Source organism: Sturnira hondurensis, unplaced genomic scaffold (genome assembly GCF_014824575.4).
Source record: "Sturnira hondurensis isolate 20B ecotype Veracruz unplaced genomic scaffold, ASM1482457v3 Scaffold0014384, whole genome shotgun sequence".
Lineage (NCBI taxonomy): Eukaryota > Metazoa > Chordata > Mammalia > Chiroptera > Phyllostomidae > Sturnira > Sturnira hondurensis.
In genome coordinates, this window is record NW_028087015.1 from 27884927 (window position 1) to 27990083 (window position 105157).

The following is a 105157-nucleotide window of genomic DNA, read 5'->3' on the forward strand; positions in this document are numbered from 1 at the left end:
CATTAGTGGGCTGTGAAGTCAATGAACTGGATTATGGCAAGTATTTTCAAAACATGCGGTAAAATTGCATGAGGTAAAGGTAAATATCATTTAGGAAAATTTAATTATTGCATTAGTTTCATAGGGCTGCCATAAAAAGTACCACAAATGGGTGGCTTAAAAGCAAAAAATGTGTTCTCTCAGACTTTCAGACACTAGAAATCCAAAATCAAGATGTCAGTAAAGCCATGCTCCCTGTGAAACCCTGGGTGGAATTCCTCCTTCTTCTACTAAAACACACTAAGCTAACACCAACTAGAACAGGAACAATCACAGAAATGGAGATCCGTCTGGAGTGTTATCAGCAGGAAGGGTAGAGGAGAAGATGGGGGAAAAGTACAGGAATTAAGAAGCATAATTAGTAAGTTCAGAGTAGACAGGGGGAGGTTAAGAATAGTGTAGGAAGTGGAGAGGCCAAAGAACTTATATGTACAACCCATGAACATGAACTAAGGTGGGGGGGGGATGCTGGTGGGAGAAAGAGAGGTGCAGGGTGGAGGGAAATAAAGGGCAGCGGATGGGGGGGAATGGCCAAACAGTAATAGCATAATCAATAAAATATACTTTAAAAATTAAAAAATTAAAACGTGGTAAACACTACATTAAACCTAACGAATTATCCAGTTTATAACCTTTCTGTAATAGTTTAACAATAGTAGTTGGGTCTACTCTGAGCCCACCTACAAGTGGCTGGCCAACTCAGGAGACACCCCTTGGGTGCACGGACAATTGTGATTATAGGCAGGGCTTTTTTTTTTTAGATTGTATTTATTTATCTTTAGAGGGGAAGGGAAGGAGAGAAGGGGAGAAATATCAATGTATGGTTGCCTCTTGTGAGTCCCTTCCCGGGGAACTGGCCTGCAACCCAGGCATGTGCCCTGACTGGGAATCAAACCTCAGTTGTGTGGTTCGCAGGGCCGCGCTCAATCCACTGAGCTACACCAGCCAGGCTCTGCAGGGCTTTTTGCAGGAAAAGAATCCATTAACTGCATGCATAGCCCATAAGAGACCTAACAGAGCTGCTTAAACCATCAGGTTAGTTGTTTAGTTGCAGCAGTTACAGGTAAAGAGCTCTTCTGGAACAAAGTACAATATGACTTGAAAGTACTCACACCTAGTGACAAAAAGGATGAGAATTTGGAAGACCTATTGCCAAAGCCTGATGAAGGATGCACAATTGTTTTAAATCTGAAAGCCTTTCAAAAGAGATTAAGGTATTTTTTTTAACTGTAGAAGACACAGAAATGAACCAGGTCAAGGTCCCCTGACTGATAGACGAGTTAAATTGGGAAGCCCTGCCTTTCCACACCTGTCAGGCTGTTGTGGCTGTCTGCTCAGCTCTCTGAAACGTGATGCAGTGTACTCAGACGTTGCTGCAAGCGCCAGACTGCACGCCCTGGGGGAAATGCCTCTTCCCGAAAAGGTCACCCAGCCGGATCTTTCCCTAGGTAATTCTTTTTTTAAGATTTTATTTATTTATTTATCTTTAGAGGGGAAGGAGAGAGGGAGAGAAACATCAATGTGTGGTTGCCTTTTGTGTGTCCCCTGCTGGGAGCTGGACTGCAGGGAACCTGCCTGCAACCCAGGCATGTGCCCTGACTGGGAATCGAACTGCGATCCTCTGGTTCGCAGCCTAGGTAATTCTTAAATACACTTTTATGCCTGTTTTTACATTAAAAAGCTTTACTATTTTATTCATAGAAAATAGCTTTTTGAATATGAACAATAGTTTAGGTAACCATCCTTTTTCTGGTCCTCATGACTTTTGGGTTGGAAGTGGTGCAGCCAGCTCATCACCCTGTAGAGGTTCTCAGAAGGGTAGGACTTTGGGGGGCGGGGGGAGGCGCACGTCTCAGAATGAGAGGAAAGAAGGCATGGAGTTGGCAAAGATCTCATTCTGAAGCAACCTACCCTAACAGCCAACTTCATACTTGTTGAGGAACCAGTATCAGCTCAGCTGCCTCTGTGAGGGAGAAGTCAGACCTGGGACCTCCTGGCTGTGCCCTGGGCTTCCCACCACCTGCACTGAGGGCTGTCCAGAGTTCTGATTTGGTGTCGCTGGTGATTTCCCTAGGATTCTGACGAGCTTGTGCATCTGTCTTGTTCCCTCTCACATGGAAAGGCCAAAAGTGTAGAAGGAACTTCGAGCTCCCNAGGTGCACGTCTCAAAATGAGAGGAAAGAAGGCATGGAGTTGGCAAAGATCTCATTCTGAAGCAACCTACCCCTAACAGCCAACTTCACACTTGTTGAGGAACCAGTATCAGCTCAGCTGCCTCTGTGAGGGAGAAGTCAGACCTGGGACCTCCTGGCTGTGCCCTGGGCTTCCCACCACCTGCACTGAGGGCTGTCCAGAGTTCTGATTTGGTGTCGCTGGTGATTTCCCTAGGATTCTGACGAGCTTGTGCATCTGTCTTGTTCCCTCTCACATGGAAAGGCCAAAAGTGTAGAAGGAACTTCGAGCTCCCACTCGCTCTGAAGTACTAGATCAAGGCAAGAACACAGTGGCATGAACTCTGAACCTCGAAGTGCACACTTCAAAAACAGCCCTGTACCTCTTGTTCACCCACCAAACAAGCAGTCTCACCCCTCCAGAGATCTCCTTTACCCCACCCCCATGCCGTTCTCTCTACCCAGGGCAATGAGGTACTCTTGGAACTTATGTGAGGTCTATCTAGAAGGTGTCCAACCATGTAATATGAAAAATAGACATATTTATTGAAGAAAATACAAGATACAAGAAACATTGTACATAGGACAATGACACCTCGGTCCCCTTCAAAGTAGGTAGCTTGGGACCTCACACAGTTCTCCCAGTCGCCATCAGCTGCCCCATCGTATACTCCTGAATCTCATCGACAGTCTGAAATCTCTTCCCTTTCAAAGGTGATTTTAGTTTTGCGAAAATTGAGGAGTCGAAGGACACCAAAACTGGGCTGTAAGAGGGCCGAGTCACCTGGGTGACTTGATGTTTTGCCAAAACACTCTTCCTGATTTGTGATGCACCATTGGGTATGTTGTCGTGATGAAGCTGCCAATCACCAGCTGCTCATTGCTGCGGGCTTCTCAATCATCCAGATAGTTTCCTATTCCGTGGAGGGATGTTCAAGCTTAAGGCAAAATTTGATACAGGTTCGTTACTCTGCTCGCACATTCATTTTGAATGCCATGCCACACAGCACACATGCTCACTCAACCTCATCTACCTCCCCCACTGACTAGTACAGTGAAGTGGCCATTGTTCACATCCATGCATTCCAGTCCACTGTCCCTGGCTGGCAGGTTACAGCAATGTCATGCAAACCATTCTTATTATATTAACAATGGCTGGAGTTTTTCCAGACAGACCTTGTATACATTGCAAAGTATTGACCTGGAATGGGAACAAAAATGGTCCCCACCTTCTGGTACAGTGAATAAAGCTGTTTTGTTTGTGTTCTTTCTGAAATTAAAAAAAAAATCCCTCTTTTGAGTGGCTGTTCATAGGGCGAAAAGCTCAAGAGTTCCATATCAAGTAGGGAAAATGAATTTTGCATTTCATACAAAACCAGTGTCTCAGCCGTCGGTGGAGTTTTGCTGGCCCTGGGCCCATGCTGGCTGCCAGCGCTCCTCCATTCCTCGCCAGGTCTTCTACCCAGTCAGTCCGCACTGCACTAGACAAGCTCCTGGGTGGAGTGTGTGCGACTTCTTGTTCCCCAATCACAACCACTTCCTGTTTTCTTCTGAAGCTCACTGGCAGAGTCTTATTTTTCATGAAAAATATGGTGGGTTCATCCATGCCCTCAGTCTCTGCTAAACTTACTTTATAATGTCTGCCAGCCAAAGTCCCAGGCTCTCACCTTGCTTAAATGTAGCTACACAGCTCTTGTCCAGAAATGGTACCATCCAACTAAAATCATATATTCAGGCAGCTGATTGCATTGTGAGACACTGACCCTGAGCTATGCTGCTGTGCGGTAATCCAAGCCATCTGCACTTGACCTTGACGACAATTAAAACCTTCAGATCTCTCAGGCGTTTCCTTCCTCTGATTATAACTTAGGGGTTGCAGCAAAACTCAAAGGGAAACAGAACAGGTTTTGGTGCCAGCTTGATTTCTGCAGGGCAGTTCTCAACAGAGAAATCCCCGCTTTATGTAACAGCTTTCTTCTCAACTGAAATCCAGGTACTTAACATCTAACAAACCCTGAACTTTTAATTACTCCATTGGCTCTTTTGCCCAGAGGGAAATAGGGACCTTTTGTTTATGGAACCAGAGTCAGGCGAAATTATGAGGTAAAGTTTGGTCTGGAGATCTCCTATCTCCCCCGTTTCCCACACCCCCCCTCAGCCTCTCCTGTTTGCTTTCCCTCCTTCACGTGGGCCTTGCCTTGACTAGAGAGATACAAACAGACAAGCAATAAAGGGACAGAAAGTCAATGTTCCATTCCTCACCTCTTTTCCGTTAAGATTCCCACGTCTTTAGGATCGTGACTTTCCCTATGAATCACGGAGGAAACGCAGACAATAAGTACGTTCAGCCACAGCATCCAAGGACACACTGCTGGCTGGGGAGTGGTAAGGAAAAGCCCTTGCAGGGAGCTGATTTCTAAAGGGAAGCTCAACCCCGTGGTAATCCTTGGGGAAGGAGAGGCGGCTTGGCTGGCTGGGACCTAGGAAGTCACACTAGGTATACCTACCTCAGTATTCTTCTTCCACTACTGCTCCCTGGGCAAGCACTGAAGGGCTCCTTGAACTCGGGCCCTCCTGCAGGATGGAGGCTGCCAGCCTCAATCTATGAACACTGAGGGGGTTTTCTTGGGTGACCATTGCAGCATTCGAGAACATGAAGATATCTTTTTCTGACTGGGCACCAGGCTGGGAGGAGAACTCTGGGGATGCAGTGCTTTTTCTTAACACTAAGATGTGACAGAAGAGCTCATCACAGTTACCAAGTAGTGACAAAGGGAAAACAATGAAATGTTTCTTTCCCTTACATCTAGTCAGCACGCACACTGAGTTTCACTAGATGTGTCTTCAGCACTATCAGCACTAGTCAGGGCAGAGCCCTGGTGCCTACAAAGATTTTACATTCATTTAGATCCTCTTTAAAACCTTATGCAACAGGCCTTTCTGTTCTCTTAAAAAAATTAGAAAGTGAAAACCCCCCATACACTTACTCTCCAGACATAATCTCTAGTATTATTATTATGATCTTCCCTTTGTAGATAAGAAAAAACTAAAGGAAATGAAGATATTACAAAAATTAAGGAAATTAAGAAATTAAGAGATTCAAGGAAAGTAAGATAGTTTACTCAAAGCCAAGGTTCTATCTTCAAATTCGTAGGCTCTTTTTTTTTAAAGATTTTATTTATTTATTTTTAGAGGGGAAAGGAAGGAGAGAGAGAGAAATATCAATGTATAGTTGCCTCTGGTGTGTCCCCTGCCAGGAACTGGCCTGCAACCCAGGCATGTGCCCTGACTGGGAATCGAACCATGATTGTGTGGTTCACAGGCCTGCGCTCAATTCACTGAGCTACACCAGCCAGGGCCTCATAGGCTCTTTTAAGTCTGTTTTCCATATCCCCTCCCCATTTTGTTTTGTGGATGGAAGTAGTTGTCTGTCTGTGTGTGTGTGTGTGTGTTGGTGGTTCTTTCATTTTTAATATTTTTCCAAGGGGGAAAAATGTCCAATAGTTTAAGAACGGCCTAAAATGTCTGTTTTGTCTGCAAGACCACTATTTGGTATTGCCAAATTGTATGTAAAAATACATACATAATTTAATTTAAAAGGCCTGGGTTTTGATAAGTGGGTCACCATCCATAAGTACGTCTGAAGTGTGGTGGTATCACGGTCCCCCCCCTTCACTTGTGGGGTAAAGGACAGATGCTGCTGGATGAGGGGGTGGTATTCTGCTGGTGTTTGTCCGGTGGCTGAGCTTCCACAGTTGTGGCTTCTGTCCTAAGATGCCAAGTGCTGGTTGGTGTTTATCATTCCAACCACTTACAACATGTAACTGTTTGAAGAAAATGGAAACTGTAACGGTTCTATTTTTGTTCCAGTTAAAAATACTTCAACATAGGCAATGTCAACATAGACAACCCAGTATTTTTTCAAGATCATAATATTTGGTTGTTTCATGGCATTAACTAAATGAACACCACCCCTAAATGTAATGATAAATATGTCTTTAGGTTTCTGTATTTACCAAAATCCATTTGCTAAATTAGTCCATCCGAATAAAGCAACTTATTCCAAGTCTTTTTCCGCATGGTTACTGAGAATTAAGAGAGGGAATAGAGGGAGACGGTCACGGGAGGCTCTTCCGTTGCACTGGGGCTTGCACTGTGGGATGCGTGGAAGGTTGGGAAGTGAGTGGTCCAGCTGTCCAGTCAGCTGTGCATTTCTGGTGTCGCAGGGAGCTATGGATAATCACTATGAACAATATCCATTACTGTACATTGAAATCTGGGATAGAAAAGACTTAGACATATTTGTTTTTGCCCTGACTGGTGTGGCTCAGGGAAATTGAGGGCCCGCCTGTGAAGCAAGGGGTCTTCAGGTCGATTCCCAGTGAGGGCGCAGGCCTGCGTTGCGGGCCAGGTTTCCAGTAGGGGGCTCACAAGAGGCAACCACACCCTGATGTTTATCTGTTTCTCTTCTCCTTTTTCTCTCTCTAAAAATAAGTAAATAAATCTTCTTTTAAAAAGAAATAAACAAAGTATTTTTTTCTTATGATAACAATAATAAATACCTATCGTAGAGTGAAGACGCAATCGCCATTAATTTCATGGAAACATTTTTGAGCATTCCCGGACCCCTCAAAATCACCTACTATGTATGTCATACCAAGTAACACATGTAACCTGACGCAGCACTGACATAAAGTAAGCGCAGAGCCCCCATCGCTGCTCAGGGTCCTGCCGCCGCCCCCTAGAGCAGCAAAATGGCACTGAGCACTCTTTCACTTGTGTCTTTCACTTTCTGCATGAAAGCAAAATCCTCTCTGGATTTCTTTGTTAGCAAAAGCAGGTGCTAATGTAGGTCTTTTGTGACAGCAAAGTGGTCTAACCAGCACTTTAGAAAAGCAGGAGAAACCTGTAAATATAGAACACTGTAAAAAATGAAAAAGACCCATCATTCCACCAGGCTAGAAGACCCCATGGTGTATTTCCTTTCAGCCTTTTTTGCATGCATACATTATTTTTAGACAAAATTGGGATCATGCAGGATATTTAACTTTGTATCCTACATTTTTGACTTGGCATCAAATCATGATCATTTCCCCATATTATTAAATAGGACAGTTTTAATGTCTATATAATATAAACATAAAAATGTGTTTTTATGTAAATTTTAATGTGTTGAATATTCTCATGGGGTCAAAATGCATACCTTTTAATTTCTATAATTTGTCACATATCTTCTTTGAATTTTTAAAAAGATTTTATTTATTGCCAGGCTGGCGTAGCTCAGTGGATTGAGTGTGGGCCTGCAAACCAGAGGATCGCAGTTCGATTCCCAGTCAGGGCACATGCCTGGGTTGCAGGCCAGTTCCCAGCAGGGGACACATGAGAGGCAACCATACATTGATATTTCTCTCCCTCTCTCCTTCTCTTCCCCTCTAAAAGATAAATAAATAAAAATCTTTAAAAAATATTTGTTAAAAATATTTTTTATTTATTTTTAGAGAGAGAGGAAGAGAGGGAGAAAGAGAGGGAGAGAAACATTTTTTTACTTTTTAAAAAATTTTTATTTTCATTTAATTCTTGTTCAAGTACAGCTTTTTCTCTTATATTCCCAGCCCTGCCGAGAAACATTGATTGGTTGCTTCTCACTCCCTCAACTAGAGATCTGACCTGCGACCCAGGTGAGTGTCCTGACCAGGGATCAAAAGGCAACCTCTCGATTCACAGGCCAGTGCTCAATCCACCGAGCCACACCAGCCAGGGCACCATACCTTCTTTTTAGTTTCTAAGATGCAAAAAGGTGCTCTGACCCAAATTATAAGAAGACCCAAAGGAAAAATAAGAAATCATTACACTGCTTTTTGAAAAATAATAGAACAAACAATGCAAATAATACCGAAGTGCTAGATCAATCAAGGAACAAGGACAACATGGGAGTTTAGGTTGGAAGTTGCCTCTCTTTTTCCCATTAAAAATGTCAGAATAGTCTAGTAGTTAAAGAGGACACTCCACAGCTAAACACTAAAGGTGGTAGTTCTGTAGTTACAGCCTTTCGTGTGCCAGTATTGTTTCAACAAACATGAGCATAATTTTAAAACATTTAAAGGTGCTGGTTTAGGAAAACACATTGTTTTCCCCAGTAAAGAAAAGGTGTTCAAGACTGAGGCTTGCCCTGTAACAATGCATTCTGTGACCATCTGATGAACTTATTAGCTTAGTTCTTCTCTTTCAGAAGGAATGGTGTCAAGACAGCACAAACATATTTAATAACCGTTGTGTTCTATCAGGATTACCTTACAGACATAAAAGCCCATGATCCAGACTTTGAAATACAGGAAGGGATACCCTTGACTTCATAGTAGTATTGAAAAGGGAGGCAGGTGGATAAACACACACACACACGCGACAAGAGCCCAGATGCATAATAAGACTTTTAACTAGTTCTAGACTATCCACCGCATAATGAAATATAGGATGTTAAAGTAATCTTCCTAATGTTTATACTATTTAACCAGAGGTCTGTAGTGGAGGCTAAGATACTGTGAATTTCATTTCATCTCTTGATGTTAATTTTCTCTGTAGTCTGAACTAATAGTGGTGCGAACTGATAGGAAACCTAAGCCCCAATGTCAGTTCAGTTGCAGCCCTGGACACATTGCTTAATTTCTCGACTCAGTTTCCCATCTGTGAAGTGGCGGTAATTACAAAGCCCTCAGGTGAAACTGAGATAACGACGTGAGAAAGTTTCATGAGTGTTTGAAAAGCATGGCTCGAGATACAGCAAGCTATGATTATTATGATCCTGTTATTAATTTCTTCATGTAGAAGTGCAGCTATTAACTGAAACACCACTCAGGGACACAGTGAAGCTCTATCTTTAAGGTTTTTGAAGAGTTTTGAAAACGAAAGGATGTGCAGGAGTTCAGGTCTGGTCCCAGCTGAATTTGTTCTACATAGTACAAGGGGTGGTGGCTGTGTTCCAGTGGAGTCCCCCAAAATAGAGATCTTGTGCTTTAAATACTTTTATTATAAAATGTGACATGAGAATAAATTGCATAATAAATCTCCATAGATTTGTCACTAATGATTACCAGTTGTCAAGGTTCTATTCGTTTTTTTAAATTTTTTTTAAATTTTATTTATTTATCTTTAGAGGGGAAGGGAAGCAGAGAAGGAGAGAAACATCAATGTATGGTTGCCTCTCGTGAGTCCCCTGCTGGGAACTGGCCTGCAACCCAGGCATGTGCCCTGACTGGGAATCGAACCTCGATCATGTGGTTCGCAGGCCCAAGCTCAGTCCACTGAGCTACAGCAGCCAGGGCTTCTATTTGTTTTTTGATCAAACAATTCCCAGACAGCATTTCATTTCATCCATCCATACTTTAAAATATATTTCTGAAAAATATGAACATAAAAACAATACTACAATTATCACTGAATCACTTCATCCTACAATATACCTTAATAATTTCAAAATAGCCCTGACTGGTATGGCTCGGTAGGTTGGGCGGCACCCCACTCTGGTTGGATTCTCAGTCAGGGCACAGGCCTGCGTTTCTGGCCTGGTGCCTGGTTGGGGTGCATGCCAGAGGCAACCAGTGTTTCACACTTACATTTATGTTTATCCCCCCCTTTCTCCCTACCTTCCCTTCTCTCTAAATCAATAAATAAAAATGTTTTAAAAAATTAAAAATACCAATACCAATATAACACTATTGCAGTCAACATTACTTGGTTATTTAATTTTATACTTGGAATATATACATTAATAGACATACCATCAAAATACTATTTTAGCCCTGGCTGGTGTGGCTCAGTGGAATGAATGCCAGCCTGCGAACCAAAGGGTGGCTGGTTTGATTCCCAGTCAGGGTACATGCCTGGGTTGTGGGCTGGTCCCGGGTCAGGGGTGTGCGGGAAGCAACCACATATTGATGTTTCCCTCTCTCCCTCCCTCCCCTCTTTTTAAAAATATTTTTTTATTTATTTTTTAGAGGGGAAGGGAAGGAGAGAGGGAGAGAAATATCAATGTGTGGTTGCCTCTTGTGCATTCCTTGCTGGGTACTGGCCTGCAACCCAGGCATGTGCTCTGACTGGGAATCGAACCGTGATTCTTTGGTTCGTAGGCCCGCGCTCAATCCACCGAGCTACACCAGCCAGGGCCTCGCTCTCTTAAAATAAATAAATAAAATCTTTAAATACTACCTTACAAACATTCAGAACAATTATTTTCTTTGTGTTTCTATAGTACTAAAAATTCTATTAGTTTCATTTTTTTAAGTGTGTTTTCAATTTGTAGGGGTTGCTTTTTTTCTCCTTTTGATTTAACTGAGATTTTAATTATATAAATATTTACACAGTTCCAAAATAAAAACTATAGACCAACCAAGATATGTTCATATAAGTTGTGCTTCTATTCCCTGTGCCCTCAACTGGTCTCCCACATCCCCCCAGAAGTAACTAATTGCTGTTATCCCTTGTTTTATCATTCTGTTGCTTCTTTTGAAAAAATTTTCTAAATAGATAGCTTACTACAAACATTGTTCTGCATAAATAATGACATAGACATTAACCTTGGCCATGAGACATTTTGCAATTTTGCCAGTGTGTCTTTGAAATTGTTTCCCACAAGAAGAAATGCATGTGTAATTTTGCTAGGTATTTCCAGATTATTCTCTGGAGTTGGACCATTTTGCATTCAAACAATTGTAACCAAGAATACCCATTTCACCCTGGCTGGTGTGGCTCAGTGGATTGAGTACCAGCCTGTGAACCGAACAGTCACTGGTTCAAGCCCCCAGTCAGGGCATGTGCCTGGGTTGTGGGCCAGGGCCCCAGTTGGGGGCGTGTGGGAGGCAGCTGATTGATGTATCTCTCACACATCCATATTTCTCTCCCTTTCTTTCTCCTTCCTTTCACCTCTCTCTAAAAATGAATACATAAAATCCTTAAAATAAAAAGATTCTCTCTTTATCTTTTTTTTTAAAGAATGCCGATTTCCTCTCTACCCCAGGAACAAAATGGTCTAACTTTTAGATTTATGCCTATTTGATGGAAGAGTGGTATCATGCAGTAGCATTAATATACATGTGATTGAACATCTTTTTTTTTTGTATGTTTAAGGACTGTTTTCATTTACTTTTCTGTGAACTGCCTCACCTTATCTTTTGCCCATTTATTTTGGGGTCATTGCTCTTCTGGAAGTTTAGGGGCACTTTATGGGTTATGGGTACTTGCTGTTTGTGACAACATTTGCAAACACCTTTTCCTGGTTGGTTAAATACCTTTCCCCTCACTTTAAAAACCAAGGAATATTTGTGCACAGTGGAACTCGTCCTTTTTAAAGCACAGTGTGAGGAGTTCTGACAAACCTGTACAGTTGAGTAACTCACCAGGACCTCGGTCAGGGTTCAGAACAGTTCCTGTCATTCGCCTTTGACTCTGCTTGTTGTGTTCCACTTTGCCACGACTGGCCTGTTTTAAAGCTACTGCAGCAATGACTTAATGTAAACAGATTCTTTCAACGAATAGCTCATAATTCTCTTCTGTGCTTTAAACAGATTATAGAACCTGAGTGTGCATTTTACCTGGGAAGGAGAGGGCACATGTAACTAATAAAGTACCTTTAGTTTTCTGTGAAAGGAACTTCAATGTTTAGAAGTTCCTTTAGCAAAGCTGAATATGTTTGCTCTTTTTCATTTGCGGGAATGTGGGGCAAGCAATAGGTTGAAGAAGCAAAAAGGAAATATGGCGGCTTCTAGAAAGACTTTTGGTAGTGTTGCTGTTTTCAACATGCTACCGAAGAGGGTCAGGATTATCTCTACGGCCCCTCAGCTCCTGGAACCCCACCCCCAAAACGCACCACGTTGGCATAAAGATTATTTTGAGCTGAAGGGAGCTGAAGTTAGCTGAGAAACAGCTGACTTTGGAAAAGCTCTAAAACCAGAGGATGTCCGTTTCCCTTTTGTCAAGGAAATTTTCATTTGAAAAGATGTCTTCCTCTCCTGTATCAGCAAGAGGAGAACGCCTCTGGAGACAACTCATCTCTTTCAATGACTTGAGTCTGCTTAACAAACCTTATTTTCCATACATTTCCTCCTCACCTTCCCACAACCTCCCCTCCCAGCCAAGGCCTAAATCCCCTTTGCCACACTTCGACAAAATGGTTTATCTGCCTCTTTGAGTTTTCACTCCGTTTCTGTGAAACTCCCATACTCACATGTAATAAGCCCTTTCCTCCTGTCACTCTGCCTTTTGTCAGATTAATTTGTAGGTTCTTAGATGCTGGACCTAACAAGGTAGGGGGAAAAGCTTTTCCCCCCCTACATTATCCATATCACTTGAATTTTTTAATAGAAAAATATTTAATTAACAATAAGCAAACACATATTCAAGGAATAAAAAGTTTAGTTCTGACTAGAGTGGATAAGTGGGTTGGGTGTCTGCCTGCATAGAGGAAGGTCACCGGCTTGATTCCTGGTCAGGGACCGAGCTGGGGTTGCCGGTTCGTCCCAGGGAGCATAGGAGAGACAACCGGTCTATATTTCTCTCTCGTGTGTTTCTTTCCCTCTCTTTCTCCCCCCCTTCCCCTCTCTCTTAAAAAAAGTTTAATGTAATGATTCAAGATTCACATTATGGTAAATGATTAAAATTTTTTAATTTTGTTTATTTATTTATTTATCTTTCGAGGGGAAGGGAAGGAGAGAGGGAGAGCAATATCAATGTATGGTTGCCTCTCGTGGGTCCCCCGCTGGGAAATGGCCTGCAACCCAGGCATGTGCCCTGACTGGGAATTGAACCGTGATCCTTTGGTTCACAGGCCCGTGCTCAATCCACTGAGCTATGCCAGCCAGGTCAAGTAAATGATGAGTGTTCAGCTTTAGCTTTTTTTTTTTTCCTGTTTAACTTACCTTGCCATCTTTTTTCTTAGGCTTTCTAATACTCCTCCTCCCCCTTTTCCTAACCATTTGAATTTTTTTCAGTTCAATGGGAGACTGAATTTGGCTCAACTGTTTTTCACAACAGCAGTCAGTGAACATAAAGTTCAAGGATTTGGCGTTCTGTTTCCCAATGTCCAACCAGCAGTTGTCCTCTGCGCTTTGAGTCCCTCACAAAACCACAGGAAGTTTCACAAGAGACGGTCAAGCTTGTTTGTCTGCTTCTCTCAGTTGTGTTACAACACAGGCCCCCACACCCCAACACTCTTTTCTTTATGTCATACCCTGTGTGCGAGTCCCAAATTTCTGAGAGTTACAGTCTCTTAACTCCTCAGTTTATGTTTTATTTATTTATTTATTTATTTTTATTTTTATTTAATTCTTGTTCAAGTACAGTTTTCTGTCTTATGTTCCTAGCCCTGCCCCCCCCAGTGCTCCCCACCTCCCTCCCATTTCCGCCCCCCACCTTAGTTATTGTCCATGTGTCCTTTATACTTGTTCATGTGAGTCCATCCCCTTTTCTGTTTCTGTTTTATGTTTTATGTTTATGTTTTAACAACACCTTGGCCCTCACCTCTTTGGTCAACTTGCCTTCAAACTTCAAGTGTTGTTGGTAAACAACTTCATTTGTTTTTTGCTGGTAACCCTTTCCCTCTTCTCTGAACTTCCTATTTTTTTTAAGATTTTATTTATTTAGTTTTCAGAGAAATTGGAAGGAAGGGACAGGGAGAGAGAGAGAGAGAGAAACAGCAATGTGTGGTTGCCTCTCACTCACCCCATACTGGGGACCTGGCCCACAAGTCAGGCCTGTGCCCTGACTGGGAATCAAACCGGTGACCCTTTGGTTCACAGGCCAACACTCAAACCACTGAGCCACACTAGCCAGGGCTGAACTACGTATTTTACTGTCTTCTTCTCTGCCTATCTCTTTCCTTCATGACTCACCAAATCTCCTCACATTGTCTGGTCTTTCGTTCATATTTTGATACACTATTCCTATAGATTTGTTAATGGCCGAGTTACCGTCTGTAATTACGTAATTGTTCCATGGAGTATGTTTTCTCACTAACTACATTAAAAGCTTTTGGGAAGCAGGGGGCCTGTCTGACACTTCTTTCATACGTCGATGCTATGCATGTAATGAGTGCTGACTGGAACTAGAGACTGGAGGTCGCAGAGCATTGAAGGTGGGGAGCTCCGACTCTCCTCCAACACCAAACAAAGCTGTGATGGTTACCCTATGCTCGTCTTTCATCAGGGGGAAATTAGGGCTGTCGCAAGGGTTAGATGAGTTAATACAGACTAACCTTCAGAATAGGGCCTGGTCTGTAGGAAGAACTGAATAAATGTTCAGTAATTTATTTTTTTCTTATCTGAGAGATCCTCTTTAGGAATAATATCTTAGAAATTAAAAAAACACAATACCAGCTGCTTCAGTTTTTTTTTCTATAGGATTTCTTTCACTGGACGTGAATAAACTAGTACTTTAATGAAGGCAAATAAAACATGTTTACTCAGTACAATTTCCAGCTATTTGAAGAACAACTCACCTAATTAAGCTTTAGTTTCACATGCTGTTTGGAAGTTCTGTGTCTTTGCCAAAATGTTTCAATTTTTTAAAAACTCATGTGAGGGAAGCTGGAATTCACTACTGTTTTGCTTCACCATGTATACATCCATCTTTTTAGCTTGTCTTGTAATAGGAATTTTTAATTGACCTATGTGTAGTTAACTGGGTGGAAATTACCAAAGGACCTCTTAAACCCTAGTGGTTTTGTGTGGTGTTGGGTTTTTAAATTTGATGAAGCTATAACTTAAACCTAAGTTTCAGTGTTAATATATTTGGTTTCTCAATCTTAAACTGGTTTTTGCTCTGGAATATTTTTTATTATTTTCTGTTCCTATTTCCATGAAAAAGAAATTTTTAGACATAGCAGTGCTGTTTTTTCTCCCTGCCTTCACAATCTTCTATTAATACCACTGCAACCCCTGAAGTGCCTGAAGGATCATATTCCATTTTTATCCACCTAGGCTTTATTGAAACCATTCTCATCCCATTTTAAAATAGTTTTCATAAAATCATAGTGAGAATGTCTGTTTTATTATCATGACTTAAATTTTCAGATATTTTAGAGCCGAGGCCTCCTACTCTCATTCTATGGTTGAAGTTCCTTGTAGTGTTAAAATGTAATTGTTTTAAGAATTGCAGTTATTATCTGTACTTTAGTTTCCTTTTAATTTTATAAAATTAAGAAATAGCCCTGGCTGGTGTGGCTCAGTGGACTGAGCACTGGCCTGTGAACCAAAGGGTTGCTGGTTTGGTTTCCATTCAGGGCACATGCCTGGGTTATGGGCCAGGTCCCCAGTGAGGGGTATGCGAGAGGCAACTGCACATTGATACTTCTCTCCCTCTTTTTCTCCCTCCCTTCCCCTCTGTCTAAAGATAAACAAATTTTAAAAAAAGAAAGAAATGTTCCAGGCATACAAAAATACATACAATACAATTTTAATAATCTGTGTTTCCAATACCAAAATAAAATGCACATTAACATTTTGCCATATTTACTTGAGCCTTTTTCTTTTTAAAGAAATAAAATGCCACAGCTACTATGGGAGATTGCTATTCATTCTTCTTGGTGTAGCCTTCCCATCTCTCCTTGTTATTTCTTTATCTTTTGAAGGAGACGAGTAATTATCACTTGATGAGAGTTAGTGCTAATGTTAAGAGCTTTGAGGACCTGAGATAGAAGGTAACATAATTAAGTATCATAACGATGAAGGACTTTTTCGTCAGATAGGTGCTTTCCCTTGGCCAGTTCATGTCGGAGTAATGAGGAGATGCAGAAGCCTGAGATGAAATCTCCTTAGACACAGACACCAAACTATGGGGTTCGCGAAGTTCTCACCCCAGGTGGTATCCCTTGCACTAACTAGATATGCTGGATTGACAAGTCTAGTTATGGGGAAGACAACTTATTTTTCTTCTCCTCCCCCTTGTCCTATATGCCTGGGTAACCTCCAGGCTCACAGGCAGACTATCATTGTCTTGGGTATTGAGGATGTATCCAAATATGGAAATATTATTCTTATATGTAATCATATAATTTTACTTAATATAATCCCTGTAAGAACTCTTCAAGGCAAGTACTATTATCCCCCATTCTTCAAGTGTGGAACCGAGGCTTAAGCAGATGGCACAATTTGCTGTGGGTACTACGTTCGTAGCCTGCATTTCAACATTGGTGGTCTGATTTCCAGGCCCACAAACTTAACCTCCCAACACACTGCCTGTCAGCTGTTATATTGTTTATTTCTATTGTTGTCATGGACAAAATGGGAGTACCCAGAGTTGTAGGTTACTGCCCACGGTGTAGGTTAAGGCCGAGGCACTGCCTCTGTCAAAGCAGAAGAGACAGACTGTGCTGGTGCCGCCGCCCCACCGCGCATCCTCTGGGTACAGCCCTGGAATGACCAACTCCCATTGTCTTTGAGTTTGAGTTCACAGAATTTGTCAGAGAAATTTCAGCCCATCTCTCTCTCTTTTTTAAAGCCCTATCAAAAACTAACCTTTGAGAGTGTCTAAATGTAAGAGAATATCCTTCCTAAGTTATTGTAAGAGGACCAATTCAGTCATCATTTTGAAAATCTTATTTCTGATTCTGTGTCTCTATTGATTCTTCCCAATGTTGACAGAGAACAGAAGTTGAGGGTGTTGTGTATGCAACAAGGTCTAATGTTTGGGGCCAGAAAGACTAATATTTTTTGGTCTTATTCTATGCCAAATGCTTTATGTGGATTCTCCCGCTTAACCCGTACAGTAAGGATTAAGTAAACTAAGAGAGTAAAATGGAAACATTTTTATTCCCATCTTACTTATGATGAACCTGAGGAACAGAGATGCTAATTGAATTGTTACAAGTCACACAAGAGTAAGTGACAGTGTTTGCCTTCTAAGTCAGGTCTGCCTAAAGTCCATATGACATAGATATCAATGTCACAATTATCTGTCAACACAAACTTTTTAATAATATTCCTGATTTTTATCGTAGTTCCTCATACATCATGAGACTATTACCTACAATTATACATGCAGTTACACAAATGTAATCACAGTATGCATGCTGTTTTATGACCTGCTTTAAAGAACACTTGCCAATCTCATGAGTGAAAGCTGTACCTTGTTTTCATTGGCTAGAATTTTCATAAGCCTTAATAACCTATTCTCTACCCAGCAAGAAAAGGGGTCCTTTAAAAATTTAAGTCAAATCATGTATATTCTTTAGCTCAAAATTTCCAGTGGTTTCTCATCTCAGAGTAAAAATGAAAATCAAAGTCCTTATAATTGCTGTTGAGGCATTATAGGAACAGGAACCTCTCTGTCCCTGTTACCTTCTTTCTTTCTTTTTCTTTCTTTCTTTTTTCTCGGGGGGGGGGCCCTGCCTGCTCCCTGTTACCTTTCTGATAGCAATTGCTGCCACTCTCTTTTACATTCACCCACTTCAGACACACAGGCTTCTTTGCTCTTGGTTGAACATAACAGCACACTCCTGCCTCAGGGCCTTTGCACTTGCTGTTTCTTCTGCCTGAAATGCTTTCCCCAAGGATACCTGCATGGCCAGCTCTCTCACCTTCTACATGTCTTTGAAAAGTTACCTTCTCAGTGAGAGTTTCTTTTTTTTTTAAAATATATTTTATTGATTATACCATTACAGTTGTTCTATTTCCCCCCTTCATTCCCCTCCCCCCGCACCCTCCCTCCCCCACCATTCTCCCCCCCCTTAGTTTATAACCACGTGTCTCAAGTTCTTTGGATTCTATATTTCCCCCACTATTCTCACCCTCCCCCCTATCTATTTTCTACCTACTGTCTATGCTATTTTCTGTGCCTTCTCCCCCCTTCTCCCCCTCCCACCCCCCTGTTGCTAACCCTCCATGTGTTCTTCATTTCTATGGTTCCACTCCTGATCTAGCTGTCCTCTTGGTTTGCTTTTGTTTTAGGTGTGGTTGTTAATAACTGTGTGTTTGCTGTCCTTTCACTTTTAATATTTTTCATCTTCTTTTTCTTATATAAGTCCCTTTAGCATTTCATTTAATAAGGGCTTGGTGATGATGAACTCCTTCAACTTGACCTTATCTGAGAAGCACTTTATCTGTCCTTCCATTCTAAATGAAAGTTTTGCTGGATAAAGCAATCTTGGCTGTAGGTCTTTGGATTTCATGACTTGGAATACTTCTTTCCAGCCCCTTCTTGCCTGGAAGGTCTCTTTTGAGAAATCCGCTGACAGTCTGATGGGTACTCCTTTGTAGGTGACTGTCCCCTTATCCCTTGATGCTTCTAGGATTCTCTCCTTCATTTTGGTCTTGGCTAATGTAATTATGATGTGCCTTGGTGTGTTCCTTCTTGGGTCCAACTTCTTTGGCACTCTCTGAGCTTCCTGGATTTCCTGGAAGTCTATTTCCTTTGCCAGACTGGGGAAGTTCTCCTTTATTATTTGTTCAAATATGTTTTCCACTCGTGGCTGTTTCTTTCCCCCTTCTGGTACCCCTATAATTCGGATGTTGGAACGTTTAAAGATGTCCTGGAGGTTCCTAAGCCTCTCCTCATTTTTTTGAATTCTCATTTCTTCATTCCTTTCTGGTGGGATGTTTTGTTCTTCCTTCTGGTCCATTCCATTGATTTGAGTCCCAGTTTCCTTTCCATCACTATTGGTTTCCTGTGCATCTCCCTTCATTTCAATTAGTTTAGCCTTCATATGTGCCTCTAATTTGTAACTTTGTTCCTCTAATTTGTGACTATAATCTACCAGTTCTGTGAGCATCCTGATAAATAGTGTCTTGAATTGTGCTTCTGAGAGGCTGGCAATTTCTCGGTCGCTTAGAGTTATTGGCTCTGGGACTTTGAGTTCTTCTTGAGCCATCTTTCGGGTTGCTCGTGCCTGTTCCATAGCAGGATCAGAGCCCTAAAGTGTTCACTAGAACAGGGCAACTAAGTCGCTGGGTTGTGACGTTGTAGGTAGGGGCGGGGTCAAAGAGGGACAATGGCTCTCACTGGTATTGCAGGGCAACTAAGTTGCTGGGTTGTGACGCTGTATGTGGTGGCGGGGTCAAAGAGGGACTATGGCGACTTGTCTGCCGCCTGCCACCCCGGCCCTCACCGGTGCCGCAGTTGCTGCCATCACCGGCCCATGCGTTTCCTCCCACTGCACGCGAGTGTGCCACCGCCGCTAGCCCTCGCCCCCTGGGGCCTGCGTGGTCTGTCTCACTGTGCGCGAATATGCGCCCGCGGTCTGCCCCGCACCCCAACTGGTTCCGGGCTGCCTGCGCGCCTGGGTCGGGGACCTGTCCTGCCCGACCCTGCTCCGCTGCTGGCTCTGCCCCTCTTGCTGTCCAGGTTGAACGGTTAGTCGGTGTCGGACTTCCGTATAATTCAATTTTCTGGTCTTTGGCTGTGTCTTTGTTTCTCCAAACCTTTGTTGTATTAAAACTTGGTTGTGGGAGAAGGCACAGTGTTTCCACCTATGCCTCCATCTTGGCGGAAGTCCCCTCAGTGAGAGTTTCAATAACTGATCTATATAAAACTATATTCTTTATCTTTCTTCCATGATTTTTGTAAGAGCATTTATTACCTTCCAACATACTATATTATTCCCTTATTCATTTTTCCTGTCTCCCTCTAGTCCACACTAAAATATATGCCAAGGACTTCTGTTTATTTTGTCTAGTGATGTGTCCCTTGTGCTGAGATCAGGGTCTGGTAGTTAGGATGCTGCTCAATGACTACTTGTTGATCTAGTGACTTTTAATGCCTAAGTGACTGATAAGTTATTTATATTTCACTTTTTATGAACTGACTGTCATGTCCTTTGCTTTCTTTGCTATTAGGTGTTCCAAGTTTTTATTGATTTGAATGAACTCTTTATATATTAAGAATATCAGTTTTATGGCAAATATTTCCCCAATTCTTTCCTTTGTCTTTTACCACTGTGTGTACATATGTGTGTTAAAAACATTTAAACTTTTGCCCTGGCTGGTGTAATAGTTCAGCGGATTGAGTGCGGGCTGTGAACCAAATGGTTGTCAGTTCAATTCCCAGGTAGGGCACATGCCTGGGTTGTGGGCCACGTCTCCAGTGGGGGCCACATGAGAGGCAACCACACACTGATGTTTCTCTCTCTTTCTCCCTCGCTTCCCCTCTCTCTAAAAAAATAAATAAAATCTTAAATTTTAAAAAAACTTTTACATAGTCAAATCTAGAAATATTTTCCTGTCTGATACTGTGTTTTATAAGAGCAAGTTGGCAAAAGAAAAATCTCACATCTAAATATATTTAATCAAAGGCTTGGCAGTGCCTAATTTTTTCTACATTATTATATTCAAATTTCTACTATTTGCAGACGTATAGTACTCAAAAATTTGAATAATAACTTAAACTTTTTGATATGCAATCAGTTGGCAATTATTATTTTTTCTCCTGGGAGGTTTATCTGGTAAGCAAGAATCGTAAACTGTTCCTAGAGTTTCTCCTTTTACATTAATTTAAGGGAAATAATTTGATGTACAGGATGATTAAAATTATAAAACATTTGTGTTTATAATATCTGTATATATTTGTTTTAAATATATTCTCACTTAAAAAAAAAGCTTAGTAGGCTATAAGTCTAAATCATCAGGCTTTTGTGTCACTGGAATATTTATGACAGTAGAGCCCACTTATAAATTCTATTGTGTGTCTGACAGAAGGTCCTTTTACAACTGGGCGTGGTTGCATACACTGATTTATTCCACCCCTTCACTGAATTTCAGATGTTAAAAATGTCTAGTTGTTTAATGACATTTCGCATTTTTACAAGTATTAATTTCATGAGCCAAATTTTAACTTCATAATTTTTATTAATGTATGTATTTATTTTTATTTCTTGATTTGTGAATGAGAAGGAAACATCAACATGCTGTTCCACCTGTCTCTCCATTCATTGGTTGATTCCTGTGCGAGTTCCTACCGGGGATCAAACCTACAACCCTGGCATGTGAGGATGGCACCTGCACCAACCAAGCTACCCGGCCAGGGCTAAATTCATAATTTAAAAAAATTAAGAATACGATCAGACTTCTGGCTGAAATGGATGAGTAGGTAGAAACATCGTGCTTCCTCGCACACACAACCAAGTTTAAAGACAACAAAGTTTTAGTAACAAAAACACAACCAAAACACAGAAAATTGAACTGTAGGGAAGTCCGACAAGAACGAACCATTCTGCCAGACCCATAAGAGGGGCGGAATCAGCGTCTGGCAGAGCGAGGTTGGGCAAAAAAGCAGCTGGACTGACCCAGGAGCACAGGCAGTGGTGGGCAGATCCCAGGTGGGGCGTGGCAACAGGCAGACCCAGTGAGGGCACAATGTGGCTGGGTGACCATTGTCAGACATTCGTGCATGCAGATAAATGAGGCGAAGGAGCGAGCAGTGAGACAGATTTGAAGGCTAGGGCCCTAGTGGTGGGAATTAAAGTCTAAAAGCACTAATTGGAAAAACTTTTGGGGTCGAGGTGCCAGGAGAAGCTCCCAGGCTCACAGAGAGTTTGTTGGAGAGACCCACAGGGTCCTGGAGGGTGCACAGGTCCACACACCCGGGAGCTGGCACCAGGGGAGCCAGGTTTGCTTGTGGGAAGCAGCAGAGGGGACTGAAATCTGAGACAAAGCCCAACAAACACCATTGCTCCCTCTCTGACCCTGTCCCCACATACAGTGTCACAACCCAGCTACTGGGTCGACCCACCCTGGTGAACACCTAAGGCTCCCCCCCTCATAGGTAACAGGTGCGAACACACCAAAACATTATGGCTCAAGGAGAACAGCTCAAAACCCCGGAGCCAATAATCCTAAGTGACCAAGAGACAGCCAACCTCTCAAATGCACAGTTCAAAACACTGATGATCAGGATGCTCACAGAACTGGTTGATTTTAGCCACAAATTAGAGGAACAAATGAAGGCTACACTGATTGAAATGAAGGGAAATGCACAGGAAAACAATAGTGATGGAAAGGAAACTGGGACTCAGATCAAGGGAGTGGACCAGAAGCATGAAAGAAACAACTGAACAGAAGAGAATGAAGAAACAAGAATTCCAAACAATGAGGAGAGGCTTAGGAACCTATAGGACATCAAAACAAATAAGAAAGGAGAACTCCCCCAATCTGGCAAAGGAAATAGACTTCCAGGAAATCCAGGAGGCTCAGAGAGTCCTAAAGAAGTTGGACTTAAGGAGGAAAACACCAAGGCACACCATAATTACATTAGCCAAGATGAAAATGAAGGAGAGAATCCTAGAAGCAGCAAGAGGTAAGGGGACAGTCTCCTACAAAGGAGTACCCATCAGACTGTCAGCTGATTTCTCAAAAGAGACCTTATAGGCAGAAAGGACTGGAAAGAAGTATTCCAAGTCATGAAATCCAAAGACCTACATCCAAGATTGCTGTATCCAGCAAAGCTTTCATTTAGAATGGAAGGGCAGATAAAGTGCTTCTCAGATAAGGTCAAACTCAAGGAGTTCACCATCACCAAGCCCTTATTATATGAAATGTTAAAGGGACTTATCTAAGAAAAAGAAGATAAAAAATATGAACAGTGAAAGGACAGCAAACTCACAGTTATTAACAACCACACCTAAACAAAAGTAAACTAAGCAGACAGCTAGATCAGGAGTGGAACCACAGAAATGGAGATCACATGGAGGGTTAGCAACAGGGGAGTGGGAGGAGGAGAAGGGGGAAGAGGTACAGAGAATAAGTAGCACAGACAGTAGGTAGAAAATAGATAGGGAGGAGGGCCAGAATAGTAGGAGAAATACAGAATCTAAAGAACTTGTGACACATGGACATAAACTAAAGGGGGGGAATGGTGGGTGTGCAGGGTGGAAGGGAATGAAGGGGGGAAATAGGATAACTGTAATGCCATAATCAATAAAATATATTAAAAATAAATAAATAAAAAATAAAAAAATATTGTAAGGGAACAATGAAAGTCCTAGAATAAGCAGTATTCAAAAAATCAGACGGAGGGGAAAAAAAAAGAATACTATCAAGCCCTGGCTGGTATGGCTCAGTAGATTGAGCTTTGGCCTGTGAACGGAAAGGTACCCAGTTGGATTCTCAGTCAGAGCACATGCCTAGGTTGGGGGCCAGGTCCCGGGTTGGGAGCATGTGTGGGTGCGTGCCTGAGGCAACCAAATGATGTTTCTCTCCCCTTTCTCCCTCCCTTTCCCTCTCTCTCAGAAGTAAATAAATAAAATTATTTTAGAAAAGATTACTATCAGAAAAATATAGAAATATGATTATGCTACTGCTTTTAAGAAACAGAATGCCAATTCTTCCTTCCTTCCTTTATGTTGTTTGTTTTTTGTTGTTTAAAATCAGTGCTTGTATTTCATTGTTCAATTGTGCCTTTTTGTTATAACTGCTGATGGTGCATTGACAGATACAAAAATTAACTAAGTCCTTTGGAACTTATAAAATAATACCATGAAAAAATCCTATTTATGAAATAGTGAATCATAAAGCACTTTATTTATTTTTCCTTCTAATATTTGTCTTCAAAGTGTACAGAAACTATTTTTAAAGGTTTTATTTATTTATTTTTAGAGAGATGGGAAGGAGAAAGAGAGGGAGAGAAACATCAATGTGTGGTTGCCTCTCATGCACCGCTAACTGGGCGACCTGGCCTGCAACCCAGGCATGTGTCCTGACTGGGAATTAAACTGGCAATTCTTTGGTTCACAAGCTCATGCTCAATCCACTGACCTACACCAGCCAGGGCTGCAGAAACTATTTAAAATAATTTGTCCTGGTGAGGTTATATCCCCCTTTCATCTACAATAAAACAAGTTATTTAAGCTTTTTAACCTATGCACTACTCTTAAACTTGAGTACTTAGTAAGAATTAATGTTACTAAAATAATGGAAACCAAGTAACAAAAATCTATCATAAGTAAGCAAATTGTCCCACCCATTTACACTAGGTTATATGCACTAGGCATACTCAGGGATCCACTTAGACTGTGCAAAACAGTATGGAATTAGAATTCCTGGTTTCTAACTATTTAGTTCCTATGTGGCTGGTGTGGGGGAGGAAAAATAATTTTCCTTCTACCTTTTTAAGTTCTTCTGGCTGGGCTAATAATCAAATTAACATGAGATAAATTAATGGGAGAAAATGACCAAATTTATTACATATGTATATATGAAGTTTCCATAAAAATATGGGAACAGGACAGATTGGGCAGTTAAGGCTTATATGACATATGGAGCTAAATAGAAGGGTGGTTATGGTTACGACTTCAAAGGGGAAGAAGGCAATTCACATGGAAGCAGAATGGCAAGTGTTTGATAAAATAGTGTTTGCTGGGCCATCTTTAACCAAGGTACAGAGAGAGGACTTTGATCAAAGGGGACTTTCGAGGCTCCTCCCTGTCATACCTAATTGATGTTAAATTAGTTATCTATGATAATAGCTCCTTTCCTGGAGCAGATCCTTTATCTAAATGCTTTAAGCAGTTAGGGAGAAGGTTGAAGGTTTCCCTGAGTCATTAAAAAAACAAAACAGCTTAAAATACTATCTAAAAAAGTCCCATGTTGGGGCTCTGGCTGGTGTGGCTTAGTGGATTGGGTGCCAGCCTAGGAGCCAAAGGGTTGCTGGTTTGATTCCCAGTCAGGGCACATGCCTGGGTTGAGGGCCAGGTCCCTGGTGGCTCCAGAAGCAGCCACACACTGATGTGTCTCTCCCCCTTTCTCCCTCCCTTCTCCTCTCTCTAAAAATAAGTACAATCTTTAATTTTTAAAAAAGTCCTACTTTGGTCTGCTTCCCCTCACTGGGAAGAGGCTTAATGTTGCAGGACCTTTTAAATGGGCTACAACTAACTGCAAGGCCTGCCTCACAGAGTTGTGTGAATCGCTTGGAGTAAAACACAGGTTTGCACGCTGGATGTGTGAATTAGGAAGGGAGAGCAGGTTTGCAAGCCCTCTTTTTGCGGGGGATAGAATGACTCATGAGCCAAGTCCCTCCTTCCTATCATCTCCAGACCACCTCTCCCTCCCACTAGTCCGCAAATGACCCCGGCTGACCAGGGACCAAGCAAAGAAGAATCTGGGAGTACCTGGACTCCATATCAGAACTGGCCCAGCCCTGCCAATTTTTCTGTCTTTAAGCAGAAAGACAGAAACCTGCAGCTACTTTTCTGTCTTTAAGCTTCAACAGCTCTAGGCGTAAACTGAGTATAAAATAGTTTGATCTACTTTATAAAGTTGTTTTGAGGATTAGAGATAATGCAAGAACGTCTAGCTATCAAGAGTGAAAAATTTGTTTCCTAACCCCCGTCCTCCTAAAGAAATGTCCTCCTAACCCTCTGTCTCCTACCGCCTTTAACATAGCAGTGCTAAATTTCAAGAAACTGCCTTTCCATCAGAATCTCCGTAAGGAAGCTAGAGTTATTTAAATCAAAACAAAACAGAAAGATGTAATCGACAGGTACCCACAGGTGGTTTGGAGGGCAATTTTACATTTTAAAAGAGGATTACCCGACCGGAAGGATTTGAGAAAATATGGAACCTTTGTTTATTTATTTTTGGTAGGAGGCGAATAGAATTCCCTGAACCGTACACCCCCGTCGTTGAATGGTCGGTTTAAAGCGGGTTGTGGGAGGGGACATTTAAAACGCACGACTAATTAATAAGCTTGAACTACAGAACTAGTTCACGACCTCCCCCCGGCCCCCACCCCGGCCCTTTGCACTCTGTGGACTGTACAAGTATATCGACCTTGGCTGCCCTAATCTGGGAATGAACCCTTGCTAGAGAGAAGGGCGACAGGAAAAGACTGAAACTCAATTGAACTAACAGGATGTTTTCATTTGAATAAACTCAACCCTGTTAGCTCCCCACTCATCACTGCTAATATCCAACCCTCCCGAAGGGGCGAGCTGCGTGAGTTCAGCTCCGAGCGAAACCGCTGCAGGACGCGCGAGGGTCTGGGGACCCCGTGGCCCGGCAGTCTCCTCCTCCCGCCGGACTCCAGGAGGGGGCGGTGGACTGATCACAGAAGACTTAGAAGTTTCCAGGAGGTTGGGGAAACCACCCTGAACACAGTCCCAGTACAAGCATTCCTCGAACTGGGTTTTTCCCGTTCTTTACCGCTGGTAGGTCGGGGAGCCCGTTGGTACCTAGGGCCGTGAGTGGGCGTGCCCAGAGCCTCCCCGCCCCCCCCACCGGAGCGGTTTGTGGGGCGGGGCCCTGGGGGGCGGGGTCGAGAGGCGCTCCGAGGCCCGGGCGGCGCCAGGAGCCCTGCGGGGAGGCGGCAGGAGGGGCCAGCACCGACGGATTGAGTGGCGGTCACAGCTGCAGCAGGACTGCCGGTCGGCGGCTCTGGGCCGCGCGCCGGGAACCTCAAGGGGTGGGCTGGCGCGGCACCCCCTGCCTGGCCACCTGCGCCCGGGGGAGGCGGCCCGCGCGCGACGGGACCAGCAGCATGAGCAGCGGCTACAGCAGCCTGGAGGAGGACTCCGAGGACTTCTTCTTCACTGCCAGGACCTCCTTCTTCAGGAGAGCGCCCCAGGGCAAGCCCCGCGCGAGCCAGCAAGTGAGTGGTGAGCGTGGCGGGCGCTGCAGCCCCAGTCCCACAGCGCCCGGATGACCGTGGGCAGCGGGACCCCCGATGCCACGTGTCTCCGCGGGGCGGGGTTGCTCGCGGGGAACGAGGAGGGGGCCACGGAGAAGTGGCTTCTCTTTGGGTCCCAGGGTCCAGCCTTGAGTTTGTGCACGTGGGCTTACGCTGGGAGCGCCCGGGGCAAGGGAAGGAGGAGGAAGGGCTGGGAGGCTGAGGGCTGGATCCTGCCTTCCGCGCCAGATGGCCTCTGCCGCTCGGCTTCGGGCGGCCGGCTGCGGGGGAGCAGTTCTCAGCCAGGAGGCGTCTCCTGGCCACTCCCGGAGTTTTCTCTGCCACTCCGGACGCCCTTAGCGCACACGCAGAGTCAACGGTCGGGTCCTCGCCCTGGCCCCCTGTGTTGGTCAATTCAGCGGCCTGTAGCCTCCTGAGAGGCTTGGAGGGCAGTGTAATAGCGAGGAGTGGCGGTGGTGACCCGGCCTCCTATCTTCTTCCCGGTCCCCGCGCCTCTGGTGGGGAGGAGGCGCTAAGAGAAACTCCGGGCCTGTCGATAGTAGGCGCTCACTAAATCTTAGTTGCGAATATCGAGGTTCTGCATTTCCTGTAAAGTTAAGTTTATAGGTGCCTCGAATCTGTTTTGCAAACAAGTTTCTGTGATAGGTAAATGGTAGCAGGCAAGAGCTGAGCTTTAGGCCGGTTTCTTCCTTTTTAGGAGGAAGCATGCCGTGGGAAGCCTGACTTGGGAAAAGTTGGCCAGGGAACTTGGGCCAGTTTCGCCGTCCGTGGCCGTGTTTTGCAGAGAGGCTTTCCTGAAACGGGGCAGTTGGGCTGGACCTCTGAGTCTGGCTCTTGAGCCCGCGGCCTCCTGGTCCTGGAGCCACACCAGGAAGCCGTGCCAACCCAGCCAGGCTCACATCAGATTGGAGACGTCTGTAATGGAACAAATTGGTTGCTCTTAAAAAAAGAAGAAGAAGAAGGCGTGCACCAAACATTGCTATCAAACTTAGTCCTGGAGACTTAGAAGCAAAGAAAATCGTTCAGGGCTGGATGATGAGTTATGGGATGGGCGAGGACCACGTAATTGCGAAGTTTCCTTGCCAGACCTTTTCAATTTCTTTAACCACTTTCTGAGCCCAGATTTCTTTTTATGATTCGGAAGTCCTAGTCTTTTCAACCTCTCAACTCCCAAACCAGTAGAAGGGGGAGAAGCGCCCGTGGAGGGCAAGAGTGAAGTCGTGTGCCCTTTTTCAATAGGCGATCCAGAGTGGAGTCCTGGTGCTGTACTCGCCCCCTCTTTATTTCTAAGGTTCAAGGCCACACTGTGTTTACTAGTCACATTGAGCGATGCCTTAGTTAGCTCGGCTTGCCGTAACAAATACCATGGACTAGGTGACTTAAATACTTGTTTCTCACAGTTCTGGAGGCTAGCAAATCTGGGAGCCCACATGGATTGGGTTCGGGGACTTCCTGGCTGGTAGACAGCTGACTTCTTGCAGTGTCTTCACCTGGAGCAAGGTCTCTCTTCCTCTTATATGGACACTAATTCCACGGAGGCCACCCTCGTGACCTAATTACCTCCCAAAGGCACCCCCTCCAAATGTTCTCGGCACTAGAGCTTGCTTCTCCATATGAATTTTGAGCGGTCCGGAGCAGGTGATCTCGTGTTTTCAGTAGAGTGTATTCTAATGATGAGTTTGCTGTGAAGTTTGGGAATCAGAAACACCCTCCTTACCCATGGGTTACAGAAGAACTGCATTTCTTTGTGCTTTTTTTTCACTTTGACTTCCTTGGCTTCTCCCTTCTTTTTCTCCACTTTGTATTTTTCTTTTTCCACCTATGTTCCTTTCACCAGTCGACACCTTGACTAGAATTTGTCAGAGATGGTGCTGGTTTGAAGTCTATTCTAGATTGGTGGCTACTGATCTCCATAAAACTTGCTGGTTCTTGGATTCTCCAGGTATAAGATGTTCCTTCACAAGGACTTAAGCATCTAGGTTGGAATGGTGTGAGAATGCTTTAGTACTTTAAATATGAAAAAATCTGCTTTTGTCAGTTTATTACAGGTACAATACAATATTTGTGTTTGTTATACTCATTACTTTATATAATATTCATCTAGATGTGTTATGCTCATATAATATGAATTTAGCATTTAAAATCTGTCTAATGTATGTATTTGGAAGTGTTTTGCTGAAAATCAGGACAGTCAGACCTAGTTCTTTGCTTGATGAGCTTAATCTGTGTTTTCTAAAGTCTGTGTATTTTCCCGTCTGATACAACACATGCAGAATGCTAAGTTATAGGACTTATTTGCTGGGTGGAGAACATGTTCTAAACTCTGAATTTTTGAAGGTATTTTAATTTATTTAAAGAATCAATTGAGTCCTTTAAATTCCTGTTGAGATTTGTGAGTTAAGGAAGTAAACTTTATAAAGCAAGGCACTCTTTTTAAAAAAAATTTTTGTTTATTTATTTTTAGAGAGAGGGGAAGGGAGGTAGAAGGAGGGGCAGTGAAACATCAGTGTGTGGTTGCCTTTCACATACCCTCTGCTGGGGACCTGGCCTGTTTCCCAGGCATGTGCCCTGAGTGGGAATCGAACCTATAACCCTTTGCATTGCAGGCCAGTGCTCAATCCACTGAGCCACACCAGTCAGGGGAGCAAGGCACTCTTTGATACAGGACATCTTTCCCTAAGGTTAGAGAAACCTTGTTCACTTTAGTATGCTGGCAATGATAAGAATAAGGTGAGCACCCTGACATAGTGCAGTAGTGAAATTTATCTTTTTCTCTATGGAGGTGGAAAGAGAGGTGTCGCCATAATAGTGACTTTTTTTTTTTTGGTGCCAGATCACCTGGTGGGAAAGATGGGAATGTGTAGTTTTAGAACTCTTGAAAATATCCAGAGAAAGCAAGCTGTTTGTGGTAAATGCAGGATGGGGAGAAGGGGGAGGGGTGAGAGATGTCTTTCTTCTTTTGCCAGGCAAAGAAACATAGCCCAACGACGCTCTGTCTCCAACAATAACAAAAGCTTTACAAATATAAAGCAACTGTTACCATTTTCTTTCTTATTTTATGCTGGTACTCTCTCTTTCTCTTTTTTTTTGTTTTTTTTTTTAGGTAACAGGGTTAAAAACCGGTAGGGCGGATGTAAAGGGAATGAACCATATAGCTGTTTGTGGAGGAATGTCATGTTCATTGCTGTATTCACAGGGCTCCAGTAAGCACCAGACACAGTGGTTGGTCAGTGAATACAATATTAGTTGAATGAATGGATGCTTTTTTCATTTGTTAGTAATTGGCTCTTTATAGGTTTTAAAATGTACCGTAGTCTTAAGATTCTCCCAGGGACTCTCAGGGGTGTTAATGTGATGAAAGGTAAGGCCTTGTTAAGTGATTTGACTAAGGGGCCACAGTTAGGGGAAAGGCTGGAACTCAGGTTTTCTGACACAAATTCTACTTTCCTTTTTGTTTCTTCTTGATTATAAAAATAATTTAAAAAATTTCACCCCGGCTGGTGTGGCTCAGTGGGTTGAGCACCAGCCTGCAACCAAAAGGTTGTAGGTTCGATTCCCAGTCAGGGCACATGCCTGGGTTGCAGGCCAGGTCCCTAGTAGGAGACACATGAGAAACAACCACACAATGATGTTTCTCTCCTACTCTTTCTCCTTCCCTTCCCCTCTCTCTAAAAGTAAGTAAATAAAATATTAAATAAATAAATAAATCTTTAAAAATTTTTAAAAATTTGACTTTTCCTTTGCAAATATGGACATCTGTAATTTACTAATTTCTTAAAATGCTGCCCCTCCTCCCTGCATGCATGTTCATTACAGTGTTAATAATTTATGCTTGTGTGCTTGTATTGTTTCAAGCAGAACCAAGAATGTGGGTAGTTCTGTAGTTCATAATTTTCTGAGTTTTAATAAAATCAAACTACCTGTAAGTATAGGATGTGTTAAACTTCTAAGAGTAGAAATTGATCAAAATTACAAACCCATTGGAGCGCATCTTATTCCACATCTAGGGTGATCACTTTTCTTCCTGAGCCCTGGATGGTTCATAGGAATAAGGAGATGAGACGCCCATTTTTGCTTTAGGAGTAGATTATTTAAAGGTCACGAGGCTTTTTGTTTGTTTGTTTTATAGTATACTTGAATTAAAAATTTGTTTCTAAATCATATTATTTTTAAATTTTTATTGTATTTACTGAGGTGACATTAGTTAATAAAATTGTATAGGTTTCAGGTGTATTGTTCTGTAACGCATCGTCTGTATGTCGTATTGTGTGCTCACCACCCAGAGTCAAGCTCTTCTGTCACCACTTAGCCCCCTTTACCCTCTTTTACCTCCCTCTGTCCAAGATGTCTTGAAACAGTTGAAATTGTCTTCTGAACCACTTATACTTTTTTACTTTTATTATTCCACTCACACTTTTTAAAAAGTTACACTGAAGAATGGTTTAATAAGGCAGGTCTGTGAGGCTCCGCATAACAGGCTTCAGGTTTGCCCTATGAGTTCTCCCCTTACTTTAAATATTTTTGTGGCTCTCTGTTTGGTTCTGTGTCTTATTGTTAGAATCAACAGTAATAAGTTACACTGTTGTATTCAGCATTTCTGTTAGAAGTTTTGATGATATTTTACAACATCAAAAGTATTTTGGCTATACGAACTTTTTAATCCCTATATTATTATCTTTTTTCTAATTTTCTATTTTGTTTACTTGGATCCTCTCTTTTCTTTCTTGATGACTCTGGTTAAAGTTTATCAATTTGGTTTGTGTTTTCTAAGAACCAGCTTTTGGTCTCATTGATGTTTTGTATTTTTGGTGGGGGTTCTGTTGTTTATTTCTGCTCTGATCTTTATTTCCTTTCTACTCACTTTGGGTTTTGTTTGTTATTTTTATAGTTTCTTGAGGTGTAAGGATAGAGGTTTATTTGAGATTGTTTTTTTGTTTCTTGATGTAGGCTATGAATTTCCCTCTTAGAATTGCTTTGGCTGTGTCCCATAAATTCTTGGGTTGTTGTGTTTTTATTTGTCTCAAGGTAGCTTTTGATTTCTTCCTTGATCTTGTTGTTAATCCATTGATTGTTTAGTATCATGTTACTTAGCTTTCATATGTTTTTTCTCAGTTTTTTTCTTGTAATTGATTTCTAGTTTTATACCATTGTGATTGGAGAAGATGCTATATATAATTTCAGTGTTCTTAAATTTGTTGATACTTGTTTTGTGGCCTGATAACGTGGTCTATTCTGGAAGATGTTCCATGTATTCTTGAAAAGAATGTGTATTACGTTGTTTTAGAGTAAAATACTCTAGAAATATGAATTAAATCTATCTGATCTAGTGTGTCATTTAAGGCCACTGTTTTGCTGTTGGTTTACCATCTGGATGATTATCTATTGATGTCACTTGGGTGTTCAAGTTTCCTACTATGACTCTTACTGTCAGTCTTTCCCTCTATGTCCATCAATATTTGCTTGACATATTGAGGTGCTTCTACATTGGGTGCATAAATGTTTACCAGGGTTATAGTCTCCTGTTGGATCGATACCTTTATCATTCTGAAATACCCTTCTTTATGTCATTACATATAGCCTTTGTTTTAACGTCTATTGCGTCTGATATAAGTATTGCTACCCCAGTTTTTGTTGTTGTTTCCATTTGCATGATAGGTCTCTTCCATCCCTTTACTTTCAGTCTGCGTGTGCCTTTTGATCTGAGGTGGGTTAATCCCCTTATTGAATGTAAACAGTCCCAACAGTCCTTTTGCCTGGTGCATGGTGATTTGCACATCTCATCACTGTGTCTGATATATTGTGTTCTTACTTTTTAATTGTCACTTTTTGTAGATGACATGATTTTTTAGGTGTTTATTTTTAGAGAGAGGGAGAAAGAGAGCAAGATAAACATCGATGTGTGAGACAAATGTCAATTGGACGAGCCTCTTGCACAAACCCCAACTGGATATCAGTCCCGCAACCCAGACCTGTGCTCCGATCAGGAACTGAACTGGCGACCTTTTGCTTCTCCAGACGGAGCTCAACCAGCTGAGCCACACTATCAGGGCTCTCTTACATAGTATTGTGTTCTTACAGAGTATATTGATTCATGGAGTTTTGTGTTTGTGTGAGCAGGACTCACAAAGACTCTCATTCCTTTAACCGAATCTTAAGAGAAAATTACTCACCTATGTCATACATCCTCATATGTGAACAATACACTCTTTACTCCCTTTTTTTCTTCTGGTTAACTCAGAAGATTTGGAATTATTTGGAAAGCAGTGTCACAAAATATTTATGAAAGGAAAAGCTAAAAATATCTAATAATGTGGTTATTCTTTTTAGACTTCCTTTGGCAGTCAGTGCCTGTCATAAACGTAAACATTCATTTTCTGGGAGAAAAAAATGCAGCTGACCAAATGCTTTGTACTGTGGCTTGATCACTAGCTCTTTTCAGCCCTGAACAAGCAGCTCTCGCTTACCCCGACTTCCCACATAAAGTGGCTGTCTTTTGATACAGGCCCCAGTCTGAGGCTTGTTCAAGCCCAAGGCCATCAGCTAGCCTGGCCCCTCTTCAGAAGGGATGATATAAAAAGACCCAGTGGGAGCCCTGGCGGGTGTAGTTCAGTGGATTGAGTGTGGCCCTATGAACCAAAAGATTGCGGTTCGATTCCCAGTCAGGGCACATGCCTGGGTTGCAGGCCAGTTCCCAGCAGGGGCCGCACAAGAGGCAACCATACATTGATATTTCTCTCCCTCTCTCCTTCCCTTACCCTCTAAAGATAAATAAATAAAATCTTAAAAAAAGAAAGACCCAGCGGGATGTATGTAGATGCATGCAGAAGAGCTACTTATTTAATTAAAGGACATATCTTAGGGAATTTAGCCTATGGTGTCCTTGTCTCATTGAAGAGCTAATATACAGGGGTGGGCGGCAGTAGGTTTACAGTTGTGAGTACACTAAACACATTTTATTCTTGTATTATTTATTGTATTATTTTCCATACTAACAACTGTAAATCTACTTTTGCCCGTCCTGCACGTTGCCTTGTAATACAGGCAGTGCATTATGAGGCCCAGCTCTCAGGTGCAACAACGTTTAAATGATAGCGTGTAACTAGGACTCCAGTCACACTAGATTTCTCTTGGTTCCTTTCAGGACCCAAGTTATTACCCATCACAGAATTTGGACCTGAAATTAATTGCCTCACTTTTTCTTCACATGTCAACTTTTTAGAGAAGTTTTCCTGAACCATGCCCTGTGCTTTTCCTTCATAGCAAAAATTATCATTTGTGATTATATCTTATTTAAGGAGGATTGAGAACAGCATGTTTATTGACACATAAAATAAATGCCTGGTACCTAGTAGGCAAATGAAAGCCCACTCTTTATGAATCGATGTCCCAGTACTTAGTACTCTTACTTTTCCTTTATACACAAATGTACACAAATATTTGCCCACATCCAAGTAGACCCTAAGTCTCCACAGTATCTTAGGTGTAGTAGTCATTTTTAAAAAAGGACTGTATGTAGCCTTGGTGGGCGTGGCTCAGTTGGTTGGAGCCTGGTCCTGTGGACTGAAAGGTTGTGGGTTTGGTCCCCGGTCAGGGAACATACACCAAGGCTGCAGGTTCCATCTCAGGTCAGGCGTGTGTGGGAGGCAACCAATAGATGTTTCTCTCTCTCTCCCTCTCTCTGTCAAAGCAATGAAAAAATGTCCTTGGGTGAGGATTTAAAATTTCACTTTGTCTAATTCCCCTTTATTTTAAGAAAGACCATCATTCATTTGTGCACTCAGCGATTTATTGAGTTCTCACTCTGTCCCCCACACATATGCTTGGCTCTGGGGACAGAGCAGTGAGCAAAATGAAGTTCTTGGCCTCATTTAGTCATATTTTTAAAAAGCTCATTGAATAGACAATACATCTCTCTAATTTTCCTTTAAAGAGCTTGTTCCTTTAGTGAAAAGGGGTCTCTTCATTGCTCAGTTCTTCAGAAGCACACCCTGTGTACAGAGTGACGTGGAAATGTTGGCCGAGAAGTTTATCCCTGAGAAACCCGTCCCATTTCCCTCTTGACACCTGCCCTGAAATTGCAGGCGCGTGTGCTCCAACAGGAACATGGTCATGCTGAACGACACCAAATGCATTCAGCAGAGTGGCAGTCTCACCAGAGTCTGCCGATCTCTTGGGACGAGGTTACTTGTCCAGGCTTCTCCTCTTAGCTCACTTAGTTCTGGTTTGGCTGTCACTGGCTAGGCCAACAGTTTTTGTTCACTTCTCAATTTTTTTTAAGTGGAGGGGGATAGAGATACACGAAGAAGGATGCCCGAGTTCATAAAAAGTGATTAAAATGTGAAATACATGTAAAAAGGTTACAAGGGACTCTGAAATAGAAGTGACCATCATGCTAAAGCCATGCTGTCCGGCAGGGTGGACTCCAGCCACACAGGTGGTGACTGCGCCCTTGGAGGGTGGCTGGCTTGAATGGAGGGGTGTGCTGTAAGTTTGAACTACACACTGGAGTTCTAAGACAAAGGGAAGAGACTATCCAGTATATCACAATAATTTAAAAATATTGATTACATGTTAAAATGATAATATTTTGGATATCTGAGTTAAATAAAATTCATTTTTACCTGTTTACGGTTTTTAAAGGTTTTATTTATTTGTATTTATTTATTTATTATCTATCTTTAGAGGGGAAGGGAAGGAGAGAGGAAGAGAAACATCAATGTATGGTTGCTTCTTGTGCATCCCCTGCTGGGAACTGGCCCCTGCCGGGAACTGACCTGCAACCCAGGCATGTGCCCTGACTGGGAATCGAACCATGATCGTCTGGTTTGCAGGTTCGCAGGCCTGTGATTGTCTGGTTCACAGGCCCGCGCTCAATCCACTGAGCTACACCAGCCAGGGCCTATTTATTTGTTTTTAGACAGAGGGTCAGGGAGGGAGACAGAGAGGGAGAGACACATCAATGTGTGGTTGCCACTCACGTGGCCCCGACTGGGCACCTGGCCCGCAACCTAGGCACGTTTGATGCCCTGACTAGGAATCAAACCAGTGACCCTTTCTTTGGTTTGCAGCTCATGCTCAACTCACTGAGCTACACCAGCCAGGGCTTACCTGTTTATTTTTTAACGTGGCTATTGGAAAATTGGAAATCACACAGGCGGCTCACACTGTATTTCTGTTGGACAACAGTTATACTAAAGCAGAGCGGCTAGCCCTTGCTGTTAGGGGTCGAATCTCCAGCATCTAGATGGCTGCAGGCGGATGGCTGGCTGGAGGGCGTGCCTGAGAGGTGGGCTGGGCTGCTTTTTCTTTGTGAACAGGAACTTGCCCTTTACTGTTGGGAATAGTTTCTTCTCAGCCTAGATTGGGTCACACATACCAGCATCTTGGGGGTTGTGAAACCTGTGTGTTGGGGAGCTTCCTTTTTTCACATTGAGTTGATAGGGTAAAACTACACTGCATTCAGACTGCAACTTCGCCCTCAGTGTACAGAGAAGAGGGCTCATTGTGTCATGGAGTATTAAAGCAGCAAGAGGAATACGTACTTTCTGGCCTGTAATTGCTTACTGCTGCTACATGATTCAGTCAGCTAAGAATAATTTACTAATTACACATTGCAGCACTCAGTTCTTTTTCCAGATGCTAAACAAAGTGAGATAATTAGAGGACGAAAAAAGGATGAATTTGGAAATTGGAGACTAGAAGAATAGATTTAGAAGCTCTTGGATTTAAGAGACTTAGAATGTAATCAGCAAGTGTTTTCATGAAATCAATGCCAGTTGGGTGAAGGTTGTGTGTGTGTTGAGATTGTGAAGTTAGTTTTCTGAATTCATTTCCTGGGTGTGTATTGAATACAACAATGTGCAAACTGGTGCTAGGAATTTGGTGAACAGAACCGACTGAAATCTGCTCTCATGGAAGTTAGTTAGTAGTCTGTGTAGACCATCTTTCATCTGTTGTAAAGAGCAAAACCTTAGTTAAAAATCTGGCTCCCATCTAAAAATTTGAGTAATTTCTCATAAACATGCTCTCCACCCCCCACCTCTGAAGGACTTTAAGCTTTGTGGGTAGTTGAAGCAATATGCTCTTAAAAATTTTTTAACAACACAACTGCTATAAAAATCACATCACAGTCTGGGGGAAAATCATTTATCTTACTATTCTAACCCAAATAGAATTTTGTGGAATTATTTCCTAGTTTTTTTCCTTTATTTTCATGTGTATAATCGTACTGTACTGGTATATACATAACAATATACATAACAAAATTTGCCATCTTAACCATTTTTAAGTGTACAGTTCACTAGGGTTAAAGTGCATTTACATGGTTGTGCATCCAGTCTCCAGAAACTTAATTTCATTTTGGAAAACTTCAAACTACCCATTAAACATTCCCCCATTCCTCTCCCATCCTGCTCCTGGCAACTACCACCCGTCTTTCTGTTTCTGTGAGTTTGACTGCTCTAGATATCGAATATAAGTGAAATCGTACAGTGTTGGCCTTTTTTCAGTGACTGGCTTATTTCACTCAAGGTTCATCCATGTTGCAGTGTGGGTCATAATTTCCTTCCTTTGAGTGTGAATAATAGTCCATTGTATGTACATAACACATTTTGTTTATCCATTTGTCAGTCAGTGGACTTGAGTAATGTCCACCTTTTGGCTACTGAGAATGATGCCACTGTGTACATGTACAAGTATCTTTTAGAGATCTTGCTTTAATTCTTTCAGATATATATCTGGAAGTGGCATTGCTGAATCCTATGGTAACGCTGTTTGTATTTGTTGAGGAATACCATACTAATGAATTTGAATCCTATTTATTTCTTTATTTAATCCTCACCCAAGGATATAATTATTGATTGTAGAGAGCAACAGTGTGGGGAGAGACAGGCATCAATCTGGACCTGCTGTCTCCTGTGTGTGCCCCACTCAGAGACCCAGGAATCAAACCCGCAGCTTTTTGGCATATGGTTTGACGCTCCAGTGGACTGAGCCACCCGGCCAGGGCTGAATCCTGCTACTTAAACTTAGAACTATGAGGTGTTGCTGTATGATGTCGGCTATCATTTTCCGGTTTACATTGTATTTTCTGCAGCAGGCATTATACACCAAATATTGGAAAACTTGGATGTTTCTAATTTTTGCTACTGTGCATAACACTCTAGTGAATATCCTGGATTCGTCTTTTTAGGATAGATATACAGAGTAGAATTTTACTGGGCATGAGGCTGTGGCCATTTTTGTGGCTCTAGGGTTATATATTTAAATAGTGAACCCACCCTTAGCTTCATTGCATATAGTCATTAAAATAGAGGGGAAACTTCATAAAGTTGCCTCATTGTTACCTAATTTGCATTCTTTTAATTAACAGTGAGTCTAATATTTTTGTACTTCTAAGTGGATCTTTCTCTTGGTGGGAGCATTGTTTGTGCATGGCCTTGACCATGTGTCCGTTAGGTAGGTGGAAATCTTGAGAGCACTGCTCTTGGGTGCTATGCGAACATGTTTAGCTCAGTAGATACTTCCCCTTTTTTGTGGTCAGCTCAACTTCAGGTTATTTATTATTTTTTTGCTTACTCTGTACCTAAGGGACATTACACATGCTGGCATTTTGAAATAACTTCGAGTGTGTTTCAGGCTGACATCACTGAAACAAGGAACAAAATGCTTGTTAGTCCTGCAGTTATGGCGCCGGAAGGGCCTTGCTGGGAGAGCGTCAGTGTCCTGTGCCGGGCACTGTGGGATGCAGAAGGCGGGGAGCCCGATGATGTGTCTCTTACTAAGCTTGCAAGGAAGGGGTGACTGGAAGTGCCCATTTGTCTTTGATTTCAGTGTGTTTAGTGCCAGTTTTCCACCCACCGCGGCAGAAGTTGGAGGAACCTAAGTTACCTTATAAATAGACAGGGGTGGTAGGACAAACAATTACAAGCTGCAGCTGCCAAGAGGAGATTTCTACTACTTACTTATAAGCTCATTGTTTTTTGTTGAAAAATTGCAAGTTGACGGGCTCCGGCATCGCTGTGTGTTATAAGGCCGTCCTCTGACGAAAGTTGTTGCTTAATCTTGTCTGAATAACTCCTAGTTGGCCCTCATTTAATTTGTTCCTTCTTATAGTTGTTTAATGAAGTGAATCTGTTAAAAGGATGTGAAGGGTTATTTCTGACTTTAGATGGATTATAAACCCTCCTATCTTGGGGTTCTTAGACAAATGTATTCTGAAAATTTACCACAAATGTTTGTTTTGAGGAGTATTCTTTGATATTTTGCCAGTTAAGGCATAGAAATTTGTGTGTATATGATAGAGTTCTCACACAGCAAAACAAACAAAAACAAATCTTACAAAAACAGAAAGCAACATAGCTCCATGCATTACTGAGGAGGAAAAATACTGACAATAAAATGAACATTCCATAGTGTTTTACAGAACATTCCAAGGGAATTAAAATTCACTTGATTTCTTGGACTCTGATTTCAGTGCAGCGTTGAGATCAAAATGAAACTAACAGAAGCTTTAATCGGTTTTAGCTTTAATCGGTTTAGGCCCGAACGAGACCCAGGTTCATTGGCACGGCAAAGGTGAATTTAGGGGTACTGGACTGTTGCCAGTGATTCCCTTAAGGTCTGTTTCTGTTTATTTTAAACAGGCTTGTAGGTTGCCTTTTTTTTTTTTTTTTTTTGCCTGTTGTCCTTTGAGGGGAAGGTATTGCCCTTTTAGATCTTTCTAGCGTTTGAAAGTCGCTTTCCTTGATGACCAGCGGTGGTGGCGGTGCATGTGATGTGGCGCAGTTGGAACGAGTGTGCTGGTGCTGGTGCTGCTGCTGTGTGAGGTGGGGCTTGGTCCTTGGCTGGTCCTTGGCTGTCCTGTCCGTCTCTGCTAGAGGAAGTTTGTCCTGTAAAGCATGATCCAAAGCATGATCATTCCTGCTGCTTGGGGAGAGGATCAGAAGGTGGATCATGCAGGGAAAGGGGGGTATCCTCTCAAAAAGGCAAACCTAACATCAGTACCATCAAATCAACTTACAATTCATCCCCTCCCTGGCTGGTGTGGCTCAGTTGGTTGGAGCATTGTCCTGTAACCCCTAGGTTGTGGGTTTGATCCCTGGGCCAGGTGTGTGTGGGAGGCAACCAGTTGATGCTTCTCTCTTCCATTGATATTTCTCTCCCCCCCCCCCCCCGCCCGCAAAAGCAATGAAGAAAAATGTCCTTGGGTAAGAGTTAAAAAAAAAATCTTTCCCCGAAGCAGAGGTAGTATACTAATTAATTTTGAATCCCCTTACAGTCGACCTTGCTATCTTGAGGTGAGGGCTAAAAACTCTCTGATTGTTGTGAAAAAGAAAGGGAACTGGATTTGGTAATGGCCTAATGGGTGTGTACACTTAATAATTGACAATTGACTGCAGGTCGCTGTGCTGTTGTTATAAGGCAGTTTGAGTTACATCAGTGCTGTAACCTTGGGACAGTCATTGCACCTCTTTAAGTCTCAGTTTCCTCATCTGTAAAGTAGCAGCATGCCTGTCAAATAGTAAGCAGTAACAGGTATTAGTAACTGTTATGTTTAAAAGGTTGTACTGTACATGATCACATACTTTTCATTTCAGGGTGCTAGGCTGAATGGAGAATTGACGGGTTGAGAGATTCGAAGTGAACTAACAATCCATTAAAGAATAAAAGGATGGGCCCTGGCTGGTGTAGCTCAGTGGATTGAGCGCGGGCCTGTGAACCAGACAATCACGGTTCGATTCCCAGTCAGGGCACATTCCTGGGTTGCAGGCCAGTTCCCGGCAGGGGCCACTTCCCAGCAGGGGCCAGTTCCCAGCAGGGGATGCACGAGAAGCAACTATACATTGATGTTTCTCTTCCTCTCTCCTCCCCTTCCCCTCTAAAGATAAATAAATAAAATATTTTTAAAAAAGAATAAAAGGATGGCAGGAAACTAGGTTGCATCTCTTTGGCTTAAGTGACCGAAATGAATTGGGAATCTCAATGTAATTGATCAGGAAGGAATGTCAGTCAGTCCTGGATGCTTATTTTTCTTTCTGTCTTTTTCTCTCTCATCTCTCTCTGTGTCTCTGCCTCTCTTTCTGTCTCTCATCTGTCTGTGTTTCTGTCTCTCTCTGCCTCTCTAGTCTGAATCTGTGGTATCTTTGTTTTCTGATAAAGGGGCTTTGTCCTTCTGACTGAGCCTGAGGCCACTTATCAAAGTGTTCACCAGCTTCTGAATGAGCAGGCGTGTTGAAAGTGTGGCTCTTTTGCCCAGCCCAATATTTTATGTATTGAATATAAATTAACATATTATATGAAAGTTTCTTTTTCTCCCCCAACTTCCTCTCTTTCCCTCTCTTATCTGTCTCTGGCTGTAGGATTCTGGCTGCAGTTCTGGTCCAGGCTGCTGGCTTGACCCGTGACAAGCTCTGCTTCCTGGGGACTTTCCTTTTTCCTCCAGAAGGTTTAGATCACCTTGTGGTCATTGTTTAGGGACTTAGTCACTATCTTGCTTCTGGTTTTTGTAGGATCAAATCGAATGAGCTAATTTATGGGAACTGTGTAACACACTGCACAGGGAGATGCTGCGGCTGCCCGAGCCCAGTTCGACGCGGGGGTGGCCTTCCCGGGCCGGGGCTCCGGTCCACAGAGCGCCTATCTCCTCTCTAAGGGATTTCGGCCTTTTTGGGCACATCCACAGTTCGGAAGCAAGCTTGCTTATGCAAAATTTGAATGCAGGCATTAAAGAAGGTCAGTGAGTCATGCGGTCTGTTTGGCCAACTCTTGAGAGTTCATTTATGCTCTGTGAAACTGGTGCAAGTGTTGGAATCTGGTGGGAAACCTCCTCTGGCCAGCCGCGTGAGCCCCCTGGGGTTTGCTGTTCCCTCTTCACTGCCAGCCTCCCTTTCCTTGGACTGGGTGTCTTAACAATAAATTGGTTGTCTAAAGCTGGCTTTGTATTCTGAATGCCATTGTGAATATTTTTAATCACTTAAAAACATTTTTAAAAAGACTTTATTTATTTTCAGAGAGGGGGGAAGGGAGAGAAACAACCATGTGCAAGAGAAGCATCAGTTGGCTGCCTCCCACATGCACCCACCCGGGGACCTGACCTGCAGCCCAGGCGTGGGCCCCGAGTGGGAATCCAACAGGCAGCCCTTTGCTTTGCATGACAGTTCCCAACCCAGTGTCTCTTGTAAATTGATTATAAATTTTCAGCCTGTAGTAATATTGGAGCTGACACTTATTTGACAAATAATTGTTGAAAATGAGCTATTCCCTAATCTCATTCTTGTATGTTTATCTCTGTCTGCATCGTAGTGGTTTGTGTTTGGGGAACCCGAGCAATTATACCTACGCAGCAAATTTAAACTCCTTGATGACTTGACTGTGCTGTGGACGAAGCCCTCGGATGCCTTGGAGAGACATGACCGTCCAGCTCATAGTCGGGTGCATCGGGGGCTTGAGCAAACTCAGTCTGCGCCGTCCAGGTCATCCTGCCTGTGTGCTTCCCGAGGGCAGACCCTGTCTGTCCCATTCACCGCCACATCCTCACTGCCAGTGCGCCTGGTGCAGGGCATAGGAGGGAGCCATCGATATTCAATATTTGATCATTGATCACCAGATCTCCATTTGATCAGACTTGCATCAGAATTATAGTAAAAAAGAAGCTGGTTCAAGGCAGTGAAGCAGATTTCTTTTGGTTTCAGGGGGAGTAGTAATACAGTAAAACAGTGGTAACAGATTCTGTATCATGTGAAAGGGGGACCTGCAGGGAACATGGAATGTGTTTGGGGCCTAGGCCTTGTCCTTTGTTAGCTTCCAGAGGTAACTCTGGAGAATTACTGAACTGCTTTGGTCTTGTTTCTTCCTCAAAGGCCCTGTCCAGCTGTGTGACAGATTTATTCTGGACGTGAATTCCTGATTGGGGGAAAAGCAAAGCTCTTCAAAGGGATTCAAAGATAAGGCTTTGAAAGGGATTCCCTGAAATGTGTTAAGATGCCAAATGAATTTGATTGGAAGCAGCTAGCTGAGGTCCTATCTGGTTGGATGGGGTTCAACTTAACTGAATTGATTAGGCATTGGCATTTGAGAAGTAAGTATAACATGTAGTGTTATTTCTTTCCCTAAAGAGAGAATGTCTTAGGAAAGAAATTGGGGGGGGGGGTATTTAATTCATCCATGTACAGTGCCGACAAGAATGGGTTTCATGCAACCAGAGGGAACACTTAAATGTTCTGAACTTTCATGTTGTAGGAGTTACTAACATACTGTCAAGGAGCGCTGAAGAAAGGGCCCGCCAGCAGTGTGACAGCCCCTCAGGCACAGGGCGGGATGGGTGCCTGAGAGTCAGCCGCTGATGGTCGTGTGGCATTTGGGAGTGCAGCATTACTCATCTCCTTTGGAAGATTTAATTTTTCTGTTTGTTTTTAGTGCCTCCTTTATTCCAGCTGGTCTGCACATACCCTTCCCCAGTAAATGTTCTTAGAAACTTCTTCAGCAAGGTAAATTCCATTATAAAACATCAGGGCCTATTGTCTAATCCAACATCTCCAGCTTCCAGAGGCTGCCGTGCCCCCTTGCCCACCCTCGGAGCGAGTGCCTCACGCAGTCACCCTGTTCCTGATCCCAGAATACCAACCAGCTCAGGCTCATTTCTTATCATATCTTGTCCTCTGATTGCCCCCGGTAAATTTTAATATTGTCTTCCTCATATAAATGAAAGTTCTTAAGGGTTAGGGACCTTCAGTTCATAGAGGCCATGTCATAAGATTCTTGAGTGTGATGATTAACTTGATTCATTATTGCGACATGGTCTTTTCTGAGAATTATTTTTTTTAAAGACTCAGTTAATTTTTTTTTAAAGATTTTATTTATCTTTAGAGGGGAAGTGAAGGAGAGAAGGAGAGAAGCATCAATGTATGGTTGCCTCTCATGAGTCCCCTGCTGGGAACTGGCCTGCAACCCAGGCATGTGCCCTGACTGGGAATCGAACCGCGATCGTGTGGTTCGCAGGCCCGTGCTCAATCCACTGAGCTACGCCAGCCAGGGCTGAGAATTATTTTTATTAGGAGCCATTTATTTAGAACTTTCATCTGTTTCAAATTTCATATGTACTTCAGGGGCTGTTTCAACAGGACCCTAAGAGGAAAGATGTTTCTTCAAAATTGGCCTTTTAAACATTTGAGGGATTATCAATACTTTAAAATGACATAACATTAACTCCAAAGAAATGGACTAGCTGGAACGGCTCCTTTTAATCTGGAGCCTGAAGTTTTCTGCTGTTCTTTTAACTGGATGGAGCATACTTAAATGCATCATTGTACGAAGTTTTGTTTTCAGCCATGAAAATCATAAAAAATTATTTTTCTAGCGACTCCAGTTCTTAACCATATCCCCGTATCCCTGAAAAAATGTGGTACATTTTAGATTTGGAAAATGAGTGATGCGATCCTATGAAGGGATGGCTGATTTAACTTACTCCTTCCGTTTTATATTCATTTGAATTTGCAGTGTTGGCCACATGAAAATGAGTATCGTGTCAAAATGGCTTAGGTGAACTATGGTGTTGTGTTGGTATTTTGAGTGAAGTGAAGCACTGAGTGTCCAGATCCTAAATGTGACAGCTATTAAACAGGATTTGAATTCTCTCTGAATTCACACATAGGCATTCCACTCATTAAGGCACTTACTGATTTTTAAGAATTATAGTGAACAGAAGGGAAAATGTAGGCTGAACTATCAAGTAATAGATTTTCCCAGGTGTAGAATTTGTCACCAAAAAAGATAAAAACATAAAGTTGAAAACCTGCTTGAAAGTTTTGAGCCTTTCTTGTGGCTCTCAGAACATACATCCAACCACGTCCACTGCAGGAGCACGTTCTGTCCATCCGGCCAGCCGTGGCTGTTCAGTTGCCGAGGTGGGAAGGAAGGCAGTGAGAGTGGGGATCCAGTGGATGAGGGGCCAGGTTGGACACACCAGTGAACTGGGAGGATTTGGTAGCAATGAATGTGGGGGTTGGGGTGGTGAGAGAGGAGTCGGGTGAATCGTGGGTTTGTGGCTTGGGTGGCGGGAAGGATGATGCTGTCACTCACTAAGAAAGGGAATGTAAAAGAAAGACCCGATTTGGGAGGGAAGATAAATTCAGACAATATATATTCACTCCAGGCAGTAAGTAAATACTGAAGGAATTAATGAATGCCATTTAAAGGGTAGTCATAGAAGAAGGGTGTGTCCCTGGTGATAACCAAGGTAAGTGGGTAGGGAGGCAGGAAGACAACCAAGAAAGAGTGGATGTCCTTGGGCCCACCTCAAGGACAAGGCCTTGGTCAGTGGGAAAATTGCTGCAGAAAAGCCAAGAAGTCCAGCCATTGAGGGGGAGGGCGGTCTCTGGGGAGCTTGAGAAGAGTCTCCTCTGTGAGCTTGGAGGGTGGGAGCCGAGGGCAGTGGGGAGAGGAGTGAATGGCTGCAGAGGGAATGGGGAAAGTGAGTGTAGGCTGCTCTTCCCAGAGGCTGGGAAGGAAGGATGGTGTGATAAAGGAAGGAGGCTGTGAGGTGGAGGGAGGTTGTATGGAGTTGTCATCATGTTTAGATGAGAGACGGGAGTGGAAAGAAAGAGCAGGTGTTGGGAGTGAGGATACAGGTGAAGGAGAGGGGACTGTTGAAGAAGGCTGCCTTTCCAGTCAAAGGGATGGCATTTGAAGAATGGGCGTGGTGCGGGGTTGCAGGGGTTAAATCTGGAAGCACGTACATGATCCAAGGGGTGGTAGGTGATGAGGAGTTTGATGAGGGGACATTGATGGAGGCGGTGGGTGTGCATATGTGTGTGGAGAGAAGCCCACGGAGGCAGAACAGGGGGCAAAGGTGTTTCTGGAGAACCAGCTGGTGGTGTGGGTGGAGCAAATGGTATCACCCTGTGGGTGTGGCATGGTAAGGAGGAGCCATGTGGGAGAAGTAGTGTGGTCAGATCTGTGATTTTGAAACCAATAGCAGTTTATGGCAGAGTTAGAGGGACGCAGGGCTGTTCTTTGGAAGGCTATTGCTGTGACCTGGCCGAAGGTTCTTAGGGCTAGAAATGGGGCAGCTGCTGTGGGAGAGATGAGGATTCCAGAAGTTGAGTGGGCGGATTGGCACCTGGTTGGCCAGTGTGGGGAGGGAGAAGAAGGAAAAGAAGAAGGAAGTGTGGAAGGTACCTGAGAGGCCGGACTGCCATGGAGGAAGTAGAGGACCCAGGAGGAGGTGCAGCGGGTCCAGTGAGGGGGCAGCGCAGCTCACTCTTGGGCACGTTTACAGAACGTTCGGGTGGCATTCAGCCAGCACCCGGAATCGGGTCTGAACCTCAGGAGAAGTGGCTGGGACAAGAACAAAGGTTTGTAGCATGAGATCATCATCCTTGAATTGGAAGCACTTAAGATTTATTGGAAGGCACAAGAGAAAAATAAATCTTGATGTGACTATGGACTGTAAAAGTAAACTTCTCAAACCATTTCAGTGTATTTTTAACTTTTTTAGAACAAAGCTTTTGATGACCAGAATGTGAATATGCATCTCACCAACCAAACTGCTGAAAATTAACATGACAAGAAGATGTTAGGAAACAAATTCAATGAGATTTGATAGAAGTGCTGTTATTTTAATAGTTTTTTTTCTCTTGGGTTAAAATCTGTTTCTTCAGTCCTTTTGTTTATTTTTTTTGATAAGAAACTTCAGAGGACTGGTGGGGACTAGCTGATTGTATTTTTGCAGTCTTTGAAGATGAGATATACTGTGTTGAATGTGGTATCTTCGCACTTTTAAAAAAGATTTGATTTATTTTTGGAGAGGGGAAGGAGAAAGAGAGGGAGAGGAACATCAGTGTGTGGTTGCCTCTCGAGCACCCCCTACTGGAGACCTGACCTACAACCCATGCCTGTGCCCTGAATGGGGATCAAACTGCTGACCCTTTGGTTCGAAGGCTGACACTCAATCCACTAAGCCACACCAGCCAGGGCTAGTATCATTGCATTTTATTCCCTGGCTTTGGCACCAGTGGATACCTAATAATTAGATATTGTAACGCAATGTCTAGAGAAGAATGAAAAAACAAAACAACAACAACAAAAACCCCCAAAGTACCCTAGCTGGTGTAGCTCACTGGATTGAGCATGGGCCTGCAAAACAAAAGGTTGCAGGTTCGATTCCCAGTCAGGGTACATGCCTGGGTTGAGGACCAGGTTCCCAGTAAGAAGAGGCGTGCAAGAGTCAACCACACATTGATTTTTCTCTCCCTCTCTTTCTCCTTCCCTTCCCCTCTCTCTAAAAATAAAATAAAATCTTTAAAAAAACAAACAACAACATAAAAACCCAAAGTGGTTTATATCTCTTTTTGGGGAATAGGCTGATTAGAATTTGTGCTTAGCTGAATACTGATTTGTATAGAGCCTTGCTTTGGGATTTCCCATAAAATCTACTTTTTTCTGCCTTCCTTCCTGAAATGTATAGGCAGGTAACATTGCTCTTCTGTGGAAATGAATACTTTAAACCTGTGGAACTTCCAGCACTTTGGTGGGCGTTCTAGAATTTGTGTAGGCAAATGAGTGATTGTGAGTGTTCTCCCCGAACCTCTGCTGCTCTGTGTCAAACTGTCTCTGCACTACCATTTCGATTTATGCTGTAGAAAAAAAGGTCCCTCTTTCTGCTTTTATGGTATCAACATAGTTTATTGAGTGCCTGCTTTACTCCCAGCGCTTGGCTCTAAAGGTTGACTCTAAAGGTTGGCGGAGGAACAAGCCAGTACCCCCTGCCCTCAAGAGCGCACCATCTGGTGGAAAGTCACCAAGAGCCATTGAGATTTTGTGCTTTGTAACAGTAAATATATGTTCCTGGAACAAAACTTCAAAAACCCTTGAAATTTCCTAAGTGGTAAGGGTGATGAAAGTGAGAAGAGTGTCTTTGGTATTCATAACAAGCCCCTTTCAACCACACTTTCGTTTGTTAAATGAGGTGACTTTTGAAACCCCCCTGGTGGATTAGGAGGCTGGTTGCCAGGGGAACCAGCCGCATGATTAGAGGGTCTGGGGTGGGGACCCGAGATTGAGCTCCATTACCAGTGCCACTGATTTCATCAGTCGGGCCTGTGTCATGAAGCCTCCATAGAAATGCTGGGTGACGGGTTGGGAGAGCTTCCTGGTTGGTGAGCACGTTGGGGTGCCGGATGGGCGGCGCACTGCGAGGACACAAAACTCTGAGCCCCTTCCTGTGTGCCCTACGGCCCAGGGGTGCCCACCCTTTCCTTGTCTCTGGGCCACACTGAAGAAGAAGAAGAGTTGTCTTGGGCCACACATTAAATACAGTGCGACAGTAATCACAAAAAATTTCATAATGTTTTAAGTAAATTTACGATTTTGTGTTGGGCCACATTCACAGCCATCCTGGGCCGCGCGTGGCCCTCAGGCCTCTGGTTGGACACGGCTGCTTATGCTACATGTCTCTTCATGGGCTGTTCCTGAGTTGCATCCTTTATAATAAGTGAGTCGTAGTAAGTTAAGCTGAGTTCTGCGAGCCATTCTAGCAAATGGTCAAACACGAACCAGGGGTCTTGGGACAGTTGCAAGGACAGGTGGCAACCTGGCCTTGCCATTGGCATCTGACCTGGGAAGGCAGGCAGGCTTATGAGACAGAGCCCTTTGTTATTAACCTTTGGGGTCTGCGCTAACCCCTGGTAGGTGCTGTTAGGATTGAGTTATTGATAAACTGTGGGACAGCCAGGTTATAGCTGCAGAGACTTGCTTGGTGTGGAGGGACTACCTCACATATTTGGTGTCAAAAGTGAAGTTTTGTGAGTAGTGGGCCCGAGTACAGACAAAGTTTTGTTTCAGCTATAAGGCGTCCATCGTGGGCTGAGGCACACTGTTGGTGACAGTGATGGTCACGTTTGTGGTGCACTTACAAGGCGCTTTACCTTTGTAGGGTTAGTTCACTCTCACAGCCCCTCAGAGGAGCAGGCAAGGCTAGTCTCTCTGCACGGAAGAGGCACAGAGAGGCTGGTGAATAGAGGAAGGAGGGTTAGAAACTGAGTGGTCAGGTATGAGGTCCCACACTCTTAAAGAGTAGGGGGAGTGATGGTCTGTTTAGTGTGATTCTCCCACGCTAGCAGCACTCAGGATGAGGACCTGATGCTGAGTGCATGGAGCTTGGGCTAAGGGTTGGGGGACCGTGACAGGGAAATCATAAGGTTAAAAATGGAGCCTGGGTGGACTAGTCTGAAGTCAGGAGGTGGGAGGGGATGGTGGAGAGGGGATGGGGACCAGATTACAAAAATAATCAGTGTCTCCTTTTACAATAAGGTTCCATGAAATCCCTAGAGATACACATTTTTGCATATATTGCATATTTACTGTGGACATTCAGAAGCAGCCTAGGACATTTTAGCTTATAGCATTCTTATTTTCATACTGATTACATTCATTGTCATCTAAAAATGTGCATGTATGGGAATTATGATGATTACATTGGAAGTGGCTCACCATTCCCAAAAAACTGGGGATTTCTGCATGGCTTATTGGAATTTAAAGAGCCATCTTTAACCAGTAGGCTTTGGAAATTTGTTTCAAGGAGTGGTAAATGCAGGCGTTCTTAGAAGCAGGTTGTACATTGCTGCATTTTTGTTTACCTCTGAAATCAGAAAGAAGATTTAAAGGACTTGGGTGTGTTTCAGAAACTGAAACAAGTGACTCACAGCCTCATTGATGCACTGGGGTTGCTCAGATGTTTGCAGCATTATTGAACAGGGACCATGTGCAGAGCTTAGCACCACGTAGAGCTGGGTTTATTATGAGAGAATCCTGCTTCTTTCGTAAGGGATTCTCCATGATTATACGGGGAGACCGACACACTGTGATGCCACTTGCAGACCATAACAGCTGTGTAATGAGTATAGAGCAACCCAGAAGAGATGAAGATAAATGCAGTTAGCAGACCCATAAAAATACCCTTGATTCATTCATGGGCAACTGTGGAGCAGTGGGCACCTGGAGACTGAATAGAAAGAGGCATATCTAATTAGGAATACCTCCTGAAGGTGGTAGAAGCTTGGCTTGTGAGCGTTGGAAGGACAGAACTTCAAACAGTGACTGAGCGCCTTTTATTTGAAAAGGTTTAGATGGGTTCAAAAATACGAGTTTCCTACACTTAGTTCAGAAATGCCACATGCGTCTCTAAATAGGAATTATCTCTAGGGTTAGGTGGGCAGTGTGAGCAGTTGCTTTCTAGAAGCACTCCACAGAATGTCTGTGAGATGGGGGTGGTTCTTAATTTCGGATGTCCCCTTCCGCTCTTTCTCTGTAGCTGCCAAATCAGATATTTCTGCTAAAGAGTCTAAGGTTGTAATAAAAGGGAAATTGTTCTTTGACCTATTATATTGTCCAAAGTATAAACGTGAATTTCTTGAAACAGGTCAAGACATCACGAAAGAATATTGTAAAGTAATTCAGAATACAGTAATTACAAAAAGCATCATGAAACTTTTTTGTGACATCAATTTAAAAGATAAAACATAGCAGGTGCCGTGGAAGCCCCTAGAATCCCTTCCGGGCCCCGTCTCGTCCCTCTCTTCCTTCCCAGTACTTTTTTAAATGGTTGCTGTCTGTGTATTTTATACTTTTGTCGCATGTGCCTCTGTAAATAATCATTAATAGTTGGTGTCATTTTGCTCCTTTTAAAACTTGTAGAAGCGGTGTCATATTGCGTGTTTTCTTCCTTAGGCCACTTGTGTTGCTCAGCCCTGTTTTTGAGATTGATCCTTGTTTTCATTTATTCTTTTAAACTGCCGAGCACACTACAGTGTATCCATTTTCCTGTTAATGGGCATTTAATCAGTGTTTCCTCCCATTTTCCTCTATAACAAATGATATTGCGGTAAACATTTTTACGTGTTTCCTTTTGTGCACGTGTGAGCCTTTCTGCAGGTTACGCTCCCAGGAGTTGCTTAGCTGTAGGGACAGGAGTGTATCTTCCTGTTCATTGGCCTTAGGTTAGTTAGCACTCGCCTTAGATGCTTTGGTTCCATCTTTACAATGGGAAGCTTGAGGATTAAGCAGTTATTTCTTTTTAACTCACATGCTTATATTTTCTTGGAAAATAATGGAACTTTAATGGAACTATGAACCCTTGTGATTTGGGGAAAATGGAATACAGAATAAGCAATATATGTGTTAATAGTTGGTATGTCAAGTGATGGCCATTGGCGCCAGGTCAGTGCCAACAGGTGTCCCCGATTTGGGGTGTGGTGTAGAAGGAAACTTCATTCAATGCAAACGCTCCATTGTGACAACAAGGCTGTGGAATAGCTCGATAGTGTTACAGTTCATATGAAACAGCACAGCTCAGGAGCAGTGTGCCTGTGAGGAAGCTCTGGGGCAAGGCCCCCCTGGCTAGACAGCTCTGCCCTGCCCCAGTCTGGCTGGCTTCCCTCTGCCCTGCTCCCTTCTGGTCTGCTCCACTCTGCTCCTGCAATCCATCTTTGCTGTCTTTGGTATTTCAGCTCCAGCCAGGGAAACACAGTCTTTAGTCTTCAGTGGGAAGGAAAAGTACACTCTCCAAGGCAGAGAGAGAGAGGGGGGCTGACCTATGTGGGGATAAGTCCCTGCTTCTGCCCCCTGATTGATTTGTCCTCATGCAGATGAGGACTCCAAATCCTTGCAGTTTTGGTCCAAAAACACTGTCCTGATTGGTCTGAGTGGAGCTGTTCTGATTGGTTGGTAAGGATGCTAATAGGAATATAGCTGCACAGCTCTGATTAGATAGGGAAAGTCCCTGTCCTCTTGGCTGAAAATACAATTCCAGGCTCAGTTACCAGTAACACAGAGCAGCAGGCAGGCAGTTCAGTGCAGTCTTCTCTCTGAAACTCAGCTTGTGTGAGGCTCCTGTCAGAAATGGCGGCTAAGCTCTGTTTTCTTTCTTTTTTTTCCAATTTGAGCCCAGTTAGCCACTAAGAGACCTTGGTATATCTTCTTTCTCAGGGTCCACAGTAACTTTTGTGATTTATATGAAGTTCTATTTAGTTGAAAAACATATGGTTGCATATCTTCTAGAACCACAACAAAAGATTTTATAGAAAAAGAAATCCCTAAATTGTATTTGTTTGGTTCTCGGTGCTCCCTTGAAGTTACAGTGAGGGTAGTGTGGTTGGGCAGGGAAGACTTTTGAATGAATAATAATATTTTTATGGCATTTACATTTTTAAAAAACTTACTGGAAAATCTCTTTGAAACTCTCATTATGTCTCAAGGCGACTAAGTAGAAGGGAACAGGTTCCTGATGTATGGAGAATGGCACAAGTCACAACGACATGCGTCCTTTGGATGAGAGTGTTGTTTTCTTACCGTAGTGTCCTGCTCTAGCAGGTTTGGGTTTTAGGTTCCAAGGTGCCCGTTGGACCGGCTTCAGGCTGACGAGAGCAGTGCCTTCATATCTGCTCCACGTGTTTTTTCTGAACTTTTGTGTAAGTCTTCAATAAGATCCTAAAACCATTTGCTTGGTAGAGTTTAGCTGCTTCTCCAAACATTTATTTCCTTCTGGCAGAAATGAATAAGAGAGCTGCTTCTCACGGGTCTTGGCCAAAAGTTCTGTGATGTGTCATCATTGACAGACCTGTTGAGAGAATGCAACACGAATGATCTTGCCCACTGCGATGAAGCGATAAGGGTTAGACTTTGCATTTATGTAGATTTCATATAGATCATTAATTGATTCATCTGAGACTTCTCAGGGCCTATTACATTCGTCTCCATTCCCTCTTCCACTAATTTGGACTTAGAATTTTAAAGCAGGTGATGGTTGAAGTTGAGAACAAATGGGAAATCCTATGGATGGGGGTTCCTGGGCGTCTGCACAGTTGTCCAGACTGGGTTTGAGAAATAAATGCTTCCAATGGACGTTGAAGCAGTGAATCTGTTGGTGAACACCAGCATTTCTTTAGTGGTGCGCAGCCAGTGTCCTTCGTGACTCTGCAGTACCTAGTGATTCTTGTCCCTATATTTGAAGCTATCCAGTTATTTGTTGCAAATGATTTCTTCTACTGCCCTAGGCTTCCTTGTAAGGTGGTCAGAATGAGCTCTGGCTGACAGCTCACCTGGTTATTTAAATTGTTTGTTTTATCCTCTGACCTAGCAACTCTGTTTCTAAAAATTTATCCTGATAAAACAAAACAAGGATGCATGACAAGTCTCTTACAGCAAGGCTCATCAAAGCATTGTTTTGGAAACAGTTTAAAGGCCCAGCATTAAATAGCGGTTAAAAAAAAACAGGTTCTGGATGCAGACTGTTTGAAATTTAACGCTGCTGCTGCTGCTTAGAGCTATGTGACCTTGGGCAAGGTTTTTGTTTGTTTGTTTTAGATTTTATTTATTTAATTTTAGAGAGAGGATAAGGGAGAAAGAGAGGGAGAGAAACATCAATGTGCAAGGGACATCCATTGGTTGCCTCTCACACGCCCCCTACTGGGGATCTGACCCACAACCCAAGCATGTGCCCTGACTGGGAATCAAACCAATGAACTTTTGGTTCACAAGCCAGCATTCAATCCACTGAGCCACACCAGCAAGGGCTTTTTCCTTTTTTAGTGTAAAATGATACACAATATAAAGATTATAGTTTTAATCCCTTTTTAGTTTATAATTAAGTGGCATTAAGTACATTCATGTTGTGTGGTCAGGTATCTTAATAAAATTGATCATTGTAGCTCTGGCCAGGTGATTCAGTTGATTGGAGTGCTGTCCCATACACCAAAAGGTAGCAGGTTTGATTCCTGGTTGGGGCATGTATGGGAGGCAACTGATGGATGTTTCTCTCTCCCTTCCTCTCTCCAAAAATCAGTAAACATCCTCAGGTGAGGATTAAAAAAAAGTTAATAATTGTAACTAACAGCTCTCTTTGGGTTATTGAATATTAAAGAAGTTAATACATGTAAATAGCTTAGAATGTATCTGGTACATAGTAAATACTCAAGAAACATTAGTGCTACATATATTCTTTTTTAAAAATAAAAATATGTACATTAAAATATACAACATATTTGATATATGTATACATTGTAAAATGATTACCACAGTGAAGCTAATTAACATCTCTTCACATAGTTATATTTTTGTGTGTGTGATGAGAGCACCTGAAATCTCTTAGCCTACTTCCAGTATTCAGTACAATATTATTATAGTCAAATTGCTGTACAATAGATACCTACATTTATTCATCCTACAGAACTGCAACTTTTACTCAACTGCAGATATTCGCTATTGTTGTTAAAGTATTCAATACACAGATAGTGATGAAATTTTTATATAGAAAAGATTAAAAACAGCATGTACGGTGTATCATTAAATAAAATTTAAAAAAAAAAGAACAACAAACTAGCCCTGGTGTGTGTGGCTCAGTGGATTGAGCACAGGCTTGTGAATCAAAGGGTCACCGGTTCGATTCCCAGTCAGGGCACATGCCTAGGTTGCAGGCCAGGTCCCCAACAAGGGGCACATGAAAGGCAACCTCACATTGATGTTTCTCTCCCACTCTTTCCTTTTCCCTTCCCCTCTCACTAAAAATAAATTAATTAATTTAAAAAAACTAAAAAAAAAAACTAGAAAGATCTGGTTGATATGATAATCTCTTTGCTTTGTGGGTTTTTCCCCCATTCCTATAATTGTCCTGTTTGCTTTTGTAATTGCAAAAAAATACAAATTTTATTCTGGGGTCTTTGGGGTCTAAAAACATCCAGAGGTTACTGGCAGGTTAATCCTAAAAAGAACAATTTGAATTTTCACTTTATCTCAGAGTTTCATTTAAAGTTCTCTGTGACTAATTATTTAAATAAAATTAAATTTCATTGTGGCATGCATGCAGTCGGGTCAAAAACACACTTTCATAGAAATGAAACTTCCTAAGGGTATCCTTTAAAAATCGTACATAGTTTGTTCATCTTACTGTGGCGTTTTTGTTTTTCTTAACTGTAGTTTCCTGTTCATTCAGTTTTACATTTAACATCGCCGAAAATAGGTACTTTACTTAGCAGGGTAGTAAGTAAGATGGAATGGTGTTTGTAATTCACGGAAATAGCCTAAACTCTCATCAGTGAAAGTTACATAAAAGCGAGCAGTACTTTAGTTAGAGTTTTATGAGGTAGGGAGCCAGGAATTCCATGTTTCCTGTGCCCATGCTGTGACAACTATTACCGAAATAAAGGTGGAGAGCGCCAAGGAGTCCTTGAGGGGCTGGGGTCGTGGGGCAGGGGGCAGGGAGCAGAGCTTGAAGCTTCAAACAACTGGCTTCTGAAAGGTCAATATTTCTCAGCAGTCACATATTATCTTAGCAAACATTGTAGTTTTCTTTTTAAAAAATTTTATTTTAATTGTTGTTCAAGTACAGTTTTCTCTCTTTTACTCCCACCCCAAGCGCAACCCCTACCCCCGCAGTGCTCCCCACCTCCCTCCTGTTTCCAACCCCCTTAGTTTTTGTCCATGTGGCCTTTATACTTGTTCCTGTAAACCCTTCCCCTTTTCCCCTGAAATTCCCTCCCATCTCCCCTCTGGTCACCATCAGCCTGTTCTCTATTTCAGTGTCTTTGGTTATATTTTGCTTGCTTGTTTGTTTTGTTGTTTAGGTTCCTGTTAAAGGTGAGATCATATGGCATTTGTCTTTCACCACCTGGCTTATTTCCCTTAGCATAATGCTCTCCAGTTCCATCCATGCTGTTGCAAAGGGTAAGGTGACATAAAGGAAAGAATAAACAAGTGGGATCTCATCAAAATCAAAAGCTTCTGCAAGGCTAAAGAAAACAGTATTAAAATAAAAAGAGAACCAACCATATGGGAAAACATATTTGCCAATGATACCTCAGACAAGGGTTTAATCTTCAAAATATATAAAGAATTTACAGGAGTCCACTCTAAGTAGACAAGCAACCCAATTAAAAAATGGGCAAAGGACTTGAACAGACACTTCTCCAAGGAGGACATACAGAGGATCCAGAGACACATGAAAAGATGCTCAATATTGCTAGCTATCAGAGAGATGCAAATTAAAACCACAATGAGATACCACTTTACACTGGTCAGAATGGTCATCATAAACAAAGCAATAAACAACAAATGTTGGAGAGGTTGTGGGGAAAAGGGGACCCTAGTTCACTGTTGGTGGGATTGCAGACTGGTACAACCACTATGGAAAACAGTATGGCATTTTCTAAGAAAACTAAAAATGAACATGCCTTTCAACCCAGCAATTCTACTATTAGGAGTATATCCTAAGAACCCTGAAACACCAATCCACAAGAACCTATGCACCCCGATGTTCATAGCAGCACAATTTACAAGAGCCAAGTGTTGGAAGCAGCCTACGTGTCCATCAGTAAATGAATGGATCAAAAAACTGGTACATTTATACAATGGAATTCAATGTAATTTTCTTAATATCTGTTTCAATATAAACATGTTTTCTTCCAAATTGTAGTTAAGATTGCCTCAGGTGTCTGTGGCATTCTTATGCTTACCTCCAGCGTACCTTGGGGTGCCAGAGGTTTGTGTATGTGCCGGTGCCAGAAGCAAGGCGTAGGTGGCAGCTGGTGTATTATGGATGCAGGTGGCGTTGTTTATGGTTTGCATGCTCAGAGGCAGCTTCTTCGTCTTTATGCAGCAAATACTGAACGTCTTGTTGGGTGGAGAATTTTTGCAGGTTGAGCTAAACGGGAGTGAGGAAATGGATAATTATGTCAAACAATTAATGAGGTGATGAACATGTATCCTATTAATGTATAGGTGCTGCATTAAGAAATTATTAAGTGATGGATAGGTCCTGTATTAAGTGCCTTTTTTAATCTTAGTGAATTATCATGACAGCAGCCCTATGAGATAAGTCCTATTATCACTCATTTACAGGAGAGAGAGTACATTAGAGATAAGTTTATCCTTTCTAAAAAATATTTTCATTTTGAAAGTTTTTTGTGTGCTTTAGGTATATGTTCTGTTTAATTAAATAAAACTTTCAGTTATTAGCCTTCTGTCTTGTATCTCTTACCAAAGAAAAAAGAGCCCTGGCTGCTGTGGCTCAGTGGATTGAGTGCTGGCCTGTGAACTGAAGGGTTGCTGGTTCGATTCCCAGTCAGGGCACATGTCTGGGTTGTGGCCTACTCCCCAGTTGGGGGCTTGTGTGAAGCAACCAATTGATGTATCTTGCACATTGACGTTTCTCCTCCACCCCTGCTTCCTCTCCCCAACAATAGTAAGTAAATAAAATCTTTTTTAAAAAATGAAAAAACAATATTCTATTCCTGTGGTTAAGAATGGGGCATATTGTATCTTCAGACACAGAATCTTACTTAATCTTTATTTGTGTAGATATCTGCATTTAAAAAATTGAGATTAACTAATATAAAATAAAACAAACAAATCGTAACTGGCAGCTTAATGTGTTTCTCTCCTCTCCTCTCCTTCTCTCCCCCAATTCCAACTACCACACAGATGAAAATGTAGTACATTTCTGTCACCCCATAGTGGTTTTTTTTTTGTCCATTCCTGATCAGTAATCTTACCCCTCAGCTAGAACCGATGTTCTGACCTAGATCACCATAAAATAACCACCCTCATCTTGAACTTCATGTAAATGAACTCATGCAGTATGTAGGTTTCCTCTGCAGCCGACATTGCCTGCCAAGCTCCGTGTCCACGCTGCCGCCCATGCCAGCCGTCCTTCACTGTGGTGTGTGTTCTGTTGTATGCGTATGCCATAATTTATTTTCTGGGCCAACATTTGCATTGTCTTCAGCTGCTTTGAACATCCTTAAAAAAAAAGAACATGATTATATTTCAGTACACAACTTCTGTACAACCAAAAAATAGAAAACACCACAGTAAGATAACAAAAACATAGTATTTCATTGGTAATGCATGACAGGTGGTTAACATCATCAATCAGAAATGAACTCTTAGAGGCTGGTAGCAGCCCTGACAGGTGTGGCTCAGTTGGTTGAGCATTGCCCTCAGGTCGCCGGTTGATTCTCGGTCAGGGCACATGCCTTGGTTTCAGGTTCCGTCTCAGCTGGGGCACGTAGAAGAGGCAACCTATGTTTCTCTCTCACATTGACGTTTCTCTCCCTTTCTTTCTCCCTCCCTACCCCCTCTCTAAAAATTAAAAAAAAAATCTTAAAAAAAAAAAGAAACCAGCAACAAAGACACTAATAATCCAAGGGAACTGGAGAAAAAAAGAAAATTGAGTAGTACAAATGACTATTAACTATTAAGGTTTGAGGATATGTGATGGCCGAGCTGACCAATGCCCAAAGAACAAATTTTCTGTAACATCACACTGTCAAAGACGAAACTGCTTGCTGTCCAGTGTTTGTACTGTTTTTCCAGTCCGCATTCTCGTAAACTGCTCTGAACACACTTGTGTGGTACACGGCTTTCCATGGACACATGTCCTCATTTCTTTCGGGTATGTGTCTGGAAGTAGGTTGCTGCATCGGAAGGTGGGTGTATGTTCGACTTCAGTAAAATGTCCCCTGTTTTTTGCAGTTTCTTTCACTTTGTGAAGTTTAAGTTCCTCGTGAACAATCACTAGGTTTAAGTTGTACATCGTTCTTAGTGCTTCCCATTGTGTGGTCACGTGGCGTCATGTGGTCTCAGCATCACAAGGAGGGCGGACACACACACAGCACCATAAGATGCTTTGAGAGACCGCAGTGACATAATTTTTATTACACTATATTGTGATTGTTCTGTTTGATTAGTTATTGTTGTGAATCTCTTGCTGTGCCTAATTTATACATTAAACTTCATCGTAGGTGTGCATGTACAGGGAAAAGCATGCCCTTCATAGGGCTCAGTACCATTCAGGCCTCCTCCGGGGTCTTGGGATGGTTTCCCTGTGGAAAAGGGGCTGAAGGAAATGTGTCATGTTTCCCACCATGGTGAGGCCAGCGTGCACGCCCACGAGCAGTGCATAAGAGCTCATTGCTCTGTAGCTTTGCCAACAGTCTGGTTTAGATGTTTGAACTTCCATTGCATCTTCAGATAGGGAGCTTGGGAGAAGCCTGTCCATCGGTCTGACTTGGATGGATTCATGAATTACCGACGCACAAGTGGCCACAAGTCTTTGCTCAGTCACTTACTCAGATGGAGTAGCTGTTTCGGTGACAACCGGTGGGGGGTGGGGGGAGGGAGTGGTTGGACCCTACCCATCCTCTTTTACTTTAAGGCAATTTTGTCAACAGTCTAGTCCAGCTATGTTTATTTTTCCAGAGTAAGAGACTTATCATTTCTCATCTCATTTTCATGCTGAAGTATTTTTAAAAAATCACTTTATATGTACTTTGGAAGGGATCATCAGTGTTTGACTTCTCCTTTCTTGCTTCTTTTGTGTTGGAGGGAGTTAAAGGCCCAGTAGAAGAATGTCTCTGTGATCCAGTGTCAGTCTGATGAGCCAGTAACAGTACTGTGTTCGCTGAGGGCCTCCCCCGGGTCCGGCTCTGTGCTTCCTTAGCTCATTTACTCTCCATCACCCGCCATCAAGGCCTAGGCACTATTATCCCCACTTTATGGATGAGGAAGCTAAAGCCCTCAGATGTGAAGTAATTGCCCAAACTTAACCAGTAGTGTATATAGAAGCTGGAATTTTAATATAAATCTGTCTAGTCACAAAGGACAAAAATAGACTTATGATTACCTCCTTATGATTACTAGGTTGTCAATAATTAACTGAATGATAGATTGCTACATAGTTACCATTTGCTAACACAGTTTCTCTTATGGAGCTTTCCTCTCCTTCACCCTCATCCTGCCAAAAGATAAATGAAATTTATATTTGTTCTATTCCCAAGGTCAATTGTTTTCAGTACCTTCGAGGATCATAAAAACAATGAAAGGAACTAGACCTTGTCTTCAGGGCCGTTGTGTGTAATACTGAAGACCAGAAACGCACGTGGCCGACCACGACACAGACAGTGCAGGTCCCGCCGCAGTGCTGTGGCCGGTGTGGTCCCAGGCTCTGTGTAGGACATATTTGACCCATGCCTTGGAAAGTGGGCACTGGGGGTTGGGCCATGAGGGGGGGCGCAGGGTGTGGAATCTGTGTCTTAAATTGCACATTTGATTGGTGGTTTGAGGGAGCCATCTGGATTCTTAAAAGTGCCTTCGCTTACTCCAATGTACTTTCCCTCCCCAGGTGCAGGTTCCTTCTAGGACGCAGCTCAGGGGCAGGGGAATCAGAGACAGAAACTGCTGTCTCGATAGACAGCCAAGGGAGCTGTGTTCAATGGCTCCCAAAGGTCTTGTTTTCAGAGTGGTGGTGGTGTCCCTGCTGAAACCCTTCCAGACCAAAGCTTGCCAACTCCCCAGGCAGCCATTTTTGGACAACTTTGAGGGTCAGAAAAGCTTTGTGGTGAAATAAGCCAACCGCCTCCTTGTATAGCTTTCAGGGAGTGGGCCTTGCTGGGTGCATGAGGCTAGTCCTCTCTACATATGATACTCTCGATGAGTGTAAGGGCAGTTGTCACATCTCCCACACTGAACATCTTCAGTGTCCTCTGTGTCCCTTCAGAGCCTGCATTATGATCTCCTTGAAGCTGTTCCTCTTTGCCACTGTGGCTCTTTGATCCCCAGATGTAAGCTTTTGACCAGCATGAAATAGAGTGGGACCGGGTAGTCCTGTCTTTTCTTTTTTTCCCCCCTCAATTTTTTTATTTAATTATTTTTCAAGTACAGTTTTCTGTCTGTTACTCCCATCCCATCCCACCCCCGTGGGTAGTCTTTTCTTGTTATGTAGAGGATGCACTTTTGCATTTTTTTTTGAGAGAGAGAGAGAGGAGGGATCCCAGGTGTAGACCCTAGGAGTACCTTGAATTCATCTTGGATTCATCCTATTCTTTGAGCCTGTGGGTCTTCACTATGTTAGCTGGCCCGCCCTCCCAGGTGTCATTTTGCCTTTTTAACCAGCAAGTCGGATCCTGTCCAAGCAGAAGAGGAAGCAGGGTCTGCAAGCCAGGCCGAGGCAGCCCTGCCTGGGTGTCTCTGTCACATGATTGTCATACCATGGTCAGTTATGAGCTGACAGATAAGACCAAATCCGGACCTTTAATCAGTGCCTGACTGAGTTGTCCTCGGCATGCTAAAATAAGAGATTGCGTTTTCACCCCTAGGAAAGGAACTTTAGGGGTCTTGCCTTTTCCTGCACCCTAACGAAGCAGTTGCACTAAAGTGATTTGTTGGCTTGGATGTTTCATATTGATTCTTACACTTTTTTTTTTTGCTTAAAATATATCTCACTCATTGGAAAGTCCCTGCACTGAATATTTACTTTTAGTCACTTCTGTAAACTTTGCAATGGGGCGTGTAAGACAGTTTGCATGGCAGGTTCTTTGCGTTCTGCCTCTGATGCTAATAATACTGATTTAGCTTCCAAGAAGTATTTGCTCTGTGTTTTGCTGCAGTTGATATACATGGATTTGAGGTTGGTGTTTGAAAGTGCCATATAACCAGGTACAGAGCTAATTTATTAAGGATGTGTTACAGCAATTCAGACACTGAAGTCTAATAATAGAAAAAGCAGTCTCCTAACGAGCTGCACCTCTCTCCAGGGCCTCCCCCCTCTCTCTCTCTCTCTTTTTTAAAGTTTTGAGTGCTGACTAAATGTCAGGAACTTTGGCAGCTTACCCAATTTACCAGGATATATGGAGAGTCAATAGAAAGGGTAATAATGACCATGGTACCTTGAGAATATACTAAGTTGTGTTGAATTGTGGACTTGGTGATGGTTATGTACAAATTGTTAAATATTCTTATTTAAAATTATTGGAAGTGCTAAGGCAGTTTTGCAATTTATAGCAACAGGCTACTGGGTTAGATATTAGATAACCATGCTTTTCTAGGTATCAGCAATTTCTTTTTCTTTTTTTTTAAAGATTTTATTTATTTATCTTTGGAGGGGAAGGGAAGGAAAGAGGGAGAGAAATATCAATGTATGGTTGCCTCTCGTGAGTCCCCTGCTGGGAACTGGCCTGCAACCCAGGCATGTGCCCTGACTGGGAATCAAACTGCGATTCTTTGGTTTGCAGGCCCACACTCAATCCACTGAGCTACACCAGCCAGGGCAGCAATTTCTTTTTCTTTACTTATTGGATAGGGATGAAGAAGGGCGGTATCTTAGCTGTAAATTAGAGGGCTAAGGTTCTAATGGCAGAATAAACGTTGCAGTCTTATGGTTACTTGGATGCTATAATTTTGTGAATACATGATATATTTTTATTTTGGTGGATAGAACCTGATCTGTGGTTTCTTTAAAGACACACTGTCCATTTGTAAAATGTCTGCATCTTTCAGTACACGGCAGGCACTCAATTTTTTAACACGTCTACGAACCGTGGTCTTACAGGGATTATGTCCATTTTGTAGAGGAGACAGATAAATTTATTTGCCCAGCTGGCGTTTGAGCAGCCCTCAGACTGAGGGAGTGCCCAATACTGACATGAATAATGACTTCTTTTTAAAGTATAATTTATTGATTATGCTATTACAGTTTTCCGGTTTTTTTCCCCTTTGCCCCAATCCGCCTGGTGCCCACAATCCCCCCTTAGTTCATGTCCATGAGTCATACGTATAAGTTCTTTGGCTTCTCCATTTCCTATACTGTTCTTAACCTTCCCTGTCTGTTTTGTGCCTGCCAATTTACACTGACTTCTTACTCTCCATGCATGGTTGTCTTTGCTTCTCCGACTTCCAGGAGAGTTACTAGAGTATGCGATGGAATTACATCAGGGTTACCACAGTAATTGCGTACTTACGTTGCATGGTGGTGTGGTACTTGGAAAACTTCTACTGTTTCAGTATGTAATTCTCTTCCTATTCAGAGTCTTGGCATCTCTAGCAAGCAGCCAGCAGTGCATCCGCAGAGCAGAGTCTGGTGATGAGGACCGTGATCCAGCTCAGGCCGCCTTAGCCTCCCCAGGTTGGCAGAGGACGGGCCTCGGTGGAGCTCCTTCTCTGACCCGGGAGCAGGTCGCTTTGGGACGGGATATTGTTGCTGCAGTGTCAGGTTGCCACTGCTCCGTCTCTTCTCCCCACTCTGATCCCACTAAAATAAATTTAGTGGCACTGGATGGATTCGTTTCTACCTTGCACAGTAATCTTGCCAATAGTCTAGTTTTTAATTAAAACTTAGGGGTGGAGGGAGGTAGAAGAGGGTAGAGGGGGGGCTAAGTGGTGATGAAAGAAGACTTGACTTGGGGTGGTAAACACAATACAATAAAAGTTTTTAAAAAATATTTAAAACAAATAAACAAAAAACCCTCTATATTCCACTTGGAACAAATTCACCAAGATGGCCTTCTCTTATTTCCAGGTAAATGATATCAGTTATGTTCTCCTTTGCTATTGCATTAAGTTCTGTGAAAGCTCTTAAAATAATGCTTATGCTGTGATTCACAACTAATGACACCAATACGTGTCCTGGGAAAAATCTCTTGCAAAGAGATCAGTAATTCAAAACTGGACATACAATGTAGATGATGTATTATAGAATTGTACACCTGAGACTATGATTTTATTAACCAGTGTTGCCTCAATCAGTTCAGTAAAAAGAAACTGGACAAAGCACATGCCTTCCTCTAAGCAGCACTGGTGTATGGTGTGGGTCCGTATGAGCCGTAGAAGTTTCCAAATGAACACAGGGCTCACAACAGTTTGTTTCAGTATTTAGCTCTCTGTGATCATAAGGAAGTAATATATCCTTTTTTTTTGAAGTATGTGATAGTCTAGGTATGTGTTATTGCTTCATGTAAGAGGATTTCACACACACACACACACACACACACACAGAGCCCGGACGCGTTGGCTTTGGCAGGGGACGCAGGAATCTGAAGAACAGGTGGGCAGCTCTAGTCTCCCCTGTCAGGGACAGCAGAGTGACGCCTGGGCATGTTCTGGAGAATGTCACTGTTTCAGGAACATACATCTAGTTTTTTTAAGAATCATACCTTCTTTTACTCCTAACTGGAACCTGAAGTTATTGGAGGAGGCCAAGATCTTCTTTGTGCCTAGGAACATTTCTGAACACAGTGTTTACTGGAAAAGGATTATTTTCGAGGTTATTTATGGTGTATGTATATCCACATTTGGTGGTAGTGGATGAGTTATTGGACTTTTAAGTACTTGCTAAGTGTTTTGGGAGATGTAGCAGTGTAAGACTATCGATTAGATATAAACTTTAGGGTTCAGTTAATGGGAAGAGGACTGCAACTACTGATGGGTGTGTAGGGTTTTTAGATGGTCGTGGTGGTGGTACAATTTTGTGGTTATATTAAAACCATGGACTTGTACTCTTCCAAGGGGGTGAGTTTTGTGGTATGTGAGTTATAGCTCAATGATGTTTTTTCAAAAAGGGATCTTATTAATGAATTTGCGCTATAGAGAAGGTTCCAAAATTGTTTCTGATTGCCGATGTTCCTTTTTTCCAATCTCCAGATCTCCCAAAGCAGTCGAAATGAAAGGTAACCCAGGCACTCTTTTCTCCTGGTGGTGGGGGAAAGTTGAGGGGGGAAGTTGTTCACACAAGCCTGAGTCTGTAAGCCCAGAGAAGAGAAATAGCAGGCGGAAGGCCCACTTAGGCAGAAACCAGAGAAATGGGCCTGCCTGGTGGGAAACCCGGGACTTCCTGATGGTGGCCCCTGAATTTATGGACCATTCTAGGCTGTCAACAAAGCAGTTGTCTAAGGGTAATGGATCGACCTTGAGAATGGTAGGGTAAGTGAAATAAGCCAGTCACTAAAGGACAAATATTGCATGATTCCACTTACATTGAACTAGCTGGAATAGCGAGATTCAGTGACCAGAATAGGGTGAATGGTGGTTGCCAGGGGCTGGAGGAGGGGGCAGCGGAAATGGAAGGGGCATTGTCTCATGAAGGCAGTTTCAGCTGGGGAAGATGAAAGAGCTCTGGGGATGGGTGGTGGAGATGGCCGCCCTACTGTGGGAATGCACTCACTGCCAGTGAACTGGACACTTGAAAATGGTTCGTGGCAGGGAGGGGGATGTAAGGGGACTAAATGGTCATGGAAAAAAATATTGAATTGGAAAAAAAGGTTCAAATGGTAAATTCCGTGTTATGTATATTTAACCACAATTGAGAAAAATAAGAGTAAAATTACACCGAGGACAGGGTGTTTGGATCCTCTACCAGACTGGGCACCATTTTTGTTGGCCTTTTTTTGTGCCTGCTGCTGTCCTGAGTGTGTGTGAGGGACAACCAGAATTCCCATGGAGGTCCTGCCGTCGCCACCTTCGTTCTGGTCCTTCCAGCAGTCATGGCCGGAGCACCTCCAGGCGTCCTTCCAGGACGCCGGAAACTGAGCTTGGCACTGGGGAGGTGGGGAGAGGTGCATTTGCTTAAATAAAACCCCATCACACTGTGTTGTGCTCATCTGTGGTAGGACGTGTGGGCGGCACTATTTAGGTAGTATTGGGTGGGCGACAGGGTCGTGTCTGGAAGCCTAATTTAAAGTAGTAAAATCAACATGTGGCTGAAATCTGATAGCTGCAGATGTACTCTTTAAAAAGAAGGCAGAGCATCTCTAGAGGAATAAGGCTGGTCTATACTGTCAAAATTCTTTATAGAAAAGAAGTCCTCGTGGTTCCAGAGGAACTGCATTCTCCGTGAGGAGCCGCCAGGATGAGGATGAGGTGAACCCGGGCTGCTGTTTCCTGAGGCAGGAGGAGAAAGACGCAGGGAGTTCCTTAGGGAGCTGCTGGGCTGTGCAGTAGAGGAGAGATTAACATACGGACACTCGTTTTGTTTGTAAACAGAACATCGTGTTTACAGAGTGTCTTAGCCCTTTGGGCTGCTATAAACAGGTGCTACAGACTGAGTGACACATAAACCACAGACATTTATTTCTTACTGTTCTGCAGTTTTCGAAGTCACAGATCGAGGGGCTAGCAGATTTGGTGCCTGGCAGGGTCCCACTTCCTTGGTCACAATGATATTTTTGCCATGTCCTCCCATGGCTGAAGGTCTCTTAGCCGCTGTTTTAGGAGGGCACTGAGCCCTTATGACCCAGTCACCTCCCAAAGGTGCCATCTCCTCATACTGCCCCACTGGGGCTTAGGATTCAACACTGGGGTTTCAGAAGGACCCAGACATTTGCCCTGATACCACAGCGGTATTTATTATAAATCAGTAAGAATTAGTTAAACGAGTTATGGAAGAGAAGCACCAAAGTCAGGTGGGTCAGGGACCAGGAGGAGTGCAAAGACCCTATTTTCAAAATGCACCTCAACGTCTTGGTAATATTTGCAAGCAGGAGCAGGATCTTTCTCAGAGGCAGTCTTGTCTGTGGAGCAAGTTATCCACCCAGAGGAGAAGGAGGTGGAGTAGAGGTGAAGTCAGGGCAAGGATGTGATATTTTTGGAACAGTTTGAGATCCAAAGTAATTTCCTGATAAGACTTGTTTTTGCCTGAGTTAAACCTGAACTGTGGCCACTCTCTGACTAATGAAAAAGTCAAAAAGAAACTGGGACAAAGATTGGAAAACTGAGTTCCTCCTAACTCTTGTGCTGAATTCTGAGTTGGAACCTAAGCATCTTAGAAAAAGCTGGCTTTAGCATGGGGTGGGGGTCAGTTTTTGTGAAGTGCCTTTTCTGATTCAAGGTTCATTTGTGAATTTTTCAATGAAAGTCACCAGAGTCTTTATTTTCTGTCACTTTTCCATAGTAGGGGGAAGGGTTGGGTGGGAGGAGATTGCACCAGTTCAGAATATAGCAGATTTAAAAAAAAAAGATTTTATTTGCTTATTTTTAGAGAGAGGGGAAGGGAAGGAAAAAGGGAAATATCAATGTGTGGTTGCCTCTCATGCGCCCCCACTGGGACCTGGCATGCAACCCAGGTGTGTGCTCTGACTGGGAATTGAACCAGTGACCCTTTGGTTTGCAGCTCGTACTCAATTCACTGAGCTACACCAGTGAGGGCCAGAATATAGTAGATTTTGAAAGAAGGTTTAGAAAAACCAAATGCTAAGAATTGTTAACAATGTTTCTGAAAAGAAATCCTCTCTTCCCCTGAAAAGGAAAACTAGAAAATAATTGCATTAAAAGCGATACTTCTTTCTTTCCACTTGTTAATGATTTCATTATCATTAATCATTCCATGTAGACGCCATTGTAAGGAAACTATTAAAGAGCTAGCTCACTGCGTCTGAGGGTGCGAATACTGGGGAGTCTGTTGGCCAGTGTCGTGAGGGAGCTGCTGCCCGAACCTGCCTTGGTGATGTTAGGGACAAATACAGCTTCACATTTTGGAAGTAAGGTCAATATTTTGTTCATAATCTAATTTCTTGACCTTTACAGGGTAGAATGAAATTTTAAAAATAAAAGTTGGCGATGCTTTCATTTGTTTTTCCTTATAAAAGCTGGGAAATTTATTTTGAAAGGGCATTTTTGTTTGCAATGACTAAAATAGTATATACTCGATGCAGAAGTCTTGGAAATGAGAAAAAATGGAGCCGTTTCTGGAAAACCTCTTCCTTTCAGGCAGTCTCTTTCAAGATCAGCATTGGTCTTGTTTGGACAAGCTTCGTCCCTGTGACTTGCCTTTCGCCATGACACCAGCTCTCTGTGGTTTGGGGACACTATCGTGGAGCAAGTGTCAGAGGTCGTGTCTGAGGTCGAGGAGGCAGACTTTTCCCTGCCTCCTCTCTGGTCGTTTGATCTTGGAGGGTTTGGGATTCAGTCACCTGGACTCCTCACCCATCAGCCTCCTATCTTTTCTACGGGGAAGTCGAGGAGCTTTGCTTTGAATTTGTTAGACATGCAACCCTGTAGTTCCGCTGAACCGAACATCCTGTGGCAACCCCTTTCTAGTGAACGTGTGTTCCCAGTGTTTGTGTCAACGTCGAGGGCCTGACAGAACACCTGTGCAGACACATCAGGTTCAGATTCTGAGTCATTACTCAGGGAAGCTGTGGCAGTGACAAGTTCCACTGGGTTTACTCATACATACTTGGTAATAGTGTTTCTTAGATAACACTATCTGATTCACCTGGTGCAAAGCAGGTGCTCAGAAAGGGTTGTCTCCATAGATGCTGTGCACATGGACACCTGCTTGTTGCCTTCCTTCAGAAGTCCTTTTGAGCCCAGCCCGTGTGCCAGGCCTTGCTTTAGGTGCTGGACACCAAGACAGAAAACAATCCCTGCCCTCAGGGAGCTCAGATTCTTGTGGGGAGGAAGCAGTAATAAACAAGATAAATGCCTAAACTATGTGGCAGAGTTAGTAGTGGTAGGTACTCAGCATAGAGGAGAGTATGTGGGGTGGGCACACTCTGTGTGTGTGTGTGTGCGTGCACGCCGAGTGCTGGGGAGAGGAAGCAGTGAATCATTTAACCTGCAGTGCAGCTGCTTGCTGTTTCCACGGGTGGTAGTGGGTCTTTACTGCTCCAGCCGGAGCCCAGAACTCACCCTCTGTTGAAGTGATCACTGCCCCTGGTGTGGCGTTTCTCGGAGGAGGTGAGTTCCAGATGGATCATCCCTGGCTGCAGATGAGGGCTCCAGGTTTGAGGAGAGAGGGGAGGTGTGGAGGGAGAATGTGTGTGCGTGTGTGTGTGCGTGTGTGTGGTCTTTGGCTATACAAGGAGAGTGTTTAGAATAATGTCAAACGTTCAATAAATTTTAGCTATTATGTTAGTACTGTTTAGATATTGCATGCCTTTTGTTATAAAACTCAAAGCTTTAAATAGAAACTGGAGGGGTCACTTTCTTGGAAAAAGTGCCCAAGGCTAGAAGCATTAATTACACAAGCACCAAATTTGGACCATAGAGTTAATGTTGACCACCCTCCTCCCAGTCTTTCCCAGACTGGTCCTTCTTTGTTCAAATCTCTCATCTCCTCTCCTCCCTTCAATCTTTCATCCCCCGGGGCCATTTCAGAGGAATGGGTTTTAAGGCGGGAACCTGAGTAACATATGTAACAAAGGTCAAACGTGTGTAACAAAAGCCTTCTTGTGTTACTATCCAGTGACAAGGGAAAAAGAAGAAACATTCTCAAAGCATAGTCAGTTTTCTGAAAATGCACATGAAGGGGAGAAGATAAGGGATTTAGTAAAGGTGTGGCATATTACTGATTAACGGGGGGGGGGGAGCAGAAATACCATGCTTTCTTCAACTTGAGCCATATCTTGTTTAGTGACTAAATTTGAGTTTTGGAAAATTCATTCAGGGATTCAAGCTTATTCTATGTGGCTTATACCTGCAGTTTCTCATTACTTCCCAGTGATGCTTGTTAGAGTAAGGAGTGTAGATTTCATTCCCTGCATTAACGATTACACTTCAAGAACTTTACTGAAACTATTGGTAATTATTTCACTTCCCTGTACAGTATGTGTACCTCAGTTTAACAATGGCCCCTGGTCACTTTAATGGTAGGTCTCCATTGAAAATATTAGAATGACTTCTTTTCCCTAATAAAATCAGCTCTGGCTGGTGTGGCTCAGTGGATTGAACACCAGCCTGAGAACTAAAGGGTGGCTGGTTCGATTCCCAGTCAGGGCACATACTTGGGTTGCAGGCCAGGTTCCCAGTAGGGGGCGCACAAGAGGCAACCACACATTGATGTTTCTCTCCCTCTCTTTCTCCCTCCTTTCATCTCTCTCTATAAATATATAAAAAAGCTTTTTTTAAAATCAGAGATCCAGAATTAAAAGGTACAGGGTTGTCTGTTATTGTTGGTCATGGTATCTTGTCCATGAAGTCATCTAAAGTCAGAAAACAACAAAGGGTAGAGGCAAGTTTTAGCTTGGATCTGGGCTAGAATGGCAGCCTCTCAACCAGCTGTATAAAGTCTGGGCAGATTGGTATCTCCATCTCAGTTTTCTCACATGTGAAATAGTTGTTATCTCACAAGGTTGTGATGATGAAATGGCACACAGTAGTAGATGCTAAAATTAAATCTGATTTGGCTTCTGTCAGAAATAGTTTGCACATTCCTAATAACTGATTTAGAGAGCCCTCAGTCAGATCGCCCAATTGATAATGTGAAATTTTAAAAAAGATTTTATTTATTTATTTTTAGAGAGGTGGAAAGGGAGGGAAAAAGAGAAGGAGAGAAACGTCAGTGTGAGAGAGAAACAGACTAGTTGCCTGTCTCTCACAGGCCCCAGCTGGGGTCCTGGACCGCAACCCAGGCAGGGCTCTGACTGTGAATCCTGCCAGCAGCCTTTCTGTCTGCAGGACGTGGCCAGCCCACTGAGCCCCACCAGTCAGGGCAACATTAATTTTTAATGTTAGATTTTAATTGAACATTATTAAACACTAACCTTAAAGTTGGTATTTAACAATAACATTAAATTAAATAGTAGTGAGACAGGCTAGTAAGTCAGGACAAGTGGAACAGGGAACTGAGACAGGCAGTTAGATGTCCAAGCCGTTTACAGCTATCTAGAAAATCAGAAAATACTAGCTTTCCTAAGCAGGGACACTTAAGAGTAAATGGTTTACATTACACTTCTCCGAAACCAGAGGGTAAATCGCCTGATTCACCCTGCTCGGGGGAGATAGATAACAAAAATCCAATGAGTGCCAATTGTGCCAAACACACCCAAGGGCGGATGGAGTGAGGGGAATAAATCTCATTTTGGTGCAGTCAGCATAAAGCTGGTGACTATTCTATTGAGATCCTCCCCTAAGCTCCCAGCCTTTAAACGCTCAAGACTAAGGACCCACACTCTCCCTCTGGGAGCACAGCTGCGCCCGTCCCTTCCCCCTCACCTTGCCCCCAGGCATGTTAACCTTTGCTTTCCTCTCTCCTAAGCTCCAAGGGTCCTTCTTGTGCTTCTGTAACTTGTGTCCTGAGCTTACATGGAAATTTTATAACTTGAGTTCTTGGCTCTGAATTCTTTGCTGAATTCAAGAACCAAGGTCCAATTTTGCCACTGATACCATGAGTAACAGCAGTAGCAATAATGATGGTGGTAGCCAACCAGACAGTACAAAGGGCTTTTTGTGTGTTATCTTCATTTCTCCCCTCAGTTCTTGTGGCTGGGTTAATATCAAAATTGACATAAGGCAGATTAATAGGAGAGAATTCAATTTAATACATGTGCTTGGGGATCATAACATGATGCCCCCAGTGAGGGCCCCAAAGCAGGCAGCTTTATATCCTTTTTTTTTTAAACTAAAAAAATATTTTTAAATATTTTATTTATTTATTTATCTTTTAGAGAGGAAGGGAAGGAGGGAGGGAGAGAAACATCAATGTATGGTTGCTTCTCATTTGTCCCCTGCTGGGAACCGGCCTGCACCCCAGGCATGTGCCCTGACTGGGAATCGAACCGCGATCATGTGGTTCACAGGCCCGCGCTCAACCACTGAGCTACACCAGCCAGGGCTTATATCCCTTTTTAAAAGTATTTTTTACTGATTATGCTATTATACTTTTCCCAAATTTTCCTCCTTTATTTTTCCTCCACCCTCCATACCCCAACCCTCCAGCATCCCCCTGCTCAGTTCTTGTCCATGGGTTGTACGTAAAAGTTCTTTGAGTCCTCTCTTTCCTGTACCATTTGTTATCTCTCCCCGTCTATTTTGTACCTACCAATTATGCTTCTTCCCTGTGCCTTTCCCCCCAGCCCTCCCCACTGAACTCCCTCCATGTGATGTCCATTTCTCTGATTCTGTTCCTGTTCTAGTTGCTTGCTTAGTTTTTGTTTTCGTTGTTTTTCTTTTCTTTTAGGTTCATTTGTTGATAGTTGTGAGTTTGTTGCCATTTCCTGTTTGTATTTTTTAAATAAGTCCCTGTAACATTTCATATAATAAATATAATGGCTTGGTGATGATGAACTCCTTTAACTTGGTCTTATCTGGGAAGCACTTTATCTGCCCTTCCATTCTAAATGAAAGCTTTGCTGGATAGAGCAATCTTAGGTGTGGTAGTCCTTGCCTTTCATGACCTCACATACTTCTTTTCAGCCCCTTCTTGTCTGTAAGGTCTCTTTTGAGATATCAGCTGATAGCCTTACAGGAACTCCTTTGAAAGTAACCATCTCCTTTTCTCTGGCTTCTTTTAGGATTCTCTCCTTATCTTTAATCTTGGGCAACTTAATGATGATGTGCCTTGGTGTGTTCCTCCTTGGGTCCAACTTCTTTGGGACTCTGAGCTTCCTGCATTTCCTGGAAGTTTATTTCCTTTGCCAGACTGGGGAAGTTCTCCTTCATTATTTGTTCAAATAAGTTTTCAGTTTCTTGCTGTTGTTCTCCTTCTGGCACCCCTATAATTCGAATATTGGAACATTTCAGGCTGTCCCAGAGGTTCATAAGTCTCTCTTCACTTTTTTGAATTCTTGTTTCTTCATTTTGTTCTGGTTAGATGTTTATTTCTTCTTTTTGTTCCAAATCGTTGCTTTAAGTCCTGGTTTCCTTCCTGTCACTGTTGGTTCCCTGAATATTTTGCTTTGTTTCACTTTGGGTATCTTTCATTTGCTCTTTCATTTTTCGACCAAGCTCAGTTGGTACTGTGAGCATTTTGATTACCAGGGCTTTGAACTCTCCATCAGATAGGTTGGCTGTCTCCTCCTCGCTTAGCTCTCTTTCTGAAGTTTTGCTCTGTTCTTTCATTTAGGCCTTATTTCTTTGTCTTGGTGCACTGGTCTGGTTGTTCTGGTTGGTTTTTTTCTTTATTTCCTTGGTTGTCAGAGTTCCATGCAGTTTGATTTTCTGGTGCTTTTGGTTTATTGATTTTAGATTTGTTGTTGTCCTCCTTTTGGTTGTGCAAGGAATCAAAGGGTTCCTACCTATGCCTCCATCTTGGCGGGAAGAAGCAGCTTTATATCCTTTACACAAAGAAATAATCAGTTTGTGAAGAAATTGGCAGGACAAAGAAACTTGGGTAGGTTTCGGTGCTCATAGTGAGGAATCTCAGCAAGGTTTGGGCTTGGGTGTGAAATTACCAAAGGAGTCACGAATTTTGTTTGCATATGCTTTATGACCCTGAATTTCCTAGCTGTGGTGATAAGGATGTGGGGTTGTTGTTGTTGTTGTTTTTTTTTTTAGCTTCCATGTAGCAGCAGGGAGGGTACATTTCAAGTGGGAGGTTTCTCTCTCTCCTTCAGAGGGACAGAGAGAGGTCAGAGTGTTCTTGCATTGGCAGTTTCTTAAGTAACTTTAATTAAAAATAATCAGTATGCCATTGTGGGCTGTTTTGGGGTGGCCTGCCATGTTCATTTTGCTGACAAGAAACTGAAGCTAGAGTAAGATTAAGAGATTTAGCAAGGAATGAAAGAAAAATGTTAATGTTAAAAGACCACTTTTTGTTGGTCAAGATAATATGATCCGAAGTCATGGGAGGTGGTTTATAAAAGGTGGCAGTGAGAGCTTCCTCTTGGAACCAGCTCAGCATTTTTGAGGACAGAAGACACGTCTCCTGTTGACCTTAAAGAAATGGACCGCCAGATACTTCCTGGGAGCAACACAGACTTGAAATGGGCATGTGCGGTGTAGTGGCGACTCAGGCCCATCCAGATGGAAGGGGGAGTTCAGAGGGGCTGTTGTAAACCTGGAGTCCATCGGAGAAAACTGGGAGTGTTTTTCCTTTTCCATTGAATTTGTAAGGGTGACATTGGTTAATAAAGTTATAGGTTTTGGGTGTAGTGGCTTTTCATTGGCTGAGTGGTGGCCAGGTGAGGAAGAGATCTCCTTCCTACTGGAGTAGCTGAGTAGAAAAACATCTTCCTCTGGGAGATGGAAAGTTCTGTATTTTGCCAGGTATCACGCACTCCAGTATATAATGTGCACCCACGTTCTTGGCCCAAACTTGCAGGGGAAAAAAAAAAGCTTTCATGTTAATTTTTAAAATTTGATTATTTTAAATTTATATATAGAAACAAAATGAATTATATTTTATTCTAGGGTATTATTTTGCATATGGATATCATTACTGCTTTCTAGAGTTACACTTTTAATGCATAAGCATAAATAAAAGAATTAAGAACATTTATATAGATATGGAATTAGTACTACCCCTGTATAATATGCATCCTTATTTTTCCCTCAAAAATTTGGGCAAAAAAGCGCACTTTATACACTGCAAAATAAGGCACATCTTCTCCTGTTTGAGGTGGTTGACCAGGAGTTCTAAGGCATGAGAGCTCTGCCTACAGGGCCCCCCTCCCAACTCTAATTTAAATGATGTTTCTGTTTCTTTCTTTTTTAAATATCGATTTATTTTTAGACGGTAGGGAAGGAGAAAGAGAGGGCAAGAAACATCAATGTTTGGTTGCCTCTTTTATACCCCACACCGGGGAACTGATCTGCAATCCAGGCATGTGCCCCAGCAGGGAATCAAACCAGGGACCCTTAGGTTTGCAGGCCAGTGCTCAATGCACTGAGCCACACCAGCTGGGGCAGGTTTCTGTTTCTTAATCTTCACACTCACCCTTCAGCTACTACAATCTTCACCTGTGTTTCATGAATTCAATAGTGGGCCCTCTGAGTGCCGATCGAATGGAGCCCTGAAAGTCCCGTGTGCAGACGTGAACTGCGCAGTGGTCTTTCCATCATCCGAGGACCATGGACACAAGGGTGGTCCTATAGGATTACAGTGTAACAGATGACTGCGTTACTGGTTTGCCTATTTACTGTATTATACTTTCTGCCATTATTTTACAGTGTACTCCCCTCTACTTATAAAGAAAGTTTGCACCCTGGCTGGGTGGCTCAGTCGGTTGGAGCTGGAAGGCTGCAGGTTTGATTCCCCCATCAGGGCACGTACCTAGGTTGTGCGTTTGATCCCCGATTTAGGTTTCTCTCTTACTTAGGTGCTTCTCTCTCTCCTGCCTCCTCCTCCCTCTCTCTGTATAATCATTAAACATATCGTCAGGTGAGGACTAAAAAAATGAAAAATAAAGAAAAGTATGCTAGCCCTGGCTGGTGTAGCTCAGTGGATTGAGCGCAGGCCTGAGAACTAGAGGATCGCAGTTCGATTCCCAGTCAGGGCACATGCTTGGGTTGCAGGCCAGCCCCTGGCAGGGGACACACGATACATTGTGTGTCCCTGGCAGAGGCAACCATACATTGATATTTCTCTCCCTCTCTCCTTCGCTTCCCCTCTAAAGATAAATAAATAAAAATTAAAAAAAATAAAGAAAAGTATGCTATAAAACGGTATGCTGTTATCCTGGCAGCAGCCTCATACATACATCTTATGTTTACTGTGTCTCTTGATTGCGTTACCTTTGTGCTCGACTTAATCTCGAGTTGTGCGGTACAGGCTTGTGGCCTAGGAGCCATAGGCTGTACTACAGGTTACACGTGTAGTAGTTTATAGCATCTAGGTCTTCGCAATGTGATGTTCACACAACAACAGAAACACCTAATGACACATTCCCAGGACGTGTTCCCTTGTTGTTAAGGGGCACTGGACTGTGTTTGCATAGTGTTTCTAACTTTGCTTTCTTCTCAGCTGATCTGTTCACCTGGGAAGTCGCTGGCTTTACCTCTGTTTGGTTACTCTCAGTTCCCATAGGGGTGAGAGTCCAGCCAGTAGCCTCTGTTTGCAGGGAGGGAAACAGGCTGGAGAACCACAACACAGCTGGGTCACCAGCATCCTGGGCAGCGTGTGAGACGCTGGTGATGTGTGTGTGTCAGGGGCGCCTTTCCTTCGGGGTTCCTGATGCCGATGGAGGCCGTCCCGGCAGCCGGGACCTTGTGGCGAACCAGCGCTGGCTGTCCTTACACTTAGCAACTTTGAATTTTTGATGTACTTGATACTCTAGTTAACTGGAAATGAAAAATTAAGTTCTAGAATGGAATATGACTTTTCCCTCTTTATATTTTTGCTTATTTCCTCTCTTTGAATGTTGACATTTTAGTGAATACAGAGTGAATTATATTGACCTCAGTGTTTAAAAATAAGACCAAGGCACCTAGCAAACCAATGTAAGAGTCCTGACTGGGCCAAAAGAGCCATGAGAGGTATTTTTGGGATGGGTAGGAAACTCTGAATATGGCATGAGTATTGGATGATACTAAGAAATTATTATTGGGTTTCTTAGGGGTAAGAGGGTGTTTTGATGATGTAGGAGAATGTCCTTACACTTTAGAGATGTAGTGGTAGGTAGAGTGTTATGTCTACAATTTAGAGATGATTCTGCAAAAATGAATGAAGCTCACTCCTTATACAGGGTTGGGGTTACAGCTGCTGAGGGCAGAATGCCTGACACATAGTAATAGTAAGTATTAGCCCTGGCTGGTGTAGCTCAGTGGATTGAGCACGGGCCTTCGACCAGAGGATCGCAGTTCGATTCCCAGTCAGGGCACATGCCTGGGTTGCAGGCCGGTTCCCTGCAGGGCACCTCCCAGCAGGGAACGCACGAAAGGCAACCATACATTGATGTTCCTCTCCCTCTCTCCTTCCCCTCTAAATATAAATAAATAAATAAAAATTTTAATATATATATAATTTTAAAAAAAAGTAATAGTAAGTATTTGCTGAATGGAAGGTCATTTAAAAGAATCCAGTCAGCACTGTTAAATCTGACCTTTCTTCTATGCTTGTTAGCCGTCCAAAATCCTCGTGTTGGTACTTCGAAAGGCAAACACTCAAACTGGCAGAGTTTGAAGCAAGTAAAGATTTATTTATCAAGAAGGTGCCATCCCCAGAGACCTTAATTCTTGAATCCATTTTTAAAAGTACAGGGTTCAGGCTTCTTTTACGTCAAGAGAAGGGAAACTGGGAGGGGCTGTGTTTGTAAAACCTCAAGCCCCAAGATGAATTTCCACCTGACACAGGAGTTACTGGCCTGCAGGCCCTGGGAACTAAGCTGCCCCAAGAGAGGGAGCTGCGAGACTGGGACTCGGGCAGGCTGCACACCGAGCTCTTTCTGGAGGAGCAGCGACTGACCGTCTGTGTATCTTCCCAAAGCACCTCGCACGGTGCCGGCACTGACTGATCTCTGTTGAACAAATGGGGAAAGGGGAACGGCACAACTACTGTAGTAGCAGTGAGCATTGGAAAGTGGGGTGCCTTTCACCTAGGCAGCAATCCAGGGATGGGGGGATTCTGGTGCCTTGGGCGGGGCGGTTCAGGAAGATGAGGCTGAGTGGGAAACAGATCTGAGAAAGTCAGTGGTAGGGCATTGGGTGATGTAGCCAAGATCCCCAAGATTGACATATTGTTGCAGAAAATAAGTAGGTGCCATTGTGCACAGGGAAAGTTGAGCTCTCTGGAAACTCCCATCCCAAACTTTGAAACTTGGTTTGGTTTCGGGCTTGGTTAGTCAGTTTGGAAGAGGCTAGGGAAGACTTGAGATTGCCCTTGGGCTAGGAAATGCTGGAGCAGTTTTTGGGCGCTATTGGGAAGGGAAAGAAACCTACAGTTTTGCATTCATTTATTGCCTATTTTTGCTCTTACATGTTTTCTCAAGATCCGCAGCGAGGAAGAACAGCTGCAGGCAACTATTCTTCCCCAAGTACAAAGCAAATACCATACTTAGGGTGTTTAGGCACAGAATGGAATTAGTTACAGAATATCAGTTGCTTATTTTTTGTTTCAGGATGAAAAAAATGAGGCGCTAAGAAGGAAAACTGTTTTTCCTTGTAATAAATTTGAAATCATTTTCTTTCTTTTCCTCTTTTGCTTCCTTTCTGCTGAGAAGTTCATAATGGTTAGCTTCATGAAACAGACTGTAAAAAGACGCGTCAGCAGCATGCTACAGTATTTTCTCTTTGTCTAAAATTAGCTGATCTGAGCCGTCTATTCTGTTTTTCTCAAGCCTTCCATTAGGCGCTCTGGCTGCTTTCTCTCTGGCTTTATGAGCTCTGGATAACAAGGGGAAGGAAGCAAACCAGGAATGACTTTATCTTTTATGGAAGAATTTACAAATACCGGAAGCAGGTTCCAGCTGAGATCCCACCTCCTCCAGGGGCGAGTGAGGTTTCCTGGGCCGGGCTCCTCCCTCACTGCCACCTGTCACTTCATCCTCCTCAGCCCACTGGTCACTCCCACTGTGGCCCGGAGGGCAGAGCCTGCACGCTCCTCATTGTTCTCTCCCAGCGCCTCACAACTATTTGCTAAATGTTTAGGTGTTTAACAAGTATTTGTTGAATGAAAGCTAAAATTGGCCCACTTACTAGACAGAAAGAAAGGGAAATATAATTTGTTAGTGGCACACACAAAGAGACCTATCTTTTCACATGAAAATCAGGGAAGTGGGGACAGAAAAGAAAGTGGGAAACTGGTTGAGATGGGAGTGGCTGGGAAGTGTTGACAAGGTCAGGGCTGGGGGCGGGGGCAGAAGCCCTTGGCCTGGAAGCCAGATAAGAATGTCTCCCCCAGGTGGGGAGGGCAGCCCCCAGGGCCTTTCCTCTGTCCCAGACATTTCCAAGGCATGTTTTTTGGTTTTAGAACAGTATCTGTGCTTTCAAAAATAAGTATCTGCCTCAGCTGGGGAACATTTATTTTGTAAAAGGGGGTGCACTTGTTAACAGCTTGCATTTGTCAATGTCTGAAAATATTTTTCAGTTCAGAGTGTGCGTGTGTGTGTGTGTATGTTTTTTCTATTATAAGTTCCTTAAGAGAAGGGAGTCATAACTTCTATTTTGGACTAATAGAATTTCTGTCTGAGAATGTCTGAATTTTATTGGTATTGGGGTATTCAAGGAGGACCAGATTTCATTGTTTCCCCACCTGAGTTTCGGTCAGTTGGGAAGGAAGACCGGAGTAAGGAAGGTGGAGACCAAAATTTACTGTTATTGCTGATAACAGATAAAGCCGAGGGGGAGCGCTCCCCCTGCAGGGTCAGCACAGGATGTTGGCCCCCAACTGAGGACAGAGGAAGGGGCTGGCACGCCTTTCTCCTTCCCTACCTCAATCCCAGTAGAGGAGGGAAACTGATGGGTGGAGAGAGGAAACCTTCCTTCCCTATTGAGGTTAAAAAAAAAAACCAACAACACAAAAACCCACCACCTGTTATGTACTTTCTGATGTCACAGCTAGTTGGCAACAGATTTTTCTCCTGGGCTGTAGAGGCTATTTGGTATGAATAGAAAAGGCATGATTTTGCAGTTGGCCAGGCCTCATGTTCGTATTCTACTTCTGTAACCTTACCTGTGGTTCATGCATCTGCACAATGGGGGTCAAATTTCTACCTCAAGGGCTACATTATATCTCACTGTTGTTCAAAACTGGGGGCCACTACTTGGCCCACAGGAATGCAGGTAACCCCCAGTGGGCCTGGAGCATTTACCAATCCCATGTTCTTTTTACTTTATTTTTTTTTAAGATTTTATTTATTTTTAGAGAGAGGCAAGGGAGGGAGAAAGAGAGAGACACTGATGTGAGAAGAAACATTGATCAGTTGCCTCTGGCACACCCCCAGGGCAGGGACCGAACCCGAAACCCCCGCACGTGCCCTGACCAGGAACCGAACTGGTGACCTTTTGCTTTGCAGGTCAAAGCTCAGCCAACGGAGCCACTCCTGTCAGGGCTTTCCTTTCTTTTTCATCTCGGCTTGGAGCCTCAGAAAACTTGGTGACTGGGGGGGAGGGGCGGGGGTGGTTCTCAACAGAGTGGGGCTTGGAAGTTGACTATTTTAATTTTGCTCTTTTTGGAAGGCAAAAAAAAAAAAAGGTTGTTCCCGAGGAAGTAAATTCCTCAGATGAAAGAATTTTACATGCCACACATACCCTAGAAAAACTTGCAAAAACTTGAGTTACACCTGGAAATGATTTTGTAATCAGGAGTTGAACATGATTTGTGTAACCTTGGGAAACAAGTACCTTTTGATTCAAAATATTCTCAGCTGTTTTGTAGGACATTGTTTAAGTGGCTGTTTTAAAAGCTTTTTTCGTTATACAGGTTAGAGGACTTTATGACAGAGTTCCTGGGCAGGGGAATTGGCAGCCTAAACACTCACATCTGTGTGCGAGATATCAGCCCCAGAACTTGTACATGTGATGTAGGCCTTCTTGTCTTCAGGCTTCCCTAGATGTCCTGGAAAACACGGTTCGGAGCCCTCAGGGACACTGTCGTTTCAGGTGCCGCCCCACTTGTGTGGCTACGGATGCAGCCCTAAGCAGGCACAAATCCTGTGTGGAATAAATGCTGTGTGTGACCCTCCCCTTCCAGTGTCTGCTGCGTGCGTCCCGGCCAGGCCTGTAGTTTAGTGAAGCACAGCTGTGAAGCTGGGTCCACGCGACGCTCATCCACGCTCGCTTCAGACCCCTGATGCTAACCTAACATTCATTCATTTTCTCTCTTTTTTTTTCCTTCCACAGCAAATCGAATCTTTTAGCAGATTTCCTGTCCACACTTCCCAGCTGAGCTGCCCCTCTCCTTGTCCGTCCCCTATCCCTCATGGGCTGGGCTGGACTGACCTGACCCGGGCTGTGGGGGTGGGACCGGCCTGGTCTTTGACCCCCAGCACTGAGGAAAGGTGGGGCGGGAGGGCACTTCCTCCGGGGCTTGGACTTCCTGTGCACGCAGGGAGGAAAACAGAGCTGGAGGGCGTGTGAGCCCTCAGGTTAAACAAGCAGCGCAGACCCTCCTGCACAACAGAGAAAATGTAGTCGGGCTGCTCTAGGGTAGCTGTTACCTATAAATTGGTGAACTGATGGGGTGATGTAAAAAAAAACCCCTACCTGTCCTTTTGGGCAATAGAAGTATGATTTTTAAAAAATAAAATAAAGGCCCTGGCTGGCGTAGCTCAGTGGATTGAACACGGGCCTGCAAACCAGAGGATCGAGGTTCGATTCCCAGTCAGGGCACATGCTTGGGTTGCAGGCCAACTCCCAGCAGGGGACGCACAAAAGGCAACCATACATTGATGTTTCTCTCTCTCTCTCCTTCCCCTTTAAAGATAAATAAATAAATAAAATCTTTTAAAAAATAATAAAACACTTTCATTTCCTGGATCACAAGGGCTTGTTTTGATTGAGGAGCTCTCTGGTTTGCTCTGCAGCAACGTCCGTACGTTGACCTCTGTAAGTGCCAGCGACTGTCGAGAGAAGTGCAGCCTGGCCACCCTGGGGCCCGTTCTGGGTGCGGGAGTTGTTTGGGCGTAGGGAGCACCCCTGGGCCCCAGGTGCCGGCGCATCACAGGGTGTTCAGTCATTCTGGCAAAGTGCTGAGCTGCTTTGTGTTTACTTTTGTTTCCAAGAATGTTTTTTAATTTAAAATCTTTATACATGAAAGTCTTTTTTTTTTCCTCCCTAGATTTTACTTTTTTCCTACACACTTTGGAGAAGTTTGGTAGAGAAAAAGAAAAAAATACCGCCTCACACCTCACCAATCAGTCATGAACACTGTTAACATTTTGGAATATTTTCTAGTCTTTCAGCAGGTAGTGTGTCCTACCTGCTACGCAGTTTCTGCTTGGAGTGTTTTCCAGTGAAAAACTTCTTCTGTGGGCTTCATGTAAACAGCTCCTGTGTGGGTTCCTCTTAAGATCTGCAGGTGTTTATTTATCTGTTCTCTTAATGCTGATCACACAGTTTCTAACCATTAAACTCATATTCTGTGCTCCTGGTGTGATTGGTAATCCTCTAGTAAATCGCTGGTTGTATTAGTGCTTCACCCTCCCAAATTCAGGTTGGATATTGTATGTCAGAACAACCAAGCCTCCAGAAGCCAGCCAGGCACAAACCCCAGGGCCTTGGCAGCTTTCCCTGTTCTTATCTAAGGCTCTTCCCTCCTCCTCCTCCTCCTCCTCCTCCTCCTGCTGCTGCTGCTGCTGCTGCTGCTGCTGCTGCTTGGCTTAATTGGTTTTGAATCAGACAATCCTTACTTCGTCACGTGTAATCCTCCTGAGCCCCCATTTTCCTATTTACAAAACAGAGGAAGAGTAAGAGCAATTACAGTGTTCTTGTAAGGATTCTGAGTCAGGTTGTGAAGGGTATGGTGCTGGGTCTGGAACTTGGCCTTGATAAGATTCACTAAGGGCAGCGTGTCTTCCTCTTTCCCCCCTCAGTCCCGGGAATTGGGCTGGCTAGTTCTGTCTGGCTGGGTTTTGGAAGAGGGACCAGAAAGGAAAGGGAAGCCGAATGGGGAAGGTGTATTGAAAAGATAATTTGCCCCCTTGTTAAGTTTAAAGTTTAAAGTGTTTGTTTTGGGCCCTGCCTGCACCCTGGAAGGTCTGGACGGGGCGCCAGCCTCCAGCTGGGTTCAGTGAGGTGGGAGAGGTGGGCTGTGGGTGCCAGGCCCTCGGGCATTCTGCCTACAGGGGGTCTGCCTTTCTGGCCTCTCTCCCCTTCCACTCTTTGCATGTGGCCTGACTGACCAACCCTGTGCCCTGGCATTTTCCTGGGGATTTGGTGTTTCTCAGCCCACGTCAGCAAGGAAGTTGGAAGGCAGGAGAGGATTTCTGTGGAAAAGAGTATCGTTAGAAATTGCTTCTGTGCAGGTCTTTAAGGTAGGAATCCACCTGATTTTATAAAGAGATTTTATTTATTTATTTGTTTATTTAGAGAGCGAGGAAGGGAGGGAAAAGAAAAGGAGAGAAACATCAATTGGTTGTCTCTCACACTCATCCCAACCCCAGGGACCAGACCTGCAACCCAGGCACGTGCCCTGACCAGGAATCAAACCAGCGACTTTCCCTTGGCAGGATGGCACCCAGCCAATTGAACCCTACTGGTCAGGCCTCCACCTGGTTTTTATTTGAATTGCTCTAACATATTTTGTAATTGCCTCAGAGTACTTTCGCCTTGGTAGGAAGGAGGAAGGTGATTCCTCAGATAAACCCAACACTGTGGGCTGCACCTTGCAGAAGTGGCTGCTCAGGTGGACCTGGCCACGAGTGTTCTCCACGTGCCATGGAGGGCAGCAGCCGGCTGTCTTTCTTTGTGCTTAGTCCTGTACTGCCTGCGGCAGAAGAATGAGTCCTTGTACACTTGGTACTTCAGCTATGCCTTGCAAAGGCTATGAATAGACTTAATCGAAAGAGCCATCTTGAGTGGAGCGTGGGATGGAGGGGAGGAGAATTCAGGAAGAGAGGGTGGATTGAATTAGTGGGTACGAGAGGCATACAAAACAGTTTAACTTCTTGTGGCCCCCTTCAGACTTTCCGATTTGTCTATTTAAAACAAACAAACAAAAAGCCCATGGTCTGGACATCGGGCTTAGCAGTCTCTGCCCGTTGTTTCTGCTCCTGCAGTGCCGTCCCGTCCGTCTGGCCAGGGCATGAGCGAGAGCTTCGCTGACGGTGGACTGGTGCGCTGGGAAGGCCGCAGTGTGATCGGGCATTTACAGATCCAGAGCTCAAGGAGTTAATGTGACTGTCTCCCTGGGCACTGTCATCCTGAACAAGCATGTTGTCATCTCCCCTTTTTAATTCTGTGTTGCTTGAAAACATAGAACCTAACTTGCTTTTAAATCTTTTACTATGGGGTGGCAACTTAGACTCCATGTTCTAATTGGCAAGGAAGAAGACATCAGATAATATTCAGAGAAGTTACTTCTGATCACTTTTCTTGGAGTGCTGGTCTGCAGACATTTCTAATCTTCTTGAGACTCTGACCTCTGTTCGTTCACATCAGGTTTCAGCTAGCAAGGTGCTGGGTCTCTTCGCCAGCCTCTCTGCCCTTACTTTCCCACTCTGGCTGTTGGTGGAGCTGGAGCAACCCGGATGGAGCCGGCCAAGCTGCCCAGATGGGCCCTACCTGGGTCCTCCTCGGTCCCTGCAGCATTCCTTTGTGCTTCCTGTCTGGCTCACCTCCAAGAGAGCTGGCTCATTTCGAGTATCCAGAACTGGCCCTTATCACCAGGGTTCAAAGGTTTCATAAAGGATGTGATGGGCCTGACCTTCAAACTCTGACCCTTGTAGGAGCCTCTGGTATCTCTGGGCTACCCTGAATTAGTGGAGCGTGACGCCAGAGCCACAGTTGTAATTGCTGTTGGCCAGAGAACCGGGCGGCAGCTGGAGACCCTGAGGGTGGGCGTTGTCTCAGTGCTTGGCGTTGCAGTGTTGGTCTTACTTCGCTGCTGGCTTCCCTGCAATTTTTTGTGTTTACTTTTCCAGTTAATTTTCATAATATCCAGTGCACTTACTTTGTAGGTACTTGATTAGGATAGTGTTGTAGATGGAATAGAGTATTAGTAAGTTTATTACTGAAAGTTCAGTGCTCTCTTTAAAATATATTCTTTAATTTTTTCCCATTTGAGAGAAATACCGAAACATCAACTTGTTTCACTTATTTATGCGTTCATTGGTTAATTCTTCTGTGTGCCTTGATAGGGGAGCAAAGCCGCAACCTTGGCTATGGAAGCAATGCTATAACCAACTGAGCTGCCTGGCCAGGGCTTTTTAAAGATTTTATTTATCTATTCCTAGATGAGAGGGGATGGGAGGGAGAGAGAGGGAGACAAACATCAGTGTGTGGTTACCTACTGTGTGCCCCCCACTGGGGACCTGGCCCACAGCCCAGTGCACTTACTGTGCACTTACCCAGTGCACTTACTGTGCACTTACCCAGTGCACTTACTGTGCACTCATGTGCCCTAGACTGGGAACCGAACCAGTGAGTCTTTGGTTCATAGGCTGGCGCTCAATCCACTGGGCTACACCAGCCAGGGCCCCAGTGGTATCTTAATAATTAGGGTAACTGACATCTTGAGGACATGCCAGACTTTGAAAACCTAGGAATCCATTGGTTCTGAGACCTCAAGAGAGGTGGGCTGAGGTAGATAGAGAGTGCTGACTCACCTTTGGCCACATTCTTTTTCTAATTAGAACGCTGATCGCTGATCGCCTGCAGTTGGAGGTGTTTGGCTCTGAGGTGTCTATAATAATCTTTCCTTTCTTTGTTACCTACCTCATTAGAATTTGAAGAAAGTTAAATCAATCGTGAAATGTCTCACCTTTCAGAAATGAATAGCATCTTAATTGACCGCCTTTGAAAACTTGTCAACCTGGGATTGCTAAATCTGGGCGTAATCTGGTACGCCTAGAGGTTGGGACCTCAAGCTGGGGCACTCTGGGGAGACTGGTCCACCTCCAAGTTTGTTTTCTGGCTCCAAACAAGCGAGTGGCTGTTTGACTATTGGCACGCGACCCAGTTTCTAAAGCACAACCATATAGGGTATGGCGGACTGGTAACGGTGGGGGGGGGGGGGCGTGTGGAGTTGGGGGTTGAAAAGTGAGGTCATGCAAGGCCCAGATGAAACTCTTTTAATGTGTATCACAACTGCAATTAATCTTATTAACATGCCAGGCCTGTGCCTGCTCTCCCTGCCCCGGGTGTGCAAGGGCATTTGAGGGGCACGCTTTGAAGGAGTCTCCTCTTTGATGGTGCAGATGGATAACAGAAGCGTATAAAACTTTGTATCTGGTATTATAAAGGCCTTTTGTGTGCCCTTGCAGACTCATTCAGTTTTGAGAGGCAAACAAAAAACTTCATGCAGATTGATAGGATGTACAAAAGAGGATGGATTGTAAACGCAGTCTTGTAGCTGTGGGCTCTGGGGCCAGACAGAATCATTGGGGAGGAGTGGAGCCCCCTTCTGTGCCCAGCACCGAGCTGGCTGCAGCCCAGGGTTTGGGAATGAGAGGCTGGAAACCACTGTCGGTCTGGTGGGAGGCAAGAGTGCACATAGAAACAGCAAACCATAGGAGGTGCTTCGGATGCTAAATCTGCATCGGTGGGGTAGCGTAGCGGTTCCTAAGGTAGTGAGGGTAGTTGGTGCTAGGCCAGCTTCCTGGGTGGGGTGGTCCTTCCACGGGAGGATCACGGGGGAGAACAGGGTGGGGGTGCACGTGGCGCTCCTAGGGGGGAGTTCAGCGTGACTGGGTGGCAGGAAGGCTGGTTGGTTGCCTGTGGTCGGGGATGCGACTGAAGGGTTTAAAGGCAGGAAGGAGACGGCACACTTTGATCTCCTTCTCTCCCGAGTGTGTCTGAGAGAAGGCTGGTACAGTGTTGCATCTTTACATGACGCTGCCTAGTTCTATTTCTGAAGTCCGTGTTTTTAGAAGTTATCTAAAACACCACCTAGGCTCCCTTCTGCTGTTCTCTTTGTTTAACAAGTAGCCTTGGGGACAAAGAAGTTTAAAATTGTCAGGTTCAACATATGTGCTCTGAGTTTGCCAATATCCCCTGATGAATACAGAAACCACTCACTGAGTGAATAATTAATAAGAAAAGAAATATCTGTTCCTGTATAATGTACCCATTTGCTCATACATAATTAATGGATGCCGTACTTGTAACATTATTAAAGTGTCCGTGCTCTGTGTGTAACAGAGGTTCCTCACCTGGAGGACCTGTCAGAGCCTTTAGCAGTGGGAGGGGAGCGGGAGGAGGAACAGCGCCCTTTCTGACCGTGGGCCACCTGGAGGGCTGGTGTCCCACAGGGCGCTGTTTGGGAATGAGGCGCCCTTCAGTTTGTCAGTGTTGTGTGCACCGTTCAGGTCCTCTCAACCCCCACCCCACCCTGCCATTTCCCCATTTCCCTTTCTTCCCTGACGTACCAGTGATACATCTCTTGATAGAAGGATGATGAGGGAGCTGTTGCATTCTGCCCGACCTTTTTCTTCACTACTGGAAACATGAACAGCAAACAGGGGCTGCCTGGAAGAGTTGCCTGCAAACTGAATTTGGGCGCGATGAGCCCCTGAATCCTCACGTAAATGGAGATAGAGCCCCAGCTCTCTATCCTGCCATTAAAAAAAAAGGAGGAGAAAGAAAAAGAAAACCCTTCCCATCTGGCGGGGGAAAACCCTCGAGTGGACAGGATGAATCAGCACGCCATGGCTGGACACCAAGACAAGCGTCTCTGGACCCAGCCCTCGCCAATGGCCCGTGCTGGTACCGTGAGAACGCAGCAGCCAGCAGCACACAGAACTTTTAAGGTCAAGATCAGCAGCTCACTCACACCAGAAACGGCTGTCCTGGCTCCTTCCCTCCAGGAACAGAACCTTCTTTGCTCTAGAACAGTTCCTTTCACTTTTACACAGCACCTGACACGGTCGTCTTCTGGGCCTTCCTCCTCGTGCCTCACTGGCACCTGTGCACCTCCCGCTCTGGGCGCCCACTGTCCGGTGGAGCACCACAGAGCACGTGCGGCTGCTCACTTGTAAGCTGTCGACAGTTAAATAAGATCTGAAATTCCCTTCCTCATTTCAGTTGCTCAGGTGCCCCGTGTGGTGTGGCTCCCCTTTGGGCCGTGTAGGTTCAGGACATTTCCATCCCTGCAAATCAGGAAATGCTGTCAGATAGTGCCCTGTGTACCCGCAATGCAGATCCTTCTTTGCGGGAACTTTCTGGGCCCCTCAGCACCCTTGCCTGCTTTAACCTCTCTGGTACTGAACATGGAGAACGCCGGACACACCTCACTGACTGGATATAGATGGACCTGTCCCCCGTGGCCCTTCCCACACACACATTCGTGAGGGTTGAACAAAACAAGCCCCTAGCCTTAAATGCCCTCGGAGGGCTCTGCGGGTTTAGCTCTGTGTGACAGTCCTTCCTGTATTTATCACAGGGTTTCCATATCTAAAGTACATCTCAGAACAGTTTTTTTCCTGCTAATCATACTTTAAAATCTAATCCAGGAGTGTCTAACCTGACGTGCCTAAGGTTTCTTCGAGCCCTTTGACAGCTTGCTCCCGAGCTCCTGAAGATGACTTGCTTAATGCCGTGCTCCAATGCATCGGTTTGCTTCGAGGCCCCTCCCAGGTTGCCGTGGAAAGATCTCTCCCAGACCAGACTTTGTGTTCTAGTTAGTCCTCGATTCTTTGTCCGATGTCTCTGTTGGACCAGAGCCTGGCAGGAAGGCGTTTGAAGGGGCCGTTGCTGAGACTCCATTCCACGCAAGCTATCCCTGAATTCCCTCTGCAGGAGGGGGGGCCCCTGCTCCAAGGACGTGCAGCCTCGGCATGAGGGGCGCTCGGCGTTTCTGAACACGAGACTGGCGCATGTTCTGTGTGTATTGCGCTGTATTGCACTGATCTCACTGCATCAGCAGGTGAGATCCCCTGTTTCTACGACTAGAAATGACAGGAAAAGTGGGAATCTGTGAGTTTGGAATCGAGCCTCACTCAGAGAAAGCACGAACACCTGTTGGCTTTGGTGAGTTTATGCTGTCCCGCTGACCGGGCTGGCCCTCACAGCTGGCCAGGAGTCGGAACAGCTCCTTGTGAGGGCTGCGGGACCACCCATGGGGAGAGGGTGGCACCGTTTATGAGTGTCTGCCATGCCCCTGCCACCAGGCACTGTGCCCACATCATCCCCCACTCGCTTGGAGGGTCGTGCTATTTGCATTAAAAAAGGGGGTCAGTAGCCTTATTTCTTGAAGAGGTCTGTGGTGCAAAACCCGAAAGATGAGCACAACAAGCGAACAACCAACCCCGAAAGCAGGTGGAAGTGAGACAAACCTGGCTAGGCTGTCAGCCAAGGGAAGGCACGAAGGCAGGGACCCCAACTCTCCCTCCCAGCCTTCAGTGTTGGCACAGAGCCAGGAGCCAGTAGGCCCTCCATAAGTAGTTGAATAGTAGATTATATTCTATTTTCCTAACCATTCAATAAAGAAGGTAAAGGTTTGCACATTTAATGAGATGGGAAAACTGCAGCTCAGAGAGGTTCCGTACTTGCCTCTGGCCACACAGCTGGATGGGGAGGGCCTGTGACTCCGACCTCAGTGTGTGTAAACCAGGGTCCACAGCCTGCAGCAGGCCGCAGTCGAGGGAGCGGTCGGGACGTGTTCGTCCTCCCGCTTGCTCTCCTGCTAAACACAGGCACTTCCAGTGGCTTTGTGTTCGGTTGGTTGGTTGTTTTTGCTGTTGCTATACTTCTAACCTTGATTTTGTAAGGTTTTGTTTGACAGGATTTCAGAATTACAGAGAAGTTAGCAAGAAGAGCATGAGTGATTCTCAGACCCCTTGCCCTTGTCTGTAGGCGTATGTTCTGGGAAGATCTGGTTTGTGAGCTGTCCACACATGAGATCAGGCTCCGTCACACGTGTCCCCGGGTGTCTGTGAGGCAGGGTGTGTCCCTTATGAGAAAGCACACTGGGGGTGGGGGAGCAGCGGCGTGACCCCACCCAGGAACTGAGGCTAACCCAAGAGCAGCCCTCAGGGGCTTGCTGGATGAAAACAGGAGCGAAGAGTCTAGGGTTTATAATTTTGCATAGAAGAGCCCCTCCCTCTGAGAAGCTGAAGGATTTGGGGGATGTAAAAGAAAAGAGGCTTATTAAAAAAAAAAAAAAAAGATGACCTCAACTTCCCAAACGAACCCTCTCAGGCGTGGCGTCGTGCCCTCCCCGGCTGCCAAGAACAATAACCCATGCGTTCACAGTCGGCTGCACCCCATGCCATTTCCTCTTCTCACCGTCGCAATTAAACATTCATGTTTGTGCTGCTTTATCTGTTCCACGCCCTCCACCCTGTGGTTTTCTAAAATTTCTTTTTTTTAATCCTCACCTGAGGATATGTTTGTTTATTTTAGAGAGCGAGGAAGGAGGGAGAGAAGGAGGGAGGAAGAGGGTGGGGAGGAGAGAGTGACATGGATGTGTGAGAAATACCTGCACGCACCACATCTGGGGATCGAACCCATAACCTAGGTGTGCGTCCTGACCAGGGGTCAAACCCACAACCTTTTGGTGTACGGGACAACACCCCAATGAACTGAACCACCCAGCCAGGGCCACACAGGTTCCCCCCCTCTCTTCTGGGCTTGCTTTCCTGGTGCCCATTGTACCTGCTTTTCCCCCTGGCGTCAGGTGTCCCACCTCCCCCATCCCCCAGACGGCTGTACTCCCAAAGACCTTGTGTTCGGGGGAAGGGCAGGCAGACTCTTCCCCATGTGAGAGGAAAGGAGGTCCGGTTTCTCTCTCTCTCTAATCTTCACCCAAGGACATGTTCATTGATTTTAGGGTAGCAGGAGAGAGAAACATTGTTGTGAGAGAGGAACACCTATTGGTTGCTTTTCACAGGCGCCCCAACCAGGGATTGAACCCACAACATAGGTAAATGTCCTGATCCGCAGTTGAACCCACAACCTTTTGGTATGTGGGTTGACAGCCACCGGGCCAGAGTTTCTCCAACTCTGATGCTGAGTGAAACCTGCGACCTCCCCTCGAGGGCCTGAGTTTGTGACGCCTGTGTCTTCCCCCCGTGGCTGGACCCCTTCACTCGGAGAAGCCGGGGTCAGTTGTTCCGGCCATTCCTCACTCGTACGCTACCTGTGCTGGACAGTGAGTGCCGTGAGGGCGGAGGTGCTGCCCCTCGCCCAGGCAAGTGCCCAGTGCTTCGTAGAAGCCCAGTGAATCTGTGCTCGGTGAGCAGGCCTTGGTGTGCAAATGCTGTATCAGTTGAGTTAAAACTACAGATCACGTGAGAGTAGCTCTTCAAAGTTCTCATCCCAAGGAAAAAAGTTACAACTGTGAGGTGATAGGTGTTAACTAAACAGTGGTGATCACTTTGCAATATACACACACATGAAGTCCGTATGCTGTACACTTAAAATGAATACAGTGTTACATGTCAGTTGCATCTCAATGGAAAATATAGGATCACGGCCTTTTAGGGTTTAGCTGCTTCTGAGATTTACTTTCCAGTTGGTCTTTTAACAATGAGGGTTCAGGCTTGGGAGAGCTCTAATCTCCGAGACGGCAAGAGCATTGTTACACAGCATGTGTCCGTCCGATGCCCCGGTGCCGGCCAGCCAGAGGCAGCATCTCTTCCCAGGCCGGCTCGCTCCTCCGACTGTCCTCGGGCTCCTGGCAACTCGCTGTGCGGGGCCTTGCCCCGTCCAGTGAGCACCTGCCAGACCTGTAGCTAAGAACTGACCCCACTGCTGCTCAGTGAAGTCAGTCAGACCGAAAAGGGCGGGAACTGTGAGGTTTCACTCACCTGTGGCATGTAAAGCAAAAGGCAGCAAATGAACAAAAGCAACTCACAGATACAGACAACAATGATGGGAGCAGTGGGGAGGGGCTCGGGGGGGTGGGTGGGTGAGGAGGGTACAGGGGGTCAAGTACATGGGCACTGAAGGAAATTAGATTTTGAGTTGTGAGCACACGATTGCGTCTACAGGTACTGCATATACAGTTGTTCACCTGAGATTCATATGATGTTACCTACCTATGTTGCCCCAAGAAACTTAATTTAAAAAAAGGGACTGCCCAAGCTGACTACTTGACCCCGCTGTTTGCTCTTAGCCACTCCCCTCACCCCTTCTCCTCCTCGTCATTCTTAGACTTCTGGCTTCTTACTTAAGTAGTAAGCCCCTGGGGTGTATATAAGCCACAGCATTCGTGTAATTAGCTATTTTGTAAGGCTTTAAATCTTGAGTCTTCGGTGTCTATGATTCCTTAAATGGAACGATCTGGCCCCCTCACGCACACCAGTGAGGACAGCATCAGCTCTTTGCGAAATTACCCTGCTGGGCCAGGGAGCACTGTCAGGACGAGGGAACAGCCTGAGAAAGGGTGGGAAGCCCGAGCACAGGGGCCTTGGCGACGGAGCCGGACCGGCCTGCGGGCTCGGGCACCGCCCGTCCACACCCCTCTGCCTGCTGGTGTCGCACCCATGCCGTGGAAAGGGGGCGCAAGCAGGGCGAGCAGAGGTGCAGGGTGTGTTTCAGACTTCCTGGGAAGAGGCATTGAAGCTGCGGAAAAGGTATTTTAATCAGCAGGCCCCCCACCCCATGACACCGTAAGAAAAGATGGCTTGGGGGTTTCACACTGGCAGGTCGAAACCCCCATGGGAGGCTGCCCGGGGCCTAGGGAAGGGCCGTCCCGTCTGTGCTGATGCTCCTGCAGCATGTTTCCTCCCACGGGGGCCGCCAGACTTCCTCGGGACTGCACGGAAACGGAAAAGTTTCCGAGATAATTCATAGTCCGCACACCCCTCTCAGGGTCTAGAATCAAAGGACTGGAGGCCGAATGGATCAGGAGCCGTTTCCCGCCTTCCAGGGCCTGTGTGGGCCCAGAAGCAGCCGGTCCGCGTGTGTGGGTGCGGCACTAGCGGGCAGGGGCAGGGCGGGGCGGCGATGCCTGCCCGGAGGGTCTCCAGCGGTGAGGATGGTGCGGTGTGGTCTCTGGGAAAGTGGCACCTCTTCAAAGGCTTTATTTGTGGGGATAAATCATTCGCTTTTAATTGCGCTTCCTCTTTTTGTCTTGAAGATCATAGGGTCCGTTCATCCTTTCTGAGTTGCCACCCTGGTTGGAATCTGATTAGGCAACCCTTTAAGTTTTCCTACTCCCATGGTGGCGGGGGTGGGGGGGTAACTGTGGTCACCTGTTCGATTTAGTGGGAACAGCATAGAGGGTCTGGGTAAAAATTGAGTGTGGTCTCCTAACTAGTTGGTTGCCCCTGGCCAAGCTGCTTGGCCTCTGTAAGTAAGTCTCAGTGTCCCCCTCTGTAATAGGGGGTGCTAATGAGCTCATCCTCAGGAGGACCCAGTGAGAACACCCTGTGGAAGCACCAGTGCTTTCAGTAACCATTAGGAGTTACTCTGGGGCCCAGCTCCCCACGAGTTCCAGCACTTGTGCAGAACAGTCAGGTTTCTATGGGCAGGTCCATTTACTTCTTAGAACTTCATCTCACCTGACAGCACCTACTTGTTGAACTGTTGGGAGAGGCACATGCAGTACAAGTTAGGCCCCCAATAAACCTGGCTTCCTGGGGTCACCATAGCTTGGCCATCTGTCCTGCGCTGGTTGAGCTCTCAGAGGCAGTAAACCACAGTGAATTCTTCACTGTCATTGGAGCAGTATTGTTCCCTGCAGAGAGGGAGTGGGGAGGCAGGGGCCGGGCTGGGAGGGTCCCGGTAGGGGAAGTCTGGCTACTGCATCTTGACATGCAGATTCGTGTGGAAAATAAATTTCCTTCTGGTAATTGTGTATAATTTGACAGATCAGTGATTAGTGCCAGTTAACTTTATTAACTACTGTATAATACTATAAAGCTCTAAGATCATAAAGGCCATAAAATTTGCTTAAAGAGAGCATTTTGGTATATGTCTTTAAATATTGTTTAAAATGGAAATAGCCAATCTAGCAGGTACTTGAAAGCAATCATGGTTTTGCAGAAGGAAAAGTTAGCAAAATAATGTTTAATGAAGTCTTGCTTTTTAGTTGTCAACAAAGTGGTTTTTGACACATCCCTTGGGAAGACTGTGCGGTCTGAAGGGATGAGATCCATCGTTGTGGATAGGAGTTGGAGGTTGAGAGGGGGAAGTGTGTCAGAGAGAGAGAGAGAGAGAGAGAGCATGCTTGTGTGTTTCAAGGTAAAGTGCTCTATAGTTAGTCATAGTGGTCTCATATGTCAAGAATTCTGGCTTATCTGCATTTTTTTCTACAATTGTTCATGTGTGGTATGCCTTGTTTTTTTCTTCTAGGATGTGGAGAAAGAGAAGGAAACGCACAATTATCTCAGCAAAGAAGAAATCAAAGAGAAAGTTCACAAATACAATTTAGCAGTCACAGACAAGTTGAAGATGACCGTGGTAAGCACCGCAAACACTCCCTAGCTGGCAGAGGTCTGAAGGCGGATCTAAGTAGTTGCTGCTACAGTCTGCTTTAAAAATCTCTGAATCAACATTGCAGATGTTTAATGGCCAAGATGTTGTGGGACAAGAAAACGTTTCTGCATCTTTCAAATTAAAGCTGTATTTTGAAATACCTTTACTTCAAAATCAGTTAAATGAAGTTAAATTTTATTTTAAAAAATGTTGTGCCTCCCCCTTCACCGCCCCCGCCCCAAAGATGTTTAGCATTGAGTATAATCATTGCCTGTTAAGCATATGGGTGATAACTCAGATTCTAAGGAGGCCTTCACTAACGCTTTATCTTGTATAAATAAGTTTGAAAGTATCAGGAAAAGGGTTTTGTGCCAGTGGAGTGGAATATAATTGAACTCAGACTTTCCTCAGCTGGCTGTCTGGAGTAAGACTAAGTATGTAACATTCAGCTTCCTACACATTGTTGATTCGGGCCCCTGCAACATTGTACCGACACCGTTTGAAGCTCAGCTGGGGGTGAGGGCTCAGCAGGGGGAGCCCAGAGCTTCGTGGAGCGGAAAGGAGCACGGACAGCAAAGCTGGAGCATTAGTGTTCCACTAAACCGGGCTGGCTGTGTGCGCCTCACCCGCCCCCACTCCCCCCCACACCTGGTGACTTCCCTCGGGGCACCTGCCAGCCCTCTGTGCCAGTTTTCAAGGCCCTTGGACCCCTGCCTCTCAGTCTATTGACTGTGAACTGACAAGAGTTCAGCAAGGGACAGGGTGACCTGTTTCGAAGACCTACTGAGCTCTGCGCCCCTGGGCTGGGTAGGAGCTTTTAAATATAAGCCCTTGCGATTCAGGACCCCTCCCTCTTGGGCCTCTGCCGAAAGGGGAGTGGACAGATGGACTCGAGATTGCGCCTCGTTATGGCAGCTTGGCGTTTCTCCCTTCAGACAGTGTTCATCAAAGCAGAGCGATCCCAACGCCCTCTTTTGGAGACTAAAACAGGTGCAAGTTTCCGTGCCGTTCCATAGATGAAGAATTCAAGCACCGTATAATACTTTCCACAATACCGAACAAGTGAGTTAGTATTGTGAAGTGATCTGTGGAAAGGAAGGAAAATAATGGACCACAAAGAGGGTTTCAAGGTCCTCCTTTAACTGTGTCATTTTCACACGGTGCCTGAGGATTTACTTAAACAAAGCATTACAATGAAATTGTTTCTAAATGTACAGAATGTAAAATAAAAAGTGAAGACAAGGCCGTTATTACTATTTTTGGCAACTGTGGAACAGCAATGCAGCCATAACTTAAGACAGGTGCTAAAACTCATCAAATTGTCTGTATTAAATATATGCAATAAAGAAATGATTGTATTTATTTTTAGAGAGAGGGGAAGGGGAGGGGAGAGAGAGATGCACAGAAACATTGATATGAGAGAGAAACATGGATCGGTTGCCTCTCGTATGCATCCCGTCCGGGGAGGAACCTGCAACCCAGGTGTGTGCCCTGACCAGGAGTCGAGCCAGCGACCTTTCGCTTTGCAGGATGACACCCAACCAACTGAGCCACACTGATCATGGCAAATATATGCATTTGGGGGGAATAAAAGTTATAGTTCACCAAAGCTAATAAAAATATATATATGTGGAAGGAGACATAAATACCATGTTGAAACAAAAAAGATCAGTGCTTATATTGTATCTGTACTTCACCCTGTAGCTTGAATTTGTTTTAAAAATACTGTTGCTTGAAGTGCCCGTAATGCATCATTGTGTGTTCTGCGCTACACAGGATACATATGTGTGAAAGAGTTGCAGTGAAACTGGCAATCTGGTACACATGATAATGGCCAGTAGGGCTGGAAATAGCTTGTTTTCTTACTGCCTACTCCTTGCTGACTTAGGTATTCCAAAGTCCTAATTGTGGCCTTCCTTTTTTGTGTAATAGCTGGTCATCAGTTACAGCTGTCCCTTCCTTGGTGCAGCCAGCCTAGACCTGTCCCCCAGGCTTTAGCGAGCCTTGTGGTTTGGCTAGCATCTGCTCCAGCGGACTGTGACCTCGCCTGTGGGCCCTGACCTTTCACAGGCAGCTTCAGAGGCGTGAGTCTGGACCTCGGTCAGCACCGTGTCAGGAGGCCGTCTCCTGTGGCCACATCTGCCCTACAGACCTTGCCCCTGGAAGCACTTTGCTGGAGTGTGCTAACCTTCCTCAGAGGTCATTCCCTTAAGGGCAGTCCCTAGTGAAGTTCTGCCACAGAGCTGTAAAAGAAAAGAACGAGAGAAAGAGTGTTTTCGCCCTGGCTGGGTAGCTCAGTTGGTTGGAGCATTGCCCCCAGACACCAAGGTTTCAGGTTTGATCCCAGATCAGGGTACGTACAGGGAGCAACCAGTGAGTGCATACACGAGTGGGACAACAAGTCGGTGTCTGTCTGTCCGGCTCTCTCTCATCAATAATAATAATAATAGTAATAGTGTCATCTCCTTGTTTTGTTTGGATATTGCCCTTTCCTAAAATGCCGCCGTCAGCCCAGCTAAGTGTGTGCTTGTCTTCCTGCCTCAGAATTCAAATGGGATTTACACTGGCTTCATTAAAGTGCAGATGGAACTCTGCAAACCTCCGCAGACGGGTCCGGACTCCGGGAGACCGGCGCCCAGTGGCAACGGCTGTATGAACACGCTCCACATCAGCAGCAGCAACACTGTTGGGGAAGTGATCGAGGCCCTGCTCAAAAAGTTCCTGGTGACCGAGAGCCCTGCCAAGTTCGCACTTTATAAACGCTGTCACAGGGAGGATCAAGGTGTGTGCTGTGCTTGGAACGGAAGCGGTCTCTGCTTCGATCAGTCCTTTGTGCTCTTTAGCAGAAAGCAGCCTAGTGGGCGTGGGATCTCTGGCAGTTACAGAGGAGCCAGGGACGGACTCTGGAAGCCATGGTGGTCGTGACATGCTGCCTCGATGTCCACCTTTTTGAGTTGGACAGTTGTGTGTATGAAGAGCTCACACGCATCCACATGAGAAAGGCTTTTATGTGCACAGGAGTGGCTCTGATTTGTTTTTGGTAGCTTTGATTTTAATGCTCTTTAGGACAGAAAAGGATGCTCCTGTGGTTGACGTTTGCAGGAGCACGTCCCATGTTAGATGTGCATCTGAACACGGAGCAGCCTGGGGGACTTACGGTCTCTGAGGCCTTGAGGACAGGGAGGCCTGTGTGTACTGCCACACATTTCACATTTACTGATGTCACTGGCACAGCCTGGGGCTCTTCTCTTTCCTTATCTTGTCTCTCTGGCCATCACACTGGGGCACTGTGGCTCCTAGGCCCCCAGAGGCACTCACAGTGGGTGGGTAACATTGTGAGCTGGGGTCTGCCTGGCTGAACTCGATACCCACATTCAGTGGATAGAAAGAGAATATTAAATTTCTGCATGAAAGAGAATGAGATGTTCCAGGTCAGGTATTCGAGCAGAAATGGATACCAGTGATGGAGAACAACACTCAGTGATTGGGGCGATGGACTGCGTGCTCATTTGAAAATGGCATCTGTGTCTGTGCGTGAGGAGTCAGCCACTCACCACCTCTGGTTTCCCTGGGTGAAGCCTAAAGCAGCTCCAGGGGAAAGCAACACTGACCTGACGTGATAGGAATGCCCTCAGTTGCCTGCAGACGAAAGCCAGCTAGTTGCTGAGTGTGTGTCCATTTTTTGAATCCATGCCCTGGGCTGGGCCCTGCAAATACACGGTTGAATGGACTGAGGTTTCCACCCTCGAGTCCACAGGCTCCGTGAGTGGGGCAAGTTCCCATCCGTAGGGAAATCAGCATCTGCAATGCAGTTGTACCTAGACGTGCCAAAATAAGGTAGATAAGCTCAGATGGCATTTTTATCTGGTCGGCTTCTTTGCCGGCTCACCTGGGCTTAGCTGTACAGTCCTGCTGAAATAGTGCCTTCATGGCCGGCCAAGTGCGTAGCACTGCCCGCAAGGCCAGCGCTGCGCCTAATGGGACACGCTGAGTCGAACTCAGAGCTTGAACCCCAACTGCCTAGTTAGTTTGTTTGTAGCTGCTTATTCTAAATTAATTTGCAGAGAGATTTGCTCCTAGAGCTCTGATTTCATGTTCTTTGGCTAGTATATTTTTATTGTTTTGAAAGGAGTTGCAGATTCTTTAAATTTCTTATCTTGCTTTCTCCAGGGAGGAGCAGAATTAATTATAAGTCATCTGGGGCACGAATACCTATTTAAATTCATTCATGAAAAATTACTGATCAAGGCACAGTTCATACTGTGCAGCTAGAAAGAGTAGATTTCCTTCCACTGTGGGCCACTGGTAATAAGATGAGGAGGATGTTGCCTTGGTCCGGAGGAGGGGTGGTGCGGGTGTGTGTGGTGGAGGGACTGATTCAGAGCTCTGTCTGTGACCTGTCTCCTTACCCAGTCTACGCCTGCAAGCTCTCGGACCGGGAACATCCACTCTACCTGCGGTTGGTAGCGGGGCCCAGAACAGACACCCTTAGTTTTGTTCTCCGTGAACATGAAATTGGAGAGGTAAGTGATTGTACGTTACTGCTTTAAACTAGACACACCAGCTGGCCCTGTTTTATTGTTCTAGCCTAGTGATTTTACCACTGGGGAAGAGGAGGAAGGTGGGGTGGGGGGAGAGAGGGGGGAGGGTTTGCTGTCACGGAGGAGGAGGGCAGCTCACGGCGTGCGTTTGAATGGTTGGAAGTCACCCTAGAGTTAGTCTCTACATAATTCTTTTACAGCACTCATTGTGTCGGTGTGCGGCTTTCAGAGGTGGAGGAAATAAAACTTTTACTTGATCTCCACCCAAAGAGTCATTTTCACCCCTTCTACATCTAAATTCCTCTAATGCAGCTGAGGTTTGAAAGCTGACACTCTCCATATGTTTGCTACTAACAAAGTCTCCAGGCCAATTTGCTCCAAAGGGAAGGGAAAGGGAATTCAATCTCTTCACCAGGAAAGACAGTTAACTGTATAGCATCCCTTTTTTCCCTCTTTGCCCAGATGATGAAGACATTACGTGGATGTAGATCGCATCCTTTGCCGTTTCCTTTCCAGAGAGGGTCGTATTTAGGCCAGTTCAGCTGGAGGAGAAAGCACTTGAGGTTGTCCTTGTAGATCAAGTGTTGACTTTAAAACGACACTTGAGCAAGTCTCCCAAGCTCTGGGTCTCACTCAGTCTTTTGTCTGGAACAGGAAGTGGCATGAGGTGCCCGTGTTGTGATGCAGCGAGAATGAGGTTTCTGGGTTGAAAAACCAGGGAGCCGGGACTCTGCTTCTGTTAGGTTAGCAGCGTGACCTTGGGGAAACCTGATCGTCTCAGTCCTCACTCAGTCTTTGAAGTCTGTGCGGTGTGGCGCTCAAGACTTCACAAGGTGGTTTTCAGTCGCAAATTAGCCATGTGTGTCAGCATGCTCTGTAAATACTATGTTGTTTTTTTAAAGATTTTGTTAATTTTTTTAGAGAGAGCGGAAAGGAAGATCAAAAGAGACGGCGTGAGCCCTGGCTGGTGTAGCTCAGTGGATTGAGCACAGGCCTGCGAACCACACGATCGTGGTTCGATTCCCAGTCAGGGCACATGCCTGGGTTGCAGGCCAGTTCCCAGCAGGGGACTCACGAGAGGCAACCATACATTGATGTTTCTCTCCTTCTCTCCTTCCTTTCCTCTCTAAAGATAAATAAATAAAATATTTTTTAAAAAAAAGAGACGGCGTGAAGCACCAATGTGTGGTTGCCTCTCACGTGCCCCCTACAGGGGACCCAGCCCGCAACCCAGGCCTGTGCCCCGACTGGAAATCGAACTGGCGACCCTTGACTTCGAAATCTGGTGTTTAGTCCATTGAGACACACCAGCCAGGGCCAATACTGTGTTTATGTCAGTGTAAAGTGCAACTCTATTTGGAGAGTTTTAGGGAGACAGTGATTTTGGACACTTTGAATTTTCTTTTGATTCTGATGTTCTGAAGTGGTTAAAATTTGCTGTCTTTTGGGGGAGGAAACTGGGTCTGGCCCTTTAATTGGCACAGGGCCACATTCCCTCCGAAAGCCCTGCCGGATATATTAGCATAGTCTTGTCAGTGCCCTTGGTATTGGTCTTTTTAAGTATTGCACGTGGTTTGGTGCAGTGAGAGCCACACTTGTTGTTTGGGAGGGAATTACGGTTTTGAAATTCCCGTTGTGTTTCAATGTCCCGAATTGCTAAGACGTCTGTGTGGTGGTGTTACTCAGCGTGTTAAGGCTGACTGAACTGAGGGGACAAACGACTCTGTAGCTCTCAGTGACAGGGAGGAGCTTACTATATTTTGGAGGACATATGTGAAAAATAGAATCTTGATTTTAAAAATTTAACAGAGTAATCCAACGTGGAGAGTTTTGCTCTCCTATCCCATGTTTCCTGTTTTCTTTAATCACCAAGACCCATCTCCGGGAACCTTTTATCACTGAGCCCACTGGGTGGTCTTATCCCGCTCCTCTCTGTTCACTGTGTCGGGTCTTCTCCAGGCTTCCCCCTGCCCCACACCCCTGGGGGTCTCTGTCGGAATCGGCCTCGGCCGTGGCAGAGATGCCCAGCCAGGACCCAGGGCCCCTTTTTGGGAGAGGAGGATGCGCAGTTTGAAAAAGACTCCTGGGTGATGCCATATACCCTTCTTGATCTTCACTGCTCTAATGACAACATAACGAACAACCCCCCCCCCCCACATTTATCTTGTGTCTTCTCAGTACCAGGGGCTTTTAGGGAAACAACTCAGAGCCTCAAGGGCAAGTGACAAAGCCCAAATATTGAGGAATGTGATAGCTACGATGTAGGTGAGAGAGATACTCGATAAACAATTATACTTTTTATATCTTTTTTAAAAAAGATTTTATTTATTTTTAGAAAGAGGGTTAGGGAGGGAGAAAGCGAGGGAGAGAAACATTGGTGTGTGATTAGCTGCCTCTGGCATGTCCCCTACTGGGGACCCGGCCCACAGCCCTTGGTTGTGTCTGAATTGTCAGCGTCACTGCTCTTGTGCCTTAAAGTGAAGTAAGGTTGTGTGAGCACCCGCACACCATAGTGGGGCGCTCCGTCTGATGGCCTAGACACTACTAAGTGGCTGATGTGCGGGGAGCATGCACAGCATGGCGACTCGGGGCAAAGGGGTGATTCGTGTCTGGGTGGGGGGTGGGGTGGATGGCTCGAGATGTCGTCACACTACTCACAATGACATGCAATTTAAAACATATGAATTGTTCATCTCTGGAATTTTCCACTTAATGTGTTTGGGCCATGGTTGACGTGAGTAGCTGAAACCATGGAAGGGAAATTGTGGATGAGGGTACTTCTTTGCTCAGGCTGGTTGTTTGGGGAACAGATCGGGGAGCATGGAATGGAGTGAGGCCTCCAGGTAGGAGGGCATCCAGGGTAGGAGAAGATGATGGTGGCCAGCACCAGGGGGCAGCTGAGTTGGACAAGAGCAGGCAGGCTGGGGAACTGTTTAAAATGGACATAATTAAATGGATTGTGGGAAGTGAGGAAGAAGCAGTGACAATGACAACTCCAAGTGGAGGGAAGAGACAGAGGGCTTCTGGGGGTCAAATCAGGAGTGATGGTGTTTAGTGGACTTGGGGCCGTGGAGGCCCCAGGCTTGTGGGAACTGTTTGGCAGGAAGGGGGGCTGTGATGGCCAGCTGGGGGGGGGTGCAGCACGGCTGGTGATACGGCTGGGCTGGGAGCCCAGGAGGGGAGCCCCAGCCATACTGTGTGTGCTCGTGGGCGGCATCCCTGAGTCTTGACAGGGCTGAACACCTGGCATTTTCCTTTTTGCCTTCTCCTAGTGGGAAGCCTTCAGCCTTCCAGAACTGCAGAATTTCTTGCGTATCTTGGACAAGGAAGAAGATGAGCAGCTGCAGAACCTGAAGAAGCGCTACGCAGCCTACAGGCAGAAGCTGGAAGAAGCCCTCGGGGAGGTGTGGAAGCCGGACTAAGGGCTCCTGTTGCTCAGGGCGGCACGGGGGCCGCAGTGGACACACCAGCAGCAAGCGTCTCTTCTCTGAGGGCTTTTCTTGCCCTGTGATGCGAGGCTCTTCCCCCTTTATCTCTAGATTTAGTCCCCCAACCTGGGCACGCGGCCACTGCGCCCTCGCAGCCTCTGGGAGGGACTGTGCAGGCCTGTGGTCGCAGCGCTGCGCGATGCCTCCTGGCAAGTTGTGAATCGGGAGCAGCTACAGGGCTTTGAAGCATGGACTCTGGGTTTTTGTTTTCTCATTTTCTTCTAGTTATTTTAATTTTGTGAGGATAATGTTAAGCTTAAGGGTGCACACGTGATTTTTTCAAAGCTTAACAAGGAATTTGTTTGAATACTTGTCTTATATTGAAACTACCTGTCTTTTAAAAAAATATATATATATATCAGAGGGAACAGCCATGTGAATTGAAAGGCACAGGAAGTAGGAACTCTGAGGACTTTGTGAAGGATTTGGAGGAGCTTGACATTTCAAGAAAGTAAAGAGCAAGTTTGGAAGAAGGTGTGAGTGGAGGTTGGGGGAACTCTTGAGGGAGGTCGGTTTGGGTGCCGAGTAGCTGGTGGAGAAGAGAAAGGTGTATTTGTGAAGGAGTTAAAAGCATTCCGTTTTGAGGTATTGAGCCCATGGTATGGTTGCTCGATTTCTTGGTGAGTAAAATTGGGAACAGAGCCAAAGAGAGTGGGAGCCAGACCCAAAGAGGGGCTTGTAAGTGCAGGTGTGGGAGGGGCAGCTTTCAGGCCGGGCCCCGCAGGGCTGGGCGGGGCCTGCAGCCCCTGGTGGGCCACCGAATTCTCCCTTCCTCCAGCGGGAGGTTGGTTGGTGCAGGTTTTCTGGGCAAGTGGAGCAGGGACTATTTGCTGACTCCTGTTAAGTTATAGCTTTTTCCCGAGATTGTTTTCAAAGCCGAAAAGGAGTCTGGGTAGGGGTACTTGTTTCTCCCTGAGTGTCAGCCAGGAGATATGTCAGGCAAAGAGCTCACAGCACACACTTCTGACAATCACTCCCTCCATTTCCCTCGTTCCTTCGCCTCCCCTCTGTTTTCCTCCTTCCCTGTCCCTGTGTCTTCTTTTCCTTCTCCCTTACTCTTAGAAGTTGGAGTGTGTTCCTGCAGAGCAGAGACCAGGAGTGTGGATGAAAGACCTAACTCAGTCAGGTCCTGAGTTCCAGAGGAGGGCAGCAAGAGGGAGAGGAAAGTCCACCCCCTGCACTGACCGCAGGAGGGGCTCTCTATGGGAACATGTCAACAAAAGTGCATGTTCCCACCAACCAAAGAAATGCATGTGCAATAGAAGCCTTCCTTACAGCAGGTTAAATAAACTCATTTTGTGCAGTACTTAATCTGAAAACAGTGGGAAAGGTGTGCCACGGTTCTAGAGGGGGATTTAGTCTTTTTTTTTTTTTGTCTAGGTTTTTGTTGTTTATAAATTCCCAAGGAATTGTTAATGCTTTGGTGACACCTAATGGATTCTTTGTGAAATTCCAAGGTGCTTCAGTTCTTTGCCTTTTAAGTGAACTGTGCCTTTTATTGTGTTTCTGTTTCCCTCCTGCCGGTCAGGGAGTGCCCGCTGTGCTGGAGGCAGAGGTGACCGTGCTGCTGTCTGCCTGCCGCACGCTACTGAGACAATCATGTCTTCCTAACCTTTTAAAGAAAGTTGGAAAAAAAGAAAAGGAGAACTAGCTATAAAATATGTATGGCACCTCTTGTTTAATTTTGCATGTGACTTCTTTTTAGTCCATTGGTGAGGTTTGAGTGTCATCGTCACCCAACACTGTGGTTCAGGGAATGGCTTTATGGTTTTCATCCTGGTTTACTCTTCTGACTGTAGCCTGGGTTTGAGTGTAGTGCTATCAGCCACCTGGCCTTTTCATTGCCACACCCAGCCCAACGAGCTTGTATTTTGTGAAGCATTTCTTTCTCAGATTAAGATCAGACACCGCTAGAACCTAATGTATAGCTGGTGGGTATCTGTGAATTTTTTTTTTAAACTTGAAGTAGATTGTCTGAAATCGGCATCCTCACCCGTGCCACCCAGAAGCCTGTTAACTGTCGTGTGCGCTACAAGCTTCAATTTGGAAGACTTCCTGTGTCCAGATTCTGTCAGCTCATGGTTGAAGATGATGCGCTCTCCCAAACACTGGTCACTGCGAGGACATTATTAATGCAAGAAGAAGGGCCCCTTGAGGCCACCGACGTTTAAAAATCATTATGCAAATTCTTATGTTAAATTAAACTAAGCTTTGCTGTGATACTGTTTTCTCTTCAGTATGTGATGGTACAGGAATGATGTTAAGTGAAGGGGTAAGTATGGCAGGGGAGTATCTTAAATCACAGACGTAAAAAGTTATAATATTTATAATTGTGATGAGTTTAAGTTTATTTTTATAGGGAAGATTTTTCATCCCTAAAACTGTTTTTGGAATGGCAGTTCATTTCCATTATTAAAAGTTGATGTTGTTAGTTGATGTTTACGTGTTTTTATTTATGCTGCTGCATGCACCAGATAAACAAAGGTCACAGGGGTGATAGGTCACAGAAGATCAGAAGGTCACAGAAGATAAACTTCTGCAGATACCTGGGGACACATGACGGAGTGTGACAAGTTTTACTAGCTTTGAGTGGGACACATTTATTTTTCACACGTCGTTTTTCCTTTGCCTTATCCTTTGGGGAAAACGACCCTAGCTGAGAGTCCGCCCTGCGCAGTCCATCGCTAAAGCAGTTGTTTTGATCGTGAGATGTGTGTACATTCAAAGTGTAGAGCATGTGAACAGTTTAAAGAATTATGAAGTGGGCCACCCTGTGGCTGCCACTGAAGTAGAACATTGTAATAGGTTCCTTAGGAATCTCCTGCCCCACCTCCCCATCTTTACCCCTGAGGTCCTTGAAAAACAGACACTTTCAATATAAAAAGTGTTTGTATTTTCTTAGCCAATGTGACAGTTGCACATGGGTGAGGAGTGTTTGGTGGTCACCTGGGGTGACTGACTGGGTTTACTTACCACCCCACCTCGCTGGGCACTCCTGCCTTCAGGTCTGAGGCCTGCAAGCCTGCTGTAGGTCAGTGTTTTTACTGCTGCACTGCCCCCTAGTGGCATTGATGAAATAGCAAGGCTGCACTGATTGGCAGGGGAAACATTTCCAGGACTATAGGGGTTTCACAAGTGAAATACTGTGATAGAAAATGGCTGTATGTAGTGTTCCCCTTTCACTGAAATATCCAGCAGAATCTAACTGGGGAGGTCGGCCACGGTTATTATCCAGGGTGTAGGGGGATGGTTTGAAATTTTTATTCTTTAAAGGGATTTAGTTTCCTGCCTTAGGCTTCTTCAGAATTTGGCACTGATTGGTAATTTATGTAAATATATATCCATATGTTACAAAATCAGTTCTCAAGAATTTTATTCTGTGTTTGGGACTCTGTTAGATGATCCTAGTTAGGGGTTTCATATTTTTGAAAGAAATGGGAAAGTGTGCATGATTCTCAAACTAATTACTGTGTACAAGGCATTATTCAAAAAAGCTTAGTATGTGTCAACTTATTTCTTCCCCATCACCCCCATTTTGCAGGTGAGGAAACAGACATGCTTTGGGGTCGGCAGCTAGCCCCGGCCCCGGCCCCTCCGTGAGTGGGTGGCAGGGCTGGGTCCCTGCAGTCCACCTCAGCCTGTCCACCCTCTTCCTGTGAGCACACTGCCGCCTGTCAATTAAACTGCCTGTTCAAAGCCTTTTTGGTTGCTGCCACTGGGCAGTTCATCTGAAAGCAGGTCTCCCTGGGTGTAGCTGGGACTTCTGAGAAATGAGAGGACGGCCTTGGTGTCAGAATGCTCTGTCATTATTTTTGTTGTTGTTCATTTCCCATTCCATTTCAGCGATTATACTGAGTTACGGGGGGTGAACCACCCGCCTGTGTTTCCATTC

General features: G+C 44.6%; 1 protein-coding gene across 1 annotated transcript; it reads left to right on the plus strand.

Annotated features, from left to right (window-relative positions):
• The first annotated feature begins 26448 nt into the window (after window positions 1–26448).
• RASSF3 (Ras association domain family member 3) lies at window positions 26449–103696 on the plus strand. The gene is made up of 5 exons (XM_037063073.1): window positions 26449–26768; window positions 93114–93221; window positions 95781–96018; window positions 97650–97759; window positions 101050–103696. Exons 1-5 carry the CDS (start codon window positions 26658–26660, stop codon window positions 101197–101199), a joined length of 717 nt encoding a protein of 238 aa, XP_036918968.1. The 5' UTR covers window positions 26449–26657; the 3' UTR covers window positions 101200–103696.
• The last annotated feature ends 1461 nt before the right edge of the window (window positions 103697–105157 follow it).

Coding starts and splice junctions, on each gene's coding strand:
- RASSF3 (XM_037063073.1), top strand. CDS start 26,658: ATGAGCAGCGGCTACAGCAGCCTGGAGGAGGACTCCGAGGACTTCTTC. Junction 96,019..97,649: donor CTGTCACAGGGAGGATCAAG/GTGTGTGCTGTG, acceptor CTCCTTACCCAG/TCTACGCCTGCAAGCTCTCG. Junction 97,760..101,049: donor GTGAACATGAAATTGGAGAG/GTAAGTGATTGT, acceptor GCCTTCTCCTAG/TGGGAAGCCTTCAGCCTTCC.